Source organism: Ahaetulla prasina, chromosome 8 (assembly GCF_028640845.1).
Source record: "Ahaetulla prasina isolate Xishuangbanna chromosome 8, ASM2864084v1, whole genome shotgun sequence".
NCBI lineage: Eukaryota > Metazoa > Chordata > Lepidosauria > Squamata > Colubridae > Ahaetulla > Ahaetulla prasina.
Window position 1 is genome coordinate 73262439 of NC_080546.1, and position 144179 is coordinate 73406617.

The following is a 144179-nucleotide window of genomic DNA, read 5'->3' on the forward strand; positions in this document are numbered from 1 at the left end:
TTAGCCTCGAGATCCCATCCTCGTCGCCAGTGTTAAGTTCGGGAAGTAACGAGGCTAGAGACCAGGGTAGTGACAACAGCTCTTTAATATATGGTGAACCCAGCAACCTGGCTGGGGAAAAACCTCTCCTTTTATACTGTTTAAACGGCGGCTTCAACCAATCAGCAACGTGCTTGTTTCCCGCCAAAACATTTAAAGATACATAACATGTGCTATGCATAGTTCTGTTTTATATGTACATAATAGAAGTAGACATAGCCATAGTTTGGCCAAATATATAAACTAATAACTTCCCCAGCAGTTCTCGTCTGGCTTGGCACCTGCATCCACACATATGTTTAATACACAGAGAGAAAGCGGGGAGAGGTATTAAATATATACTCAGTAAATTAGGGATACATTGGAAATGGGAGTTCATAATTCAGACTAGGCAGGTTATTGGTTTGAGAATGAACTATCCCACCTCCAAATCTCCCCATACTTTGCTGTTCTCCACAATGATTTTTTTTTTGCTTTTATGCTGACTATTCCCAAAGTCTGAGCAACTAAAAATATAAAATAATGACCCACAAACCACAAATATGAAACAGTTAATACAAAGAAAAATGAACAAGATTAGCAAGATTAAAACCAACGAAGTAGAAGTGGCACTTGCTCACACATCCCACTTTCAAGTCCAATGTACCTTCCTTTTACAAAACACAGCAGTCTTCACAATTTTCCTAAAGACCGTGAGGCATGAAATTGACTGAATTTCTTGGCAGTTCCAAAGAGTGGAGGTGGATGCAAAAGACTGTGAACCATCTCTAAGCAGAAGGGTATTCGGGTTACATAAACTGCTGAGTTCAAGAAAAAAATGATGGATGAAGAACATTGGGAAAATTCAGAGTTAGTTCCAGTCACCTTGTTTTCATTTGGAGCATTTTGCCAGACATCAGTCATAAGAAATATCTCATCCTTCAAGTTTTGATATAATAGCTGAATTGACTCACAGTAGAACTGCCTGTCAAGAACTAAATTAGAAAATTGAATCTTTGAAAGGAAGTAGCATGGATTGTCACAGTAATTTCTTCATGTTTTTTATGTCTATCTTGATTTGGCCAGTCTTTCTGAACAAATGTGTGTTCCACATTTATATATTTGTTAGGTTTCCCTTAACAAAATGTACCACTTAGGTGCATTGTGCCAAAGGCTTGGTAGTGTATGTTATCACTACATTTTTCGTAACTCAAGAAAGTAGCTATTACAAATAGTTGACATTTTCTAAGAGCACCAACGTGCCTACCGTTCCTGTCCCAATGTCCCCTTTGATTGTATCCAATTCGTATACTTTTTTTTATACTTATGCTTATATATATGCTTATAAATTGTATAGTTATTTCATGCTTATGCTTACATATACTGTTGTGACAAATAAATAAATAAAAATAAAGGAGATGCCTAAACTTATAGAGCCATGGTGGCGCAGTGGTTAGAATGCTGTACTGCAAGCTACTTCTACTGACTGCCGGCTACCAGCAGTTCAGCAGTTCGAATCTCACCAGCTCAAGGTTGACTCAGCCTTCCATCCTTCCAAGGTGGGTAAAATGAGGATTCAGATCGTTGGGGGCAATATGCTGACTCTGTAAACGGCTTAGTAAAGCATTGTAAAGTCATATATAAGTCTAAATGCTATTGCTATTGCTAAACATAGCAATCCTTTTGGATTCAAATCTGGCACTTTCTTCCCATACTTCTTTCTGTGTAATGTAAACTGAATTTTCATTTCCTATATTAATTTGCTTCCTGTTTGCATTATCTACATTCTTTCCTTGGAAATGCTAGCCATTAATGAAACCCCAACAATATTAGAAGGAAATGCTTGGTGTACAAAGACCTCAAGTTCTATCTCCAATGTTTCTAGGTTTGGAAAAAAAGAGCTGCTGCCAGTTTGTGAAGGCAAAAATAATTAGCTGGACCATGGTCAGTTGTTTCTGATAATTTCAACTCCATATTAGTATGAGAAAAAGGAGGCACAAAGAAGTAAGAAGCAATCCAAACAAGAAAGTTTTCTAGCATCTTTATCCAGAGAAAGAATATGACACTACAGTCAATGAGGTTTAAGTTACTATCGAAGGGGAAGTAATTCCATAGCTGTGACAGTAATTCTACAAGTGCAGCATAGCTTGTATGTGTATCCCTCAACATACAGTTTAAATCAGGGCTCTCCAACCTTGGGAACTCTAAGCCTGGTGGACTTCAACAGCTTTGCTGGCTGGGGAATTCTGGGAGTTGAAGTCCATCAGGCTTAAAGTTGTCAAGGTTGGAGAGCCCTTGTTTAGATGATAGATCACAGTTAAGCCTTGAGAAAAGTCATGATCACATACAGATACATGCATTCTAAGCTCTAAGTTTATATGTAAGGGGGAAAAATAGACCAAGATGAGCTTTTTGAATGGGGTGTGGGTGTCAGATAGCATTTATTTAATGGGTACTTTTCTAATTTTTAATCACTTTGCTGCTTATAACTGTAGTAAGAAAATACTCATGTACCACTCCGGTCACCCCCTGTTGCGACCCAGGCCCAAGTAGGTAGTAATAAACTTAGTCCGTGGAAAAACAAACTTTATTCGAACAGCTGGGAATTACTTCATTCTACTGCCGCCGGTAGCCTCCCATCGACCTGTGCGCTCCCACAGGGAGGGCCTCCTCAGGGTGCCATCGGCCAAACAATGTCAGCTGGCGACCCCCAGGTGGAGGGCCTTCTCTGTGGGGCCTCTGGCCCTCTGGAATGAGCTGCCTCCAGGGCTTCGTCAACTCCCCGACCTCCAGACCTTTCGCCGCGAGCTGAAGATGCTTCTGTTTCATCGTGCAGGGCTAGCTTAAATGTAATTTTAAATGGGGTTTTTTATTCTTATTTTAGTTTTTATGCCATATATTGAATAAGTTTTTTATACTGTTCTTAATCTGTATTATATGCATTTTATTGGCTGTGAACCGCCCTGAGTCCTTTGGGAGAAGGGCGGTATACAAATCGAATAAATAAATAAATAATAAATAAATAAATTCCCAGCATCGTTCAACTCAAAGTAAAACAAACGCCTCCCAACACAAATTCCTCAGTTATCTCACAAACCTTAGTCCAATTAGGCAAACTGCCAAAGGCCCTTCCTGGCAAACGTCCAGAAGCCACAAAAACAAAGACGTAGACAAAGCAGAAGATGGAGCAGAAGACACAGCTACAATGTTGTTTTCCGGCAAAGCTGAAATGCTTGTGCTGGTCTGTTTAAGCCTTATGGGAGGAGCCAATCATCTCTTGGCCTTACTCCAGAGTTGTCCTCTCTGCTTGAGCTGCTTTTGCCTTCTGGCAGCTGTTCTCATGCGTGCATTAGGAACAGGCTCCTCCTGTTCCTCTGCCTCACTACTATCAATCTCTGGAAGCTCTGAAGTCTGCACCTCACTTCCTGATGACCCTGACCTCGCCTCAGCCTCATCGCTGTCCGACTCCGTTGCCAGCTCTGTAGGCTACTGACAGACCACAACAATCTGAACATCCAAATAAGAACTTATATAACATATCTGAACATTATCAAATTGTGAAAGCGAACTGCAAAAAGTAAATATGGATTTCCCTATGTATGAAGGGGGGAAAAAAGGGGGGGAGTATTTGGAATTTCCAAATGTTGCTCTGAGTAACAGAATAAATGCTATATTTTTCATTTCGACAGAGGGTGCTTGCTTTTTCATCTGTCTGTAAGAACAACACCGTACTGATTGATTTTCTTGGCAAGAAATGACAAAATGAACTAATAGACCCTATTTAAAAAAAAAACAGATGATCATACATAATTCACTTCAAAAGCAACACAAAGCTATAGCAAAAGAAATGGACATTGTAAAGATAGTGCGAAGGACATATCTTTCATCTGGACTACATTGAAAACATACTAGTGTCCCCAGATGGCACTAATTAGAGGCATTTACCCTCTATTATTTATTAACTCTGTAAATCATTTTGTAATACAGTAGGGAGAGAATGTGGGGACCGAGTGAAGAGAGAAGATCAAGGGAAGAAAGTTTGGGCATATGCAGCAAATAAAATAAAAGGGCCAAAAGGCAGACTGAAGCCAGTTCTGTTGGATATTATATCAGTGTTAACAGCAATAAATACTGGTCAAATAATCTGAAGGGAAGCTAAAGTAGGATTGCAACAAAAATAAGTGAAAGACACACTGCATTGTCACGTGCTTATTATTTCTCTTACTCAAGAACCAATTTCATATCTGAGTTATAGAATAGTTACTGTGTCTTGCAAGGAACTAGCATTTGCATGGAAACCCATGTAGGACAAAGGCTCTGGATGTTTATTTACACATTTTTGTTATAATATTTACTGAGTGGTGGGTTTCCAATATTCTTACCACTATTTTGCCGCATGCACACACAGTCACTTCACAGATGCAAGCATGTCTTCCGTGCATGCATCCGGGTTTCTGCATGCTCACTGCATGTGTGCGCCTTCCGTGCATGCGCCCAGCCTCAAAAACGTGGCTAAATAGGACAGCATTACATCCAGTGACCGCTATCAGTTTGCCTGACCTGGTCCAAACCGGCAGGATATCACTTCTGGTACTGATCATCCCAGTCAACCGAAACTATGGGCAGAATGCAACAGACAAATAAGGCCAACAAAACAATAAAAGAAAAAAACGAATCTTGCAGATAAAACAATGATATGCAACTCTTATTGCCTGGAACCTCTAGAAGCCTTGATTGCAGATCACAGGGTCTCTTCAATGATAGCCGTTTGACTACATTTGGATAATAGAATAAAGGGGGAAAATTAAATATTTGTTAAATAATCAAATTAAGAGTAATTAAATGAACTGTATTTAATTAAAATTGCAATTAATTTTTTGTCCAACCTCCACCCCCTTCTTTGTTCTGATCTACCTACTTTTGTGAGTATAGCCCAGGGGTGTCAAACTCAATTTCATTGAGGGCCGCATCAGGGCTGTGGTTGATCTTGAAGGGCCAACTGGGCGTGGTCAACTAGGTGGGTGTGGCCAACTGGGTGGGTGTGGCCAGGTTGATCCCACTCCCCAAACTGCTGTCATGTTTCCTCTTCGCATTGGGTAGACTGGGCTGAAGCAACCTAGGCCGGCCCTTTACATTTTCCAGGATGCGGGATGGATCCAACCACATCACAGGCCGGATTTGGCCCATGGGCCTTGTCTCTGACAACCCTGCTATAGCCAAAGCATGAAACACAACAGGGAAGTAGAGCCCTCATCCTAAATTATATCCATTTAGCAAAATGGTACAATGATTTCTTTCACTTTTGGCTATGGTCCCACTGGCCACTGCTCACCTAAGTGATTGTGAGCTGACATTACATCGTAGCAGAATCCAGTCACGACAGACTAAGTGGGGAGTGCTAGTATTAATAAAACACACAAATACCAGAAAGCCAGCTTGGTGTACTGGTGAAGGTGCTGGCCTAGAAACCAGGACAAGGAGAGTTCTAGGCCTGACTTAGTCATTAAAGCCAGCTGGATGGCTTTAAGCCAGTCACTCTTTCAGCCCAACCCACCTCACAGGATTCTTGTTGTGGGCAAAATATGAGAAGAAGGATTATTAGGTATCTTCACCACCTTGAGTTATTTATTAAAAAATTATAAAGACAGGATTAAAAAATCATACAGGGAGGGTTGTATAAGGTCTGGATGTAGCAACAGCTGGTGTATCTGCCTACTTCACATACATAGAGGTTCTTCGCTTTTTTTAAAAAAAGACACCTGGGTTTTTTTAGAGCAGTGGTCACCAACTGGTGGTCCATGGACCACTGGTGGTCCACGAGAAAATTTTGGTGGTTCGCAGAAAAATCTTTGCATTTTTGCATTTTTTATATTGCACTAAGTCAGGAATCCTCATACTATGGCCCCTGGGCCAGATATGGTCTGCCAAAGCAATTAATCCCGCTTGCTGATGAGATGGGGTCCTTCAGGCATTTAGCTTGGCTGTCTGTTTAGTAGCTCCAGCTTCTCCCTCCCTCCTTGGGAGTCCAGGTTCTCCAGTCAGCAGTACACAAAACTTCAGCTGGACTCCTCGAGAGACAGAGTTTGCAGGGGGGGGGCATCTAGCGCCTGGGCTGGCTACAAGGCAAACATTCATTCTTGGTCGTATTTGAGATTTCTAGCTGCAATGGACAGCAAAGCTAGGGTTGACTCTGGGTGCTTCTCTTTGCTAACAGGCGGTCACGCTAAATGCCTGAAGGACCCTGTCCCATCACTAATTCATATTAGTGGTCCGCGGGATTTAAAGTTATGAATTTAGTGGTCCCTGAGGTCTGAAAGGTTGGTGGCCCCTGTTTTAGAGAATGTAAAAAACACCATTGTTTCTCCTTCAGTACCATCTAATCCAGGAGTGTCAAACTCTTGTCATCATGGCGGCGTCACGTGACGTATCACAACTTTTTTCCCCTTCGCTAAACTGGGCGTGGACGTGGCCAGCGTGTGACCCATCTGTCCTGTGGGCTCTGATTTAACCTATGGTTTCCTGTTCTAGCCAGTGATTGTTTCCAATATATAGTTCTGAATTTCCCAGGAGATCTGAGCTTGCAAATGAAGTTCTACCTGCTGCTCAGTTTAATTCTAATTCTCACAGATAGGTTGGATGACAGTCTTGACATATCAATAGGACAGAACTATTGCTATAGCAAAAAGGAATGTGGTGGCTCACTGGCTGAGATGCTGAGCTTGTCGATCGAAAGGTCAGCAGTTCAGTGGTTCAAATCCCTAGTGAGAGATGAATGGGGTGAGCTCCATTACTTGTCCCAGCTTCTGCCAGTCTAGCAGTTCGAAAGCACATAAAAATGCAAGTAGAAAAATAAGAACCACCTTTGGTGGGAAGGTAACAGAGTTCTTTGCGCCTTTGGCATTTAGTCATGTCGGCCACATGACCACAGAGATGTCTTCGGACAGCACTGGCTCTTCGGCTTTGAAACAGAGATGAGCACCGCCCCCTGGAGTCAGGAACGACTAGCATATATGTGGGAGGGGAATTTTTATCTTTACCTTATTACTATAGCATTAAAAACAGATGTTTTCAGCTTAAACTCAAAAGGAAAATTAGAATTATCATTTACTGCTCCCCGTGAACAAAAATGATTCTACAGGTGTCAGAAAATAAAGGAGAAATGGAAAAAAAATGTTCTAGTTCATTGAAAGTAGGGTGATGATCAAAATCTATCAGTTGAGGCTATGGCCAACAATGAAAGATATTGTTGTGCCTCGTCCTCCCTCCTCTCCTCAGCCGGGCCCCTCCCGTCTACACCCAGGCCTGTTATCAGAATCCGAGTCTGATAATGAAGATGAAAAGCCTGTCATGCCTCCAGCCCCCGGCCCTGGCCCCATGCCCAGAGAGGATTCCAGGAATGAACAAACAAACCTGATAAACCTCACTCCTACAGCATGTGAGCAGGAAGCCAGCCACGTGCTGGAATTACTGACAGCAGATCCAGCTGAAGAGAATTCAAAGTGGGAGGATCCTCGCTTCCGGAGATCTGAGAGGTGACGCCAGCAGGCTTTGATAAATGCTGAGTCATGGAGCCACACCCCACAGCCTATATAAAGGACCTGCTTGTGGCATGTCAACCTTGAGTCAAGCAAAGTCTCATCTAGTTTGCTGCTATCGGACTCTATCGCTGAAGTCACAACTTGGACTCCTGCCTGCCCTGATAAACCTTGAAGGAATTTGACCAGCTGCAGAGGCTTCATTGCCACGTACAACTTCCTAGACCCAGTCATCGGAGGGGAAGTGGGACACGACAGATATCTGCTTGTGTTTGGAGAATAACTGTGATGACCCGGGCTGGGCACAGAAGCAACACAACTGGAACGAAGGCTTAACTCCCCTTTATTGCTCCAGCCCTTCCTCAAAAGTCCCATTGTTCATTGTAGGTCCAGCAGCAAAGCTCTAAACACGCAGCTCCAATAGTTCCTGGCTGCTATTAGTCCAGAGGAGCAGCACAGTTCTGAGAGCAGCCACAATTCAGGGAATTTGGTTCCAAGGAGTCCTCATCGTAGGAAGAGTTCACTGGACTGCAGCACAACCCTGAGCAGAACTGTGTCACTGCGAACTCACACATAGACAGGCCTGGCAAGAAGGCAAGCAGGGCAAGGTACAGCAAAATATCCAATTGTTGGTAACAGCACATGAGACTGGAAAAAGGCAACATTTGTTCCTGACAGGTGCCCCAGCCAACAGTATCTCTTTAAATCTCATTCCCCAGGTGAGCCTTGTGAAAAGGGGCAGGGTGCCTCCTCCTGAGTTGTTGGGTCATCCTGACTGACTCCACCGCCTCTTCATTCTCCATGTTCAGGGATCAGGGGGAGGTAAATGCTCACCGCCAGAGCTCCGTTGCTCCTCTGCTCCACTGCCTGCCCTCTCCCACCCCTCGCTTGGTCATCCTGTGCCCTCTCTCCTTTGCTGGCAATCCTTCCCAGGCCGGAGAGACCTGGGACTGCCTCGTCCTGCTCCTCCGGTCATTCCTCTGTCGGCCCTAGCTCCGTCTTCTCCTCCTCCTTGGACCCAGGCTCCGACAGGGACAATAGCCCTTGATAAATATCTTGTTGTGAAGGGAGACGAACTGATGGCTTTCCAGCTACAATCTAGTACCTCAATGTGCATCAATTTCAGTCACACATACACTAAATTGGGCAATAGACGAAAAAAATTAGCATGAACCCTAGAAAGGATAACACATACACATTTAAAGCATTATATTTCTGCATTTCTTCATAATTTTGTAAGACTGTGATAGCTAACTGTCCAAAGAGGACAGTTTAGTTTTAGTTTTCAGTCTTAGTTTTCCTAAGAGGACTCTAAGGGGCGTGCATAAGAGCACAAACGTGCCTACCGTTCCTGTTCTATTGTTTCTTCCCCTATGTATATATATGTTTATAGTACCTCGTTTCTCCTCATATATACGTTCATATATTATATAATCCTTTATGCAATGCTTGTATATATTGTTACGACAAATAAATAAATAAATAAATAAAGCATGCGAACCCCCCCAAAATGTCCCGTGCATGTCCCCCACCCTCGTGCATGCGCACACAGCCCTGTGCATGTGCACATGCCCCCCATGAATGTGCCCCTGTCCAGCTCGTGCATGCACGGTCCCCTGAATGCACCATGCCCCACTCATGTGTGCACGCCCCCTCCCCACATGCACCCCACTCCCTGTGCATGCGCGACACAGACCCAAAGACCAGCTGGCTGGTGGGAGGCGTGTGCACATGCGCAGTGGAACTGAGCTGAGGTGACAGCTCGCATGCCCACAGAGAGGGCGCTGCGTGCCACCTCTGGCACACGTGCCACAGGTTCGCCATCACGGGCATAAGATGTCAATGTTTGTATCATATTATGTACTTTAATTCTGCTATTCTCTGGATGAATGGATGGATGGATGGATGGATGGATGGATGGATGTTTTATATTCAGTCAAAATATTTTTTATATTTTTATGTTCAGTCAGAAATTTGATTTGGATTTCTCAAAAAATAGATAAACACGTGAAACTCACACAAGTCATTTTTTTTTTAGTTTAGTTTATTTCTAAGGCTTTTCCCATCAATTTCAGTTTCTTAAAATAACGAATGTAGAATTCTATCTAACCCTGAAGCCATTTTCCCCATCTTTAAGATAGAATAGAATAGAATAGAATTTTTATTGGCCAAGTGTGATTGGACACACAAGGAATTTGTCTTGGTGCATATGCTCTCAGTGTACATAAAAGAAAAAGATACGTTCATCAAGGTACAACATTTACAACACAATTGATGGTCAATATATCAATATAAATCATAAGGATTGCCAGCAACAAGTTATAGTCATGCAGTCATAAGTGGAAAGAGATTGGTGATGGGAACTATGAAACGATTAATAGTAGTGCAGATTCAGTAAATAGTTTGACAGTGTTGAGGGAATTATTTGTTTAGCAGACTGATACACATCTATTTTACCAGCACCAGTTTTTGGTCTCCCCTGTCATTAACAAGCATTATCAAAGGTTGCAATTGTAGTTCTTTGTATATGGGGATAAATTCAGTTATAATTGTTTCTGCAAAGATGGCTAATATTATAAGCATGAAAATGCAAATTAGAAAAACTTTTAATTAGATTGTAGTATAGGTAGTCCTCCACTTACGAACACAATTGAGCCCAAGATTTCTGTTGTTAAGTAAGACATGTGCTAAGTTAGTTTTGCTCTGTTTTACGACCTTTCTTGACTCAGTTGTTAAGTGAATCATTGCAGTTGATAAGTTAGTGAGCCGGTCGTTAAGTGAATCTGGCTTCCGCATTAACTTTGCTTTCCGGAAGGTTGGAAAAAGGTGATCACATGACCTTGGGAGACTGCAATGGTCATAAATATGAACCAGTTGCCAAGCATCTGAATTTTGATCACATGACCATGGGGAATGCTTCAAAGGTTGTAACTGTGAAAAACAGTCATAAGTCCCTTTTTTCAGTGCCATTGTTTAACTTTCAACGGTCACTAAATGAAGTGTTGTAAGTCGAGGACTATCTGCATTCCATAACTTGATGCAAAAATTGTCTCGTTGGATACAAATAAAATGCTCACATACTGTATACAATAACCCAATTTATAGTTAATTAATTGGCACTCATTGTAAAAGCATACATCGAAATTCAGATAAAGATGAACTAGTTCATTCTCTTCCAGCTAAGAAATCTGAAGAAATGAGATAAAAAATGAAACACTTGGAAGGTCTTTTTAGCTGATGCAAATGATTTATTACCATTTATTATTGATTTAGAAAAGGAAGATATGCTAATATCTCAGTCATTAGCAACATAAGAAGCTGTTTCCTTTTAGCCTGTCTTTTTTATTCATCTCTCCCAGACTTGTTGACATTGACTTGAAGCAGCTCTCCAGAGTTTCAGGAACTGCAGGATTTCTTGAACTTCTTCTGGGATCTTCCTTAAGCAAAGCATATGTTATGCCACTGAGGCAGGCCTCTCCAATATTTTTAAAGCCAACAATCAACAATGCGGTCTTGGTCAACCAGTCGTTCTTTATTTATATATGTATACAAACTTGTTTAGTGCTTGGGTGGCCAGATTCCGAGAACAACTGACTGTCAAGTTTTAACACCCCCCACTTTCAACAACCCACTGCCCATTCAAAGCATTCCTGTGGAGCAGACTGAAGACTGTATTCCTTTTTCCCAGACCACAAAATTAGACACTCCGAAAATGGCCAGGTTGGCAACATGTTCTAATACCACATTTTTATTCCTTATTTACACAGGGGACAATTAGACATACAAATTTATTAGCTACTGAAGTGCAGCCTCATAGGTCACTTTAATTTATGTTAATGCAATCCTAAAAAGTTATGAGCTTGTCGATCGAAAGGTCGGCAGCTCAGCGGTTCGAATCCCTAGTGCTGCCGTGTAACGGGGTGAGCTCCCGTTACTTGTCCCAGCTTCTGCCAACCTAGCAGTTTCGAAAGCACGTAAAAATGCAAGTAGAAAAAATAGGGACCACCTTTGGTGGGAAGGTAACAGCTTTCTGTGCGCCTTTGGCATTGAGTCATGCCGGCCACGTGACCACGGAGACGTCTTCGGACAGCGCTGGCTCTTCGACTTTGAAACGGAGATGAGCACCGCCCCCTAGAGTCGGCAACGACTAGCACATATGTGCGAGGGGAACCTTTACCTTTACCTTAAAAAGTTATGGATACTGTGTAACAAACTGTGCATTTATAATGCCAGGAGGGAAAATTAGTCAAGCAGCTGACATATTAAAGACATTTTTTATTATGATAACTCAAGTTTCATTAGTCTCTTATATCAAGTAGATAGTGGTGGGCAATGGTTACAGATGGACTATGTTGTGCAATTATCATCATCATTATCATCATCATCTGAGAGTTGCAGAAGGTATGATAAAGCACTGTGGTATCATAGAGTTTTGTTTTTAAAGTTTATTTTGAAGGGAAAGCTCTTAGAGGAATTTCTGTTTTCAATGGTTCAGAGTTTCAAAAGCCCAACATTTGTATTGTTAAAGTTTCATGTTTTGCTACTGAACTCTTGCAGCATGATCCAAAAGGATTCAGAAAACCACAAAGTGGGGTTGATGGCCATTCACAGTCCAAGGGCTCATTCATCACTAATATGGATCATTCAGGTGTTGGTATCTTTTGTGTTAGCCCCACTTAATCAGGGTTAATTTATTTCTGAGCAAACAAGGTCTTCTTGCTTCAAAATTATATTCACGTTAGATTAGCCAATCATCTTACCAACTCAAAGCGAGCACAAACATGCTTATAGTTTAGCAAACTATAAGTCTGAGTCAATATAGCAGAGGTTGGGAAATTTTGCACTAATATTATAGGGTCTCCGCAGTTCAGGTCAGAGTGTTGCGTGCCTGCATTGTGGTTATCATTCTTGTTAGTTAATGTGTAACTAGCATTTTTCATCAGGTTATCAACGGGTCATAACTGCAGCCAACTGCTTTTGATCCACAAAGCTAGCAAAAAAATATGTTCAATGCTGCAATCATGATATATAGATATAGGTATAGATACCATTTCTTTTTCATGAAATATAAGTGTTTGTGATTTTAACATCGAAAGGACTTTCTTAAAGAAAACGTTACTAACATTATTTACTGCTTCAGAGTGAAAGCACTAATTTCACACAGGCTTTTACATTATTTCGAAAAATGCAGAAGACTTATGCATATTTGCATGGGTTAACATATGCTGCCATATAGAAATAAAGTGTGATTTGTTGACAGCTACAAAACCAATGGCAGTTTTCTCATTTTAATAAGCAGTTCCCACTTTCACTGGCTGATTTTTTTTACTGTATTCAATATGTTTTAAAGGACAGAGTGTCTCAGTGATAATCTATCTCATAGTTCTGCCCTCCCTGGGGGCCCAAATCTCACTCCAAACAAGTTATACATAACAATCTATTTAGCAAACATAATAGATACCATCTGGAAAATGTAAATGTTGGGAAGGGGTAGTGAGAAAGGAGGACATTCAAATGTCTAGGCCCCTTCCTCCAAATTCTAGCCAGTAGTACCCTCCTAATTGTTTTATAAAAGAAGTAGCTAAACAGGCTGTAGAAGCAAGCCCTTCCCCGGCCTCCATTTCTGTAATTTGAGCAGTGTAATAGGGCCTCAAACTGAAAAAAAAAAATAGACTCTAGCCCTACACTGGGTGTGAGGTTTCTGGTGGCTGTCTGGCCACAGCTTCTGTTTTTCTCCCTTGCTGGAATTTAAAAATTTCTTACCTTAAATCAGAGCCCTTTGGGATCCTAACATTGTCTGCACATGATGAGTTTTGAAATATTTAGGAACCTCCACTTAGCTGACTATGTTCTGTCAGCTACCCTGGGAACATATACAGGTGGGTATGTGAGAATTATAGTTTATTTATTAGAATAATAGAGGATGTCAAGATGAAATGAAAGCATGTACAGAATACCATTTGCCAAGTCGTAATTCAAGGGGGATGTGGTGGCTCAGTGGTTAAGACGGTGAGCTTGTCGATCGAAAGGTTGGCAGTTCAGCAGTTCGAATCCGAGTGCTGCGTAACAGGATGAGCTCCCGTTACTTGTCCCAGCTTCTGCCAACCTAGCAATTCGAAAGCACGTAAAAAATCCAAGTAGGAAAATAGGGACCACCTTTGGTAGGAAGGTAACAACGTTCCGTGAGCCTTTGGCATTTAGTCATGCCGACCACATGACCATGGAGACATCTTCAGACAGCGCTGGCTCTTAGGCTTAGAAACGGAGATGAGCACTGTCCCCTAGAGTCAGGAACGACTAGCACATACGTGCGAGGGGAACCTTTACCTTTACCTAATTCAATTCATTCTATTAGGGTGCCGAATCATAATGATATGATAATATCTAATAGATTGGATATTCAGATGTAACCCCATCTATAAGTTGATGGGATACTACAACCATTTTTAGTATTGCCATTTGTAATATTCCAAATATAATTATTTACAATTATCTATATTTACTTTCTAATTGATCTTATTGCAATATATTTAACAGTGTACTATTCAAAAATTACAAAGTATTACAAAGGCAGAAAAATATGCTGAAATAGTTTCTTGAATAAGGATGCACTTCCCAGAAATAAATATTATTTTTATTTATATATACATACAAACACACATACACATGCATACTCCAGTTTAAGCAACCTAAGAAAAACTCTAAGCTGTCATGAATGTGCATAGAATATTAAACTGAAAGGAATCAGTTAGGCCATCAACTGCAACCCCTTATCCATACAACAATGCAAATGAAATCATTCCTCATAGTTTGCTGCCTAATTTCTACTTGAACATATCCAGCCAAGTGGAGTTTACTACCTACCTAAACAGTTCCACTACTGAAATGTTGTGATGATGTAAAATCTTTATTTATGTTGTCTTTCATAACCCAATGCTACAGTTTCGTGTTATGTGTTTTGAAATAAAATAGAATTAATAATGGCCTTCTTCAGGGGGTTATTTTTTCCTGGAGCTAAAAAATACAATTGTATCCCCCCTTCCAACTCTGTTATTCTATTATTCTATGTTTCATGAAGGAGTCAAGTTATATTCTCTGTGGTGGGAATGCCCAAAAGCTACAAAATTTTGGCACCAGATAAAACAACGTTTAGAAGAGATATTAATGCAAAATATAGAATCAAAACCAGAATTATTTTTAATGGGTATCGTAAAGGGCAACTACAACAAGGGTACAATATATCTAATGTTACATATTCTAACAGCAGCAAGACTGGCTTTTGCATAAAAATGGAAAAATAAAGAGATCCCTGTAGAAGAAGAAGTATTAGCTAAAATATTAACTTGCAGAAATGGACAGGTTGACTCTGGAACTTAAAGATAGGAATGAAACACAGTATTACGAAATCTGGAACAAATTTTATTAATTGGCTGGACAGGAGGAGGAATACTGGAATAAATGAGTATTGACGAGTCCAACATTTAGAAGTTTTTATGTTAGTTTTCTGTGATAGAAAGGAACGAACTTGGTATTGATGTAACCTTCAAAGATCAAAGAATCTACATGTTTGAAATGTGATAAATAGTGTAAAACATGTATAGAGATAAGGAATTGTATCAATTGCAAGGTAAAACTTGACAAAAATGTTTAAACTGTCACACCATTTCCAATGTTTTTAATTTGTATTATTAATAAAAAACTTTTTTTAAAAAAGGTGTAATGTATTTTGAACTTTGAGAGGGAATTTTGGGCGGGAAAATTGCACGTTGCTGATTGGTTGAAGCCTCAACCAAAAGAGTATTTAAAGAGGGGGTTTTGCCGGTTATGTTCGCTGGGGTCACAATAAACTAAAGAGCTGTTGTCACTCACTAGTCTCCTGCCTCTTCATTGCCCGAACATAACATTGGCGACGAGGGTGGGATGTTGAGGCAGTGAGATTGAAAGAAAGAGCTGAAGGAACCAGGAATTCGAAAACCCAGCCAGTTCTCGAAGGCGGAAAATAGCGATGTCCAGCTACACGCCGCCAGCGCCATTCGACCCAGCCAAGGAGAAATGGGGGTCGTACATAGCTCGCTTCGAGTGTTTCCTCGAAGCAAACGAACCACAGGGAGTCTCGGACAATCGGAAGCGAGCATACTTCCTGAGCCACTGCGGTCCAGAGGTCTTCGATACGGCGGAGTCACTCTCAGAGCCAACGCCGGTACAATCGGTACCGTGGCAGACACTATAAACAACACTTCGAGCGCACTACGCACCGGTACCCTCAAAGTTCGTCCAACGTTTCGAATTGAGGCAACGGGTACAGCGAGAAGGCGAATCAATAAGTGTGTACATGGCCGCATTGAGGAAAGCCGCAAACCACTGCGAGTACAGAGATTTGGAGGATTTCTTACTCGAACAACTCATTTGTGGGGTCAGGGACATCAGACTACAAAGGCGGCTGCTGTCTAAAAGCAACCTGACTTTAGCGATAGCCCTGGACGAAGCCAGAGCTCATGAGATGTCCACCAAGGCGGCGGAGACCTTGCAAAAGCCAAACGTGCAGGGTGCCGGGACAAAGACTACACCGGTCCACAGTGAGGAAGTCCAGGCCGAATCGGAAGGTGAGGAAGAGGAAGAGGTGTTCCACACCGGGAGGCTGGAGAGAGGTGACCGGGACGAATGTGTGAGTTGTGGGGGGCAACACCAACGGCAAAACTGCAGATTCAAGGACGCAGTTTGTCGGTGGTGTGAAAAAAAAGGACACATAGCTCGGGCCTGCCGAGCCCCCCAACCTTCCCGCCAAAAATTCAAACCGACCAATCAGAGCGCGGGAGCAGTGAAGCGGCCCGGGATTGGTCCATTTAAAAAGGGCGCGAAGTTAAACCAGACCACTGTGAGAGTGGGCCACGCATCGACACGACTAGAGAAGAAAATATTTACCCAAGTCTACATTGAAGGGGTGCAGTGCCCCATGGAAGTAGACACTGGGTCGTCAATCACAATTATGTCCTGGGACACCATCGTGAGAGACTTGCCAGCGATCGCTAAACGTCAGCTACAAACCCAGAAGCTGAGAGTGCAGGACTACCAGGGGAATCGGATCCCTGTTCGAGGAGCCACATCCGTCCAAGTCAAATATGGACAATTCACAAAGACCCTGCCGATCACCATAGTAAACGGAACTCTACCGAGTTTGCTAGGGCTGGACTGGTTCCGAGCTTTGGGCATGGGAGTGACCGGGGTCCACAGGAGCGACGTCATCCTCAGAGATGAACTACTGAAGGAGTTCGAGGACGTATTCAAGGATTGCCTGGGCAAGTACGTGGGGACCCCTATTTCTTTCAACCTTGACCCCCAAGTCGCCCCCATCCGGTTAAAGGCTAGGAGGGTTCCATTCGCCCTAAAGCCTAAAATTGACCGAGAATTGGACAAGCTAGTAAGCCAGGGAATACTAGTCCCCGTCGATCATGCAAAATGGGAGACACCCATAGTAACCCCAGTCAAACCGGACGGTTCGGTCCGGATTTGCGCTGACTACAAAGCAACGCTTAACAAAGCATTGCAGAAAAGTGCATACCCTGTTCCAGTGGTGCAACATTTGCTACACTCCTTAGGGCAAGGGCAGGTCTTCGCCAAACTCGATTTGGCCCAAGCCTACCAGCAGCTACCTGTAGATAGCAGCACAGCTGAGGCGCAGACAATTGTCACGCACCGCGGGGCTTTCAAATGTACGCGACTCCAGTTCGGAGTTAGCGTGGCCCCAGGGCTCTTCCAGAACCTAATGGAGCGATTATTACAGGGCCTGCCAGGAGTGGTACCATACTTCGACGATGTATTGGTATCAGCTGAAAACTTAGAGGAACTCGGGGTAAAACTAAGGAAGGTGTTGGGCATTTTTAGGTCTTAAAGTTAAGCTCAACAAATGCCACATTGGGGTGAAATCTGTAGAATTCCTAGGATACCGAATAGACAGGGAAGGGATCCATCCCACGGAGAGCAAGGTACGGGCCATTAGAAAGGCCCCAGCCCCCAAAAATAAAACAGAATTACAGGCATTCTTGGGGCTTGTTAATTTCTATGCGGTATTCTTGAAGAATAAAGCAACAGTAGCCGAACCGCTACATAAGTTGCTAGCAAAGAAAGCTGTGTGGTCCTGGGGCAGAGAAGAGGCTAGGGCATTTGAGGGGGTAAAAAACCTTTTGTCCAGCGATAGCCTCCTCATCCAGTACAATGGCACGTTGCCACTAGTATTAGTTTGCGATGCTTCACCATATGGGGTGGGGGCGGTGCTCAGCCATAGGTTACCGAATGGAACAGAAGCCCCTATAGCGTATTATTCCCGGACGATGTCCTCTGCGGAAAGGAACTACAGCCAGTTAGATAGGGAAGCGTTGGCCATAGTCTCCGGGGTTAAGAAATTCCACGAATACTTGTTCGGGCGAGATTTCGAGATAGTCACGGACCACAGACCCCTTCTAGGGCTTTTAGCGGGTGACCGCCCAACACCCGTGGCACTTTCTCCCAGGCTGACCCGATGGACTATTTTCCTAGTGGCATACTCCTACAAATTGCTCCACCGCCCAGGAAAAGACTTAGGGCATGCAGACGCTCTGAGCAGATGCCCTTTACCAGAGACAATTGAAGACCCCACCCCGGGGACACCCGTCTTACTAATTGACTCTTTGGACTCTGGCCCAGTCACATCCAAGCAGGTGGCTAGGGCATCTTATAGAGACATTACAATACGGACTGTAATCGGTTGGGTGCAAGGTTGGCCATACCGGACGAGCGTTTCAAAGACTTTGTGAAAAAACAATCAGAACTGTCTGTTCAAGGGGTGTGTCTGTTATTGGGGGATAGGGTAGTTATCCCAGAAAAATTACGCGAAAATGTGTTGGAACTGTTGCATGTGGGCCACCCAGGGATTGTGCGGATGAAGAGTTTAGCGAGGAGTTATGTATGGTGGCCCTTAATGGATAAGGACATCAGCAACAGGGTAGGGAAATGCCAATCCTGCCAAGAGTCGAGGTCGCTACCCCCTACAGCCCCAGTTAGAGAGTGGGAGAAACCCCAGGGGCCTTGGTCCAGGATTCACATAGATTTTGCGGGGCCGTTCCATGGGCAGACCTTTTTAATTGTAGTAGATGCCTACTCAAAATGGTTAGAAATAATCCTCATGAAAAGCACAACGGCCGAAGCAGTAATCACAGTCCTAAGACATCTATTCGTAACACACGGCCTGCCCGACACCCTAGTCTCTGACAACGGCCCACAATTCACAGCAAACCAGTTTGAGGGGTATTTAGCGGGAGAGGGCATCAGACATGTCCTCTCGGCGCCTTTCCACCCGGCGACGAACGGACTTGCAGAACGTTTCGTTCAGAGCACCAAGGAAGCGCTATCTAGGATAAGTCCAGGCGACTGGCAAATGAAAATAGACACTTTTCTGGCAGTCCAACATAGGACCCCTTGTGTAACAACTGGCCGCAGCCCAGCGGAACTCTTAATGGGCAGGAAACTCAGGTGCCCGCTAGACCGACTAAACCCAACTTATACCCAAGACGGGTACAAGGGTATTCAAGGAAAAACCAGGGAAATGAAGGTGGGTGACCCAGTATGGGCACACAACTATAGCGAGGGCCCAACATGGTTAAAGGGGGAAATTCTGGGCATAACCGGACCCAAATCATACGTAGTAGACATGGAGGACGGCCGGGTATGGAAACGCCACATAGACCAGTTAAGAAAACGTATACCAAACAAACTAGAAACCAAACAACCAGGCCCTGACTACCAATTGTTTGAATCTGCAGCTGACTCAAACCCGAGGCGAGCGGAGGACTTATCTGATTCCGATGAAGTCCAGCGACGCCAACCGGTTCCTCCTGAAGGCAACAGGAACGACTCAGCCAATAATCCAGGGCCGGACGGCCTAGAGGAGGAGCTGGGAGGAACAAACAGTCCCTCCAACCAGCTCGACTCTCTCCCAGAGAATGAACTGCGCAGGTCAGAAAGAGTTAGGAGACGCCCTGTTTACCTGCGTGACTACGTAGAGAAATAGCATGTAAATATTATGTAAATAGAGGTACAAAGCGTTCTGGGAGGGAAGGAGTGTAATGTATTTTGAACTTTGAGAGGGAATTTTGGGCGGGAAAATTGCACGTTGCTGATTGGTTGAAGCCTCAACCAAAAGAGTATTTAAAGAGGGGTTTTTGCCGGTTGTGTTCGCTGGGGTCACAATAAACTAAAGAGCTGTTGTCACTCACTGGTCTCCTGCCTCTTCATTGCCCGAACATAACAAAAGGTATATTCTCTGTGGTATTAGTTGTTGGTACTGCATTTTACCTAATAGTTATGGAGAAGTTTAAGCCTATTATATGTACTTAACAAAGGGATATTAATGAAAGACAAGGGATCAGCAATTTTATTTTGTACTAGATATGCTTCCCTTCTTTGAATGGATCTGGCAGTCACTGATGCTTAGTTCTATAGAATTCTGCAAATAAAATCAGGCCTTTTAATTTTACTTTCTTAGTCTCAAAGAAGTTAAGATCAATTCCTAGTTCCTAATCCTGTTTGCTGCTTTTCACTGAACAAATTTCATTTTGCCTGAATTCTTCTTAACCTTGCAAAGTTCTGTAGAATTTTACTTTGGCCATGTTCATGATCCATGAGCCTAGAAGAGAGCCATATGTAGTCAAAGCAGCACAACCTAGAGAAATTATCAGACACTCAGAACCCGAAAGTTCAAAAAGCCAAAAATGATGCCTATAGAGAAAAGAAAGAGTGTTGTGGGAGGGAAGGCAGACAGGATTAAGAACACTCAGTGTTCATGGAACAGGAAATCAAGTAAGAAAAAAAAAAGGGAATGGAAAAGGGTTTTTTCTTTCTTTCTTTTTTAAAGGTTATAGTTATCCACCTGGCTAGAACACAGGATATCTTGTACCACATTGTTAAAAGTACTGCTGGAGGTATAGGAATGCTGAGTCTCTTGATTCATTAAAAATAAGTATACATGAGTTCTGTAGCATGAATAGCTTCTAACAACTTCATTAAGACATCCCATGGAAAACAGCTCTCAAGAGGTGCCTGCCTTATTATGTTTCCAGACATCTAATGAAGTACCTGTTTTTTAAAATGTTGCTTGCCTTTAACAAGAAAAATATATTTCCCTTGGAAAATGCATAATACTCAGGCAAGGGACTTATCATGGTAAACAGACACCAACTAATTGGCTTCCAAGTGGTTATAAACCAGGAAATGAAAGCACAATGCCAAAATTGTGCCTCTCTAAGTAATTCTCATACTCCCTCCCACTCAGAATCCACAAATTCTTCTTTGGTCATGTTGTGGTATAAATAAATATATAAATAGAAAAGACAAAACTGGCAAAAATTTTAGGGGAACATAAGCATTTCTTCAGTTTATATTTCATTACAGTAATTGCTTTAGGTTGCCTATACAGGACATCTGGAAAGATTCAAAGGCATAAGAGTGATTTTACAGAGCCCATAATGCTTATTTGCAAATATGTTTTAAATCCCAAAATCCCAGATTCTTTCCACTTCTGCCTTGCCCAAACTCTAAGCCAGCACAAATTCAAATACGAATTGTTTTTACCTTGTCCAACTCTTACCCTAACTCTTGTAATGAATTGTAAATACATACTGCTTAATATAAATATGGTTCTCTGTTCTTTTTTAAACATGATTATAACTTCTTTTAAGATAATTTATTCCAAGATTTCTGCAATATATTTATTATAAAGCATGGCAATAATCCCGGAAAATGAAGTAACTGAGAATGAAAGCAAATCTGGGAAATTTCCAAACAAACAATTCCTGGTGTTAGTAGCATCAAGAAGACATTTTGTTTGACCCATATATATCCAGTACCAAGCTTGGCAATGTGGCTGAGTCTATTTGATGTTGGCTGATATTGAAAAGTTAAGGCTCATCGGGGAGCACTTTTGCTGTAGGCTATACTGAAAGAGTATCTTTGTTAAGAAAATTGCATGACATGAATGTTCATGAAATCACTAAAAGTTGAGCCTGACTTGTGAGAAACCTTACCTTTATCCAATACCATATGGCAGACTAAAGACTATCACTACAATCTGATACAGTTTCACTCTTGAATGCTAAGACATCAGAATATATTCTGCTATATACATTCAGGACAAACGCTTACTTCAAGAATGCCTATAAAGAAGAAAGGAAAATATGGAGGGGCGGGGGAAGCAGGATTGCATTTTTCTTTGACACTAAGAAAGTGAAATGAAAAGGCCTGATTTTATTTGCAGAATTCTATAAAGCCAAGCTTCAATGACTTTCAGATCCATTCAAAGAAGGGAAGAATATCTAATACCAAATAAAATTGCTGATACCTTGTCTTTCATTAACAACCCTTTGTTAATTAGGTACATATAACAGGCTTAAACTTCTCCATAACTATTATTAGGTAAAATGCAGTATCAACAACTAATACCACAGAGAATATAACTTGACTCCTTCAAGAAACGTAAAATAATAGAATAACAGAGTTGGAAGGGACCTTGGAGGTCTTCTAATCCAGCCCCTGGCTCAAGCAGGAAACCCTATACCATTTCAAACAAATGGTTGTCCAATCTCTCCTTAAAAACCTCCAGTGGTGGAGCAACCACAACTTCAGGAGGCAAATGTTCCACTGATTAATTTTTTCTAACTGTCAGGAAATTTCTCCTTAGTTCTAGGTTGCTTCTCTTCTTGATTAGTCTCCATCCTTCAGATGCTTTGGAGAATAGATTGACCCCTACTTTATTTGTGGCAGCCCCTTACACGTTGGAACACTCCATATGTTTTAGCCTCCAATCCCCTAATCATCTTTGTTTCTTTCTAGAGTCTCAACATCTTTTTTTTTTATCATGATAACCAAAACTGGATGCAATATTCCATGTGTATCTTACCAAGGCATTATAAAGTGCAGTGGTGAAATTCAAATTTTTTTTGTTACTGGTTCTGCGGGCATGGCTTGGTGGGTGTGGTGTGGCTTGGTGGGTGTGGCTTGGTGGGAGTAGCAGGGGAAGGATACTGCAAAATCCCCATTCCCACCCCACTCCTGGGGGAGGGATATTGCAAAATCTTTATTCCCACCCCACTCTGGGGCCAACCAGAGGTGGTATTTGACGGTTTTCCGAACTACTCAAAATTTCCGCTACTGGTTCTCCAGAACCTGTCAAAACCTGCTGGATTTCACCCCTGATAAAGTGGTACTAGCACTTCACATCTGATGGAATAAGTTTTTTTTAGTCTGCTGTGGAAATGCTTGCCAATAATATGATGGTTTTTATAAGCAATTGGTTCTTGTGATATAAATTTTCTCAGAGTACAGCCAGTTCAGCAGACTTAGGATATCTCTATACTCAATGCCATCTTAATGCATGGCATGTGCTTTATCACTGATTTTCATTCCTCCGTTCCTTTTAAGTAGAGCAGCTGCCCCAAATGGGACACCAATTCTAAGAACTCCAGCCAGCACTTCTTACATTTCTGACAAAATTAGGCAATCTTGAGGTAGGCACACCTATTCCATTTTGATTTCCTGTTAATATAAAAAGGGAGAGCTTTTTGCATTGTAAATCTGTACGTTGTAAAGAGAATAGAATAGAATAGAATAGAATAGAATAGAATAGAATAGAATAGAATAGAATAGAATAGAATAGAATAGAATAGAATTGTTTATTGGCCAAGTGTGATTGGACATACAAGGAATTTGTCTTGGTGCATACGCTCCCAGTGTACATAAAAGAAAAGATATGTTCATCAAGAATTCTAAGGTACAACACTTAATGGTAGTCATAGGGTACAAATAAGCAATCAGGAAACAATAATAATATAAATCAAAGGATACAAGCAACAAAGTCATACAGTCATAAGTGGAAGGAGATGGAAGATGGGAATGATGAGAAGATTAATAGTAGTGCAGATTTAGTAAATAGTTTGACAGTGTTGAGGGAATTATTTGTTCAGCAGAGTGATGGCCTTCGGGGAAAAACTGACCTTGTGTCTAGTTGTTCTGGTGTGCAGTGCTCTATAGCGTCGTTTTGAGGGTAGGAGTTGAAACAGTTTATGTCCTGGATGTGAGGGATCTGTAGATATTTTCACGGCCCTCTTCTTGATTCGTGCAGTATACAGGTCCTCAATGGAAGGCAGGTTGGTAGCAATTATTTTTTCTGCAGTTCTAATGATCCTCTGAAGTCTGTGTCTGTAAGAATCACTATATGACACTGCTTGGGAAATACTCTGAAATACTTTGAACCACTATACAAATTCTTTGCGGAAGTTAGATTTTGCTGGAGTTTAGGAAATGTGTGATGTGTGACCCACATAGCTAGATGAAGTGAATTATTCTCCCTCGAATTTTCGAACGTGGAGATTTAGTAGAGGATCAAAGTTTTATAATTCTCTGATGCCTTTACTTTTGTTTCTCTTCGAACAATGGTATCATTCAGGGTGGACAAAAAATTCAAACTGAGCCGGAGAAACACTCAGCAGTAGGTCTAAAAAGACAGGAGCCAGGGGTACCTTGAAATGGCTCCTTTCCCCTCTCCCCAGACAACTTTTTATAGGAGGCTGGGCTCAACAGTGAAAGCCATCAGGGCACTTCCAATCAACCTAAAAGAATGATTCTTATGTAAAATGTATTTGATGAGGGTGGGTGGTAATTGTTGGTGTTTTTGTTGGTTTTTGGTTTAGAATCAATACAAGTTGATACTTAAGACTGACAGACATACAGTCCTACAACCATAGATATTATTTCCTGGTCCTTAGCAAGCAACAATTATACTTGAATTAAAAAAAACAAGTTTTAACCTCAAGAGAAAAAAAAATCCAAGAGATGTACAAATATTTCGATTATCCCAGCAGATCCCATTAATGTTCTTTTTTAGACAAAATATAAATCATTCAGACTTCTCTGCTTTTCATGCATACCTCACAGTGACAAAAAAATGTTACTTTATATTTCAGTCAGGAGCAGAAAAAGATGATGGTTTCCTATTCCTGTAAACCTTATCTCTGCTTGAAGCATTTTGGTCCAGAGTCTGCTAAAATTAATGACCCGATTTTTATATGTCTGCAAGAGTTTTAACCTTCTGGTTAGTTGGTAGGAATTATGGAAGCTATAAAGCTGTGGGAAGGAAATGCAATGTGTCTCTCTGTCTGCTTGTTGCATGTTTGCTAAAGAACTAATTGGAAGAGAAAGGAATAAAACTGTTTTTACTATCATCTAAAACTGTCACCTAATAGTTTAGGATTAGGTGATAAACTAACTTATGAACATGTTACAGAATCAGGACACTTTATTTATCATGCTTTTCAGGTTGGATTAGGACACTGATTGCAGAGTTTCCAAGAAAAAGATGTTCTAGAGGGTGTGTGCATATCATGTCATTCCTAAGGTGTTTTAATCTAATAAAAAGAAAAAAGCTATGTGATCACTTGAAAGAGAGAAATCAGGTAGCCAAGAATTTAATTTAATAATTTAATTTAATTTAGAATGGCTGTAGTTACATAGAATGCTGGTTTACTTAGCATTCTATGTAAGGTTTATTTTATTTTATTTTATTTTATTTATTTATTTATTTATTTATTTATTTATTTATTTATTTATTAAGTAAGTAAGGGTCCTTGAGTGGCTCAGACTGTTAAGACAGTCTGTTATTAACAGCAGCTGCTTGCAATTACTGCAGGTTCAAGTCCCACCAGGCCCAAGGTTGACTCAGCCTTCCATCCTTTATAAGGTAGGTAAAATGAGGACCCAGATTGTTGGGGGCAATAAGTTGACTTTGTATACAATATACAAATGGATAAAGACTATTGCTTGACATAATGTAAGCCGCCCTGAGTCTTCGGAGAAGGGCGGGATATAAATGCAAATAAATAAATAAAAATTACTTTGTCAAATACATATTAAATAAGACACATAAGTATAAGCATGAATTGAATATATAAAATGAATACAACTAAAGGGAACATTAGGACAGGGACGGTAGGCATGCTGGTGCTCTTATGCACGCCCCTACTTAGCTAAATCAGTCTTCTGATTTAGCTCAATTGTATTGAAATATAAATCAACCCCACTGGCTGGGTTCATATTGTACATTGAAATTGTGCAAACTCAGCTTTGCTTGATATAGTATAGCTAACTATATAACTATACTAACTATAGTATAGACCACATCTGGGCTGCAAAAATCTTGATACAGAAAACTTTAGCGTCATTCAGTGGCTTTTATAGAGTTTTACAGCCTATAACTGGCTGACCTAGTAATTACATTATGGATACCACCAGGCAGTAACATTAAAGTGCTACCCTCTGTCTATGAGTGGGCCTAAAAGGATGTTGGCATCAATTGTGCAGCCCTTCTTCCTGATTCCTCGTTGGCCTGCCATATTTTATTTATGTATGCATGCATCCGTGCATACACGCAAGCTTGCTTGTAGACAACTTCAGTCACAGCTGACTCCACGTAGCAAACTATTCTGTATTCTAAACAAGGTTAAAACAATACATAACAATATTAATTAATCATAACCAGCATCTTAATATAGCACAGAAACAACTTTATTATTACGTGTCATGGGGACCCACATTTATGATTTACAAAACATGTTTTATGGCTTATTGCTATACTGTATAGAAAGCCAATCACTGTGTGAACGCTTATTTAGGTAAGAGCTTGTCCCTGAACTTTAGTAGCATTATTTTTGTTGTTAGTGTGAATGAACTATTTCTCACTCCAAACATAACAGCCACCTTCTCTTGCTGCACGGTGGCTGAAGTTCAACAAGCTGCTCCTGATTGCCTGTTAATCATGAAAAGGATTGCTTGAATTTTTGGATAGAAAACTTGGTAAAAGCATGTTTCAGAAGGCCAGTATTAGCAAGTCGTATTATATTCTCTTTAAAGACAGTTACTGCAGCAAAATAAGCTCAGATAGTCTGTAAAACTTGGCGGGGAGGGGGTGGGAGTGATTTCAGTTGAAGTCAAATGCCTGATTTTGCCATTTGGGTTTCCTTGTACTTTTTAACTTGCAGTTTTCTAGCAGCAGTCAACTGTGTTTAATTCATCTGGTTATGCATAGATTGTGATTATGTAGCAGAGAAAACATGCAGTTTCTCATCTACTAAATTAATCTTATTTCTGTCTAAAACTACGTGGTTTCAATTCGAAAAGGAGACTTAACATCTTATAGTATTATGATGCTTTGTGGCACTTTGTTAAAGCAACCCTTATCCTGGCCTTCTAGACGGTGGCCACTTGAACTGCTGTCAAGATCATATAACAGATGTTACATGTCAGTAGTGCAAAAATGCCTAGGGAGTAGCAGTAAAGTAACTAGCTGCACTTTGATTTATGGTTTGTGAATCCATGTAAACAAGGTTTTTTGGTTTAAAATGATATGTGAATCCAGCCAATTATAGATAATTCAGCAACTTAATAAACTTTGTAATATTCATGTTTTTATGTTTAAACTTGTGCGGGAGGGAAAGAATTATAGGGGTATTTAATGGTTTGATATGTGCGTCTGTGTTTCTCTATTAGCTTGTGCATTGTTATGGATGGTTAGAATGTGATTTCCCCTGCCTCATCCTCATGCTCAATCTTACACAACCTTCAGTAAAAACAAAAGTCAAAAATAAATGAGTTAGGTACTATGCTGCTCCAAGTGCCGAACAAATGTCTATGCTTCATTAATTTACTGGGTGCTGAACACTAAATTATGTTCAGAAATTTAACTGGCCTTTTTCCACTTTTTTTTTATCCCATGTTGCCTTAGTTTAGGAGTTATAGGTACTTTTAATAGACCAAATAAATATGCACATGTGATTTAAAACAGATGGGGAGACCTGATGGTCTTTGGATGTTTTTTTTTTTGTTATTTTTGTTTTTTTTGTTTACATTTATACCCCACCCTTCTCCGAAGACTCAGGGCGGCTTACAATGTATAAGGCAATAGTCTCATTCTATTTGTATATTTTTTTTACAAAGTCAACTTATTGCCCCCCCAACAATCTGGGTCCTCATTTTACCTACCTTATAAAGGGTGGAAGGCTGAGTCAACCTTGGGCCGGGCTCGAACCTGCAGTAATTGCAGGCTCTGTGTTCTAATAACAGGCTTCTCTACTGCCTGAGCTATCCCGGCCCCTGTTACTTGCCTTACTGTCCCATGTATACTGTTTGGAACCCATACCACATTTCAGACATCAATACAATTGAATGTGTCCAGAAATATTTTACAAGAAGAGTTCTCCACTCCTCTGAATACAACAAAATATCTTATGCCACCAGACCTGAAATACTAGGTTTAGAAAAATTAGAACTCCGCCGCCTTCGACATGACCTGAGTTTAACTCATAGAATCATCTATTGCAATGTCCTTCCTGTCGAAGACTACTTCAGCTTCAATTGCAACAATACACAAGCACACAATAGATTTAAGCTTAATGTTAACTGCTCCAATCTTGATTGCAGAAAATATGACTTCAGTAACAGAGTTGTTAATGCTTGGAATACACTACCTGACTCTGTAGTCTCTTCCCAAAATCCCCAAAGCTTCAACCAAAAACTACCATTGACCTCACCCCATTTCTAAGAGGTCTGTAAGGGGCGTGCATAAGAGCACAATCGTGCCTACCGTTCCTGTCCTATTGTTTCCTTTCGTTATATCCAATTAAGATAGTCATTACATACTCATATATATGCTTATATATTGTATAATTATTTCATGCTTATGCTTATATATACTGTGTGACAAAATAAATAAATAAATATGTTTTAATGTTGAATCAAGATAAGCAAAAATATGTTTTTGCATGTTTTGAGTGCCATTTGATCCATATAGAGATCCACACTGTGCTTTGATCAATTAATAAGTGATGGAAATGGTAAGGAAACTCTCTGAAACACAGATTGCAGATGACAACAGACGAGACAAAAAAGTTCTTGACAGATCCAAAAAGATCTTGATAAATTTGAACACTAAGGCCTCTTTAACAAAATGAAGGTCAATGTAGAGAAAAGTAAGGTTTTACACTTAGGCAAGAAAAACCAAATGTACAGGTACAAACTAGGTAAACTTGGCTCCACAGCAGTAACTGCGAGAGGGATCTTGGAGTCAGAGTGGACAATCACTTACTTAAATATGAGCCAGCAGTGTGAGGCAGCAGCCAAAAAAGCCAATGTAATCCTAGGCTGCATTAATAGAAAGATAGACTCAAGACCTCATGAAGTTCTAGTACCTCTTACAAAGCCTTAGTAAGACCACACTTGGAATACTGCATCCAGTTCTGGTCACCACAATATAAAAAAGATGTTGAGACTCTGGAAAGAGTGCAGAAAAGACCAATTAAGAAGTTTAGAGGGCTGGAGGCTACAATATACAAAACAGTTCCAGGAATTGGGTATATCTAGTCTAATGAAAAGAAGTACTGGGGGAGACATGATAACAGTGTTCCAGTATTGGAGGGGCTACCACAAAGATGACGGGAGGGGGGGTGTCAAAGCACCAAAAGGCAAGACAAAAAACAATGGATGGAAACTAACCAAGGAGAAAAGAAAGCTAGAACTAAGGAGAAATTTCCTAACAGTGATAATAATTAACCAGTGGAACAGCTTGCCTTCCAAAGTTGTGGGTGCATCACTGGAGGCTTTCAAAAAGAGAATGGATAATCATTTGTCTGAAATGGTATAGGGCAGGGGGGTCTTGGCTCTTTTAAGACTTGTGGACTTCAACTCACCCAGCTGGCTGAGGAACTCTGGGAGTCAAAGTCCACAAGTCTTAAAAGAGCCAAGTTTGCAGACCCCTGGTATAGGGTTTGCTGCTCCAGCAGCGGGTTGGATTAGAAAACCTCCAAGGTCCTTTCTAACTTCTATCTTCTAGAAACTATATTGAATGTTCAGAGTAACTCTCTCTGGACTTCAGCACAAAGAAGCTGATCTCACCCATTCCAAGAAAAATAAAAAAAAAACTACTTGATTTTTCATATTTCTACTTTTTTAAAAAAAAACACTTTGGCTTTTTGAGCAGAAGCACTTGATGCACTAAATTCCATGCCAACAGTGACATTGGCTTGTCTTCTTCCAATTCCAATATCTGTCCTGATATGCTTTTTTTTTTTTTGTCTTACAGCCAACTGTTTCTCAGCAATTTATCTCTCTTGACCTCTATCATCTCACAACACACTAATGGCCCTCCATTACTTCCTCATAAAATGGAATGCCACACCCAGAACACCATGCAAGTTGCTTCTGAGATGCAGTTTTGTAACTTGAAGGATAAATAGGGATGGAAACACCGGACTCAGTTTTCTTCCCTACAAAAAAAAATTATATCTGTAGGAATTCCAGTTAAAAGAATAGAATAGAATAGAATAGAATAGAATAGAATAGAATAGAATAGAATAGAATAGAATTTTTATTGGCCAAGTGTGATTGGACACATAAGGAATTTGTCTTGGTGCATATGCTCTCTGTGTACATAAAAGAAAAGATACGTTCATCAAGGTACAACATTTACAACACAATTGATGGTCAATATATCAATATAAATCATAAGGATTGCCAACAACAAGTTATAGTCATACAGTCATAAGTGGAAAGAGATTGGTGATGGGAACTATGAGACGATTAATAGATTAACCTTTGCTTGGTTGCTTGTCTGCCTGTCAAATTTATTTGCTGCCCTTCTCCTGGTTCAAGGTGACTCTGAGCAAGCTTACTTATCAAACTACAGTATTCATTACAATCATGAAAACGCACATTTCAGCAGGTCAACTCCTGATGTTTGACTGTGTTATACAGTTCAAGATGGGATACTTTCAAGGCAGATACATCTTATTGAGTATCTCCTGAATTTTTAAGAACTTTAGACTGTGACTCACAGCCCTAATAAATGCATTTCAGATGCATTTCAGATGCATTAAGATGAATCAAGGTGCATCTTTCTACTTTCTGGCTGCCCCTCAAGGCAATGCTCATTTTTAAATCTTGTCAGTCTCAGAAATTATGCATTTAAACGCAAAGCGATTCGGCTCCTTAAAAAAAAAATCCTTGCTGCCACAAAAGGCACAGCTTTAGCACTTTGCAGCTAGTTGATCGGGGTTGGGGGTAGGGGTAGCGGAGGGGCCCACAATTCTTTTTTGGGGGGGGGATCTTAAGCCTTGCCTTTCAGTGCCAAACAAAAGACAGGACTTTCCATCACTTCCCTGCCTTGTTTGCATACGGGACAGAGATGGGCAAAACAGCAAAAGCGTAAACAGCTGCGAATGGGAGGAGGAAACGAGTAGCTGGAAAGAAGCGGGGCGGGGGGCATATATTTATTCTTCCTGGACTGAATCGGGGAAGGAAGTTTGGATCGTTGCTGGGGGAGAAAAAAAATCTCCAGTTCCACACAGGTTTTCCTTCCTGTTGTTTGCTTAGGGAATCGAAGAGGGGGGAGTGATAAAAGGAAGAGGCAGGGCAGGACAGAGTCGCGGGAGGGGGGACCCAGAGGGGAAGGCACTGACCACAACGTGCCCAACCAGTAGCCTTGCCTCCCGCGGTCATTAACCTTGCTGGGAAAAGCAAGGGAAGCTCCCCGGCAAGGCTTGTCATTCGGAGAATGTGAGCCAAGCCAAGAGACCACTGCAGACACGTTTCCGGCAAGCTGCTCCTTTCCCAGGCGAAGTGGGATTAAAAGAGCAGGGTCCCCTTGCCGTGCGCCCATCCGCCGACATGAGATTCCCGCAGCTCCTTTTGAGCTGGGTTTTGCTGCTGACGGGGTTGCTTCTGGTCAATGGACAGAGGCCAGGTAAGACTTGGTTGTGTGTGTGTGGGGAGGGGGGGTGTTTCTTGCCTGCCCGGTCAAGGGGAGAATAAACGGAGACAGTAGTCGGCGCTCCTTCTGCGCTCCGGCAGAGCGCCTACTGTCCGCTTCTGCTTCTTCTGCTCGTTGGACGATGGCAAATTTAGAAATCGTTCCGGCCACCTCTGATACCCGCGCGCGTATCTGCCTGGTGGGGTTTAAGCACGGGTGGGTAGATTTGCTTAGGCTGGTTAATTTTGTGTCTTGATCAAAATAAATTCACCCTAGAACTGGAAACTGGTCGGGTTTTAGATGTTCTGCTCAGCTTTAAGGTCGGTGGTTGCTATTTTATTAAAATGGAGCTTTTAAGAAAATATCTGAGCTACGTTAATGGCAATATACATAAGGGATTTTTCTGCCCGGAACCCTTAAGGGAACGTATATAAATTTTCATTTTAAAACAAAACAAAAAAAAAATTGCTGCAACGGCATGTAAATCTATAGTCGAAGTTCCTGATGTTTTGCAAGCTTTCTAACATTGATTAGAAATTACCTGTGTTTCTTCAGATAATATCTCCCAGGACTGCTTCCTAGGATGATTTAACCCTATTAGGCGGGCCAATATCACAGTGAGAAGTGACTTGATTTGAGCCTTTCATTTCATTTCATTTTGCTTATTCAAATTCACTGATGCTCTCTTGATTTGTATTGTGCTCATCTCAACAAATCAATCATAAAAAATAAATAAAAACCAGCAAAGGTAACATGTTTCAAATATATGGATTGTCTGACAGAATAAGCCAGCTCTGTAGCCCTCTGCTGACTTTCCAGCTTAAAAAATAAAAATAAAAAAATCAACAGTCCATTGACTTTTCAGAGGGGAGTTTAACAACCCTACAGCACTGAGTCTGGCAGGGTCTCCATGAACTCTAAATAAAACAGAGTTTGAAGTTGCACCCTTGAGGCTTCAGGGAGACAAGACTCCTTTAACGCCAGCTGGTGATAACTTACATTTCCAGTTCTCTTCGGCTGAAAGAGAGAAGAAAAACGGCAACAAGGCTGGGACTGGGGAGTCGGGGAAGGGATATTTTATTTATTTATTTATTTATTTTGTCACAACAATATATGAGTATCATACAAAAGATTATATAGTATATAAACATATATACGAGTAAATATTAGGAGGTATAAGCATATATATATATATATATATATATATATATATATATATATATATATATATATATATATATATATATATATATATATATATATATATATATATGAAGAAGAAAAAGAGAAACAATAGGACAGGAACCGTAGGCACGTTTGTGCTCTTATGCACGCCCCTTATGGTCCTCTTAGGAATGGGATGAGGTCAATAGTAGAAAGTTTTTGGTTAAAGCTTTTGGGATCATGGGAAGAGACCACAGAGTCAGGTAAAGTGTTCCAAGCACTGATGATTCTGTTACAGAAGTCATATTTTCTGCAATCTAGATTAAAGCGGTTAACATTAAGTTTAAATCTATTGGTTGCTCTTGTATTATTGCAATTAAAGCTGAAGTAATCTTTAACAGGAAGGACATTACAATAGATGATTCTGAGTTAAACTTAGGTCTTGTCGAAGGCAACGGAGTTCCAAGTTTTCTAAGCCTAGGATATTTAACTATTATACCACCACCACCCCCATTTCATGCACATGTTTCAACTCCTACCCTCAAAACGACGCTACAGAGCACTGCACACCAGAACAACTAGAAACAAGAACAGTTTCTTCCTGAATGCCATCCCTCTGCTAAACAAATAATTCCCTCAACACTGTCAAACTATTTACTGTCTGCACTACTATTAATCTTCTCATCGTTTCCATCACCCATCTCCTTCCACTTATGACTGTATGATTAACTTTGTTGCTTGTATCCTTACGATTTATATTGTTATTGATTGTTTCCTGTTTGCTTCTTTGTACCCTATGACTCTCATTAAGTGTTGTACCTTAGAATTCTTGATGAATATACATATTTTTATGTACACTGAGAGCATATGCATCAAGACAAATTCCTTGTGTGTCCAATCACACTTGGCCAATAATTCTATTCTATTCTATATTAAAAGCATTCCATTGCAGATGGACCAAGTTTGTTTTATTTTTCTACAGAAAAAGCAGAGCCATGTATGCATATTCTTCTTTTTAGATAGTTCCCCATAGATCTGATGAAATGGTCTGTGCTCCATAAAATATTAGGTAGCCGTAGCTGTAAATGATTATGGGATGTCACAAAACTTGTCCGTGTTTTTCAAAGGAACATATGATCCATAAATCCATTTGGTAGTCTGATCTGGCAAAACAGTTCTTTTAATAGGTAAGAGGAGAGAAAAGAGCCCTTTAGTCCGTCTATGTGTGTTACGTATGTGGGTGTGGAGATAGAGGGGAAAAAATACAGATAATAGAACAGAATAGAATAGAATAGAATAGAATTTTTTATTGGCCAAGTGTGATTGGACACACAAGGAATTTGTCTTGGTGCATATGCTCTCAGTGTACATAAAAGAAAAGATACGTTCATCAAGGTACAACATTTACAACACAATTGATGGTCAATATATCAATATAAATCATAAGGATTGCCTTATAATCCTTATAGATAGATAAACATTCACCTGTCACCTATATCACTGCACCTGTAACTGTCCAGGGGGTTGAAGAATTATTACAGTGGCTCTCTTGCTGTCCTCAGAATGTGATTTTAAAAAATGGTAAGATAGCAAATAGCAACAGCACTTAGACTTATGTACCGCTTCACAGTGCTTTACAGCCCTCTCTAAGCAGTTTTACAGAGTCAGCATTTTGCCCCCAACAACCTGGGTCCTCATTTTGCCCACCTCAGAAAGATGGAAGGCTGCATCAACCTTGAGCCTGGTGAGATTCGAACTGCCAAATTGCAGGCAGCTGGCAGCCAGCAGAAGTAGCCCGCAGTACTGCATTCTAACCACTGCGCCACCGTGGCTCAAGATGTCAGCCAAAAAAGTGCAATAGAAGTTCTGCCTGTTTTTTCTAAGGGCATCACATGCCCTGCAGACACTCTGGATAAAGGGCAAACCTACAAAGACCAGAACAGCAAGAAACATGATGTGGATTCATGTTCTACAGTCAAACTCCTGACCCAGAGGCCAGATGCATCACATGCTGGCCACACCCACGTCCACGCCCGGCTTAGCGAAGGGGGGAAAATTCCCCATACATCACGTGATGCCACAGTGATGATGTGAGTTTGACACCCCTGTTCTACAGGATGTTGGATCAAATTGCCACACTATTAGTATAGCCCAGCTAGCATTTGAAGTATGCTTGATTACGATGTGATGGAATTATTCTTGGCTTAGTTTCAAGCCTAGAGAAATATCAAAAAGTTCAAGCAATTGTTCATGCATGTTTACATTCTTGAAAGTAAAGTGTGTCCAACGGCTTAAGGAAAACTATTACATTTGGATTTAAGCTTTTCTTTGAATAACATGGCACAGCAGGCAGTAGCACCTAACTTGATGTTGGCCATCTATGAATTGCTAACAAGTCAGATGTGGCTAGTCTGTTGGAAGGAAGACCACCAGCAGACTCCAGGTATAATTTATCAAAAGAAATGGCAAACTTTTCCAAATTAGTGCCAAGAAAAAACCCCATAATGGTGTAGTCAAAAGGCATAAAGGTTTCCTAATTATTAATTAGGAATTAATTCCTTAATTATTTATATAAAGATAAAGAAACATTTAAGGAAGAGGTGGCTTAGGGGCTAGGACGTTGAGCTTGTCGATCAAAAAATCGGCAGCTCAGCAGTTTGAATCCCTAGTGCTGCCGTGTAACGGGCTGAGCTCTCGTTACTTGTCCCAGCTTCTGCCAACCTAGCAGTTTCGAAAGCACGTAAAAATGCAAGTAGAAAAAATAGGGACCACCTTTGATGGGAAGATAACAGCGTTCCGTGCGCCTTTGGCGTTGAGTCATGCCGGCCACATGACCACAGAGACATCTTCGGACAGCGCTGGCTCTTTGGCTTTGAAACGGAGATGAGCTCCGCCCCCTAGAGTCGGCAACGACTAGCACGTATGTGTGAGGGGAACCTTTACCTTTACCTTTAAAGAAACATTTTAATTACGCAATTCTCTTGAGAGAGGAGAAGTTAGCAGTTTATGATCATCCAGGCAAAACTGGGCATATTTCTGTCTTCATACAAGATTTTTTAGCACTTTGCAATGAATTTTGCTTTCCGCTTTCAATGGCTCATGGTACACCAGCATTTCTTAATTATTCTTCCTAAATGTTCAGATATGCTTTGCATGTATTAAAAAAAAATGGTCCCCTCTGAGGCAGACCATTATTATGAGGGGGCTGAAGCAGAAAGAATGAACAACTGTCTACTCATTGTTTTTCCAACTGTGAACAACTGTCTGCTCAATGCTTTTCCAACTGCATTGAGATGAGAAGCTGTTCATGCCTTAGGATATAATCCAACATTTCCCATTCTGGATCTTTCCAACATACTTTACATTTCATCCCCTGTCATCCACAGAAAAGAATACTGGCTAAGATTAATAGAGTTTCAGCCTAACACTCCGGGAAGGGATCAAACTGGAAAAGCTTGTAGTTTAGAAACTAAGCCAAAACAATTAGCAGGCTTAAGCCATTTATATTTTCAAAAAAAATATTTGAATTTATTTTACACAGTGTTGTTTTTTTATTCTTGCAATAAAATCAAAGAACACAATCCAGCCACACATGGCATCCTCTAAAGCTAATCCCATTGCATTATGCTAGCTATTTACTTTTTAAAGTTTTAGTTACATATCACGTACAGAATTATGTGGGAGTTGAACACCATGGGACATACTTTGGCGTATCCAGGCATTAATTATACCATAAGCTGCTTGCTGGCTCATGTATTTAAACAGCTGATGGATTTATACATTATGCTAGGCTTAACCAATGGTTTTATTATATGCAAGTATTTATAAAACACACACACATGCACCCCCATACTTTTGTAAGGTGAGTTTTGCTAGAGATAGCCTGTTATCTTAACAGGAAATTTGTCTTTGGACTTGGAACAAGCAGTTCCTTCTAAAATACTTTTGATAGCAAGCTGAAGTCACAGTTGCTTATAACTTGTGTTAATCCTAATATCACAATACTGACATCTCAATATTCTCTTTCCTGTCTTCCAGCTAACTTGGCCAACAGACGAAAACTACACAGACATCACTGTTCCCACAGGAGATGCATGCCCCTTCATTCCAGAGTGCCCTTCCCATGAGGTATTTCCCTGGGCTGGAATTAAATTTAGACAAGGAACAATCAACACCGATCTGGTAATGAAATCAGGTGCCATTAGAGTGCAACCATCAAAGGCTGCTCCCCTCATGTTGCCACTTGGAAGGGCTGGGTGGCTGGCTGGGTCCCCAAAATATTCCTCTTTGCAAATTACATTTCCGTTTTCAAAACTTTGTGGGTACAGGGTTGAGGGGGGGAGAGATTTGATTGACCCCAAACCACAAACAATTTCCTTTGGGCTGCTCCCATTGTGTTTTTATTTGCTCTGAAAATAGAGTAAGGAAGACAGCGGCGTACTGGGGGTAGGGTGGGGATGGGAATAAACTAAAGGGAGGAACAGAACAATAAAAGTACTTGTTTTATGTGAACCCCTGGGCATGGTTCCAAATGATTGAGTAGCACTGGGCTCTCTGTCAATTATTTCACTCTCTGAAGCTGTACAGAGAAAGAGACTCATTCGAAACCCTGCTGTCCTGTTGAAGCTTTCTACTCACCAAAGGCCAATATTTCCTCTTCCAATGAATCTGCAACTATCTCATCCCCTGTTAATGCAGAAATACAAATTTTATACAATATTTTTAAATAATAGCATTGGTTTATATGGATATTGGACAAATCTCCAAATGTTTGATTCCATAGACAAATGCTTAGAGCAGGATACATATGTAACCACGTAGCAGATGAAAGGCTAGCTTGAGAGGGCTGTCATTGAAAAGGACAAAATCATTTTGTGCTTTAACTTCAGGCCATACAAATATAGCAGCCGATATTTCTAGCTACATAGCACAGACCATCTCTGAAGTTTTAAAGGTCAACCTTATTAAATAATGTTTCTAAACAGATACTAGATGAAAAACCATAAGCAGAAGTAAATTTCTTTGCCTAGTTGGTCAGAGAATCGCATTTGGAGTTTTCTGTATTTATCATATATTGTTTCTCCAGTTTTGGAAACAAATTTTGGGATGAAGAGCTTTATTTAAAATCTTAAGTCCCTAAGGGAGGAACCTGGAATGCACCAGTGCTAACAAGCTAAGCAGTAAACTAATATTGTACTAGTTATTGAATGGCAATTTAACACATTTACATGTTATTTAGCAAATCATGCAAAACAATATTGATGGAACTTCTTTTCATCTGCTTCCTAGAGTTGTTTTTTTTCCCCCAATTGTGTCTAAATGCCTCAACCTATGTATGGACTATGTTAATGGAAATACTGTTACAGCAAATCCTTCATCTAATTAATTCCCTTATACTAGATTGTCAAAAACAAAGTGACATTCATTTTTTATTAAAAGACTAGGAATCTTGTGCTCTGTAGGTGTTGCTAAACTACAACTCCCAGTCACTATGGTGATTGTGAGGGATGTTGAAATTTGAAGTTCAGGAATATCTGGATCATTACAGATTTTAGTTCCAGAAAAGCTGAAATTTGCCGATGGTTCATCTATTCAAACTTTAAAGACTGAAACTATAGATCTGGATAGGGCTAAGTGGTAATTAAATTTAATATCTAAGTCCCCAGAACTTAGACACACATTTAATTTAGGTGTCAACTCTTTGTGGCCCGTGACAGCCACTCCTGAGGCGTTTTGTTCAGAGAGGTCACTGGCAAGCGGTTGCCATGAGGACCTGGGAGCACTTTAAATTTTAGATTGCATTCTAGCAATTTATAAGGCTAAACTCACGAACCCAGTTGGGGTCCTGCAGCTTAAATAATGGAAAGTGCAAAGAAGCAGGACTGCATTCTGTGACAGCATATAAATGCAAACAGTCCAGAAGGATAGAATTAGGACATACTAGAGCAAGGATCAAAAGAATGCTAAGCTCTTTTCTCAAGGAAGCATCCCATTTACAGATGAATAAAACATGTGGTCAAACACTTTGCATCTGGAAACTTCTTTTGTTATATGTAGGCAACTACGCAGCCTTTGATACTCTAGCTGTAATAAATAATTTTTTTAAAAAATTAGAGGGGTTGTTGTAATCCCTGTCATTTCTCCTAAAGGCTCTTTAGAACCAGTAGGACCAACCTCTGAGTAGTTTTAAGTGGTTTTAAGTTATCTTTAAAGGAATGTTTGCTTTTTCTAGGCACTTAAAGGCAAACCAAGCACTTTATTTAGCCAGTGGCCTCTACCCCTTTGAATTCTGTCTGTCACAGGATTGGGAGAAAACGGCATAGCAGAAACCTTTGCTATGTATATGTACCTCCTGAGTACATATGTGACTTTACATGGTTTGTTTGTTTTTTCTTATTTAGTTGTATTTATTTGCAGAATTAGTGAATCACTTTTCTGCCTTAGAGGGAAATGAGATTCTAGATCTTGGATGTAAGAGTCCATAAATGGCAGCAAAATGATTCAGAGAATTTTAGCTCCTGGGTGTCATCTAGCAGTTGCATGGATTATTGAAGCCCAGATCTGGTGATGGAAGCTGCTTCATGTATCATACTGCTTCAGTAGCAAGTAATCTGGGGTACTGCAGAAGCTGCCAAACTACAGTTTCCAGCAGGTCCATCCAGTGTTGTCCTTGATGAAGAAAGCTGAGAACTGGTTCCTGCTCCTAAGTCTGGGTTTGCTTATTGAGAAAATCACTGTGAGATCACAAAACATGCTATGCCATCAATGTTTCACTAGCCCTACCCAAGCAAATCAGATAATTGATTTACCTTTTCTAAACCTGTTAACTGATACAATATAAATGTTTAGATTGAGGAAGGCAGTGGATATTTCTTCTGTTCCAAAGCAAACGCCAGTGGGAGCTTTTCCCCCAAGAAAGTAAAACATGAATACCTTCTTAAACAAAAAATTAATTTATCACATGTAAATGTTCGTTCATCGCGTCCTAGGGTGGAAATAAGAAATATATTTCAAAGCTGCCTCTGCACTGTCCATTACTTTTTCCTTGATCCAGTTTAGTTAGACCATTAGAATTTAAATGATAGGAGATCAAACAAAGCAATTAGGGCTTAGGCTTATCTTGGGGTTAAATTCAATTCGTGGCAGATTAGGAGACTGGTGGTGTCAGCAGAAGAATATCTAGCCAAAGGAATTACATCTGTTCACTCACCACATAAAATGTAGTCACATTGTGGAATTTAGATGGAAGGAGAAGCCTTGGGCCATTCCTGCAAAAGTGATTCAATCATCTCTTTCCTGCACATCCAGCACTTCCTGAAGTCTTTAATGTGCATTGAAATATAATGCATGTGAGTTATTGTTGAAGACCTGGGTGATAAAAATGCACTTAGCTGGACTTTTTTCCCCTTCCCTACATACCCATTTATAGAACAGCTATTTGTAAAACTGAAAGCTATTTTGTAGCTAGTTCCATTTATGGAGCTGCTTGCTTGTAATAAGAGGCAGGGAACAGAAGTACATGCTCTTAACTATCACTTTGTCTATGGTACATCAATTGAAGGAAGGATTTAATAGAGTCAATGTTTCTAATGTATTTCTAAACTTTCTATGTTGTAAACCAGTGAAAGGCAGCCTGAGACTCTACAGCTAGTTATGGCTTGATCCCTATTTTGGTTGGTCTAGGACAGGGGTCTGCAAATTTGGCTCTTTTAAGATTTGTGGACTTCAACGCCCAGAGTTCCTCAGCCAGCAATGCTGGCTAAGGAACTCTGGGAGTTGAAGTCCACAAGTCTTAAAAGAGCCAAGTTTGCAGACCCCTGGTCTAGGACAATTTGCCACAGTCAACTCACCATGCTCAACTCGCTGCAGCTAACCTCTCACAGCCAACTTGTTGTGGCCAATTCGCCATGGGACAAGAGCAGGGGTGAAAGCCAGCAGGTTCTGACAGGTTCTGGAGAACCGGTAGTGGACATTTTGAGCACTTCGGAGAACCGGTAGCGGACATTTTGAGTAGTTCAGAGAACCAGCAAATACCACCTCTGGCTGGCCCCAGAGTGGGGTGGGAATGGAGATTTTGCAATCTCCTACCCCAGGAGTAGGGAGGGAATGGGGATTTTGTAGTATCCTTCCCCGGAGTATGGTGGAGATGGAGATTTTGCAGTATCCTTCCCCTGCCATGCCCACCAAGCCACATCACACCCAGAAAGCCACACTCACTAAACTGGTAGTAAAAAAAATTAGATTTCACCATTGGACAAGAGTAACACTAATATCAAATAAATGGTGGAATAGAATCATTAAAGAAAGAATGCAAAGGAAGGACAAAATGAAATATGAATGATACAAATTAAAGTAATTTCTTAATTATTTTAAATAATTAAATCGAATTGTTAAGCGGTCCCATGGCAAGTAAGTTGGCCATGAGGAGTTGGTTTTGGCCAGTTGTCTCATTCAATGTTTTGGTAGCCCTTGGATTCTCTCTCATTGAAATTCCAAGATAAAACTAAACGATATAAAGCAAGGAGATGAGCTGCATTTGGAATCACTTGTAGAACTTAAAGCAGAGAATAATAGGGTTGGAAGGCCCTGTAGAAGTCTTCTAGTCCAATCCTATGCCCTTGGCAGGAGATCATATACCATTCCAGACAAATAGCTGTCCAATCTCATCTTGAAACCTACACCCACACAAATTCTAGAGGCAAGCTATTCTACTGATTAATTGTTCTCATGATCAGGAAATTTCTTAATTCTAGGTTAGATATCTCTTTAGTTAATTTTTTTTAATTTGTATTGTAGACATACAACATTCACAAAATCTGTTTATATGTTTTAAAACTGACCATTCGGGTGTTACTGTTGTTTCTTAAGGCTATTATAGCAAACTTTCCCAGTTCCCAGCCTAGAGCTCCAGATGTGTTGAGACTGCAACACTCACACTGGCTGGGTTGTAGCCGAGTATAACTGTCAGGAATCAAAAAGGAAGGGCAAGGCCATACAAAAGTAACATACATTTAAAGTTGATTATTAAGAGAATTAATATATAATTATAGTATCCCATTTCCAATGACAGTTCATGTAGCTCTGGGCTATATTTCTTATTAACTACTTAGAAATAAAAGGGATGCAATAGGAGTTTTGGGGGAAGAAAGATGTTACATGCCTACATAAAAGTTATTGGGACTGAATCTAATTTAGACTAGCTTAATATCAAGGAACATCTTTTTGGTGTACTTTGATCAGTCTCTGTCTAAGGAAAATATTTAAGATTTAATGAGAAAAAAACCCCAGTTGAGCTCTAATGTATTCAATTATCGCACTGGCCTAATTTTAAGAATTTAGATGTTTCTCTGGTAGACATTTTTATTACAGCAGATTTATCACTTGTCTTAAAAATCCTGATCTGCAGTCTAATGTAAATAGATTCCCCTCTGTTCCTTAACAAGTAATTGAAAGCCAATAAATTATATTTTTACCAAACCACTGTATACCCGCCCAGCTTATATTTTCTCTATATGCTTATGCATATAATGTAAAATGCTTATTGGACAGGAAGATCAACACAGTTCTACTGATTCCACCGGACAATTCTTTATTTTTTATTTCTTTATTTATTATCTTTTTATTTTTATTTTATTTTTTCTATGAAGTTTATAATATTAGCATTATATAATACCAGATAATTATATCTTATTTTGTATAGGATCAAGAATCTCCTGGGATGGAAGTTGCCAATATTTTTTTTTTAAAAAAAATGCATAAATTAAATAGTGGTATAATTCAGAAAGATTATGGTACAAGTGCATATGAAACAAGATTCAGCAGGCACCGAAAAACACATCCACCATTCATGTTGTCCATCCTCTATCCAGGGGTGAAATGCTCCTGGTTCTGACTGGATCTCGCAATCCGGTAGCGATCGTGGCCGGTGGTTTGGCATTCCGGTAGCGATGGCAGAGCAAAGCTCCACTCACCCGCCCGGGTGTCATTACTTCCTGGTTTTAATCAAGAAGTAATGTGTTTTTTACCTTCTGCGCATGCACAGAAGGTTTGCACATTGCACAGAAGGTCTGCACGCACATGTGATGCGTGTGCACTTTCGAACCAGTAAGGATGGTAAGTAGATTTCACCCCTGCCTCTATCTGACTGCAATGGACTGCCTAGCATAGCAGAAAAGAGGATAGGTAAAGGTAAAGGTTCCCCTCACACATATGTGCTAGTCATTCCCGACTCTAGGGGGCGGTGCTCATCTCCGTTTCAAAGCTGAACAGCCAGTGCTGTCCGAAGACGTCTCCGTGGTCATGTGGCCAGCATGACTAAATGCCAAAGGCACACGGAACGCTGTTACCTTCCCATCAAAGGTGTCCCTATTTTTCTACTTGCATTTTTTACATGCTTTCGAACTGCCAGCTTGGCAGAAGCTGGGACAAGTAACGGGAGTTCCGCGGCACTAGGGATTCAAACCGCTGAACTGCCGACCTTTTGATCGACAAGCTCAGCATCTTAGCCACTGAGCCACTGCATCCCTGAAAAGAGGATAGGGAGAGCCTATATGCATGTAAAAATGCCATTTTTGTTTTGTGTCTGGGTTTTAAAATGGGTTCTGAATTTCAGGTGTCAAAATTTATTCTAAGCGCCATACATCAGAGCACCAAAAGGTGCTCTAATCACCTTCTTCCTTTTGCCCAGTTCTTTTATTAAATGATGGAATTCCTACTGGAGAATAAAGTTGCATGTAATTGGGTAGAGACAATTTAGCTGACCGTATATAAATAATATGTTTCTTGTAAGGATAAATCTAAGGTATGGGTTTTTACAGATAGAAAATTAAGTCAGAGCAGAAGTGACAAGATGTTAAAATCACAGAGGGCTCCAAATGCATCTTTCCTTCCCAACAAACAAGCAAAGTCTTTTGGACATGTTGCAGTTTAGATGTTTATTCAGTATTACCCTTCCAAAGGCTCTTACTTCAGCACAGCTAGACTTGTAGGCTCCTCTTGAGCATCCACACAAGAAAATTCTGTTTGACTAAAGTACCAATTTAACTACTGGCTAAACATACCGAGGCAAATGTATCCTGTTTGCTGAGTTTTAATCACTTGGTCCAAGGAAACAGGTGGATCACACCTCCTCTATATTCCCATAGGACTCAGCTTTCCAGATGACAGTACAATTGAGCGACGACTTTTATCTCTTAGCTATTTTTTTTACACAGCAATAAGCTACATAATACAAAGTTGTGCAGAACAAATCTTAAAACAATGAAAACACCTGGGGTAACATCTATTTCCAGCACAATATTTTCCCAAACATTTCCAAACAAGCAGATCTGGTAGAATATCCCAAAAGGTACTTTTTTTCAAAAGGCAACTGGGTTTTCTTTTATTCCTCATTCAAGAAGCTTCTTCAGTTCTGAACTGAAGAATCTTGGATGAGAAACAGGGGGAAAAAAGTCTAGTTGCCTTTTGAAAAAGCACCTTTGGGACAACCATGACCTGGATGACTGTGAATCTCCACGGCATAGATGATTTAGTAGGATATTTAGTGAGGAATCTGTTCTACAGACAATCAAACTTTTTTTTCCATGACCAGAACTAAATCAACCTATTAAGATTTTGCAATAAATTAAAGCGGTCCCAAATTCTTCCCTGAATTTCATGTAACTTGTCAGCTGCTATGTGTACAATCTGAAGCAGCAATATGATTTTGCAGTGCAGACTTTCAACATTTTAATGTTGCATTTGCTCATGGTGTTTTCTAGTTCTGCTATGGACTAAGTAACTCTGTTCTATATTTTATAATGATTCATCTTCACTATATTACTAGGTTTCTTTTTTCAAAGGGAGGGAAGAATTACCCCCTACAAATCTACAAACAAATGTTGTTTTCCTGAAGTATGCCTTCCTTGATTATTTATTATCATGATCTGACTACAGTTGCATAAATTTAATGTTAATAATATTTTTATGGACCATCTCAGTATGACAATTTTAAATCCAGTCTCGTTCTCTTTTCTCTATAAAATAGTTCCTTCAAAATGCTGAGAAAAAGAATTAAGCACAGAAGTCCAGATGACATTTTGATAATGGCACAGTTATAATCTACAGAGATATCCCATAAGCCATCATCAGGAACCATAGAGAAATCATGAGAAAACTGTTGGAGCAGGTTTTCCTGGAGCTTGGGGATGCTTTAAGAAGGAAGAAACAATTATCAACCAAAAGATCTTATCTAGAAGCACTGGAGAATCATCGGTGCGGTATACTCACCACTTTTCTTGGCATGTCAACATAGCAATCTAGTAGTCAGAAAGCAAACATTGCAATGTTAGACAAATTATGTCCTTGAAAAAGCTTTTGCTGTATTAAGTGTCACGTACTTGTGTATCTTTTAACACTCTTATTAAAAATATGCAAGAATGAAATTAGTATTTGACAAACAGTATTACTGCTTAAAGCCACAATTATTTAATTAGTTTCACAATTGCTTGAAGATCAGGTTGCTTTGTTTTATTCCTGTTGTGTTCAAAAAATTCTCAGGCCACCACTCCTTAGTATCTCGGCCTACCATTCCAGAATTTCCAACTGCAGCATGTCAACAAATACCAGGTTAGACAATCTGGCTATTTTTGAAAGAGGAATTACTCAAATATTAACTAAAATTAACAGAAAAGGCTTACAAGCATGTTTGAACCTTAAAAATCACTTATACCAGTGGAAATGCACTGTGTGATCAGGCTTTGTGTGATCAAGATACTTATCAATATTGTAATGTATATCTTGCCATAAAGTAGTCCTTGATACATTTTTAGCAATTTTAACACTACAATCAATTTAGATCATATATTGTGATTCAATAATTTCTTAAAGCATGTTTGTAACTGTATATGTTGTACAAAATGTATTTCAAATAGTACTGTCACATTAAATATTCATGTATCTTTTCACATTTTTGTATGCTGTATATTGGAATCATCCACTTTCACAGAGATGTGAAATCTTTGCTTCATTTCTTTTTAATTTACAGAAGGGATCAATATAAACAGTAATGATATATCTACCTAAGTAAAAATATACATTAAACTATTCTTTTTTAAAATGTTAAGCCAAAACTATTACTAGAATTTAATCAGATAATGGCACATTAAAGAAATTGTAGATTTCCAGTTCTAGCAGAATAAGAATTATACAGCTTTCTTTGGCAAGAACTACTGAAATTAAAGATCAATATTTTTAAATATCAGTGTGTTATGTTGTGTTCCTATTACAACGATTTAATAACTGTTAAAGCTTCAAATAGGTCAAAGGGATACATTTTTAAATGTGAAAATAACTAAACATCAGTCAAAGGCATTTAAAATGTATAGATTCCTTCAAAAGTAAATAGGAATGGGAGTGAGAAAACATAAAATACTTTGAAGTCCTTTAGGCAAAAATAGACATCAAATACTTAAATGATATGTGAAATGTCATGTTGCTTCAAAACCTTTATTGCAACTAAGCCACAAATGATTTGCTTCTTCCTACAAAACCATTTTTCCAAGCAAGAAATGTTTATATGCAGTTTTTATTATCTTGCATTTCTTTGCCTGATATTTGGCATTGGGTTCTTAGGTCCTCCTTTGCCCTGATAGATTCTGCTGCCCAAACTGAGAAACGAAGGAGAGTTGCTGACAGTCCCTCTATTTTGTGATGCCATGGGAATGGGTTTAAGAGTGAGTGGTCCCTATAGGGGCTCCTCTTGGTTGGAATAGCCTCCCTCCTCCCCAATTGAGGATGCTTTCCATTATTCTCATGGACTTCTGAAGTCCTGCAAACATCTGGCTTTTCCAATTGATTTTGTGTTGAAGCATGAGTAATTTTAGTCTCTATTAATTACAATTAAATAAAGGTTCCCCTCGCACATACATGCTAGTCGTTGCTGACTCTAGGGGGCAGTGCTCATCTCCATTTCAAAGCCGAAGAGCCAGCGCTGTCCGAAGACGTCTCCGTGGTCATGTGGCAAGCACGACTCAACTCCAAAGGCGCACAGAACGCTGTTACCTTCCCACCAAAGGTGGTCCCTATTTTTTTCTACTTGCATTTTTACTTGCTTTCGAAACTGCTAGGTTGGAAGAAGCTGGGACAAGTAACGGGAGCTCACCCCGTTACACGGCAGCACTAGGGATTCGAACCGCCAAGCTGCCAACTTTTCGATCGACAAGCTCAACGTCCTAGCCTCTGAGCCACCGCATCCCTTAATTACAGTTAACCATTATGAATTGTATCTATATTTGAACTGTGTACATGGCTTAATGTCTGCTTCCAGACTGAGGTAGTAAATATATTGCAGGGAAGGAGGATGGGGCTGGGAGGGGGACTGGTGGAAGGAAAGCCTGAATTCCCCTGAGCAAAAGATGGAGTGTACTCACTGAAATACATCTTCAGGTTCAGCAAAAACTTTAAACATATTTAAAGTTCAAGCCCCTCTTTTTTTGAAAAAAAAAGTATACCTGACCTAGCCTGATTCAAATCTAGTGCAGTGTCGTCTGTAAATCAACTAATGTACAACAAGTGTTTGAAAAAAAAAACAGGGTCAAAGGGACTGTGTACATTGCAGTTTAGTGCCAACCACAGTCCAAACAGCCAGATGTGGGAAGGAAAACTTTACCTATTGGAAAAAGCAGTAGATATTTGCTCCCATTTGCACACTGATTAAGGATTTCCCATTGTATAATATTTACACACTGGGGCAGCAGAACAATTTGTAGCCCAGTTCTGTCTCCAAACACATTGTTATGCATCAGAGACACTTTAACCAGTCAACATAAAAGGACAGTCACTGTGGGAAACGGGTTATCTCAGGATTAGGTTGTTGATAGTATTATCCAGCCAGACTTTTGCCTTTAATTACCCATCACGCTGAAAAGAAGTGTTGATTCTGAGGTTTCTTTTCATGTACATTTCATCCATATTGTTTCCAGCATTAAATGTTTATGGGAAGTCGATTCAGTTAACATAAATTTGAAAAATCATAAGGGGTGGGGGTGGGAGAAGGGAATTAAAAGCAGTCCAGAAACACTATGGAAAAATATGTATCAAACCTCATACTTTCCGCTCTACTTGTCTTTTTTTAAAAGGAGCTATAAATATCCTTGCAATAGGGTACGTACCTGAAAATATTTTTTGTTTACTTACATTTTCATAGTACAAATATGCAAGATAGTAATTCTCTTTATCTAGTATTTGCAAGAAAACGAAGTCTTTGTTGATATTCAGATCATGCATTCAATATGATCTTAAGGTAGGGTGTGGAAGTACACAGAAAGCATTTTTCAGCATTAAGAAAAAAATACTCCGATTTTTGTTTTTTCCTTCTTTTGTCTTACCCAATTTGAGAATTATTTTGTCATTTAAAGTCATTTTAGAAGCATGCCCTTTTTTGTGAGAAATTTCGTGAACCTTTTAAGCAACTAGGTTGCTCTAGCACATTTTGAAGATACTCTTCATCTTTAGTTTTTGTAGTTTTTCTAGATGTTTTCTCTTTATTTTCCAGACAAACACTTGAGTTATACTATGAATTATGCTGATGCATTTTCTCCACATGATAGCAACTCATTTGTGAACTAGTTAAGTACTTATGCTTATGAGTCATCAATATAAGAATCCAGTTATGTTTGGCCTTTCAACCAGCCCATGTAGAAAACAGACAGTATTTTATTATTATAAAAACTGTACATAAGAAATTCTTTTAAGTTGCACTTTTTTAACCATCATGGATAGAGATGGTGTTGACCGGGAATAATTTTGTCATGTTTTAAAAATATTTTTACTTCAATTTTTTAAAGTTCACCCTTACTCTTATTTTCCATTTTCATTGATCAAATACTGAAAATTCTAAATCAATATAAAAATACTGTAAGGAATCCCAAGTTACTGGGTGGGGAAGTTATCAGAGAAGGAAGAATAGTCTGTTTCATCATCCAGCATGTAGAACAGGCAGTTATTAGGATATGTGTGCCTATTCCAGAAACTGAATAATTGTTTAGGTTGTATTATGCATTCAGCATTTATAGACACACTTCTCTATATAAAACTGCCTGGATAGAACTTAATGGATACTCTACTTCAGGGATCTCCAACCTTGGTCCTTTAAGACTTGTGGACTTCAACTCCCAGAGTTCCTCAGCCAGCTTTGCTGGCTGAGGGACTCTGGGAGTTGAAGTCTACAAGTCTTAAAGGGACCAAGGTTGGAGACCCCTGCTCTACTTTATACAGATTGAATTGTGACCATAGGGGAATGGGAGGATTCCCAATCCTATAATTGAGATATCCCTAGGGCAGGGGTGTCACACACATACCCCGCTCCATTTTCACTGGCAGAGGGTGGCAGGAGGCCGTCGTGGCTGAAAACTGAGCTCGGGAGCCCATTTTCACTGGCAGAGCACTCGGGCCACCAGATGCCCCCGACATGAATGACATCAAGCTGGCCATGCCCACCCCGGCCCCTGAGGTCAAACACAACCCTGATGCGGCCCTCAATGAACTTGAGTTTGACACTCATGCCATAGGGGAATGGAAAATGTCAATTTATGCAGCATCAGATGGAGGCTATGCAATGTATTTGATTTTTGAGACAATTCCTGCTGTAAGCCTCTCACTGATGTACAAAACTCATGCATCCAGTACCTCTTTATCAATACATGATTTGGTGAGAGTCATGACAAGTAGCAATATGTAACAGAACTTGACTGATCCCTAAAATGTTAGGTGGGAAATCCATCACAAGAGCCTGAGTCTTAAGATGAGATTGGGAAACTAGAAAAAAACCAGCAAACTGTGTCCACATTGTTATCAAATGAAATGCATAGGTAAATCAATGTAGTCACGAGGAATGAAGCTTGTCCTAAGCTTAGTGAGAGAGCAGTAGGAGACAAGATGGTTGGATACTATCACTGGTATCATGAGCTTGAGTTGAGAACTTAAAAAAACAGTCACTAACAGTCCTGGGGAATTCTAGCCCAATAGATGATGAATAATTAGAAACAACTGTGTTACTGACGATCAACAACATGGTAAACACTGTAAGAAGTTATTTGATTCAAATAATGTATTCCTTTCTAAACTAGATAAAATTGATATATGCTATTTTTATATATTGTTAGCTTCATAACATAAGCCACTGATCTACCCAAATGTCAATAACCGACATCCAAAAGATGCCTCAGCCGAAGCATAACTATCTAACTTATAATGACGTATGAAAGGGGATAATGACGACCAAGTAGCCGCCCTACAAATGTCAGTAATAGAAGCCTGTGTGGCCCAAGCCGCTGTAGTTGCAGCACTACGAGTTGAATGCGGTAAAATTCTACTTGGAACCGGCTTAGATTTGACTTCATATGCCATGGATTTGACTTTCAGCCATCTGCCCACTGTCGATGAGGAGACTTTCTTCCCCATTGATGACGGATGAAATGAGACTAACAGAGCCTCCATTTGGCGAAATGATGCTATACGTTTGATGTAACAGCGTAACGCCCTCCGCACATCCAATGTGTGCCAACTCTTTTCTAGAGGATGACAAGGATCCGGACAAAAATCTGGAAGAATCAACTCCTGGGCTCGGTGAAACCAGGAGTTCACCTTTGGCATAAATGATGGGTCCAATCGCAGAACAACCCTGTTGGAATGAAAAACACAAATGTCCTTCCGAACAGATGAGGCCGCCAACTCTGAAATCTGTCTGGCCGATGTGATTGCCAGAAGAAATGTAACTTTCAAGGTAGAGTGGTGGTGGCTTCCTGGATCCCTACATATAGTCTTGTCCAAGTTATGTGAACAGGACAGTTTAGAATGAAGAAATTGTTAACATTCTGACTCGATTCCCCAACTGGGATAAATTGGAGATATTTTTTCTTTGCAAACCCAAACTAGTTCAGCCCCATTTTAAAATCAGATATATATAGTTTTTGCCAGTTTCTCCCCACTCTGGTTCAGTTATTGGAGTATTATTCTGCTAATGGGTGAACAGGTCAGCAGATACAAAGGAAGCAAATACAAAGGAAGCATTCAATTTTAAGAAAGAGACTTCTTTTATGGCTTGAGCATTTTTATTTTATTAGAGCAGCATTCCTCTCGCTGGGAATTTGGTAATTCTGGGAGATTATAGTTCAATGCATGTCTGGGGACTCAGTCTGAAGCAGCCAGTCTTTTAAATTAATTTAAAGGTATTTTGTAATGCACTTAAGACCCTTATCCAAAAGTGGAATTTACTGGGTGCCCTGAGCCAGTAAAGACATGAACTCCTTGATAAAATATGAACTTGAGGTGGAGAAGAGGCACTCTGAAGTGTAACAGAGGGTGTAACAGAGGGTGCAGTTGAAACAGGGAGGGTATTAATGATCTACGCAATATCTATGAACTGTGACTCAGTTCATAGATATTGCACAAATTAGCAAATCTTCCAGAGTACAAAGGAAATTAAATGGGAAAACATATCTTGAGCAAAAGATGGATACTGTGAAATTAAAAGAATTATAGATGAACTGAAAGGGTGGAAACTTTATGACTGGTAAAAAAGAAACAAAACAGAGGTTACTATCTTTGGCATTTACCAGATGGTCCACAACTTCAAGCAACATTAGCATGTTCGGCTGAAAACAACAGATGAAAAGCACTGTTGTGCAGTGGAATGCCACAGGTTGCTTACTACACTCTATCCAGTAGCTTTTCAAACTTGGCAACTTTTTGAGGGGAATGGCTGGGAAATTCTAGATGTGGAAGTCCACACAACTTAAAGTTGCCAAGTTTTTTAAAAAAACCACTGCTCTAAATGTTCAAACCCAGTAAGAGCTGCAACCGAAAGAGCCGTAACAAAAATAATAGCAAGTGTTTATATGCAATTAATTATTGGCTTAAATTAATGCACAAGTGTTTATATTGATATCTAATATTCTAGATTAGAATTGTTTTTAAACTCCTGTTGACATTAATAGAATCATAGAATATCAGAGTTTTGGATAATAGAGGTAGAAATTAGCAGCTGAAAAAGTATTATGTTAGCAAATTGACCCAGACAATACACTGTACACAAAGCACTTATGTATGGTAAATGAAAATGCATAAACAAACTGTAGGGGTCACAGTGGCTAAGTTGCTGATCTTGTTGATTGGAAGGTCGGCAGTTCAGCGGTTCGAATCCCTAGTGCCTCATAACTGAGTGAGGTCCCGTTACTTGTCCCAGCTTCTGCCAACCTAGCAGTTCAAAAGCACGTAAAAAATGCAAGTAGAAAAATAGGGACCACCTTTGGTGGGAAGATAATAGCGTTCCATGCACCTTTGGCGTTTAGTCATGCTGGCCACATGACCACGCAGACGTCTTCGGACAGTGCTGGCTCTTGGCTTTGAAACGGAGATGAGCACCACCCCCTAGAGTCGGGAACGACTAGGACATATGTGCGAGGGGAACTTTTACCTGTTATTAACAGCAGCTGCCTGCAATTACTGCAGGTTCTAGTCCCACCAGGCCCAAGGTTGACTCAGCCTTCCATCCTTTATAAGGTAGGTAAAATGAGGACCCAGATTGTTGGGGGCAATAAGTTGACTTTGTATATAAATATACAAATAGAATGAAGACTATTGCTAACATAGTGTAAGCCGCCCTGAGTCTTTGGAGAAGGGCGGGATATAAATGCAAATTAAAAAAAAACCAAAAATTTTTTTTTTACCTTTAAACAAACTGTTAAAAAAAAGAGTATCAGAGTTGGAAGGAACCTTAGAGGTAGCACTTTCCTGCTACCAATCACATTTGATAACAAGATGAGTTCTTAAGTAGGCAATTAGATCTGATAAAGACATAATTTTTTCACAGGCATATTAACACAGGGTTTGAAGAATCTTTAGGTACAGATTGCAATAGATTAAGATTTATTGTATTTATTCATTTATTACATTTAATACAAAAGGTAGGAACAAATTGCATACAAACTATGATGAAATCTAAAGTAACCTTTAAAAGGAAAGCTCATCATCTATATAAAATCTTACCTGTGCTTAAACCACAGCCTAAAAGACATGAAGGAATTAGTGTTAGGAGGAGTCAGTTGCAATATTAAGTTATTTTATGCAATATACATGCATACATGTATTTCATTAAGCAGTGGAAGAACAATTAGTTCGATAATTTATAGTAGGATGGTTGGTATACTTTTGCTCTTCCCCCGACAAGATCACAGAATTATCTGATTTGTGGAAAAGAATGCCTTTCTGACTACAGAATATACAAAAATTACTCTTCATTGGTAGCAAAAAGACAGAGCAGGCAATTAACTGTTAACAGAGAAAAAGGAAATTAAAAACTTTAGCTGAGCAGAGGCCATCAACTAATTTTCACTGAATTCAATAGGATCCACTCACTTTTATCTACATGTTTTGTGCAACAGCTTTCAGGGGGAGAAATCATTAAACATAGTAGGCCTGAGTATTTTCAACAATTATGATAGGTTTAAAGGGCAGAGGAGGTGGATTTTAATCCCATATGCAGGGATTAAAGAAGTAGCTTTTCAAAATAAAGAAGTAGGTCTGAAGAAGAACATAAAAGTCAGAAACGAATGTTTCTTCACATTATAAACAATACAATACCATAAACCTCAAGGATAGAGATAAAGACTTACATGCAGCTTGTTAATAAATCCACACATTTAAAAAAATGTTTTCACACACTTTCCTATTCTTGTTCATTTGATTGTAAGATGCTGGCCCGTACACATAAGCAAGGCAGAAAGGCAATATTAGCTTTATTTTGATATCCATGATTTTAAAAGGCTCAATTTATATTTCCCGTATTTATACCCACATGGTTTTCCCAGCTATTTGTAGGATATCCTCATTTTCCTCTTTCGGATATTCCTTTGCATTTAAGATTCTATTCTGTTATCACTGTACTTGCAGAAATAGAATCTCAGTGACACTGCACAGTTTTTAAAAAAAGATATTAAACAGTTTTCCAGATGATTCTTCACTATTACTATAGTAACTTTATTCATCTCTGAGGAAGCAGAGATACTAATAGCCGAATACTGATATATATTTTTTTATAAATGTATCCAATAGTTTAACTGGTAACACAGATGTAAGGAAAAATGACACTTAAATGAAGATGTTTGCCTTGCTGTATTTTTGAAAAGAACTGAATCTTGAACTACTATAGAAATCTTTGGCACTTTGGAAGAACAATCTGCAACTGACATAGAAAGAGAAATCTTCCCTATCTAAAGTCTGCTTCCTGCACTGCAAAAAAATTTCATAGAGACAACCATTTAAAAATATATATCCTTTTAAAAAAGAAGCTTTTCCAGTGATCCAGAAGTGGCCCAACTACTATTCAAAACCTGGACTGGAGTTTTTCAGTACAACTTGCATTTCAGAGAATAAAGCAGTACTGGAGATGTTTTTCTTCTACATTGCTGTCTTGAATACCACTAGCTTCTGTTCTGCTCGGACATTAATGTCAATAGTCTCTTGCTAAGCAGGGCATTGTGCCGTTGAAGGTATTCAATCATATCACCTTGTTTTTCAACCACTTCTTCCAAACTTGAGATTTCTCTGAAAATCAAAAATATAAAATAAAATAAAATCATACCACTATCTTAATTACATTGTCTTTTGCTATTTTAACTCATCTCAAAAGGGTTGTTCTGCCCAGAGTCATGCTGGCTCAGGACTTTTGGGAGTTGAAGTCCACAGATCATAAAATGGCCATAGTTCCCCACTTCTGCTCTGGAACAGGGCTGTCAAACTCCCGGCCACGGCCACACCTGGTTTAGCGAAGGGGGGGAAAGTCCTGATACGTCACATGACACCACTATGATGACGTGAATTTGACAGTCCTGCTCTAGAATAATGAATCATGAGATTAATGTATCAGGGCTTTAAAAACACAGCCAAATTCAGCAAATTTTATACAAGTACCTGAATCCAACTTCTGAGCTAACTTGATTAGGATAAGAATACATCTTCTCTTCTTCTATTATATCAGGTCTTGGCTTTGCTCGGTTAAAGTTGCTTACCTTCACTTTGAAAACAAAGAAAAGATCAAATGTATTCCGCTACCATCAAACTATATTCAATTAAAAACAAACTTCATTTATAGAAAAAAAGTCTATTCTTTCCTCTACAAAATGGAACTGTTCAAAGTATTTAAATATAAAACAAGAAGCTTAAGGAAAAAAAAGAGTTGTCTTATTATTCACATTCAGAGAAAACCAGAGAGCCCAAACGATAAAGTTAAATAAAATGACAGAATCCAAAGTTGATTTAAAAGGAATTTTGAATTCTTGTAGCATAAATAAATATTCTGCTTCCAAAAATAAAAATCCCTGCACATATTTCATTAAAGTGCCTCTAAAGGTAATTAGTTATGAAAAAAGAATCACAGCAAGCTAAATATTCACATGGATGAAACAGTTAAGCTTTATCTCAAATTGTTTAAGGCTCTAATCAAATGCAAACAATTTAGCAATTCTAGAATATACTCCAATACAAGCAAGAGAATAGGAAGGGTTTTTCTTTTAGCTCTTCTCTAAAAATCTTTAAAAAAAAAACAAACCCAAAAAACTTCCAATGGGCTAACAATAGTCGGCTTATATCAAAACATGCCATCTTTTTTGAAGAGGAACTCTACAATTGTGCGGTTATTTTTTCTTTATATAATGCAATCATGATCCTGTTTTTCATGCCATGTTTATAAGGAAAAGGTATTGATATGTTACAACAATGTGAAAACTGGGATAATTTTTACTAAGTCAACTAAATATCCTGAAGAAGTGCCAAGTTATGTTTAATATATTCACACGCAAAAAAATTATATCTGGAGAAGAACGTAGACGTAGTACACCACTACAAATACCTTGGCCAATGGATCTTAATGGAAGGTGATACAGTAAAAGAAATTGAATAGCGTGTTAAATGTGGTTGGCAGGCATTCAGTAAGCTAAGCATAAATTTCAAGAATAACCTCCCCCTATGCATGCCTGAAGATAAAAGTTTTCAATCATTGTGTGCTCTAACATGTCAGCAAAACATGGACACTGACCTCACAATTGATACAAAAGATACAAGCGGCACAAAGAGCCATGAAAAGATGCATGCTTGGCATTACAAGACAGGATAGAAAGACCTGCACACAGATTCAAGAACAAACAAAAGTATACAATATCATCAAGAGAGTAAAAGAATTGAAATGGAAATGGGCTGGTCACATAGTAAGAATGGATGGCAGACGTAGAATGGATCAAGGAAGTCACAGAATGGATCCCACTTGGTAAGAAGTGTCCATTAAAACAAGATGGATCGATGACATCAGCAAGTATTGCAGGCCCAGCTGGCAAAAGAAAGCTCAGGATCATACTGGTTGGAAACAGGCCTTCATCCTCAAGTTGATAGACAATGGCTAAAATAATGATGGTGATTCTGGATGACTGGGAAATACATCTTTTGGATGACTGTACAGCAGGGGTGTCAACCTGGCGGCTGGGTTCAACCTGGCGGCTGGATGTGTCACGTGTAGGCCATGCCCATCTCAGCTCCGCGAAAGGGGAAAATGTTCTGGTACATTACGTGACGGCAATGTGACGCTGCGAGTTTGACATCTAAGAGAACAGGACAGGACCTGTTTTGGCATTTCATCAGTTTTCTTCCCCATCAAATAAAAAGAAAACAGGTGCTGGATATGATAAAACAATGGCATCACTATCTTTCCCCGCTGCTCAAGAAAATAATCTGGGAAATGGGAACCATAGGCAAAATCTTCCAGCCTGCTTTGTGCCAATAAGAAAACAAACAACCAAACAAAGCTTATTTGTTATTGGTCAGCAGAAATGGCTGAGCAAGGGGATTGCTAGGTAATTTGTCATGTGAATACAATCATAATATGTGATTATCTACCATGAAATTCAATGAGAAAAAAAAATGGAGACAGGTATTAACAGGGAAAGATTTTTATACTTCACAGCAGGCTAATTATTCACTTGTTAACTCAGAGAAAACCCTTGTCAATTCGGGTTATTTGTGAAATGGGATATTTTGTTAGGAAATATGGAGATGTGGCTTATGTACCATTCTTACTCTACATTATTTTAAAGAGTCCTGAGGTTGAACTCCTATTTAATTGCATTTATTTTTTGAAAGGAGCATTAAAATGCTGTTTTGAAATGGTGTGAATTAAAGCAGATATGCTTGTTGAGTTGATGGGTAATGTATTCCCATACATTGTGGAAATGGTGGGGAGGATCTGTCTGGGAAAAACTGTATAAAATTATCACCATTCACATCCAATATTTGGTTCCACAAATATGTTTTCAGAATGAATGCTTGAATACTCCTAGCCTTTAGTCAAAAAGAGGTTAGCGAACATACTGGAGAGGATTGTTTTTATTTATTTATTGGTCCCACATCAACACAATGCTTCATTCTCATCTACTCAATCAACAGCTCTGTGTGAAAAGAAAAACTCTTGCCTATCTCTACTAGAATTGCTTTACTAGGCCACCTGCTATGTAGGAAGAGGACTGCATGACTGATCAGAGGAATAACTAAAACAGGTGTGTCTACAAGCTGTAAAAAGCTTTAGGTGCATTTAGCTCTTGAGCTGCCTTAGAATTCTAGTATCAAAGCGTAGATCAGATTACCCCAAAGCACACATTTGAAACAATTGTCATTTAACAGGTGCCTAAAGGTGGCCAGTGGAGCAGAATCATAAAAGATGGGTAAGCTAGTGATTTTGTTAATACATCTGTAAATGAAGTATTTTGTTGTGCCATCTAAAAATAATAAGATAACTTTTTTCTGAAATAGATGATTGTAAATCAGATGAAGAGACACATGAGAGGCGATTAACAACAATGTTCAGGAATAGAAGTAGAGATGGAACCGTGGGCGTCTGCTGGGGCACAAAAGATGAAATAACCACTGTGAGGAAAACTCTGCTTCATTTATGTATTCTTATATTGCACATCCATGTGTAGGGACAGAACCTGCATTCATGACACTCATTTCATCACTTTGTCAAAGCCATTGATTCTTAATTGAATATAGAATAATAGAGTTTGAAGGAACCCTGGAGGTCTTCCAACCCCCTGCTCGAACAGGAGACCCTATGCCATTTCAGAAAAATAGAACTAATGAATTGTGTGGCACAGAAAAGACTAGCCAATGAGCTATCTTACATATTTACAGCAATTTGTGTGCTGTTTTACACATTGCCAGTGAAAATCAGTATCACTGACCAGGAAGCAATAAAGGAAAACATTGAAGAGTAGTAGAAGAAAGTTAAAAAAAAGAACAAACAACTGTGAAGATGAACAATGTAGACTCTATGGCTATAAGTCTGGATTCGAAGGGCAAAAGGGGATCCCACTTTGCATTTTGAATTTGGATCTCTGTACAGTACAGACTTATTATATACAGTAGTAAAGCATTAATGGGCCAGAATACCCAGCATGGTTCTTGTGAACCCTTTTGAATTTTCAATAATTCTACATAAATATGACCTAAATGTTGAGAATCATTTTCTTCAATAAACAAATTAACAAGTATAATGTTTTTGATTCATATATAGTTTTAGGAGTTGTGTGGAGATAAGAACATGTTTTAAATCATATTTATGCAGAAATATTGAAAATTCAAAAGGATTCACAAACTTCTAAGCACCACTGTATTTAGCTACTTCAAAGTGCTATTTTCCTTTCATTATACTTACAAAGATGCCTTAGAACAGGGGTGTCCAAAGTTTTTTTGGTGAGGGCCAAATACAGAAAAATAAGCAAAGGCCCGGGCCACACCATTGAAGGGGGGGGGGGGCTAATTTTTTTCGTACCAGTTCTGTGGGCGTGGCTTATTTTGGGGTGTGGCTTGGTGGTCATGTGACTGGTGGGTGTGGCTAACTGCTCATGTGACTGAGTGGATGTGGCTATGGGCATAGAAACTACTCAGAGGGCTAAAAAAAGTAATTTTTGACCAGTCCTCACACTTATGACCATCCTCACATTTATGCCCATTGCAGCATTTTTAACAACCATATCACTCATTTCACAACTGCTTCTCTTCACCACGGTTACAAGATAGGGTGCAAAATGTAAAGATAGTTGTAGGTGTGAGGACCAGTCAAAAGTGTGAGGACAGGTCAAAAATAACTTTTTCAGCCCTCTGAGTAGTCCTTATGCACAAAATGCTGCAACAGGCATAAATGATGACCGGTCATAAGTGTGAGGACTGGTCAAAAGTGTGAGAACCTGTCAGAAATCACTTTTTTCAGCCGTCTGGGTAGTCCCTATGCACAGTTTAGGCTTAAGTATACTATATGTGTGTGAGTTATATATATGTGCGTGTGTATCTCTATGTTTGTGTACGTGTGTGTTTGTGTTATGTTGATTTTAATGTAATATTTTTAAATATAATTATTCAGAAAGGCATGCGGCTGGACAACAAACAGTATATAAGCCTAGTAATTCATGTGTGGCCCGGGCCACACACAAGAGGTGACATATTGACACATGATTACTGTGTGTATTTCTAACAGAGATCAAGAACTCTGTGTAGGACCAAACACAGTCTGATGTAGTCTGATGCCAAACTACATCCTCAATTTGCTGTGTCTGAGTCAAGACGGGCTTTTACGTCCACCCTGTTGCAAGCTGCGGACGTTGTGTTTTACAGGAATATGAAATGAGGGGGGGTTACTTTCTGCAGTCACACAACCGCTTACCACGCAAAGACAATTTTGCCTGAGTTTTCCGCTATCAGCCCTGTGTCAGCCTTACAAAACCCATGTTCAGAGACCTGGTGTGACCTCAGAAGGTGACTTCTGTAGACCAAGAGTAAGAAGACACCTTCAGTGGCACCTCAATTGATCCAGTCACAAAATTGCACTACGGACTACTGTTTTATACTTTTTGATTATACTTTTCTTTGCAAATGTCAGCAAGGTGATTGATAAAGGAAGTAACGTACAATACTTTTTTTCTTGATTTTCTTGACCGCGCGCCCAAGTGGGTCTCTCCAGGCCGCTTTAGAGCGACCCTGGTCTGCGTGGGAAGGCGTCCCTGGCCACCTGGGCCACGTGACAGCTCCAGGCGGCAATCCGCGTCCCGTGTCATCTTTTTGCCTACGGGGAAACTTTTTTTCCTTGCTGCCTCTTGCGCGCGCGTTCTTGACTGGCGGGAAGCGGCGCGGGCTGCTCGCTGCCCACCCCTTCAGTCCCCATCCCCACCTCCGCAAATCCTTTTGTTCTTCCACGCGTCTCCCCAACTCCTTCCTTGCCTTGCTTAAGTCGCCTCGCTCGCGGAGGCTCCGACCCGCCTCCCTTCCTCCCTGCCGGCTCCCACCCACCCCCTCCGGACGAGGCTGCTCCCAGTCTTGGTCCTGCGGGCGTCCCTTCCTCCTCCTCCTCTGCCCCTTCCTCCAATTCCCCCGAAGTCTCCCAACTCCGCGCAGGGATGCCCGCGGCCGAACTCACAGGTCAGATGCGGCGGGCTGGTACTGCTGGCTCCGGCAGAGGATGGAGTACCCGCAAGCTTGGCCCATCTCTCCTCATCCTCTGCCCATCCGGCACCGGCGAAGGGCGAGGGGGCGGCCCGCGGGAGGCAGGCGGGATGCCAGGTACTCAGCCGCGGCCGACACCGGCTCGCCTTCGCTGCTGCTTCGCGGCTAATGGAGCCGTTGGCAGCCGCTCCGGCTTTGCGCAGGGAGGGAGTTGCCAGGCTGTAACGGAGCCTAATGCGGGCGGCTGAAGCACGCCCGCCCGCCCGAGTGGGGTGGGGTGGGGGGCGGGTAGGTGGGTGGGTGGGGACCGCGCCAGCCAGCCAGCCAGCAAGCATGTGGAGCCCGCGTGGGAACGCCAATCGCCCGCCCCGCGCGCAGACCCGACCCAGGCCGAGCGGTTGTGTAAGGAGCTTGCGGGGTCCGGGGGTCCCGCACAGGGGAGTGGGGCCCCTGCCCTGACCTTGCCCTGTTTGGGGAAGGGGGGGCAGGGCTGGCCAGCGTGTTCAGGGGATGCTAACGGGGTTTTACAGAGTTGAGCTCAAGCGCCATGTGCGGGCCATATTCAATTATATTTTCAGAATTTGCTGCGGGCCAATAAAAACTGACCCGCGGGCCGCAGTTGGCCCACGGGCCGTAGTTTGGACACCCCTGCCTTAGAAGGTAGCTAAAATCTGCGTTTATGTTGCCATTGGATATTAAATGAGACATTATCTGTTATGGCATAGGGCCGGGTTATTTACGGGACCGCCTACTGCCACCGATCGCCTCCCACCGACCCGTACGCTCTCACAGAGAGGGACTCCTTAGGGTGCCGTCTGCCAGGCAGTGCCGACTGGTGACACCCAGAGGAAGGGCTTTCTCTGTGGGGGCTCCCACCCTCTGGAACGAGCTTCCCCCAGGGCTTCGTCAACTTCCTGACCTCCGAACCTTCCACCGTGAGCTTAAGACACATCTATTTATTTGCGCAGGGCTAGCCTAGGGTTTTAGTTTTTAAATTTAGTTTTTAATGGGGTTTTATATTATTTTATTCTAGTGATATTTTTAATTTGGCCTAATTAATAAGTTTTTTAATTGTTGTTTTTACCTGTATTATTTGCATGTTTTTATCTGGCTGTGAACCGCCCTGAGTCCTTCGGGAGATAGGGAGGTATAAAAATTGGAATAAATAAATAAATAAATAAATAAATAAATATTTTTTTGTTCTAGGTTCTAAATTTTATTTTTTAAATTGTAAACAGTAGAAGACTCTGTATGAGTCAGAGAAACAAAAAAAGCAGCAAGTTCAATTCAAAGCCACAATACTCGAAAGCCAACTCCTTTTGAAACAGCAGTTTACAGATTATTCACATACACCTTAACTCCTTAAAATACAAATAGACTAGCATGGCTTGAAAATAATAGCATGGTGTCATTTTTGTCTTCTCTGCTGCAATAACTTATAGAATTATTTCACTTTACTGTCAAATGCTACATTCTTTGACAGTTTCAGCTTTTTTCATCCTAAGAAAGAGACCGGAGAATTTTATTATTCTTATAAGATTGCATCTTGTGCTTGAGTTTTTCTAACAGTCTCTGAATTGTGCAAATATTATCTTGCAATATGCATTTTGCTCTTTCCTTCCTCAACTACCATGTACCCAGTAAGAAATAAAGAGCCTTGAACTATTCATGAAGAGATGTAGCTGCTTATCAGTGCCAGGCAAAAAGCTTCTCAAAGCAGCTGCTTTGCCACAAAAGATGGCTCTCACTGCCAAGGGAAGAATTTCTTTACCAACAGCTGCATTTTGTATGCTCTATTTTTGTGCTGCTCACTGCCTCAAGCCCTTGGGATACACCAGCATAAAAGTTGAAAGATGTAAGTGTCATGCAAACAATTGCAGCTTGCAGTTCCACCACCACAAAAGTTAAGTTCAGTAACATCCGCATCTTTGTCCTCTTCTAAAGTTAACCATTTTTTTTTCAAATGTATTAAATTACATACTTTTTCTCAGCATCATATAGAATAACACTAAAAGGACCGGTGGTATGATTTCAGATAATATAAATATTAGGGTGACAACTTGTAAATTTTTTGCAGCCCTGTTAAATCAAGTTCATATTAAAATAATGCTTTAAAAACAGAATGAGGGTGGGTGGCTTAATCACCCTAACAAGGGAAAGAAACAATTCTCACCTGTGTAGACAACCAGACATATCAATGAACATATCAATTCCATAGCCAAGATTCCCAGCATGAAGCAGAGATACATTTTATTGTGATTAGGAAACGAATGTTGCAGTGACACTATCAGCAATAAAGCCACATTTCCTATTAAACACAAACAGGACACATTAGAGAAAGAAATCTGAGTCAGTTTCTCCCACAAAGCCACATTGGTTGAAAGTCAAGGTCCTGTGATGGCCACTAAAACAGTGAAGGGTAGTCTAGAATTCTCCAAATATAGCTCAGAATTAACCCTTCTACTTAAATAATAATGGTGCAATAACTTTAAACCAAATTGCATGCAACAGATAACCTTGATCAATAGGCCATTAAAATAAATCCATACAGAGCTCATTCTAATGACCCAAAATAGAAACAAACAGAAAATGAATTAACTGCCTGCAGGGCTAGGGCTTGAATTCAATTCTCTCCTTCATTATGCCTTCCAGAACAATTCAGTCATCACTGATTGACTGTGTAAGGGCCCTGGACGAATCTTTACAGTAGTGGGCTAGACTTACTGGAATGATACATGCTATTTATTTTGATTGGATTTACACCAGTCCCACCACCAGCTTTTAATGGGCTTTAGGAGTAATGTTATGAACATATATAAGGTTATTCTTGGTCAAATTAATATACAGATTGATTGAGTACTGTCAAATCAATGTCACCTTTCAGCAACCATAGCTGAATTCTTTCTAGGATGATTTATTTTTATCTTGGCTTTGTAGGTATTTTAGGGAGTGATGATTTTAACAATCACTATAATCATTTGCTCTCCATATCCAAAAGTAAGAGCACATTACCACTGTATTCTTTTGTGTAATGTGAAATATTTTGTTGCTGTTATCCCCCTCCAGGACCTTCTTGTATCAGTTCTGCCTTATACATACAGAATTGTACAGGTTCTGCTTGTTATACAGGTGTCTGCTTGTTTTAGCTGGGCTGTTGGGATGACCTTTATATTTTGGGGTGACTGTACTGAGGGAAAAAAAACAATACTCTGGCTATACCTTACCATCTTCCCAAGAACACCCATCTCATAAGGATGAGACAGCACAGAAGGACTTACAAGTGAAATGGTTATTAGCATTATGTAAAAGGACAATATATTTTTTCCATAGGAGCAGAGCACAAGCACTAGATCTTCAAGACAATGTATCATCTTTTTAAATAGTTATCGGCCATCTTGTCAATTTTTCTATCACTAGAGCTCTATCTAGTGGCCCCATTCCAGTGGTGCACATCTAACATCACTACAGATATGCATCAATCTGCAGATTGTTGATTGGTTCAAACTGCTGTTTGGTTGTTACAAAAAAATGTATATATATTGGAATGCCTGATGCTTAATTTAGAAATTAACAATTTTTCATTAGAGAACAAGTAAACTTCTTTTCAAAGGGTGCTTATTAACTTACATTTTAAATATCTGAAAAAAGGTTTTTTCATTCTACCCAGTTAAGCAAGTTTAGAGCTGCTCAATGGCAAGTGTTAGCCCTTCAAGGTAATCCAAACAAGAAGCACAACCAGGAGCATCGTATTATTTTTATTGCAAGATTCCATTGAACAGAATTTTGCAAGACTGAAAATATTCCTCTCCTTCTGTCTTACTGATTCCTTCTGAAATGCTTCCCATCCTTTCCCTCCACCTGCAAATTAAGTTGCCTCTTATCAAATGTTGCCCAGACTGCTAGTCATCCTCCCACAAAGTCATCCCCAACATGACCATATAACATGGGAAAACTGGCAGCCACAACATTCTTGTCTTGTTTCATAATTAGATAATCAAGGAATAGAAATGTAACACACATGATTATAGGCTGAGTTAGAAACATAAATTTAAAAATGAAAATAAGTGGTACTACCATAAGAGGAAATAATCTGTCCAGTTTGGTAAGATTGCATCTTTTAATTTAATACCAATTTAATATTTGTTTTATGTTCAGAGTGCATGCCATTTTCCATCTACATGCTACATGTACTACTTATTTCTACAAGCCAATGAAACTAAGATTCTAAGATACTAAGGTAACTGATAAGAGTAGACTTATTGTCTTACTGTAGTGGGCAGGATCTAAACCAACAAGTTTTAAAGTAAACATTAATCTAGATAATATAAACTATTTGGCACCAGACTAGAGTATATTAAAAGTTGACAAAACTTTTATCCTTGAAAGCAAGGCCAAAAGTCCATTTTTCAGGGCTGTTCAAACAAACTTCAGATGTTTCGAACAATATCTTACATTTATTGTGTATCAGATGGTACAGTTCTAAAGAAAAAGTGGCGTGGATACATTCTTGATCTCTGAAGAATTAGGACCACTGGTGTTACTGCAAATTTTCTATGCATGCAAAGAGGTACAAATACAGACATGAGACTCATATCTGCGGAATTATTTACCACATAGTGGGCCTGGTATAATTAAGACAGCACATTATCACAGTAGGGAATATAATGTGACCAATGTACAATGTATTAAATGCATGAAAAATAAAATCTTATTTTTAAAAGTCTAAGCAGGATTTTATACTTTTTATTAATCATAGCTATAACAGGGACTTGTTTCGGCTTACTAGAATAGAAGTTTCAACTTATCAGAATGAGATACATCACCACAAAAATAAAAATCAAAAAAATTTCCACCCTAGATGTGTAACATCATTCCTGCATACTCAAATATCTGAATTGAGATAGAAAATATTAATTAAAATAAATTAAGCATCATTTAATTAAGATAACCAAGTATCTTATGGCTTACCTGTTGACTGAATTAGTAGGGGAACCCTTTTAAGATGCCTTGTGGTTTGGTAGATGCGGAGGTAACCTTTGCTTCTAGCTTTGCTGTGATGAAAGTGAATGTATCGTTCCAGGAATAGATGAAGCATCCAGAGAATTACCTTGGCAATCATTATAGTAGTCTGCACTTTAAAAGGATAAGTGTAGTTTTCAGGGCATGTGTCTTCACTTGAATTAGCATAAGAACAAATCACCCCTGTCACAAATGCCAACACAACGAAAGTAACCTAAAAAAGATATTAAATAATTATATGCACTAATGAAATATTATACAAACTATTCGCATTAAGCGCCTTTATTTTGTTTTTTGTTGCGAGCTGAATTATCGTAGTTTCAACTGGGAATACTTGTATTTCCCATTTCAGGAATAATACCACTATAACCCAATTCTAAGCATGCTATAATATTCTAATCCAACTACGCACCCAAGATATAGTTGTGCACCGATTTAGAGCATTTTATAACCAGGTGAAGTATCATAAGAAATGTCCATAAGATTCAGCTTTGGCTTGCTTCAAAGGAGTCCCTGCGGTTGTTCAATGCCCTCCTTAAATAGCACAAAGGCATTATGAGGACTCCTCAACTTATGATTATGTATGTTATTTCTTTAAACTTTCCAAGACACCAGAGTCATTTTTTCTCAGTTCAGGAAGTCTGGGTGCCAGTTTCTATCAGCCTGTTTCTGGCAAATGGTATGGCCAAAGTTCCTATATAAAGATTCTAACAGGAAGCAGCAAATTAATGATAAATTTTGAGAGTCAGAAGCTGTTTATTAGTCAACATTCCAATATTCAAGGAATATACCACAACACTACTGCCAGTAGATGTGTACAGACGTGTTAAAAATTATTCAACATGTCAGAGTTCCAAGTAACACCCCTAACGAAAGAAAATTCTGAGTCTTGAGTTTCCTCAAAATTCTATTCTATTAGAGACGTCATATTGGCACATCTGGGAAAACCTGAATCTGAAAGCCTCCAGGGTTTCCCCACCCAAAGGAAAGTTCAAGTCCCTTCCCCTGCACCCACATGTCCATCACATGGTCCAATCAAAGCTCCTCCCCAACTGCAGATGCCTCCCAGTTCCAGCTGTCCAGGTGCAGGGCAAGATGTCCTTGACTTTCTGAGAAAGGAATGTTATTATGACTATATATATCACCTGGCTCCATACAATCCCCCCTCCCAATTTCCCCCAGTGGCAGGCCTGAAGATCCAGTGAAAAAGATGGCTTCCAGGCTGACACATAAACTAGCAATAAAACCTCAAGTTTCAAAAAGTATAGTTATAAAAAGCTTTGGGAAGATTGAAATTTGTGATACTTAACATCCAGCTGACAGATTTAACTTGCAAATATGCATCCATTTTAACACAAAAAAGTCTATTTAGGTGACATGCAACTTATGGTTTGAATTCAAAAACTGTCTTGCCGAAATATTACAAATATTGAAAATTTCACTTCAGTGAAATAGGAAATCATTCAGAAAAGGGGAAATACAATTTCTGTATTACTATTTGTTTTCATTTCTGTTGTAATCTGTCCCGAACACAAGGAAGGTAGTCGCTGTGTTCATTCACTTGTAAAACAGAGAGTGTTACTTAATCCGGTTTTAATACATGTCACTGCTTCTGTCATCAAGCTTTCAGAGTTGTCTTCTTCCTTCCGTCACCCTCTATACATACACCCTCTATACATATACATATATATACTCTATACATACATACACAGAAACATATCTTTTATTATATCCACAATACTGCTTGGCATACACAGAAACTGTTTTGATTGCTCTATTTCATTTTGTTAATAGTAAGGAGACCTGGCAATTCAGATCCCATTACTGAAAGAACAACAAAAGCTAGATTTATTAGTTATGGCACCAGAAATAGGAATCTTCTGCACACTCCATTTTGTGTTTGATTTTCTCAGATGAGGTATGATTCCCACACTGAAAGTTGACAAACCTGTAACAGTATACCAACATTAATTGGTTTTGAGAGGAACCCGGAGTACTAAAAGATATGATTGTCAAACAAACAACGTGACTTCCCACTTTGTTTTAGTTGGAAAGAACTTTGTCCTTTTTCCTTTTTCCAGTGACCTTCGCAGCAAGGCCAACTTCCTGTCCACCCTATGCACCAGTCCCCCTCTTCCTTTTGCTGTTTGCTGAATACCAAGGGAACAATGAGTACCAGGACAACATTTTTGCATCAAAATGCATCGAGTACCAAATTCAACAAGTTCTGAAGCAGTTGAATACTGAGGTACCATTGTAATAATGATGGGGCAAGATCGTCTTAAAGGCTACTAGATGTCTCTGCCACTTTTAAAGGAACAAGAAGGAAACATTGAGATAAATGTCTTTCTGCTGGGTGGCTGAGAAAGAAGTTGGTATTCCTAATTTGTTGGTCAGCTAAGTGAAATAGGCACACTTTACCACTGGTCTTAGGCAAGCTAAGCTGATCTTTTGCATGACTCCATATTTGTTTTTTCCTTCAACTTACATGCAAAAGCAACAAAACATTGGCAACAAAGACTGTAGGTATAGCATGGAACTCTGGATGAAGCCTGGAATGTAACGTATGGTGTGGAAGAAGTGGTGCGTCAAGTAGAGGGTCATCTTCCATACTCTGTGTTACCTCCAAGGATCCCTGAAACAGATGACAATTTTTTTTAAAACCAGAAAGTCAAAATAACATTTATAATGTGCAAAAATTAATTGTGCTATTTGTGCAAGTTGTCTCACGTTGAAAGAGCTGTACATTTCAAAAAACAAAATATTTCCAACAAAACCTTATGTGTTTACTTAGATATCCCCTATTATGTTTAATAGGATTTAATAACATCTACAGAGAATTATAGTTATCATGTAATTTTAGAACTACCCAGATTATAGCAAGGAAGGTCCTGAGTATAGAAAAAGACCCCTCCTCTTCAAGAAAATGTTGCTATTAAAACCAGTATAAATCCAACTAAAATATTTACCTCAGCATCCATTAGTAACATCCTCAGCATTCATAAATTATTTGATGGGGGGCATGTAATCTCTGTTCAATTTTTATAATAAATTCCACAAAACCAAACTTCAATACAACTCTGAAACTGTCAAACATGCCTGACTGGAAAATCGTCTGGCTCACAAATCTGACCAGGAAATCCTGATTCCACTCCACATTTAATTATGAAAAGTGGTTTTGGGCTCATCACTATTTCTCATGAAGCAGTCATATGAATGTTGTTGTGAGGAAAAGAGAGATCCACATTTTATTTTTAGTAACAAAAACTAGTTAAAAATAATAAATAATAACCTATTTAAATTCCAATTTCAATAAATTGAAAGCAAGAATGTAATTGAAATGTGAAAATATGTGATGGCAGATGAAATTTAATTTTCTTAAACTAATACAAGCATCCTAAAATAAATTTCTAAGTTAGACAGGAATGTATTATGTTTCATCTGTAGGGGGCAAAAACCCCAAAAGTACTCCCTGAAAAAAAAATGCACATGTGAACACTAAAGGTAATTCCCATTTACCTTCTCTTCAGGAGCAATGCTTTAGTTAAGAAGACAATTCCTCCACCTTGATATCTCTTTGCCCACAGGTAAAAAGAACTCAAGTTTTGGGGTGTTTTTTTGGAGATACTATTTCATAAATATCAATATACACTAACATAATGTACTGTTTTTGACAACAAATTCTGCTTCTGTGACCATCAATTCAAGCAAAATTCCTCCTCATGTCACAAATAAAGTTTTAATACATTATACCACAGAATAAATAAATAAGCATAGAGTATCTCATGATCTGAAAAAGTAAACATCACCAGTCACTTTTGGAAACACAGGCGTCCTTACTCTTTACACTGAATATAACTCTTGCCAGTGAGAAGCAATTTGACTTATTTAAATCTGTATGCAGCCTTAAAGAATAATACTTTAACACACTAGGATTTTTTTTACTAAGAAGCATGTTTACCATTTTCAGATCCTTCAAGCGTAACACTAACTAAATACATTTCCCCCAACTTTGAGACTCATCCTTTCAAGATGCTTTTATTTTGAATTTTGCAAACCTCCCTTTGAAACACAGAATTAGATGGCTAAAAATTCATATTTAATTTAACCTAGGATATTAAGCATAGCTATAACTAACAATGACAATTAATCAATGGGATAGATTGATTTCAGAAGTTGTAGGTGCTTCATCACTGGAGGTTTTTCAGAAGGACAGTCACTTGTCTGAAATGGTAGAGGGTTTCTAGATAGATTAGATAGATGATAGGTAGGTAGGTAGGTAGGTAGAAGATAGGATGATAGATAGGATGATAGATAGATGATAGAAAGAAGATAGGATGATAGATAGATAGATGATAGATAGATAGGTGGGTGGGTAGGTAGGTAGGTAGAAGATAGGATGATAGATAGATATTTATTTTTATTTTATTTTATTTATTTTGTCACAACAATATATGTAGGTATCATACAAAAAGATTATATAGTATATAAACACATATATGAGTAAATATAGGAGGTATAAGCACACACACACACACACACACACACACACACACACACACACACACACACACACACATATATATATATATATATATATATATATATATATATATATATATGAAGAAGAAAAGAAAAACAATAGGACAGGAACAGTAGGCACGTTTGTGCGCTTATGCACGCCCCTTATGGTCCTCTTAGGAATGGGGTGAGGTCAATAGTAGAAAGTTTTTGGTTAAAGCTTTTAGGATTATGAGAAGAGACCACAGAGTCAGGTAAAGTATTCCAAGCACTGATGATTCTGTTACAGAAGTCATATTTTCTGCAATCTAGATTAAAGCGGTTGACATTAAGTTTAAATCTATTAGTTGCTCTAGTATTATTGCAATTAAAGCTGAAGTAGTCTTTAACAGGAAGGACATTACAATAGATGATTCTGTGAGTTAAACTTAGGTCTTGTCGAAGGCGACGGAGTTCCAAGTTTTCTAAGCCTAGGATTTCAAGTCTGGTGGGATAAGGTATTTTATTGTTTTCAGAGGAATGGAGAACTCTTCTTGTAAAATATTTCTGGACACGTTCAATTGTATTGATGTCAGAGATGTGGTGAGGGTTCCAAACAGGCGAGCTGTATTCTAGAATTGGTCTAGCAAATGTTTTATATGCTCTGGTTAGTAGTGTGGTGTTTTTGGAAAAGAAGCTACGCAAGATTAGGTTTACAACTCTTAGAGCTTTTTTTGCTATGTAGTTGCAGTGGGCTTTGGCACTTAGATCATTTGATATGAAAACTCCAAGGTCTTTAACGGATGGGGGTCATCTGTAAGGTAATGATAGATAGATAGGATGATAGATAGAAGATAGGATGATAGATAGATAGATGATAGATAGATGATAGGATGATAGATAGGTTGATAGATGATAGATAGAAGATAGGATGATAAATAGATAGGATGATAGATAGATAGATAGATAGATAGATAGATAGACAGACAGATAGATAGATAGATAGATAGATAGAAGATAGGTTGATAGATGATAGATAGATAGATAGATAGATAGATAGATAGATAGATAGATAGATAGATAGAAGATAGGATGATAGATAGATAGGATGATAGATAGATATTGTCTGTGTGTGTGCGTCTGTGGACTACAAGACCTCCAAGGTTCCTTCCAGCTATATATTCTTATACAAATTCATCCCCACTGTCACATACATGCTTCAGTTCACACGTCCAATGGACTGGGTTTGGCTCACTATATAACGTGTGGAAGCTTCTAATAAAACTAACCCCGAGATCTCGCCTGTCTCCAAAGAGAAACGAAAGAAAACCAGCCTCCATCACATGATCGTGACGAGACGCCTTGACGCTGGGGCTCTCCAAACACGAGACCAGCCCTCCCGGTATGTATCTCTCAACTAGTATGGGATCATCATATTGGTTGGCAACGACAGCGGCCGCAGCCCGACTCGTTTGCAGAGCGTCGGGCTGAGGGCAATGACCGAGCGTTGGGGAAAGGGGGTTGGTCAGGGCCACCCTCAGCCGATTTGCTCTAAAACCTCGGGAGTGTCTAGACCCCCCCCCCCACAACTGTGTGCAAACCCCGCGTCGTCGCCCCCTTTCCCGACATAAGGTTCGCCATCCATAATAACCTACAAAACACTATTCGTGCCAGGGACCACTCCCCCACAAAAAAGCACCAGGACTCACGTTATCCAGAGGGCGCAACTGCTGCCGTCGCTCTCCTGAAGCAGAAGCTCCCGCCATGGTGGGCTGCTTCAGCAGCTGCTTCCGGTGCCCCGCCCCCTTCGTTGCAATAAAGGGAACACCCCGCCTCCTTCCCTTCCTCGGGCGCGACGTAGCGCAACTTCGACTTTGGTTTCCACTCCAAGGCTCCGCCCACATTCTCTTGGCGCTGTTATTGGAGGCGCGTGGCTCTCAAAATAACCGCCGCTCTCGAGGGACCCGCCCTTTTCCACCACACCCCCCCCCTCGCCCTAACGGTACACTGCCTTAGGGCGGTTCACTTTGCCGAAGGAGCAACATTATTTTTTTTGTATCAATATACAATATATCACTTTCACCATATTTAAATTGACTCACATTTTCCTTCTGTTTGATCATTTATCCGTTTAGAGCAGGGGTCTCCAACCTTGGCAACTTTAAGACTTGTGGACTTCAACTCCCAGAATTCCTCAGTCAGCTTTGCTGGCTGAGGCATTCTGGGAGTTGAAGTCCACAAGTCTTAAAGTTGCCAAGGTTGGAGACCTCTGATTTAGAGCAGGGGTGTCAAACTCACTTTCATTGAGGGCTGTGGTTGATGGGGGGGTGGGCGTGGCTGACTGGGTGGGCGTGGCCATGTTGATGCCACTCCCCAAACTGCTGGTATATTTCCTCTTCGCGCTGGGTAGACGGGACGAAGCTACATTGGCCTCAGGTGGGCTGCAGCCAGTTTGGACCGGTTCGTCCAAACCAGTAGTTCCGACCATCGGATGGGCCTGCACACCCATTCCTCACCTGCTCTACTCAACATGGCTGCCCGAGAAGGTGTGCTGGAAGCTGCACGCATGAAATCACTGTGTTTGAAGCTGCACAAGCACAGAAGGTGCACACATGTGCATGCGCTCACATTTTCAATCCTACACTAGGTGAAATGGATCTTCAATTATGTGAAGCCCACCTCTGGTTGGCCTGATTTTCCCTCTTCGCACTGGGTAGACAGAGCCAAAGCCACACTGGCCCGATCTTTCCTCATCACATTGGGTAGACCAGGATGGCTTCGTGGGCCGGATCCAACCACATCGCAGGCTGGATCCAGTCCACAGCAGTGGTGGGTTTCAAAATTTTTTACTACCAGTTCTGTGGGTGTGGCTTGGTGAGTGTGGCATGGCTTGGTGGGCATGGTAGGGGAAGGTTACCCTAAAATCTCCATTCCCACCCCAGTCCAGGGGAAGGATACTTTAAAATCCCCATTTCTATTTTTTAAAAATTTTATTTATCAAACACAACAGTATATATAAGTATGAGCATGAAATAACCATAAGAATTGGATACAATCAAAAGGAACATTAGGACACGCTGATAGGCAAGCTGGTGCTCTTATACACGCCCCTTACAAACCTCTTAGGAATGGGGTGAGGTCAATCAGCTGGGACTTGGGAGGCAGAGAATAGATGGGGGCAGGGCCAATCAGAATTTTTACTATCGGTTCTCCGAACTACTCAAAATTTCTGCTACCGGTTCTCCAGAACTGGTCAGAACCTGCTGAAACCCACCTCTGGTCCACGGGCCTTGAGTTTGACACCCCTGATTTAGAGAGATGTTTCTGGAACCCTTAATTTTAATTTTAATTTAATTCAATCAATTTAGGCATAGTCTGTCTCTAAATAATGCTTCACAATCACTGATTTTTACCACCCATTTGTCTCACTTCCAATCTTGACTTATTGCAAGTTAAGATCTTGGAAATTTCAATTTGGCAGAAGCCTTTGTTCCATGTATTCGTGATCTTATGCAAATGCTAAAATACCAAATAAGTAACCCATTGAAAGAAAAAGTTCATAATATAGTTGTCCTAGATACAATTGTCCTATCAGTCTTCACAAATGTTCATGATTTTATTTTATATTATTTCCTTTATCTATTTTTTATCATTTATCTTAGTGGTCAAAATAGGCTCATAGGTGCTTACTTATGTAACATGCAGCACAAAATCATTTAATTAATGTTAAAAAACTTTGCTCCCAATAAACTTACTAAAGATTTCTCTTCTTAACTTTCTTTCATTGAAAAAAAAAAGTTTCCTTTAAAAAAAAAAACAGCAATCCATAAAATGCAAGGTCCTCTTATCTCATGACCATTATTAGAACTGCAGAAAAAATAATTGCTACCAACCTGCCTTCCATTGAGGACCTGTATATTGCACGAATCAAGAAGAGGGCCGTGAAAATATTTGCAGATCACTCGCATCCTGGACATAAACTGTTTCAACTCCTACCCTCAAAACGACGCTATAGAGCACTGCATATTAGAACAACTAGACACAAGAACAGTTTTTTCCCAAAGGCCATCACTCTGCTAAACAAATAATTCCATCAACACTGTCAGACTATTTACTGAATCTGCACTACTATTAATCGTTTCATAGTTCCCACCACCAATCTCTTTCCACTTATGACTGTATGACTATAACTTGTTGCTGGCAATCCTTATGATTTATATTGATAAATTGACCATCAATTGTGTTGTAAATGTTGTACCTTGATGAACGTATCTTTTCTTTTATGTACACTGAGAGCATATGCACCAAGACAAATTCCTTGTGTGTCCAATCACACTTGGCCAATAAAATTCTATTCTATTCTATTAAGTTTGCTCAAGAGCCCTGATGAGGAATTTTGTCAAAAATACTTGAAAATTCAAATATATAGACTTGATAGACACCTATATTCACATGCTTGCTGGCACTCAAAAAAATCTCTATAAAATTAATGAAGCAGAATTTACCTTTATTGAAGCTTCTTCCTCAATGTCCTTATTTTGGTAATAAATAGTAATCACTTTGTACCTTTTTGTCTGAAATAGTCATTACATTGATTGGCTTGTAATTTCCTGGATGTCTCCCAGGCCCATTTTAAAAATTAGAAATTATGTTGATAATTCTCTGGTACTGAGCCTATTTTGAAGTACAAGTTAGTTAGGTAAGAGATTAGCAAGTTTATTATATCTTTTAATGTATAATTCCCCATAGTCTTTATCATTATTGCCTTCCTTACACTTTTTTCTTTCATGTTTTGTGCCATGTTTTATTTTTCTCATGAGAAAAGACTTTTTATTTCCTAAAGGAAGCCTGCTTTAACTTTTTTGATTTACTGGATACCTACAAAATACCCATGCTGGCTTCCTCCTGGACTTAGTTAACTTTTTCTGCCATTAGAATACAGAACTGAGCCTGAATTTCTGAGATTCTATATAATCTTTAGGTATTACAAAAAGATTTGGCTCTCTTGTCTCCTTTAAAGCTTTTTGTTACTAGTTGCCTCATTTCTGAGATAATTTTCTTTTTTAGTGAAATATGATTGTGTTGGATCCTGCTAGCAATTTCCAAGTAACATGTATGTTTCTGTATTTTTGGAGTATAAGACACACTTCCCCCACCAAAAAAAAAAAGAGGCTGAAAATTTGGGTGTGTCCTATTACTTCAAACGTAGCTTTTTGGAAGCTTTTTTTCAGCCCTAAGAAGGCGCTAGGGAGTGAAGCGATCTTCCACTTGCTTTTCTCATTGCTTCTCTCTCCAAAGATCAGCTGTGCTTTAGAAGCTGTTTTTTTATCCCCAAGTAGGGGATAAAAAGTGCGCGCATGCATATTCAAAACCAGTGAACTAATGTGCTGAAGCTGACCAGACTAAGGATGCTAGCCAGTAGGTAGATTTTTTCCCCCTATTTTCCTCCCCAAAGACTAAGCTGCGTCTTATACTCTGGAGTGTCTTACACTCCGAAAAATATGGTTAAGTGGAACAGTAGTATTGCAACCACTGTTTTCTGTCAGTTACAAACATTTATACCTCTTCACAAGCACCTTTGAAGATTAAATTTAATATTGTTTCTTTTCTGTCAGTTCCAAGGACAATTGTTTTAAGACACAGTGATTGAATTATACTATATGTCCAAAATATTTAAGCATTAGCTTCTTTTTTAGTGCTTTCCATGAATAGTGTTACTTCGTTTAATACTGAATGATTAGTTCTTGCAATCCATGACATTCTCAACAATTGTTTTCAACACTATTATTCAACAATAGTTATTCTTCTTTGTTCAGCCTTTCTGGTTATTCTAGTATCCATTCACAGCCATACATACATACATACATATACATACACCTTTATAGTCAATTTGATGTCTCTGATCTTGAATAATTTGTCTAGATCTGCTATATCTTTCTTTCAAGTGGAAGACGTTATTATTATTATTTTTTGGCTACCATAGCAAAATATAAAAAGGTGACAAAAGTCCCAGAAAGTTTGAACCTCAGAATAAACTCAAAATCCCAGGAGGGTTCCTCGCATACTGAAGGGATGTGGATTGGCATATCTTTCTTTGTTAATTATTTTAATATTTATTCAATATAATCCTTTTTATCATTTCAATCTGATCTGAGACTATTGCCTTTGAATCTAAAGAGCCTATTGGCTCCTGACAGGTGATTGGAGCACATTACATTTTCTTACTAAAACTTTTTGTCCTTCCAAATATACTACAGTTCTCAGTGTATTGGCATTACTTATATATTTCTCTTCTTTGCAACTCAGTTCTTAATTGAGCAAATTTTCCTTTGTTATCTTTTGCTTTCTACTTTTCTTCAGCTATTTTTGTGTAGGCAGCTATTTCATCTTCTGTTGATGAATTTTAGGATATTTTTGTTGGTTACATCTCTAATGGTGTTAATCTATTTCAGTTTAGAGTTGTTTAAACACTTTAACAAAGTATCCATATATTCTTTACTTCTGTTGCATAACCATACTGAATATTGATGAGATCATTTCTTGTTAAGTCTGATTTTTTATTTTTTATTTTATTTATTTAGTTAAACATTTAAAAATAGTAGTTAAAAATCTGCATTCAGCATCTGGTTTTATTTTTGGTGACTGAACTGTGTTTTTCCATCTTTATTGCAGAATACATATTCAATTTGATTTCATTGTTGCCTATCTTTTGATCTCAATGTTTATAGATGTCTTTTATATTATTGGAAGAAGATATTTCCTATTTACATTTAATTTTCTTTTCAGAATTCTATTAACCTTTCCCTTGCTTCATTTCATCCACTAAGAACTTTCCTCATTATTCCAAATGCTATTTCTAATTTGTCTAATCTGTCTTCTATAAATTAGTATATCAGTTTTGATCCATTGTCAGTATCATAAAGTTGCTAGTCAAGCCTCAGAATCTTGGAAGCTGGGTACATGTACTTTGTCCCTTATTTATCAGTGCCTATGTTACAGCTGAATCTCCCTATTGCCTTTGATCTTGTTTCTTACTGAATTTTAATTTAATGGGAAATAGCTAATCACTATTTGACACCACAAAATCTCCATTTTTTGGAATAGTATTCTTTCAATGATATAGCTCATAGTTTCGTTGGAATCACTTATCCACGAGTTTACAAGTGCAGTATTACTTACACTCTGAATAGGAGACCTCGTCATTTTCTAATCTTTCATTCCTTCTTTCAAATCATTTACAACCACTTAAGATACCTATGAAGAACGAGCACAAGGTATAGTTAAAAATAAAACAAACATATGCTAAAAAATTTTCGTCCCAACTTAATTATACCCCTACAATCATCAATTCCTAACTTCCCCGGAAAACAATCAAAAATAATACATCATAATCATTCAAAAACAGTCTTTAGTGTGAACCGCTCCAATCTTGATTGCAGGAAATATGACTTCAGAAACAGAGTTGTTAATGCCTGGAATGCACTACCTGACTCTGTGGTCTCTTCCCAAAATCCCCAAAGCTTTATCCAAAAACTATCTACTATTGACCTCACCCCATTCCTAAGAGGTCTGTAAGGGGCGTGCATAAGAGCAACAGCGTGCCTACCGTTCCTGTCCTAATGTTCCCTTGATTGTATCCAATTTCGTATAGTTATTACATACTTATGCCTATATATATGCTTATATATCGAATAGTTATTTCATGCTTATGCTTATATATACTGTTGTGACAAATAAAATAAAATAAATAAATAAAAGCTATGTGGAAAAAACGAGGACGCATCCTTCAAACAGTCATTTCCAAACGGCAGAGAGAGAGAGACCTTTGCTGAGTACCAAATAGGTTTTCCGTGCTTCCCTCCCTGTAACCGCCCCAGCACCAGCTGCTGCTTCTGTTGCAAACCCCGTTCTCCCGCGCCCCTTAAGACCGGCAGAAGAGGAGGAGGAGGAGGAAGACGTCGGAGTCCGTCCTACACGCCCCCCCCCGCCCGTTACGTGTTGACGTCACATTTCTTCGGTGAAGAAGAGGATAAATCGGCTTAAGCCTGTCCAGACCCCGGAAGTAGAGGGTTGGCAGGCTGGAGGAGACCGTGCGAGGCGTGAGTAGGTGCCTAACATTTGGCTCCGCTTGAGCGGAGGAAGAGCAACTATCGCCGGTTGCGTTCCACGGAGAGGCTGGGCTGATATAATCCAGGAAAGTCTTGCCGCTCCCTGGGCTTTCTGCCGGGAGAGTCCCAGCGTTTGCGGCTGGAATGGTGCTGGCGCCGGCGTTCGGTGCTTGCGTTCTTCGGAGGGAGCAGCCCGAGCGGAGGAGCCGCGATGGAAATGCTGCTGCTGCAGCCCTTGGGGTGAGTCTCGCCCCCCCCTCCCCCCCGGATTGATCCCTTCCGGATGTGTCGGATTCAACGCCCATCGCCCCCCAGGCTGGCTGCAAGTGATGGGTGTTGAAGTCCAGAGCGCCCCCGAGGACTCCCAATCGAAGGGGGACTGCTAGATAAGTGAAGGTGGACCCTGCACTCTCCAAATACCTCTCCAAGGTTTCTGGAGAGAAATTGCCCCTTTGCAGAAAATCATTACCTTCGAACAGGCCTTGGTCCTATTACCAAACTGGACTATCTCCTTTGTTATTGGAACCTACCTGCCAATAATCCAAACCGTATTCTGAACATGTACAGAGGGCATTTCGTTTTTTTATGGTAGCTATGGTAAAACAACAGCTCATTTCTAGGGATGGTTAATTTGGTCACTCTGCCTGGAAGGGCTGTTTCCAGGCCCCGTTATCTTTAGGGTTTGTCTGCGGTTACCCTGAAGTTAGAAAACCCACAGAACAAACGAGTCAGGGAGGGATACTCCTTTCCCATCTCATATACTGTATTCCAAAACAGGGCCTTGAAATTCCAAACAGCTTCTGAATGACTTGTGGCTTAGTTGAAAATTTGGATTACTTCTTCAACCAAAGTTGTCAGCATATTTTAAGTAACAGCAGCTTTTAGGTAGGCTGCCTTTACTTTGGCTATCCTTGTGCTAGCTAAGCAAGCTAAGTATTTGAGACTCGCTAACAAAAGAGCCTCTGGTGAATGCAGATTAATCCTTGTTCGCTACTTTCCTTTGCAGGGAGAAAAATTACTTTTTCATTCTAGTCACAAGTCGAATAACAAATAACGACAGTTGAATACTAGCTGCGTGCTCAAAATTGACAGCTGAAAGGAATTTACTCTCATTTGGAATACTCTTTATTTTATTTTATTTTAACATTCTGCTAAACAAATAATTCCCTCAACACTGTTAAACTATTTACTAAATCTACACTATTAATCTTCTCATCGTTTCCATCACCAATCTCTTTCCAGTTATGACTGTATGACTGTAACCTTTTGTTGCTATCATTAAGGGTTAAATTGTACCCTATGACCATCATTTGTGTTGTAAATGTACCTTGATGAAGGTATTTTTTTTATTTTTTTATTTTTTTTTATGAACACAGAGCATATGCACCAAAACAAATTCTTTGTGTGTCCAATCACACTTGGCCAATAAATTCTATTCTATTCTATTCTATTCTATTCTATTCTATTCTATTCTATTCTATTCTATTCTATTCTATTCTGTCATTCTTGGATTTGTCCAGTAATAATGATTACAGTGGGTGAATTAGCCAAAAGCACCTGGTTTGTTTCCATTCTTTTAAATAGAAGAATGAAGGCGAATATGTCTGCATTGGGAATTTTCAATTTTAAAAAGTTCTAGGAAAAGTGGAGATTCATGACTAAAGAACTCTACATGCACATGTAATGTTACTTTTAATTTAATTTTTTTTAAAGTAAGCTTTTTCTTGGGGTCTGGGCCAACAGGTATTGGCTGAGGATGGCAAGGAAAAGAGCTTTTCCATGAAGGCACCTTAACTTTGGGATTTTTTCAGATGCTTATTAAGATTTAAGCACCTAATTTGCCTTATTTGTCCAGGTGTTAAATGATTCAGTGAACCTGAAGCTGTTTTTAATTATTTTATTGTTGAAAATGCTTCTTATTTTATGATGTGTCATTTTAGAGGCAATATATTAATGTTATTGTAGATTACAGTACTTTAAAAAGAAACAAATTTGGAACATATAGATCTTTCACTACGATCTTCTGAATTTGTCTTCCAGTTGCATGTAACTGTTCTACTGGGCAGCTAGCTATATAATTTTTGTGACATAAATTGAGCATCATAAAAGAGCCATATATTATTTTTTATTTTTTATTTGCTATATGGAATCCTTTCCAAAACTAATTTTTTTCCTCTGATTCTAATCACATTTTCTATTGGCTTCAGGTCTGACATGAATTTTCTAAAAGTTTAGGAAAACCTTTCCTAACATGGTTTTCCTCAAATGGATTAAATTGTAACTCCAATAAGATACGGAACATTGACCACTGACTCTAGAATAATAGGCACTTTAGTGGCATTAAGCTTGAAAAAAGTAGGGATTGTTCTGGTCATTTCAGTGACACGGAGAGAAAGCAGTTGCAGAAGTTCCTTTCTCACTTGAAGGGAATGTAGAATTAAATTGGTATTAACGAGTTATCTGAACTGTTAAATTACAGTACACTTTTTAAGACTCTGTCCAAGTTTGGTCCCTAGGAAAACCTAAAGTGTTAGGAAAATGACATTTGAAATTAAATGTTAAACTGGGATAAAACAGTCCCGGTGTTTGTTTTTTGGGTAGTGGCTTCTGTGAAAGGTAGTGATATATGATATCAATCTTTTATGTTTGGGATAATCAACATATTATTTGGAGAATTATGAAAGAATAGTACTTCTGTATTAGAACCCTTGGGCAGTCTAATGCAATATCTCAGCACTATCAAACTGGAGCAGCAAAGGGCAACCCCATAACTACGTAATTGTATAAAGCTCTTGTACGTTTCTCATGTTACACATGTAGTTGCTGTCTTGTAGTATTAGTTCTAGTCTGATTTCAAGGAATTTGCTCGTTCTGAACATAGGATCAGTAGGATAAAATGCTGGCTATTTTAAAAACAAACATCTGTAAATGTTAAATTGTTTATCAGGCCAGAATAGTGAGTATATAGGGAAGTGGTTGCCAATTATGCTTTAGTTTTCATTTTAAAAAATCATGGAATTGTTTTAACGAGAGCTTTGAGGCCAGTATATAGGAAAACTACATATTTTAATAAGATACAAAGTTATTCTTTATTTGGTGAGGTTTTTTTGTCACATGTCTTAAATTTGGGAATCATGTTTTTCTGAAAGATACAGTTGAATACATAGAGATACAGTTGAATCAAGTTGGGAAAAGTTGTTCTTTCCTTATTAATAATTACAGAAACCATTTGATGAAGATATTTTAATAATCAGCTTTGCAATGACAAATGATGCTTCAGTTTAGTGTGTTTCAATGTGTCTTTAATCGTAGTTACTTCAGCCTCTTAGCAATGATTTAATCATTGTGGATGTTCAAATTTAGGGCTTTTCCTAGTTTGAATTTCACTTGGGAGTTGGATTGGCCATTCTAAAGCTTAAAGGCATAGTCAAGTCAAAGCTAAAAGCACATTTCACTTGGTAGAGTTGCAGAACTGTAAGTGAATGTAGATATTCCAAGCTTTTGTATCACTTCAATCAAGGACTCTAAAGCAGCTTATAAGGCTATGTATCAATAATATTGTGAAACAATAAAAGCATAAATACTAATCAGTTTAGCATTAGTAATTAAGTTGGTTGCAGATGGTTAACAAATCTTTTTTCTTTTTCAGATGTACCAAGTTATGCCAGCAGAAACCTCTGGATTTGAAAGATGATAGTACTGAAAAACACTGTCCTGTTACAGTGAATCCTTGGCACATGAAGAAAGCCTTTAAAGTTTTGAATGAATTAAGAAGGTATTGTTCTTGAAAAGCAGGCAGTGTCTTTAGCAGTTTTCCAGATTTTGCTCTTATTGGAAAACAATGTTGAATATGAAATTGCATTATTTAACTAAGATGCTGGGCTGGCCATTGCATTTTATATAATTGTTATTTTTTTTTCTCCAGAGCTGTTCAATAAGATTTTGAAGGGGAAACTTGAGCTGTCTGATACAACTTTTCTGGGCAGCAGAAATTCTAGCTCTTTATTAATGACAAATCTGCTTTCAAACGTTGGTAGTGGTTATATGATGTGGATTAAGGATGTCATATCATTCTCCCACCCCTGAAAAATTATCTTTCTTATGAAAGTATTCCTGTGAGGATAAGATATGTGGATAGGCAATGATGGGACTTAGGTTTTGAGGATGGGATTTTCTCCTTTTAGGGTGATGTCTCCTCTTTAGAGACAAAGTGGTAAAATACTACTGGACCACTATTGGGTCATTACTCCATTAATTGTTTTGCTCCACTGCTTTGTAGATGCTGCTATTTTGGGCTAGGTCCCCTACTTTTTCTTCACTCTCCTGTGCTTTCATAACTTGAACAATATAGGGGTTGTGTCTTTCATATCTCCTGTGCCCCTACTCTTTCACTTGTTTGGCATATGACTAAATAATATGTAGTCATTTTTTTTGGTTATGTCATTTATTTTAAATGTTCCTTCCTAATGATCGATAAGCTGGTAGCTTTGATATGTTGAGATCTGGCCACCAGATTTTTCCTGTATTGCTGAAAAGGGAAAGCTAAGTATGAGCGGTATAGCATAAAGTTCACACCCATATGATATCTATCATAATCACAAAAAGTTTCTCAGAAAGCAAATTGTTTGAAAATTGTTGTCCAGTGTTTATTCTAACAACGTATTGGACATTCTGGTCTAGATATTTGAAAATTCAACCCAGCCTATATTCAGAGGGAACTAGAGCATTGGATGAAGATCTTGGAGGGCTTGATTCTTGACTAGTTAAATGTACATGGGATTTATGCTATTCTTCCAACTTGATTCTTTGAAAAATTAGAATAATGGCTCCAATCAACATTGCAAGTTCTGCATGAAAGCCATGGTGAGCCAGACATGAGTTTTGTAGCAGAATGGTGTTGCAGTGGAGATTAGAGTGGGATACAGAATCTTGGCTATTGAAATTCTTTCTGGATCTTTGAAATAGCCTACGTGATTCCACACAGCTGCTCCTTGCAAGTAAACCACAGAAATCATTATACTTAAATTATGTACTTGGTGGAATGAAGAGAAAAGTGACTTCTTTTTTTCTTTTTTTCTACATTTTTATATTTTTGTAATTTATATAACTTTTATTCTTTTTATTGTTGTCTTTAATAACCTTTTTAAAAACATAATACCAAGAATTTCTATTCATCAAAGCTAATAGATGCAGAGTTGTACAAAATCCTGAAGAGGTTTACTGCCACAAAACTATTTAAAATACAGTGATGAGATACTCTGCTCTGGAGCTGTCTTATTTGTTCATTATACTGCATGCAATATCCATTTATGCTTTACAATTAGAAACCAAACTAAATTTTAGCTATTTGCTGTTTACACTTCATTTTTTTTATTATTCAGTCATAACAAGATTTAATCATATCAATAACCCTAATTCCTTGAGTTAATTCCTAATGAACAAGATTAGAAAAATGATGTTAAGCAAAATGATTTCACAACCTGACATTTTGTTGAAAAGATGAAAATTGCTTTCTTAATGAGCCTGGCACTGTATTGTTTCAAGAGTAAGTATATATTATCAAGGAGTAAAAGTTTTCTATGAAATTGTACTGTAAACTTCCTTTTTGGATACTGTAAGTGTAAGGTCCTGCTTCTCCTCCCTGTTCAAGGAAATATAAACTCTTGAAATAGCAGATTTTCAAAAGGAAGCTTTTATTGAAAGGAAGTGATTGCAATACAAAAGCAAAGCAGGCTCTAAGGTCCCCTTAGACAATTCCCCTCCCCTCAGGCCAGTGTTGAATGAGCCAATCAACAGGTGTGACGCTATTGTGAAAATGGTCCTCCTGGGAAGGAGATAAAGAACTCCTTTAGGAGTTCTTTCAGGAGGCTTCAGAACTGAGACCAAACAGGTGGCCCTCCCCCACACTTACACATTCCCCAAAGGTAAATCAAAGTAAAGGGTAGGTAGGTGTCAAAGTAGGGGTTATAAACTAAGATTACAGTATATATGGGAAATGGGAAGAGGGTAATAAGTGAATAAATGATCCAGGCCCCCCTCCCCACAGAAATGTCAGTATCACGATAGGGATCTGACAGTAAGTCTATTTCTTTACCACTTGAAAACTTCTGCTATTACAGGTAGCCCTCGACTTATGACTGCAATTGGGACCAGAATATGCACAATAGTTAACTAACCAGGCAATAATTATCTTTCCTATGATCTAATGTTATTTTTGTTCTGTTTTTCTTAATAGTCAAAACCTATTATGTGATGTGACAATAGTAGCTGAAGACATGGAAATTGCAGCTCATCGAGTTGTATTAGCAGCTTGTAGTCCATATTTCCATGCGATGTTTACAGGTACCTGTTTTTCTTGTCTCTTGCAGTTGGACTATCTCAGTCTATTTTGAAAGGCATAAGCATAATGGCTATTTCCTCAGGATGCTACTGTGCTGTATGTAAATATGCACAGTGTATTTAAAACACTTTAAGAAGTAAACTTCGTTCTTGAAGCTGATTCCAAGAAGTAAAAGCTGAACTTTGGAAGCTATACTCTTGCTAGTACTGTTGTCCTTGGTGTTGCCATTAGTATTTCTTTATCCCATTCCTGAAATTGCTTGAGGCATTCCAGAGTTATGCTGGAAAAAACACACACACAGACACACACTGCTAAGGATACTAGAGGTGTCTTACCCCTAGAGTATTTGTTTCCAGATAGTAGGTCATCTGTGTACCATGTTTGGTCAAAATTGCTCTTTGCGTTCCAGAGTTATGCTGGAACATACATAGATACGCACACAAACACACACACACCCAGGGAGCCATTGAGAGGGGCCATTGAAAGGGGCCTTTATTTGCCCTACTCCCATGCCATCATCCTTCCCCTCTTCCTTCCCCCTCCCATGTGTTCCTCTTTCCCGACCTGTCTATGATCCTGGCACTTTGCCCCAAATCCACCAGGGGACACCTTCGGCCAAGAGAAGGGAACATCAGGCGTTTCCCCATTGGTCCACTGGAGGGTGAAGGTCACAGCTGGCTTTCCAGAAGAAGCTGTGAAGGAACTGACCACAAACAATTGCTGCTCTAGGACACCGCATTAACTCTCCTTTTCCAAAGGAAGTAGCGAAGGAACTGACATCACAAACAATTGCCACTCTAGGACACTGCACTCACTCTCCTTAATGGCCCAGGCATTCCAGAGTGATGCGAACACACACACGCACACACCAAGGGTGTCCCCCTCAGTATTTGTTTCCAGATGGTAAGTCATCTGTGTACCAAGTTTGGTTGAAATTGCTTGAGGCATTCCAGAGTTATGCTGGAACATACATACATGCATCCATACATATAGCCTTTTATATATATATATAGAAAATTATGCATACACACACACACACACACACTGTGTTTCTTCAAAAATAAGACCTTATTTTTTTTTGACCCCTGAAAAAATGGCTAGGCCTTCTTTTCAAGGGGTGTCTTAATTTCCCCCCCATGCATCTGGCCTGGCCACTGGGCTGCTTCTTTCACAGACAAAAAGAGTGAGCGATGCAACCCATGTGCCTCTCACAACCTTGCCTACCTATAACAGTCACTTCAGCTACCAGTAGCCATCCATCCAAAAAAGCCTGCCATCATTCACTCCAGCAAGCCTGGCCAATGGGCCGCTTCTTTTGTGGGTGAGCAATGCACCCCACGCTGCCTGAAGTATGTAACATTTTTTTGAGTGTTTGTTTTTCCCGACCCACGTGGCCCAGCGCAGCAAGGATGTGTGGATAGCATGTATGGATTGGAGTGCTACACAGCATGTCACCACTACACATCCACGTGGAAAGCAAACTCAAACCCATACCGATGATGAAGCACGACCATGGACCAGAAGCCAGACCGCAGCTGCATCATTAGCCATTTCAAACCCCTCCAATCCATTCATGCAGCAGACTGACACCCACCATGAAGATGTAGCACGACCACGAATGGGAAGCCAAACAACAGCAATGCAGCTCACAAACTCAAATCCCCCTGCATCTCAGACCAACCTGAGCACAGCCAAGCCCCCCCCATGGAACACACCCCCATCCAATCAGAGCACAGCCAACCCCACCATCCAATCAGAGTACAGCCAAACCCCCAACCAATCAGTTCAAACCCCCACTAGCAGTTAAAAGGAAGAAACAGCTGTGATCACACATTTCTCCTAGGAGCACGAAACTGTAAACACCTAGCCTGAAGATGATGAATGGGACTTCGAAACATCGCTAAGACACTTCCAATTTCTGCGGGAGAAAACCCGAATAACCAAAGACCTACATATACATACATACGTATTATATCATATTTTTGGTTTATAAGACACACCTGGCAGGGCTGAAATGCTACCGGATAGGTAGGATCAGGGTCAAGATTCCCTGAGGCCCCAGAGCCACCCACCTGCTCACCGCCTGCCTCAACTTGGTTGGGGAATGCACCATTCCCTGACTCCAGCCTTTCTCTGGAGCTGCCACCTTCAGCTTCGGTCAGGGCTGGGACCCAGGGACACCTTCGCCAAGAGAAGGGAACATCAGGCGTTTCTCCATTGGTCCACTGGAGGTGAAGGTCACAGCTGGCTTTCCAGAAGAAGCTGTGAAGGAACTGACCACAAACAATTGCCACTCTAGGACACCGCATTCACTCTCCTTAATGGCCCAGGCATTCCAGAGTTATGCTGGAACATACATAGATACGCACACAAACACACACAGACACACACTGCTAAGGATACTAGAGGTGTCTTACCCTAGAGTATTTGTTTCAGATAGTAGGTCATCTGTGTACCAAGTTTGGTTGAAATTGCTTGAGGCATTCCAGAGTGATGCGAACACACACGCACACACCAAGGGTGTCCCCTCAGTATTTTTTTCCAGAGAGTAAGTCATCTGTGTACCAAGTTTGTTTGAAATTGCTAGAGGCGTTCCAGACTTATGCTGGAAAACACACACAGACACACACTGCTAAGGATATTAGGGTGTCTTAATTTCCCCCCCATGCATCTGGCCTGGCCACTGGGCTGCTTCTTTCACAGACAAAAAGAGTGAGCGATGCAACCCATGTGCCTCTCACAACCTTGCCTACCTATAACAGTCACTTCAGCTACCAGTAGCCATCCATCCAAAAAAGCCTGCCATCATTCACTCCAGCAAGCCTGGCCAATGGGCCGCTTCTTTTGTGGGTGAGCAATGCACCCCACGCTGCCTGAAGTATGTAACATTTTTTTGAGTGTTTGTTTTTCCCGACCCACGTGGCCCAGCGCAGCAAGGATGTGTGGATAGCATGTATGGATTGGAGTGCTACACAGCATGTCACCACTACACATCCACGTGGAAAGCAAACTCAAACCCATACCGATGATGAAGCACGACCATGGACCAGAAGCCAGACCGCAGCTGCATCATTAGCCATTTCAAACCCCTCCAATCCATTCATGCAGCAGACTGACACCCACCATGAAGATGTAGCACGACCACGAATGGGAAGCCAAACAACAGCAATGCAGCTCACAAACTCAAAACCCACTGCATCTCAGACCAACCTGAGCACAGCCAAACCCCCAACCAATCAGTTCAAACCCCCACTAGCAGTTAAAAGGAAGAAACAGCTGTGATCACACATTTCTCCTAGGAGCACGAAACTGTAAACACCTAGCCTGAAGATGATGAATGGGACTTCGTCGAAACATCGCTAAGACACTTCCAATTTTACGCGGGAGAAAACCCGAATAACCAAAGACCTACATATACATACATACGTATTATATCGTATTTTTTGGTTTATAAGACACACCTTTTTACCCCCAAAAAGAGGGTGAAAATCTGGGTGCCTCTTATATGCCGAAAAATACGTGTGTGTGTGTGTGTGTGTGTGTGTGTGTGTGTGTGTGTGTGTGTGTGTGTGTGTGTGTGTGTGTGTGTGTGTGTGTGTGTGTGTGTGTGTGTGTGTGTGTGTGTGTGTGTGTGTGTGTGTGTGTGTGTGTGTGTGTGTGTGTGTGTGTGTGTGTGTGTGTGTGTGTGTGTGTGTGTGTGTGTGTGTGTGTGTGTGTGTGTGTGTGTGTGTGTGTGTGTGTGTGTGTGTGTGTGTGTGTGTGTGTGTGTGTGTGTGTGTGTGTGTGTGTGTGTGTGTGTGTGTGTGTGTGTGTGTGTGTGTGTGTGTGTGTGTGTGTGTGTGTGTGTGTGTGTGTGTGTGTGTGTGTGTGTGTGTGTGTGTGTGTGTGTGTGTGTGTGTGTGTGTGTGTGTGTGTGTGTGTGTGTGTGTGTGTGTGTGTGTGTGTGTGCACTGGACTTTGAAAGCACAGCTAGTGCAGCCCTTGTGTTTTATTGTTTTTAACTAACCTGCATGTTCTCTAAATATTTCTGAACTCTACTCCCGTCACATCCAACCAGCATTGATAGAGATAAGCAAATTAGGAACTGCCTTTTTACATAATTAATATTAACCAGTTAAATGTTAATTGATCTTAATTGTGAATAGCAATCATATTAATTAAATCAGTTTGGCACAAGATTTTACACACATTTTAAAAAACAAGAAAAAAAGAATCCTGCCTCTGCGTACCAGTATCAGGATCATGGTAGGCAGAGGCAGAATTCTTTTTTTCTTGTTTCCCCACCCCCCAAAAAAATTAAGGTGTGTTTTATACCCCTGCAACTTATATGCCGAAAAATACGGTGTGTGTGTGTGTGTGTGTGTGTGTGTGTGTGTGTGTGTGTGTGTTTTCTGAGGTTTTCGCGGGTGTTTGTATATAGGTCTTTGGTTATTCAGGTTTTCTCCCATGTAAAATTGGAAGTGTCTTGGCGACGTTTCGACGAAGTCTCATTCGTCATCTTCACGCTGCTTCGTTGCTCTCTGGAATGATCAATGTTAACTTTTTCTTTAAAAGTTAAGGCTTTCCCATACAATTGTTCTGCTTTATATTTTTCTTGGATAGATTTTGCTGCATATCTTGTTCTGTAACATTTTTTGAGTGTTTGTTTTTAAAGGTCTTAAAGATTATAAAATAGATCTTCATATTTTTATATTAAGGTTTGAAGGCATTCACCCGTATTTCCAGCCTTGTCACTCTTAACTTCTTGGAAGCTTTTAATAGGCAATTTTCAGAGGTAATTAGCAAAGGAAGTTGCGAAGGAACTGACATCACAAACAATTGCCACTCTAGGACACTGCACTCACTCTCCTTAATGGCCCAGGCATTCCAGAGTGATGCGAACACACACACGCACACACCAAGGGTGTCCCCCTCAGTATTTGTTTCCAGATGGTAAGTCATCTGTGTACCAAGTTTGGTTGAAATTGCTTGAGGCATTCCAGAGTTATGCTGGAACATACATACATGCATCCATACATATAGCCTTTTATATATATATAGAAAATTATGCATACACACACACACACACACACACACACACACACACTGTGTTTCTTCAAAAATAAGACCTTATTTTCTTTTGACCCCTGAAAAAATGGCTAGGCCTTCTTTTCGAGGGGTGTCTTAATTTCCCCCCCATGCACCTGGCCTGGCCACTGGGCTGCTTCTTTCATGGACAAAAAGAGTGAGCGATGCAACCCATGTGCCTCTCACAACCTTGCCTACCTATAACAGTCACTTCAGCTACCAGTAGCCGTCCATCCAAAAAAGCCTGCCATCATTCACTCCAGCAAGCCTGGCCAATGGGCCGCTTCTTTTGTGGGTGAGCAACGCACCCCACGCTGCCTGAAGTATGTAACATTTTTTTGAGTGTTTGTTTTTCCCGACCCACGTGGCCCAGTGCAGCAAGGATGTGTGGATAGCATGTATGGATTGGAGTGCTACACAGCATGTCACTACTACACATCCACGCGGAAAGCAAACTCAAACCCACACCGATGATGAAGCACGACCATGGACCAGAAGCCAGACCGCAGCTGCATCATTAGCCATTTCAAACCCCTCCAATCCATTCATGCAGCAGACTGACACCCACCATGAAGATGTAGCACGACCACGAACGGGAAGCCAAACAACAGCAATGCAGCTCACCAACTCAAATCCCCCTTCATCTCAGACCAACCTGAGCACAACCAAGCCCCCCCCAAATGGAACACACCCCCATCCAATCAGAGCACAGCCAACCCCACCATCCAATCAGAGCACAGCCAAACCCCCAACCAGTCAGTTCAAACCCCCACTAGCAGTTAAAAGGAAGAAACAGCTGTGATCACACATTTCTCCTAGGAGCACGAAGCTGTAAACACCTAGCCTGAAGATGATGAATGGGACTTCGTCGAAACATCGCTAAGACACTTCCAATTTTACGCGGGAGAAAACCCGAATAACCAAAGACCTACATATACATACATACGTATTATATCATATTTTTTGGTTTATAAGACACACCTTTTTACCCCCAAAAAGAGGTGAAAATCTGGGTGCCTCTTATATGCCGAATGTAGCCCTGCCCACCCGCTGGCCCCCACCCTTTGGACATTTTCGGCAGGGCTGAAATGCTACCGGATAGGTAGCGAAGACTGGGGCTGTTTCGCCGATCAGGGTCAAGGGCCGGGGCCCAGGGATGCCCCATTCCCTGAGGCCCCAGAGCCACCCACCTGCTCACCGCCTGCCTCAACTTGGTTGGGGAATGCACCATTCCCCGACACCAGCCTTTCTCTGGAGCTCGCCCTTCAGCTTCGGTCAGGGGCTGGGACCCAGGGACACCCCATTCCCCGAGGCCCCAAAGCCTCCCACATACTCACCACCTGCCTCAACTGGGTTGGGGAATGCACCATTCCCTGACTCTGGCCTTTGTCCGGAGCTGCCGCCCGCTCTTCCTTTGCCATGTGGCGTGTACTTACTTTCCTCCAGCGGCTGGCTGCCAGGAAAGGAAGCGTCTGAAAGTTACCAGAGCAGCTCTCCTTGAAAATGCCACCACCATCGCCACCTTGTTCCATGTGCTGCCTGTGCAAGTGCACACCGTTTATTTCATTCATTCATCTGGGGCAGGTTGGGTGTGTGCTTGCGCAGCTGGTGCATGGAACAAGGCGGTGGCATTTTCAAGGAGAGTGGCTCCAGTAACTTTCGGATGCTTGCCTTTCCTGGCAGCCAGCCACTGGAGGAAGGTAACTATAAGCTGCGTGGCGAAAGAAGAGCAGGCGGCGGCTTGAGGGGGGCCGCATTGATGTGGTCCAGTTGCGGGAGAAAACCCGAATAACCAAAGACCTACATATACATACATACGTATTATATCATATTTTTGGTTTATAAGACACACCTTTTACCCCAAAAGAGGTGAAAATCTGGGTGCCTCTTATATGCCGAAAATACGGTGTGTGTGTGTGTGTGTGTGTATGTGTGTGTGTGTGTGTGTGTGTGTTTTCTGAGGTTTTCGCGGGTGTTTGTATATAGGTCTTTGGTTATTCAGGTTTTCTCCCATGTAAAATTGGAAGTGTCTTGGCGACGTTTCGACGAAGTCTCATTCATCATCTTCACGCTGCTTCGTTGCTCTCTGGAATGATCAATGTTAACTTTTTCTTTAAAAGTTAAGGCTTTCCCATACAATTGTTCTGCTTTATATTTTTCTTGGATAGATTTTGCTGCATATCTTGTTCTGTAACATTTTCTTCCAGTAACATTGTTTCTGGGAAGACAAAACATAGCTGATATAATTGAACCAGATTGTTGATGCAGATCTCATTCCTCAAAGATGTCTCCAAATACCATAATAAGTTTGTCTTGTTATGTCTTAAATCTGAAAAGCATTTTTCCCCACAAACATGCATTCAATAATTTTGAAGCCTTACTATTCAAAGTTACTATGCGCGGGTGATAGAGGGAGCCCCTCATGGCTCCCATGTGACACCTCTCCTGCGCAGACTGCGCTAGCTACCAGCTTGGCTCGTGAGCAGGACCCAAATACATATGTATTTGATACATATGTATTTCAGGCTACCCAATCTGGGCTGCAAAAATTTGAACTGCTGAAATCTTTATGTACTCCCTTCTGGGGGTCACTGGACTTTGAAAGCACAGCTAGTGCAGCCCTTGTGTTTTATTGTTTTTAACTAACCTGCAGGTTCTCTAAATATTTCTGAACTCTACTCCCGTCACATCCAACCAGCATTGATAGAGATAAGCAAATTAGGAACTGCCTTTTTACATAATTAATATTAACCAGTTAAATGTTAATTGATCTTAATTGTGAATAGCAATCATATTAATTAAATCAGTTTGGCACAAGATTTTACACAAATTTTAAAAAACAAGAAAAAAAGAATCCTGCCTCTGCCTACCAGTATCAGGATCATGGTAGGCAGAGGCAGAATTCTTTTATTCTTGTTCCCCCCCCCCCCAAAAAAAAAATTAAGGTGTGTTTATACCCCTGCAACTTATATGCCGAAAAATACGGTGTGTGTGTGTTTTCTGAGGTTTTCGCGGGTGTTTGTATATAGGTCTTTGGTTATTCAGGTTTTCTCCCATGTAAAATTGGAAGTGTCTTGGCGACGTTTCGACGAAGTCTCATTCGTCATCTTCACGCTGCTTCGTTGCTCTCTGGAATGATCAATGTTAACTTTTTCTTTAAAAGTTAAGGCTTTCCCATACAATTGTTCTGCTTTATATTTTTCTTGGATAGATTTTGCTGCATATCTTGTTCTGTAACATTTTCTTCCGGTAACATTGTTTCTGGGAAGACAAAACATAGCTGATATAATTGAACCAGATTGTTGATGCAGATCTCATTCCTCAAAGATGTCTCCAAATACCATAATAAGTTTGTCTTGTTACGTCTTAAATCTGAAAAGCATTTTTCCCCACAAACATGCATTCAATAATTTTGAAGCCTTACTATTCAAAGTTACTATGCGCGGGTGATAGAGGGAGCCCCTCGTGGCTCCCATGTGACACCTCTCCTGCGCAGACTGCGCTGGCTACCAGCTTGGCTCGTGAGCAGGACCCAAATACATATGTATTTCAGGCTACCCAATCTGGGCTGCAAAAATTTGAACTGCTGAAATCTTTATGTACTCCTTCTGGGGTCACTGGACTTTGAAAGCACAGCTAGTGCAGCCCTTGTGTTTTATTGTTTTAACTAACCTGCAGGTTCTCTAAATATTTCTGAACTCTACTCCGTCACATCCAACCAGCATTGATAGAGATAAGCAAATTAGGAACTGCCTTTTTACATAATTACAATTTTGCCAGAATATTCTTTTTTCACATTTTTATCCATATCCTAATATTTCCTTGCTCATTTCCATAAGTCACATCTTCTTTCGCCCTCAAGTTCTAATTTCTCCATTTTTATTAATATTCAATCTCTTTTAATCTTTTTTAACTGTTTCAATTTTTATCCTAATATATTCAAATAAGTTTGGGGTTGTCTTTCTTCCATTTCATATTTTCCTTTTTACAGCAATCCTTCTTCTCCTTCTCCCTCCTCTTCCTCCCTTCTTTTATCCTACCTACTTTCTTCTCTCCTCTCCTACTCCTTCTCTACTTCCCCTTCCTTTCTCCCCCTCCTCCCTACTTCCTCCTTACCTAACCTTCTCTCCTACTCTTATTTCCCTACCTTTCCTCCTCTCCTCTTCCCTTTCTTCTTCTCTCTCCTCCTTCTCTCTTTCCATCTCTCCTTCTTATCTCTCTCCATTGCTGTATTTATTTTCATTTCAATATTTCTGGTGTCCAGACAACCCCAATTTTTATCCTTTATTGAGTATATTTCTCAAACTTCCTCATATATTTTAGTTATTAACATTGTCTTCATCTTATTCCATTTGTATCTTACAATCAATTAATACAATCTTCCACCTCTTATTTTCTTAAAGTTTTTGTTCACAATTCAATAATTTTGAAGCCTTACTATTCAAAGTTACTATGCGCGGGTGATAGAGGGAGCCCCTCGTGGCTCCCATGTGACACCTCTCCTGCGCAGACTGCGCTGGCTACCTGTGGCCTTTCGGGTGCGCTTCAAGGTTTTGGTAACTATCTTCAAAGCGCTCCATGGCATAGGACCGGTTACCTACGGGACCGTCTGCTGCCACCAATTGCCTCCCACCGACCCGTGCGCTCTCACAGGGAGGGACTCCTCAGGGTGCCGTCAGCCAGGCAGTGCCGACTGGCGACACCCAGGGGAAGGGCCTTTTCTGTGGGGGCTCCCACCCTCTGGAACGAACTTCCCCCAGGACTTCGCCAACTTCCTGACCTTCGAACCTTTCGCCATGAGCTTAAGACACATCTATTTATTTGCGCAGGACTGGACTAGGATTTTAAATTTTAAATTTGGTTTTAACGGGGTTTTATTATTTTTATCGCAATTTTTTAATATTCGGCCTTATTTAATAAGTTTTTTAATTGGTGTTTTATTTTGTATTTATATGTATGTTTTTATTAGGCTGTAAACTGCCCTGAGTCCCCCGGGAGATAGGGCGGTATAAAAATGCGATTAAATAAATAAATAAATAAATAAATAAATAAATAAAATCCAATGTTTCAACATTTTATGAGCCCTTATTTCTATCTTGTTTTGTGTTTTGCTCTTTGTTTGTTTTTTAAAGGTCTTAAAGATTATAAAAATAGATCTTCATATTTTTATATTAAGGTTTGAAGGCATTCACCCGTATTTCCAGCCTTGTCACTCTTAACTTCTTGGAAGCTTTTAATAGGCAATTTTCAGAGGTAATTAGCAAAGGAAGTGAACAAACTTTTTTTCCTTTTTAAAAAAGCTGTTTGCAGCTGGAGTAATTATGGCAAATTCCCCAGTCTTCCAATTATCCCTTTTCTAGAAACTGCCATCTTAACCATTTTTTTCATGAGGGGCAACCATAAGGAAAAACAACTTGGATGATCTCACCTCTTTTTATCCACAAATGTTAAAATGTCCACAAACATTGGCTCCGCTTTTCCACAGAACTGCCCTCAGTCCATCATCTTCTCCCAGAAGGTCCAAAAAGTATTTTTCATTCATCTTGTGACTAATAGCATCTCCTGAACCAAGTGCCTCTTTTTAAAAAGCTGTTTGCAGCTGGAGTAATTTTGGCAAATTCCCCAGTCTTCCAATTATCCCTTTTCTAGAAACTGCCATCTTAACCATTTTTTTCATGAGGGGCAACCATAAGGAAAAACAACTTGGATGATCTCACCTCTTTTTATCCACAAATGTTAAAATGTCCACAAACATTGGCTCCGCTTTTCCACAGAACTGCCCTCAGTCCATGCATTCTCAGACACAAAAGAGAAAGAAAACATATATCCCATTATATCTTCCACATTTCATCTACTTCTCCATTTTACATTAAACAATGTACTTCTTTTTTAACTGTTTCAATTTTTATCCTAATATATTCAAATATATTTTACTTAGTTACAATTTTTGCCAGAATATTCTTTTTCATAATTTTATCCATATCCTAATATATTCAAATATATTTTACTTAGTTACAATTTTTGCCAGAATATTCTTTTTCATAATTTTATCCATATCCTAATATATTCAAATATATTTTACTTAGTTACAATTTTTGCCAGAATATTCTTTTTCATAATTTTATCCATATCCTAATATATTCAAATATATTTTACTTAGTTACAATTTTTGCCAGAATATTCTTTTTCATAATTTTATCCATATCCTAATATATTCAAATATATTTTACTTAGTTACAATTTTTGCCAGAATATTCTTTTTCATAATTTTATCCATATCCTAATATATTCAAATATATTTTACTTAGTTACAATTTTTGCCAGAATATTCTTTTTCATAATTTTATCCATATCCTAATATATTCAAATATATTTTACTTAGTTACAATTTTTGCCAGAATATTCTTTTTCATAATTTTATCCATATCCTAATATATTCAAATATATTTTACTTAGTTACAATTTTTGCCAGAATATTCTTTTTCATAATTTTATCCATATCCTAATATATTCAAATATATTTTACTTAGTTACAATTTTTGCCAGAATATTCTTTTTTAAACAAGTTTTTATTGATTTTTTTAAAAAAAAACCCCACATACATACATAGTTTATGAACAGAGTATTGGCCATATCGTATCTTATACAATTTAACATATTCAAATATATTTTACTTAGTTACAATTTTTGCCAGAATATTCTTTTTTCATAATTTTTATCCATGTCCTAATATTTCCTTGCTCATTTCCTTAAGTCACATCTTCTTTCGCCCTAAAGTTTTAATTTCTCCATTTTTATTAATATTCATTCTCTTTCATTCTTTTTTTCAACTGTTTCAATTTTTATTCTAATATATTCAAATATATTTGGGGTTGCCTTTCTTCCATTTCATCTTTTTCTTTTTATGGCAGTCCTTTCTTCTCCTTCTCACTCCTCTTCCTCCCTTCTTTTATCCTACCTATTTTCTTCTCTCCTCTCCTACTCCTTCTCTACTTCCCCTTCCTTTTCTCCCCATCCTCCCTACTTCCTCCTTGTCTAATCTTCTCTCCTACTCTTATTTCCCCTACCTTTCCTCCTCTCCTCTTCCCTTTCTTTTTTCTCTCTCCCTCCTTCTCTCTTTCCAGCATCTCTCCTTTTTATCTCTCTCCATTGCTGTATTTATTTTCATTTCAATATTTCTGGTGTCCAGACAACCCCAATTTTATCCTTTATTGAGTATATTTCTCAAACTTCCCCTCATATATTTTAGTTAAACATTGCTTCATCTTATTCCATTTGTATCCTACAATCAATTAATACAATCTTCCACCTCTTATTTTCTTAAAGTTTTTGTTCACAATTCAATAATTATTATTCTCTTCCAGTGGTATACATCATTTACTAACATTTCAATTTTATTCCCTTTTACATCTTAATTTCAATCATTTTCAGTTATAAACCATACTGACTTTCACATTTCATCTGCTGGACTATTTTGTTTTTTATTTAAACAATGTACTTCTTCTTTTTTAACTTTTTTTCAATTTTATATCTTGATTCCAATTAATTTTTCTATTCTTTTCTATATTTAAAATTTATTTCTTTGCCATCAACCATTATTCTCTCTCATTCCATGCATTCTCAGACACAAAAAGAGAACGAAAACATATATCTCATTATATCTTCCACATTTCATGTACTTCTCTATTTTACATTAAACAGTGTATTCCTTCTTTTTTACTCCCTTCATTCACTTCATTTCAACCTTTCTTACTACCCTTTTACAATAATCTATATATTTCTTCTAATTTCCATCATTCCTAAAATTTCTACAACTATTTTAATTTCTTTTCTAGTATTCATTTTTCTCCCCCTTTTAACCATTTTCTTTCAATCTCTGCAAAATTCCATCTCTTAATATTTTTCTCCCTTTCTCTTATCTTCTTCTTTCTCTCTTTCTTGTATCTTCTTTTCCACCTCCTTTCTCTAATTTTTACTCTTTTGATTTTCCCCCTCAATCTTTCTCCCTTTCCTCCTCTTCTCTTTATTCTGTCACTGCCAATCCTAGTGTGATCATCTATTTTTTTTACTCTTTTAATTTTTCCCCTCAGTCTTTTCCTCTTTCCTTTTTTCTTTCTTCTTTAAAGTATTCTTCCCCCTCTCCATTTCCATTCTCTCACTATCAATCCCAATATAATCACCTGTATTTTTATCCTCAGTTATTTCTTTTGTAGCATTGTATTTTGGTTCCTCTTGTTTCTTCCTCATAATTTCTTCATCATCATTTTTTTATTCTCAAGCCACTTCTGTGCTTCTTTATTCCCTTTAAAGGATTCTCGTACCATTTGAAGCATCTCCCATAATTTCTCATACTCATCCTCCCAACTCTCCATATTCTCAATATAAGGAGAATGGATTTTTAAATGTATTTATTTTAACTTATATATAGTTCAAATTCAAGTCCAAAATATTGTCTCTTTTTTTTTTCTTTCCCTTTTTTCTGTTTCCAAATGCAGGCCAGTTCAGATGGTTTTTTTTTCTTAAGTCGTTCTAGTTCAAGTCCTTGATTTTTTCAGTCTTTTAAAGCTGTGCCACAGCTGTTTAAACAAACACTCCTTTGTTGTTTCCCATGGTAGCCTAAGCAATGCAATGTTATTTTTTTCTCTCCAGTGACGTTTCTCCCCAATTCACAAATCCCAGCAACAAAATGTCACTTGTTAATTCACAAAAACAATTGCTTCGTCTTCCTTTTGTTAGTAAAAGATGCTTTCCCTCAATTTTCTTCTCCTTTTAATATTTTTAATTTCTTCCAAATCCAATTTTAAATCCAGATGGAATGTTTTCTTTTAGGGCTTTTGTCTTATAAATCCTTTTTGCTGTTTGTTTCCTCCTGCTTTAAGTTTCTGTGTGCCAGTTAGCTGCTAACTTCAAACTGGAAAATCTTTTCAGCTTTAAAAGTTTTTTCTTCTTACCTCTTAGTTGGTTAATCACTCACTCAGTAACAATACTCTGTTCAAATATCCGCTCCTGCTCAATCCTTTTGTGTGGCTGTCCCGACTTTGGCAGCTCCTAATGGCTGCTTTTCCTTGTCACTAGGTCAAAAGCTGGGTGCCGGCGCTGCAGGGAATTCACAACTTCCCTGTTCGCCAGTGCCTTCTTTCTTCGCTGTCCCTCCAGGACAGCTATGATCCATTAAGGACCCCCAAAACGACTGGAATTTCGGCATTCTTCCCAGAGCCCCGGGGTTCACGTTGTCTCGTCATGACGCTAGCCACGCCTCTCCAGCCAACTTCTGATGTTATAAAGCTAGAGAAGGATTTGTTTTCCTTAGTATTGCTTGAAGTTCAAGATGCTATTTTAACATATTAAATATTGCAGGCATTTTCTATTGTTAACCAATAGATTTTGGATATACATTAGGTCGCTAGAACTGAGATTTGCTTTAAATTCTCTTTTCTAAACATTCATTCTGACACTAGTCCTATTCTAATCTCCATGAATTGAAAAGGTGTCTTTTTACATTTGCAAAGAGATTAAATTGATTTATATTACAATAAATCAAAATGCTGTCACTATTAATCCTCTCAATGAATGCTTGCAATTTATTTTGATCTTTTTTTAAAAAAAAATCACTTTACATATAAAATGAATTGACCAAATTGGTGTACATTCCACTACTTATTAAACTCTGTTTTTTCCATATACTGTATGAAATCATATATCACAACTAGCAGCTGCTGGCAGCCAGACTACTCTAGATTTTCCTGGCTTTCAAAACACATGGCAACGATGCTAGTGCATGTATGATGTGCCATATGATTGATTGATTGATTGATAAATACATACATAAAAATCATAATATAAATATGTAAGTCCAACTCAGTGCTTAAGCTTCCAAGCAATCAAGTTATGAACAATAGTGTACCCAGCCTTTCAAAATATTTATGTAATTTGAACAGGAGGTAAATTAAGTTTGATTGCTGCTTTTTAATTCCAGATTTATTTAGTATTTCAAGATTGTTTATCCTTGTAGAACAGGGGTCTCCAACCTTGGCAACTTTCAGACTTATGGACTTCAACTCCCAGAGTTCTTCAGCCAAAAAAGCTGGCTGAGAAATTCTGGGAGTTGAAGTCCACAAGTCTGAAAGTTGCCAAGGTTGGAGACCCCTGTTGTAGAATAATGCTTGAGAATCAGCTTATTTCTCTTCCTCAAGAAAGGAAAGACCTTCCTTTTTGGTCCCTAGTGCTTTTGAATTATGGTTGTACAAAATTAGAAAGTATGAAAGATGTCAAAAATTCTGAAAGGCATTCAGTACCTCGTAGCTTGTACTTTGGTACCCGTGGGTATTATTCCTGTATTATTTCCTGTATTATTACTGTGGGATTACTTTTTTTTTTTTTGCTCCCTAATAAGATCTCTTTGCAGCATATTTATTCTACTTGCCAGTGTTTGAATTAAATCTGTTTTGCAGGTGATATGAGTGAAAGTCAAGCAAAGAAAGTTCAAATCAAAGAAGTTGATGGTTGGACCCTTAAGATGCTCATTGAATACATTTACACAGGGGAAATTACAGTTACAGAAGAAAATGTACAGGTGAGTGAGATGATTATATTTATTGATCATAAAACACTTACGGTGGGACAAACCATGTTCCTGGTGAGGGTAATATTTATTTCTTACATATGACTGAAAAATGTGCACTTTTTAGCAATATCTCTGTTGTCTTCTTGCCCTATTGTAGCATAAAATAATCAATGAGAATCTTCCGTGTACTTGCATTTTAAAAAGACCTGCTGAGTTTTACAGTCGTTGACAAAGTACACTTAATTATATCAAGCAAATGTAACAGAAAAGGTTAGGGTTAGAAACCCGGGAAAGCTAAACAAATCCATTGTTTGAAGAATACATACTAATTCAAGGGTGGGCTGCTGGGGTTCGCAGCTAAGTTCAGGAGAACCTCTAGCTAAGATTCTGTGCAGTTTGGAGAACCTCCAAATCCCACTTCTGGCTGGCCCTGCCCACCCCATCCCACCTCTCCCAGGAGTCCCCACGTGGCCCGTTTTGGATGCAGGTAAATGGAAGGCGTGCGCTGAGGCTCGGAGAGGATGAAAAACGGGCCTACCGGAAGTTAGAGAAAGGCCTCCAGAGCCTGGGGAGGCTGTTTTCACCCTCCCAGAAGCTCAAGGAAAGTCTCCGGAATCCGGGGAGGGCAGAAACAACCCCCCCCCACTGTGGTGCAGGAGGCTGACTAGGCCATGCCCACCATGGCCACACCCACCCGGCAACCAGGCAGAGAATACCTTGCTAAAATTTTTGAAGCCCACCCTGCATTAATCTATTTTCATTTAAGACTATACCTATATCTACAATAACAGACTTTCCTAGTGCAAAAGTGGACACATTTTATATCGTAGTAAATAAATGAACAGTACGTTTACGTGCCTACTTCGTGAAACCAGAAAAAAATAATGCTGTGCCTATTCTTTCTTTTTTTTTTAACCATTGGGCTCAAAAGATTCTAAATTTAATTGACTACAGAAAGAAGCATGTCCTTAATCATGAGTCCTCTGAGCACAATTTCTCTTTTGCCATAGAAAACACTTAAGTTGCTAGGCAGATTTAATTTAAAGAATGGGATGGGCACAACCATGTTGGTTAAGCAACCAGTTGGCAAAAAGATCACATTTTAAGTAATAGTTAATCTTTTTAGGAGTTTTCAGGAACTAAAACAAAGTAATGAAATCTATGACCAGGCTGTATAATTTTTCTAGACTGAGGGCCATAATTCACCTTTGACAGCTATGTCCTACAAAAAACTGGTGAGTAGTAACAGGCAATAATAATAATAATAATAATAATAATAATAATAATAATAATAATAATGATGATGATGATGATGATGATGATGATGATGATGATGATGATGATGATGATGATGTTTTAATTTGTATACCGCCCTTCTCCCAAAGGACTCAGGGCGGTGAACAGGCAAATAAAATACAAACAGAAACATACACCATAATTAAAATAACCCTTAAAAAACTGATTCAAGTATGCCAGAAATTTAAAATAACATTACACCCCATACAAATTACAACAATTTAAAACCCACAATTAAAATTTAAAATTTAAAATCAGGCCAGTCCAGCCATATGGAATAAATAGGTTTTAAGTTCGCGGCGAAAGGTCCTAAGGTCAGGTAGTTGTCGAAGCCCGGGGGGAAGCTCGTTCCACAGGGTAGGAGCCCCCACAGAGAAGGCCCTCCCCCTGGGGGCCGCCAGTCGACATTGTTTGGCTGACGGCACCCTGAGGAGTCCCTCTCTGTGGGAACGCACCGGACGCTGGGAGATAGAGGCCGGCAATGGGCGGTCCCGTAAGTAGCCCGGTCCTAAGCCATGTAATTTAGTTCCATTTGAAATTTATTTTGTGAGTGCTCCCCAATTACATATTTTAAAATGTCTCATTTTTATCACATTAAAATTACCTGTTAACAACTTTTGGAAGCAACACCCAATCTAACGGTGGAACTTCATCCAAGTCCTTTCTTCCCGTAGAATCAATGTAAAGGCATATAAAGTGCATATTCCAAATATTGTTCAGTGTATCATACTTTGTTAAAATCAACCCAGTAGAGGGTGTTGTCTTCCACAGCCTCTGTGAAAACTGTCAAGCTATATATATTCAGGAAAGGAAATTAATAGCTGGATCTTTCAGAGACTCATGAAATACGTTCATACAAGGAAAATTATAGTTACAGAGAAAAACATACGAGTGGTAGAACTCAAGTAAAATGTTAAAATACTATATTTAGCAAGAGTTTAAAACGAAATCAGGCTCTTCACAACCAGAACCCTTGCAAAAAGAAGTTAATTGTTGATCAAATAAAACAGTAGTTTTAGTATAGAAGAAATAATACGTTGCAAAATGATAATTTCACAGTTACCACCAGTTTAAAAATCAAAAGCACAATGCATATTGTGGTAAAATATAAAGGAGAAAATCTTACATCAACTTTTTAATACTATTCCAATGGGGGGGAGGGGGTCTATAAAAATTTACAAGAGGCACTAGGGTTGTCAATGCTGGGGGTCTATAATGAAGTGCTATTAAATGTCAAGCTCCCGAAAATGTGGACAGAAGTATACATTACCTTAATACCAAAGGAAGATTCAGATCCTCAACAAATTAAAAAACTGCAGACCAATAGCCTTTTTAAATGTAGATTATAAAGTATATGCATCTATAATTTCAGAGAGATTAAAAAGATTTTTAAACGAATTTATACACCCTGATCAGAATGGTTCCTACCTAAAAGACAATTGAAAAATAATATGAGGATTATTGTGAAGGCATTGGGATTTTATGAAGATCATTCTGAAAAACAGCTAGCCTTGATCTTCGTGGAAGCGCAAAAAGCCTTTGATAATATGAACTGGTAATTCATGACACTACAACTACACACACACACACACACACACACACACACACACACACACACGGGAGTTTTTTGTGGTACTTTTATTTCTGGGGCTTGACTAGATTGTTAAAAAGTTGTTTTAAGCTTTTTGGAGTATACTTCAAACATAGCTGGAACAGCTATTTACAGAAGGGTTGGCATAGCCATAGAAGAAATGGTTGAGAGGCAGGATTCAAGCTTGCCATTCTGTCTGATTTTTTTTACTGCCTTTCTTGGGGCATGTGATCTTTCCTTAAATCTGGAAGGATATCTTGTGAAGTGAGTGAGACCAGCTGGTATCTTTAAGTGATGCAAATGGCTCTAATGATTGCTTCTCCTGGGTGGGAAACTGTGCTTTGTCAGTTCACTGAGCACAGGAGTCTCTTGTCTATGGGATTCTTCAGTCATCCAAGTCATGGTTGTCCCAAAGGTGTTTTTTTCAAGGGGCAACTGGACTTTCTTAGTTTCCAGAAAATCCAGTTGCCTCTTGAAAAAGCACCTTTGGAACAGGAGTCTCTTGCATTGCTTTGGAGTGGGCAAGGCACGTGATTGCTCACTGATAATAAGTGGATCCTCTTTCCAATTAGTTTTCATTTTCTCCCATGATAATATGGCATAGTAACATGGCACCAATTGTAGAAAGTTAACACCATCCCTCTCCTAGAAGAATGAAATATTTTGAGAAATATTAGAAAGGAAGAATATATTTCCTTGAATGAGAAATGGAGAAACATGTTTTCTTAGAGGAAGAAAGCAGCCCCCGCCTTCCTTAATAGCCCACAGAAGATGTCAGCACTTAAGAGATAGATAGCGATATTCATAGACAAAAATTCCCTGCAGCAAGGTCTGAACAAAGGCAGAATGGGATTAACCCTCACTCAAGATATTAATTTGTTAATTTGTCTCTTTAGCTTGGCATTTTGTAGCCCAAAAATGCCCACCCACTTTCTGGAGAGCTTAAATGACCTCTCTGCTAAAGGGTTTCACTTTATGAGCAAAAGTAACAGCTGCTGATAGTTATCCTTGTATTTTAACTATTTCAATTCCTCAATGTCCTCTGGCAACCTGCCTGATTTGGTTGCAGGTATTGCTGAGGAAAAGGAAGGTTTGGCTTTCCATGATGGCTGTGACTCATTGATCTTCAGTCTGTATTTCCCATTTTTAATCTAATGACTGGTATTTAGGGCAGCTTTTTGCAAGCAAAGCTTTTTGTATTTTTGTACAGGTAATCCTTGACTTACAACAGTTCATCTAGTGACCATTCAAAGTTACAATGGCACTGAAAAAATTGACATTTATTTATTTATTTATTTATTTATTTTGTCACAACGGTATATATAAGCATAAGCATGAAAGTAACTATATAATATATAAGCATATATATATATAAGCATAAGTATGTAATAACTATCTTGATTGGATATAATAAAAGGAAACAATAGGACAGGAATGGTAGGCACGTTTGTGCTCTTATGCACGCCCCTTACGGACCTCTTAGGAATGGGATGAGGTCAATAGTAGACAGTTTTTGGTTAAAGCTTTGGGGATTTTGAGAAGAGACCACAGAGTCAGGTAGTGTGTTCCAAGCATTAACAACTCTGTTACAGAAGTCATATTTTCTGCAATCAAGATTGAAGCGGTTAACATTAAGTTTAAATCTATTGTTTGCTCTTGTATTGTTGTGATTGAAGCTGAAGTAATTTTTAACAGGAAGGACATTGCAATAGATGATTCTATGAGTTAAACACAGGTCCTGTCGAAGGTGGCGGAGTTCTAAGTTTTCTAAACCCAAGATTTCATTTCTGGTGGCATAAGGTATTTTGTTGTATTCAGAGGAGTGGAGAACTCTTCTTGTAAAATATTTCTGGATGCGTTCAATTGTATTGATGTCTGAAATGTGGTGAAGGTTCCAGACAGGCGAGCTGTATTCAAGAATTGTTTTATAAGCTCTGGTTAGTAGTGTAGTTTTTCTGGAGAAGAAGCTACATAAGATTAGGTTTACAACTCTTAAAGCCTTTTTTGCGATGTAGTTGCAGTGGGCTTTGGCACTTAGGTGACCATGGTCACAAGAGGCCAGGCAAGGTGAAGCACCTCGCGATGTCAGTGAGATCAAGTTGTCCACACCCACCCAGTCAGTCATTAGGGCAAAGAACCAGTTATTAAAAAATTTGCAGCCACCACTGCGTGTTATGTTGCCGTCACGTGACATTTTGCGATGTTTTCCCCCTTCGTGGAGCTGGGGTGGGCATGGTCTACACGGGATGCACCCCCCTGTGGGCTGCCAGTTTGACATCCCTGTCCTAGACTGAGTTCCTACTCACTAAAATGAAGAAATTGTAGAGAAGCAAAGCACATGTACATGTACATCCTGATCTATTCTGATTCATTTCTCAAAACACAGCCTAAAATTTAAATAAATAGCTGTGTTACTGCTGTCCTGTTCTGTCAATTCTTCATCACCACCCATGATGGTAAAGATTCAAAACAAAATTAAGATTGAAGCATGGTGAGAATTTATCTATTAATTATATAATTATTTAACCCCTTACAGACGGTCTTAGACTTAGAAATTCCTTTTTTACTTTTCTTGATGATACTGACTCCTTTAATTTTGGTTATTGTAGGTACTACTCCCAGCAGCTAGTTTGTTGCAGCTGCAGGATGTAAAAAACAATTGCTCTGATTTTTTGGAAACTCAGCTTCATCCTGTCAACTGTTTGGGTATCCGAGCATTTGCTGATATGCATGCCTGCATTGAGCTTCTGAACAAGGCCAACACATACGCAGGCAAGTGGAAGTTCAATTCTAAAAATGAGGATTGTGATATTATTTTTAACTTTGGTGAAGCCATTCCATATTGCTCACATGACAAAGAATGTAAATGACAATGGAGAAATTAAAGTTGTACAGATAGCAAACAAAAAATGTTTTATGATTTAATATTAGCAACCAAGAGGCTGAATAAATTTCAAAAACTAAATTTTAAGATTAAAATAGATATTTAAGCAAACCAATATTAAATCTTTGAAAACTGGCACCTTTTTTCCCTATCTCAAAATATTAATGTAAGAAATACAATAAGGTAAAGGTAAAGGTTCCCCTCGCACATACATGCTAGTCGTTGCCGACTCTAGGGGGCGGTGCTTATCTCCGTTACAAAGTCGAAGAGCCAGCGCTGTCCGAAGACGTCTCCGTGGTCATGTGTCTGACATGACTCAACGCCAAAGGCGCACAGAACGCTGTTACCTTCCCACCAAAGGTGGTCCCTATTTTTTCTATTTGCATTTTTACGTGCTTTCGAAACTGCTAGGTTGGCAGAAGCTGGGACAAGTAACGGGAGCTCACCCCGTTACACGGCAGGACTGGGATTCAAACCGCTGAGCTGTCGACCTTTCGATCGACAAGCTCAACGTCCTAACCCCTGAGCCACCGTGTCCCACTAAGAAATACAATAGTAGGATTCAATTTGCCAGAATAAAGAAAAGAATTATTGTTAATGTGGCAATTCAATAGACAGTAATTCAGTTTCCCAGATTACTTCAGCTATAATAGCAATAATACAGCAAAGGCAACTAATTTTTTATCTGGCCAGCTACCATTTCTGAGAAATGCTCTTCTGCATTGTACCGTCAAGGGCCTGTTTTGAAATTATTCCCCTTGTATTAACCATGCATGTATGCTTGCATCTGTGGAGTTCACCTTATGGAAAGCAGTTACAATACACACCATTTCATATGTTAATTTTACAGATAAAATTTACTATATGTTTACACACACAGTACTTTTAATGGTGGGAAGGTAACAGCGTTCTGTGCACCTTTGGTGTTTAGTCATGCCGGCCACATGACCACGGAGACGTCTTCAGACAGCGCTGGCTCTTCGGCTTTGAAACGGAGATGAGCACCGCCCCCTAGAGTGGAAACGACTAGCACATATGTGCAAGGGGAACCTTTACCTTACTTTTAATAATTGCTTCTAGTAAAGTAATTAGTTTAGTAATTACTTCTAGGAATATTTCCAGTTATGTATTGGTTGTTAATGTCTTTCCTTTGAGAAAATATTACATAACAATTTGAGGCATTATTATAAAAATTAGATACAGCCAATTTTGTTGTCTTCTAATACAGGTTTTCACCAATTATGCAATTTGGCACATAAGTCTCTAGTTCTGCAGCAGTGGGAGGTTACACTGGCCCAGCTCAGGTAACCCAACCAGATTATGGGTAGTATGTTTGGCCTGATACCCACATAATCCCCTGTCTTCATGGGGGATCTATTTTATTGAACTAGCAGGTACAGACAAGAATGATAATTAGCAACACTCCCTTCCCATTGCTTTTTTCTGATATGGAGTTCTGCATCCTCCCTACGAGTCGGCACACTCCATTCTTCCTTCTTAGAATTTGTTTCTCCCCAGATATTTTTTATCTAAAAGTAAAGAATTCCACCATGTTTCCATATCGCCTACATTCATGCAAGCACCTACTATTTTAGCTACATATTTATTGGCGTATGAATTGTGGAATTCTTTTCCACCATCAAGTAGCAACCTGTGGAATGGTGCTCCTACACTTGTGAACACTTCTGAATTTTCAATATTATGCATAAATACCCTGTTTTCCCCAAAACAAGACATCCCCTGATAATAAGCCCAATCAGGCTTTTGAGCACATGGCAATAAGGCCAAGCACTTATTTCAGGGTTCAATCAAATATAAGACAGGGTCTTATTTTTGGGAAAACGTGGTATGATCTAAAACATGAACTGTTACCTGAACAGATCCTGAAACTAGTTTACAATATTTATTGAGGAAAGTAGTATTTAAGCACTATCATATGTGATCAGCTTTATTTTGTTTGTATAATTTCTTGTATGATTTTACAGAATTGGAAGATCTCTTTTAAATTGGATATTGTTATTTTGGTATACCATGTTCTAATGGCCAATGTATCAAACTGTAGTGAAGATTAGAAGACTCTCATTTTAAAATTCTAGTTACTGTTTTCTATTTACATCTGAATACATTTTGTTAGCTATTGTTTATGTTATGCCTATTATTTTTACAAATAACTTCTACAAATACAAGGTGGCAAACATATAGAACAGAATAGAATAGAATTCGTTATTGGCCAAGTGTGATTGGACACCCAAGGAATTTGTCTTGGTGCATATGCTCTCAGTGTACATAAAAGAAAAGATACGTTCATCAAGAATTTTAAGGTACAACACTTAATGATAGTCATAGGGAAACAGTCAATATAAATTTTAAGGATACCAGCAACAAGGTTACAATCATACAGTCATAAGTGGGAGGAGATGGGTGATCGGAACGATGAGAAGATTAATAGTAATGCAGACTTAGTTACTAGTTTGACAATGTTGAGGGAATTATTTGTTTACCAGAGTGATGGCATTCAGGAAAAAACTGTTCCTGTGTCTAGTTGTTCTAGTGTGCAGTGCTCTATAGCATTGTTTTGAGGGTAGGAGTTGAAACAGTTTATGCCCAGGATGTGAGAGGTCTGTAAATATTTTCACAGCCCCCTCTTTGACTCGTGCAGTATAAAGGTCCTCAATGGAAGGCAGGTTGGTAGTAATTATTTTTTCTGCAGTTCTAATTATCCTCTGAAGTCTGTGTCTGTCTTGTTGGGTTGCAGAACCAAACCAGTTATAGATGACAGACTCAATAATTCCTCTGTAGAACTGTATCAGCAGCTCCTTGGGCACTTTGAGCTTTCTGAGTTGGTGTAGAAAGAACATTCTTTGTTGTGCTTTTTTAATGACATTTTTGATGTTGGGTGTCCATTTTAGGTCATGAGATATGATAGAACCTAGAAATTTAAAGGTCTCTGCTGATACTGTGTTGTCTAGTATTGTAAGAGGTGGTAGTATGGGAGAGTTTCTCCTAAATTCCACCACCATTTCTACGGTTTTGACTGTGTTCAGTTTCAGATTGTTCTGGTCACACCACAAGGCTAGTTGTTCAACGTCCCGTCTGTATGCGGATTCATCATTGTCTTGAATGAGACCGATCACTGTTGTGTCATCTGCGAACTTCAGTAGTTTAACAAATGGATCATTAGAGATGCAGTCATTGGTATAAAGAGAGAAGAGGAGAGAGAGCACACAGCCTCCTGGGGCCCCTGTGCTAATTGTACAGGTATCTGATGTGATTCTGCTTAGCTTCACCTGCTACTTCCTGTCTGTTAGGAAGCTTATGATCCATTTACAAGTCTGTTCAGGTACCGCTAGCTGGTTTAGCTTAGTTATAAGAGTGTCTGGAATGATGGTATTGAATGCTGAAATAAAATCTACAAAGAGGACTCTTGCGTAGGTCTTTGGAGATTCAAGATGTTGTAGTGTGTAGTGCAGAGCCATATTAAGAGCATCATCTGTTGATCTATTTGCTCAGTATTCAAACTGCAGGGGATCTAACAGCGGATCCGTGATGGTTTTCAAGTGGGACAGCACTAGCCTTTCAAAGATTTTCATAACTACAGAAGTTAGAGCAACTGGTCTGTAGTCGTTCAGTTCCTTGATGGTGGGCTTCTTCGGCACTGGGATGATAGTAGAGCGTTTGAAGCAAGAAGGAACATAGCACATCTCTAGTGATTTATTGAAGATATGGGTGAAGATGGGGGCCAATTGGTCAGCACAGACTTTTAAGCAAGAAGGAGTTATCTTGTCTGGGCCTGGAGCTTTTTCTGCCTTTTTTCTGTGAAATAGGTTTTGCACTTCTTCTTTTTGTGACCACTAGGGATTGTGAACCCAATGGGATGGGATCAATTGTAGGAGGCTTGGCTGTTGTTGGTGTGTCTGAGATGGGGGTAGTGGAGATAGGTGGCTATAGTTTCCTTTCAAACCTGCAGTAAAACACGTTCAGTTCATCTGCCAGTTGTTGATTTCCTTCAGCCTGGGAGGGAGGTTTGCCATAACTGGTGATATTTTTAAGAGTTTTCCACATGTCTGCTGGTTCATTTGCTGAGAACTGATTCTTTAGCTTTTCAAAGTAGCTTCTTTTTACTGCTTTGATCTCCCTTGTTAATGATGATACAGTCTCTGTGAGTTCATCTAAGTCTGCAGAGGTACTTTCAAAAAGATTCCAATCAGTGCAGTCAAGGCAGGCCTGTAGTTTTAACTTTGCCTCCTCCGGCCAGGTCCTCACTGATTTAATTGTTCGTTTTGTGGTTTTAAGTCTTTGCCTGTAAGCAGGTACAAGGTGAATCATGCAATGATCAGAGTGTTCCACAGCTACTCATGGGAAGGACCAATAAGCATCTTTTAGTGTTGTGTAGCAATGTCTAAAGTATTCTTGCCTCTAGTGGGACAATTGACATGCTGAAAGTGTTTTGATAGGTCTTTCCTTAAGTTTGCCTTCTTTAGATCTCCCATAATAATGGCCAGTGAATCGGGATATTTGGCTTCAGCCTCCATAATCTGGTCAGCTATAGTTTGTAATGCCTTGTTTACACAGGCTTGTGCAGGGACATAAACAGCAATTAGTAAAAATGAGAACTCGCATGGACAGTAAAATGGTTTACAGTTGATAAGTAAAGACACTAAGTTTTAATCACAGAATTTATATATTATAGTTGTATCTTGATATCAGCTGTTGTAGATATATAAGCATAAGCCTCTTCCCTTCTTTTTACCTGATGATTCTGCAATTCTGTCTGCTCTATGTATCTGAAATCCTGGAATTTGCATGTTGTTGTCATCAATATCATCATGTAACCAGGTTTCAATAAAGCATAGGGCAGCTGCACTGTGAAAATCAGAGTTGCATCTATTTAAAAGGAATATTTCATCCATCTTCTTAGCAAGTGAATGTAAATTTGTCAGGAAGATTGAAGGCAGAGCAGTTCTATTTCCCCTATTCCTTAGCTTGTTTAAAATCCCCCCCCCCTTTTTACCTTGTCTCCGTTTCCTCCGTTTGGTTTTCTTGGTAATCCGTAGTTCCAGGGAAATTGCTTCTTCCTGTGTTAGAATCTCCTCCGCGTTTGATGGGTGTGTATGTGAGAAATCACAGAAAGCTGCTCCTTAAAGAAACATTGCTTAATTCTTAGCAGATGGTCTGGTAAGAAATCCGTAGTGAGTCACAGAGAATAATTAAAAATAAAGAAACCATTAGAGAGCATTTCACCAAGGCAGCCTTTGGCGGCGCCATCTTGGATCAATCAATATCCAACACACCTTCCTCCTTCTATTTTCTCCACCAGAATAACCCTGTGAAGAGAGGCTAAGAAAGAGTGACTATGCCAAAGCCACTCATTTGGTTTTCATGGCTAAAGCAGGACTTGAACTCACAATCTCCCACTTTCTAGCCTGGTGCCTTAATTACTAGACCAAACTGCCTCTCAAATAATGTTGTCTTATTCATTTATTTTATAACGCTATATGATTTTATAGCTATCCACCATATGTAGATGATTATGGGTGGCTTACAAAAACAAGCCCATCAAACTTAACCCTCCAGCATCCATGGTTAAATTGTTAATCCCACTTACCATTAATAATAGTAGAATTCATCTATCATGTTTGCTGATACTTTTTTGTATATGCTCTTGGTATATATAGCATTATGCACACTTTGTAACATGCTCAAATGTACTGAAAAAAAATGATAGGGTGTTCTAAAACTCTTAATATATAGTTCTGTACTAAGACTCCGGGACACCCTGTATATAAAATAGGATTTATCCAGCCACTCCCATTATTTCAATCTTTGAATCTTACTATGTATTACATCTTTCAAAAGGAAGATCTAATCGTCAGTCTTGTTTTCCAAATGTAGGGGCCTTATTTTAGAAATTATGTTGGTAGTTGCACACAAAGTCCAGTTTGCTTTATAAATGAGATTTCCACATTTTAAATGACATTATTCTTTCATGGACATGAGCTGTATATTCTAGCAGTTATAACTAGAAAGAAAACTATTTTATGTTTCCTGAATATCTATAAGGATAAAATGCTTTCTTCATGCTGCTTCTGTTGCTACGATCTATATGTTTACATTTTTTTTTTCTTGAAATAGAACAGCACTTTACTGAGGTTGTACTAGGTGAGGAATTTCTCAGTATTGGTGTAGAACAGGTGTGCAGCTTAATATCCAGTGACAAATTAACAGTGGCATCAGAAGAAAAGGTAAGGTAACGTCTTCCTTATTTAGATGTTATGATATGTAATAATGTAGAGGTGTGCGATCTGTTTTAGATACTAATGTTTAAAATTTGAGATTGAAATGGAGTGTTCTGTTCTTTTTGAATCTGATACTCAGATGCTGTGTCTTTTTTTGCCAAAAATATTCCAATATAAGAACGATTGTAGTAAAGTCAGAAGTGTCTAACTTTAGCTTTGAAATATTTTTAATGCAAAAGTTTTTACACACCTTTAAAATCATGGCACTATCGGTATATTAGAAGGAGCATTGTTGAAATATTTATCCATTTACAATATACCTTGATAGGAGGATATAGGAGAAAGATCTTTGAATGTTTTTTCCCTTTCACTCCATTCTGTTCAGATATTTTTTTTCCAGTTGAGGCTGCCAAAGCAAAAATCTATGAAACTCAAAGGAAACTCTTTTACCTACATTAGTTGGTGATAATGTAGGAGACCCCTTCCTTGCTTAGAGGAAGAAAGAGGTCTCCTACATTAACTCCAACTATTAATACATTGGAGGAAGGTTCTAATATTTATCTCCTCAAGGAAAACCAAATGTGAAAAAAATAATTGGAGTAAAACTGTATATGATACAAATACTGCTAAACATGTGAAAAAGTGAAAAAGTATAAAAAATGCTGACAGGAAACCCTAGTTCCAGCTAATTCAGAAAACGAATTCATAGGGGGAAGGGAAATTAGATGTGTTGTTCTTTGTAATGCCAAATCTGGCTAGTTATTGTTACATTTTAAAACATATTGATCTGGTCTAGATAAGTTAAAACTCAGCTGGCTTTCAAACTGAATTATAAAATGAGCAAAATCTTAGCATTCTATATCTGTCTGTCAAGAAAACCATATGGAGAACTCATAACTTGTCTTTATTTCACATAAGGTATTCGAAGCAGTGATTGCTTGGGTTAACTATGACAAAGATGTGAGGCAAGAACTCATGGCGCGTCTGATGGAACATGTTCGATTACCTTTGCTGTCAAAGGAATATTTGGTCCAGGTAATTAACCAGAGGCATTTCATTCATGGTCTTTTATTCCCTTGTTATACTGCAAGATAAAAGCTTGTGTAATGGAAGAAACATAACAAAGGATCTAGACCAGGGGCGTCAAATTCACATCATCATGGCGGTGTCATGTGATGTATTGGGACTTTTTTCTCCTTAGTTGAACCGGGCATGGCCAGTACGTGACGCATCTAGCCCGGGGGTTGGGAATTTGACAGCCCTGGTTTGGCCAACTTGCTGCAACCAATTTACCATAGCCAACTGACTGCACGGCAATTCAATTGTTCTATTAATCATTTCATTCAGTTACTTTTACTATTGGGGACCACATTTTCGTTGATACTACATAATACTCTTGTATTTCTCTATTGACTTTCTTCATTTTATTATTATTGGCCACAGTTCTATCAAAAATTTACCTTATGTGCTTTTTGAATTGTCCCGTGGCAAGTTGTCTTGCAGCAAGTTGGCCACGAGTTGGCCTCAACAAGTTGATCCATTCCGGATAATAAAATCCCCAAATTGCTGCTTTCTATAAAAGTTGGGTCAACCTTTATGATCATACTAGGCAAACTGTGCCTCATTGGGTCTTTGTTTAATAGATATCTCCTTATCGAAACAGAGAAGCAAAATAACCATACGTGAGAAAAAAATCAATGAGACAGGTGCAACTTCCAATTTCCTGTTAGCTTACCCATTTAATTTCTTTGTGGGAACTTGTCATGAGTGTTCGCAATCGTTCCTTCCTTCCTTCCTTCCTTCCTTCCTTCCTTCCTTCCTTCCTTCCTTCCTTCCTTCCTCCCTCCCTCCCTCCCTCCCTCCCTCTGCTGTTGTTTTTTCCTTCCCTACCTCCTCTCCCTTGCCTCCTCTTCCTCTCTTCCTTCCTTCTTGCTACCCATCTATCTACCTAAAATCTCACATTGATTTCCATTATTGTGGAATATGCCCATTCTCAATTCTACACCATCTTGAGGACCCATGAAGTAAATTTTAATAAATTTTGCTTACTTGTTTGGGCCTGGCATTAAATGTCAATGTAATTTGCTCTTGAATACTCACAGAAGGATTCCATCCATTCCTCATTGGAAGGACTTTGGCACAAAAGAGTGTCATTTGAAAGACACAGTTGTACTGTCCAATGTTCTTCTGGAACTAAATTGCAAAGGGTTCATTATTGCTATATAAAATGAGGAGTTCATTAGACAGAGGTTGCAAATTGCCTATCCTGACCTTTTCCTTCATACAGCAGAAATTGTCAGATTTTACAGGAAATAGGAATGTGCAACAGTGAGGGAAGACTTTAGCCATGCACCAATATCAGGAGAAATATTGTGTCATATAAATTACATATTTTGCCTACTCTTTCTCTGTTGAGGTTTGTTGTTCAAAGATGGTCTTGTGATGTTGAGGCACTCTTGCAATAATTGGTGTCTGCCACATATTCTCAAGCTGATCTTCCTTTTCCTGCTCCATCTTTTCTTGTCTTCTCATTGTGTTTCTTTCTTTGAGTATTTCCTTTTCTAAAGATTCGGAGCCCCTTCCTCTGCCATTTCTTCATCTCTTCTTGTTGTGTCCCGGTGACATTTCATGTCATTTCTTGATCATAATGCACTCCCTCTCTTTTTGATATTTCCTCGTGGTATAATTAGAATTTTAATTTTAATATTTTAATTTATTTTATTTTTACCAAATGATGTTCTCACCGGAGAACAGTTTAGAATCCCTATTGACTTCTCTACTGAGTTTAAAAAACTATCAGAGGCAGTCTCAAAATAGGGTCTGATGATCTCCTAAGGGCTAGGATGGTACTGGTCTACCTAATCTTCAGCGACTGAAGGGGGCAGTCTGCATTCAGTTACAGAGTAGGAAGCTAATAAATGAATAGAATGGGCAAGGACTATGGATAATGGCTAATGTATTTGACTGACACCAGAGAGATTCAGTTTCTACTCCCATCTGCAGCCACAGCAAGTCCCTTAATGACTTTCAACCCAATCTGCCTCATAGGGTTGTTGTGAGGAGATATAGGAGTATAATATATAATTTTTGCATTCCTGGACAAAGATGGGGTATAGATAAATGTGCATGTTTGTGTGCCAGAGGAAGGGCAAATTAAGCAGGGAACATATCTAGCCTTTCTGACACAGTGAGTCAATTCCTTGCTGCTGGGTAGGAGAGGGAGAGAAATGAATTGCAAGAATGGAAGGGAAGCACTTAGAGAATGATCAAAATGACCATCGTGTCTGCAGCAGCAGACCAACCATAGCAGCAACTTAAAGAAGCCATGACTTTCCCAAATTTCATTCCCTCTGGAGCCATGGGTCCCAGATTTTGGATGCATTTTGCATGTTAGCCCATTTGAGTTATCTTGGTTCAAATATTGTTGCCCTATAATGCACCGTTTCACCCAGTTAATGGTAATGACAACGAGAGTTTTAATAGTATTGTATATAGATTGGACTTGCAGGTTTGAGGGTTATATGAACTAAGGGCACCATAAATGGGATAGCTAAATCATATGAATATAAAATACAAAAATTTATAAAATAAATTTTATAATAAATTAAAAAGTCAAAGTTCCTCAAACTGGACGACTTCAGACATGCAAACTTCAGCTTTCAGAATTCCTTGGTCTCTCAAGGTGAGAATTCTGGAAACTGAAGTCTGCACAACTAGAAGTTGCCCAGGCTGAAAAACACTGATCAATATTAATATAAAATTCTTTATTGTTCTTATAGAATATTTTGAAGAGTACTTCACAAATAAAAAGATATATAGATTAGATTGTCATTATCTCTATAGTTTGTTTTCATTTAGCAATAATGGTTGGAAAAACAATTATTTAAAAGTTTTCACTGAACCAATTCAAAACTAATAACTACATGAAAACTACTTTCATGCAAATTAGTCAGTGTGTTCTTTCTTGCTAAGATTGCATCAATATGGCTAATTCACAGAGAGTTGAAGAAGAGATACTTGTTAAAAATAGCAGTGCATGTAAAGATTACCTAATTGAAGCAATGAAGTATCATTTGTTACCACTTGAGCAAAGAGCTTTGATGAAGTCCACACGAACAAGGTTAAGAACACCTTCCTGTCTTCCGAAGGTAAGCATGTCACTTATATGTACTTCCTTTTCGAATTGCCTTGCATTGTATGAAAAAAAAGTATGTGATTTAAGTCATGGGCTCTTTTTTATTTTAAAATATGTATATAATTGTAATAATTGAAATAAAGTAGAAAATTATAGAATTGGAAGAGGCCATTATGTCAATAAGTCTTAATTTCCTGTTCAATTAAACCATACTTAAATCTATTTAGTAAAATTAATAAAACAGCCAGAGAATCTTGTCGGTATTCAGCTGCATACAAAATGATGTTGAGTTGTGTCTACATTCTTGTTAACCCAGGCTAGGATTTTACCTTTTATTTAAGAAAATTTGAAAGTTATTGTGTGGCATTAAACAGACTTAAATAGAGTTACAATTCATAAAGAAACAACTGTCTTAATTAAGATGACAGCTATGTAGGCAAAGGAAGATACTCTTTCATTTTTTCATTAGTGGGAATTGTTTGGGTATAAAGGTAAAGGTTCCCCTCACACATATGTGCTAGTCGTTCCCGACTCTAGGGGGCGGTGCTCATCTCCATTTCAAAGCCGAAGAGCCAGCGCTGTCCGAAGACATCTCTGTGGTCATGTGGCCAGCATAACTAAACGCCAAAGGTACACAGAACGCTGTTACCTTTCCACCAAAGATGGTCCCTATTTTTCTACTTGCATTTTTTGTGTGCTTTTGAACTGCTAGGTTGACAGAAGCTGGGACAAGTAACGGAGCTCCGTTATGCAGCACTAGGGATTCGAACTGCCGAACTGCCAACTTTTTGATTGACAAGCTTAGCATCTTAGTAACTGAGCCACCACATCCCTGTTTGGGTATAGCATGTCTTTTTTTCCAGGGACAAGTCAAGACATATCCCTATCTGTAGAGCTTTCTTTGAAGCTTTTGAACCATCCTGAGTAATGGCATTCCAAGAAATGGAATAGTACTGTGGATAGGATTATTTTGTTCATTGTCAGAGACTGTTCTGTTTCTCTCCCCCCCCCTCTTTAATATATATCTAAGTTTATGATGTTGCTTCTGTTAAAGGTGATGGTAGTGGTAGGTGGGCAAGCACCAAAGGCTATCCGCAGTGTGGAGTGTTACGATTTTAAAGAACAGCGATGGCACCAAGTTGCTGAACTGCCTTCCAGAAGATGCAGGGCAGGTACCCCAACACTTTAAACTGATTCTTCCTGCATGCAAGCTTAAATCTATGCCAGCTATTTCCTTTTTTATTATATGATATAATGTATTTTATTGATTAGTTAATTGACCATATCAGACAGGAGCATCAGCCACTGTAAAATGCAATAAAATGAGATTTCATACAGCGAAATGAGATAAAATAGCTAGGTAAAGGTAAAGGTTCCCCCTCGCACATATGTGCTAGTCGTTCCTGACTCTAGGTGGCAGTGCTCCTCTCCATTTCAAAGCCGAAGAGCCAGCCCTGTCTGAAGGCATCTCCGTGGTCATGTGGCCGGCATGACTAAACGCCAAAGGCGCACGGAACACTTTTACCTTCCCACCAAAGATGGTCCCTGTTTTTCTACTTGCATTTTTTTTTAATGTACTTTCGAACTGCTAGGTTGGCAGAAGCTGGGACAAGTAATGGGAGCTCATCCCGTTTTGCGGTACTAGGGATTCGAACCGCCGAACTGCCAACCTTTCTGATCGGCAAGCTCAGCGTCTTAGCCACCGAGCCACCACGTGAGATAAAATAGAATAAAATATAGTAGGCAAGATAAAGTGAAGATAAAAGAGTACAGTTAAAAAAAAAGTGTAAAGTATAATAGAAGAAGAGCTATTTCCTCTTTTTAAAATATTGTCTAGTATTCATGATATATGAAAAGACCCTTCTACTGGAACTGAACCCCCCCCTTTTTTCCCCAGGAGTTGTATACATGAATGGTCTTGTCTTTGCTGTTGGTGGCTTCAATGGTTCCTTGAGGGTTCGTACTGTGGATTCTTATGATCCAGTAAAAGACCAGTGGGCAAGCATTGCTAGCATGCGAGATAGAAGAAGCACTTTGGGCGCTGCTGTATTAAACGGGCTTCTATATGCTGTAGGAGGTTTTGATGGAAGTACAGGTATATAATTTTATATAGTGACATCACCATACAGCCCTTCTTTGTATAAGGCCATCTAGATTGTGGAGTGTTTTTGTTGCAATCATTCTCACTATCTTCCCCCACACGTACACACCCGAAACACATTTTGGCATCTTTTTTCCTTAAATTCCAAACAGAAAATTTCATTAACAAACATACAGAAATGCTAAATGTAAATCATTAGAAGTATGATACTTTAGAAAGTTTTTCAAGATTTATTTTCTAGAGCAGGGGTCTCCAACCTTGGCAACTTTAAGACTTGTGGACTTCAACTCCCAGAATTCCTCAGCCAGCTTTGCTGGCTGAGGAACTCTGGGAGTTAAAGTCCACAAGTCTTAAAGTTGCCAAGGTTGGAGACCCCTGCTCTAGAGATTATCTTGTTTCTCATTTGTGTCATTTCATCTGAAGAATCATCCTGCTGCTGAATCTATCTTGGGAGAGGGACATGCAGGGAGACACACACACACACACTTGCTGTATGCCTGCTTATTTCAGCAGGTGGCATTACCAGCTGATTTAGTTTGGGCTTCAAGCCAAGCCAGATTGGATCTGGGTTAAAACTTGGATAGGAGATTATTGAGGGAATTCTGCAGGCTAAATTTGGGAAATCAAAAAAGGGATCCTAAAAAAAGGCCTTGGTAAGCCAGTGTTGTTGCATAGATATATCTATGAAGTCATCAGAAGGAAAAATCTGCGCAAAGGAACTTTTATCTATGCAGCGAACTTTAGCCAGTTATTGCTAATGGTAGCAAAACGGTATGCTTTTATATGCTTTTTACTTACTGCAAAAACAAAACAAAACAACAACAACAACCTTAGATTCAGTGATGTGTCAGCGTTTCAGAAAACCCCTCCTGCAGAAAAGACTCCGAAGCAAACATCTTTCAAAGTTCTTTTACTAGCATAGGTGGCACAGTTGGATGAAATCCGAATCTGGGGATCCAGGTTCCTCCTTCAGTAATACAAACCCCAAAATACCCACCCTCATGACCCCTCTGCTGATCACATGCTCCAATCTCCAACCGTCCCATCTCGAGACATCACTCCGGCCACTCCTTCTCCAGATGTGGGCTCAGCCTGACCTTGACCGGCAGGAAGAATGTTGTTATGTCTAATATCCCCTTGTACCACCACCCCCTTCTCTTACTTTCCCACGGAGGAGAAAGTGGCAGCGTGTGGAAGCCTTTGGCCTAATATGGCTTCCAAAGCGGACATAATGCTTCATTTTGATTAGGTTTCTTTATGCTTTATTACAGGTTTATCCTCAGTTGAAGCTTATAATATGAAGACTAATGAATGGTTTCATGTAGCTCCAATGAACACAAGGAGAAGTAGCGTTGGAGTAGGTGTAATTGGAGGTAAGATTTCTGAGTTGACTTTTCTCTCTGCATGACTCAACTTTGTAGACATCTAATTTTAAAGGCCCTGCCTATTCAAAGAAAACACAGCTTTTAAAGCTCATTAAGAATGTTATGAAGGCAGAGTGGAACTTTATTCTGAGTGGAAGGCCCAGGAATGCTGCTTCACTCTTTCTGCTCTACTTTTCCATCTTTCTTTCCTATCCTTTTTTGTGCTGTGGCTCTGACACTATTTGCTTGGCTTATTCTAGAAAGTAAAATTATTCCTTTTATGAAATGCCTATTCAGATAGAAGGCTTTATTGGGGGGAAAAAAAACTAAAAAGATTTGCTGCTGGGAAATATGTAAATGATTTACATTATAAATATTCCTTCCTCGTTGAGTGAATAGCCTGATTAAGATTTTTATTTTTATCCCTAAAAATATTTGACCCATAAAATAGGGAAGTGGGTTTATAGAATGAACAGAATAATGCATACTTTAAATCATATCTTTCAAAAGCCGTTAAAACAACACTTTTTCTATTTTTTAAAAAAATGAATAAATATTGCACTTGTAATTTTCAATTATTAACGTAAGAAGAATACATTTGTCATTACAACATAAAGAAACACTGTCAGTCAGGGCTGTAGCATGTTAACTGGAAGAAACAAGTTTGTTGATACAAAATAGTGTTAATTCTCTAACAACTCCTATGTATATATTTGAGTATTGCTGCTGTATGTTAATGTACAATTATAATAATTATAGGATTGTTTAGCAATAACGCTTAACCATTTTCTATATTTGTCTATTAAAAAAGAAGGGAAAAACACCAAACTAATATTTATATATTAAATATGCTATCTAGTGATTACATAGATTGTCACTATATATTTGTGTGTGAATAGCTATGTAATATATGCACATTCGTCTCCTAAACCTATTTCCAGGTATGTTGTATGCAGTTGGTGGCTATGATGGTGCATCGCGTCAGTGCCTTAGCACAGTGGAATGCTATAACTATAATTCAAATGAGTGGACCTATGTTGCAGAGATGAGTATTCGACGTAGTGGAGCTGGTGAGCAATGAAAATTTAAATAACGTTTGTGATATAAAATCTCTCCCTCCCCCTCTCTCTCGCTCCCTCCCTCTCTCCCTCTTACTTTCTCTCTCTCTTGTCTTTCTCTCTCTTTCTTTGAATCAAGTTAGAACTAACTTTTGGCAAATGCCCGGAGAGTCACTGCAGTTTTTACAACAAGGTTATTTTGGAAGTAAGCCTAGAATTCACAGTGTTCTCGTTTGTAGACTGATGAATTAACTGCTGCAATAAACTGGCTCTTTAGTAAGTTCTCTCATAGAACTTACCAAATTACAATTTAGCAAATTACATAGCACATTTACATATCATATATGAGTTAAATACAGTTTAAGCAGCCAAAGCACTGCAATTTAGATGGCAAAATTTAACTTTTGGTATGCCTGGTTCTGGATAAACCCAGGCTAAATTGGACTATTATAAAGTAATTTTTATTTCAAAATAAGTAACACAATTCATTTTTATCATCTCTAGATATTAGTTGTAGGAGCAAGGTTGTATTGGTCTCTGGTAGCCAGAAAGCAAAGAATCTGGCAGCAACTTTTGAGATTAAGAAATTTAAAGTCTAATGTAACAATTGTATTTGCTTTGGCACTTGTGCCAACCAATCCAAGTCAATTAATTCAAACATGGCATATTCTTTTTTTAAAAAATATATATTTTATTAATACATTTTTTATATCATATAAAAATTCCATATCTATCTGAACAGCGTGTTGGCACAATTAATTTTAAGTAGAAATTCCATATTGATCAACATTAATCATAATAATTAACACAATAAACATATCAGTAATAATCGCAAAATAGTAGTACAATTAGTTTATCTTACAAAGTTTTCAATACAAAAATTCTCATTATCTTTTGGATCTTTTTTGATTCTAATCTCTGATTCTGTTAATTAACCATTGGTAAAACAAGTCCCATGTCAAAAAGTATTCTTTTTCTTCCTTTTCCTTTAATTTAAGTGTTAATCTATCCATCCCAGCACATTCTAATATTTTTTATAACACTTTCATCTGTAAAGATCTCTTCGTTTTTCCATTATTGTACAAAGACAATTCTTACTGCCATTAATACATGTAAAATTAAATATATTTTCCCTTTGTCATACTGTTCTGGTAATGTACCCAACAAGAATAGCTCTGGTTTCAAATCTATATGTTGTTTTAAAAAATTTTCTAGTCAAGTATGTATTTTAGTCCAATATTTTTTCAGCTTTGAGCATCTCCACCACATATGATAGTATGAACCTGGTATCTGAATGCACTTCCAACATTTAGCTGATCAATTTAATACAACTTTGCTCATCTCGCTGGTGATAGATGCCACCTATAAAACATTTTAAATAAGTTCTCTTATAGGCCATTGACATTGTTAGCTTACAATTTCTATCCCACAGTTTCTGCCATTTATCCAATTTATTGGGTAGTCAAAGTTTTTAGCCCATCTTATTATTTCTTTCACTTCTTCTTCCAGTTTAATACTCAGTAAATAATTATATATTCTTTTAATTAATTTTTCATCTGTCCCTAGTAGTATTTGATCTAGTTCTGTTGGTTCTTTGTGAAAGTTATACATTCTTGTGTCTTTCTCATATCTTGATTGTATTTGCATATATGGCCACCATGCTAAATCAGTCCCTTGATTCATATGGCATATTCTGTACATACTTAGACCTAGAGTATTGTTATGATAAAATCATTTCCTCTCATCAGTTAAGACTACAACTCCTATTACTGAAGGGCTCAAAGTTGAGGGAAGCTGTCAAACAAGCAAAAGCCCGAATGTCTAATGCCAGCAAAGAAAAAAGAGAATTTCAAATCACCTACAAAAATGTGCCCTGATGTGTTTCTTTTTAAGATTGCAAACTGCATTAACTTGTTTGAGACATCTGATGCAGGAATGCATTTTCTTCCTTACTTTCAGGTTTATTTATTTATTTATTTATTATTATTTATTATTTATTATTTAGATTTTTATACCGCCCTTCTCCCGAAGGACTCAGGGCGGTGTACAGCCAGAATAAAACAGTACAATATACAAATTAAGACAAAAGTTAAAATAACATATTCAATAAATGGCCGAAAACTTAAAACCGTCAAATTTGACTCATAAAATTCATAAAAATACCCCAATTAAAATTATTAAAATTCAAAAAGTTTAAAAATTAAGCCAGTCCTGCTTGGATAAACAAGTGCGTTTTCAATTCACGGCGAAAGGTCAGGTAATTGACGCAAACCAGGGGGAAGTTCGTTTCAGAGGGTAGGTGCTCCAACAGAGAAGGCCCTTCCCCTGGGGGCTGCCAGCCGACATTGCTTGGCGGATGGCACCCTGAGAAGACCCTCTCTGTGTGAGCGTACGGGTCGGTGGGAGGCATAAGGTAACAGCAGGCGGTCCCGTAAGTACCCGGGCCCTAAGCCATGGAGCGCTTTAAAGGTGGTAACCAACACCTTGAAGCGCACCCGAAAGACCACAGGTAGCCAGTGCAGACTGCACAGGAGCGGTGTTACACGGGAGCAATGTGTGGCTCCCTCAATCACCCGCGCAGCTGCATTCTGAACTAACTGAAGCCTCCGAGTGCACTTCAGGGGTAGCCCCATGTAGAGAGCATTGCAATAATCCAGACGAGAAGTGACAAGAGCGTGAGTGACCGTGCATAAGGCATCCCGGTCAAGGAAGGGGCGCAACTGGCGAACCAGGCGGACCTGGTAAAAAGCTCTCCTGGAGACGGCCGCCAAATGGTCTTCAAACGACAGCCGTCCATCCAGGAGAACGCCCAAGTTGCGCACCCTTTCTGTTGGGGCCAATGACTCGCCCCCAACAGTCAGCTGCAATTGCAGCTGACTGTACCGGGGTGCTGGCATCCACAGCCACTCCGTCTTGGAGGGATTGAGCTTGAGTCTGTTTCTCCCCATCCAGACCTGTACGGCTTCCAGGCACCGGGACAGCACTTCGACAGCTTCGTTGGGGTGGCCCGGGGTGGAAAAGTACAGCTGCGTATCGTCAGCGTACAGCTGGTAACTCACCCCAAAGCCACTGATGACCTCGCCCAACGGCTTCATATAGATGTTGAACAGGAGAGGCGAGAGAATCGACCCCTGAGGCACCACAAGTAAGGCACCTCGCAGTCGATCTCTGCCCTCCTGTCAAAACCGTCTGCGACCGGTCAGAGAGATAGGAGGAGAACCACCGATAAACGGTGCCTCCCACTCCCAAACTCTCCAACCGGTGCAGCAGGATACCATGGTCGATGGTATCAAAAGCCGCTGAGAGATCTAACAGGACCAGGGCAGAGGAACAACCCCTATCCCTGGCCTTCCAGGTTGTCAGCTCCATGTCTAGCAATGATTTTTTTAAACACAAAAATGTCTTTTTCCCCTCTTTAGCCAATTGATCAGACATATACTGTTTCTTTGGGGAAGGCTATGGCACTACTAAAGGATGTGGTGGCTCAGTGGCTAAGACACTGATCTTGTCAATCAGAAGGTTGGCAGTTCAGCGGTTCGAATCCCTAGGACTGCCTAATGGGGTGAGCTCCCATTACTTATCCTAGCTTCTGCCAACCTAGCAGTTCGAAAGCACATAAGAATGCAAGTAGAAAAATAGGGACCACCTTTGGTGGGAAGGTAATAGTGCTCCGTGCGCCTTCAGCATTGAGTCATGCCGGCCACATGACCACAGAGACATCTTTGGAGAGTACTGGCTCTTTGGCTTAGAAACGGAAATGAGTACCGCCCCAAAGCTGGAAAACGACAAGCACATATGTGCGGGGGAACCTTTACCTTTACTTTATGGCACTGCTGCCAATCTGGAATTACAGGTCATTCTGTCAGATGGCCGTTTTAAATTTTCTGTTCTGGGCAGCTAATTTTCTGTTAGCTGCCCAGAGTCATGTATTTGGGATAAATATAAATTTAATAAATATATGCACACTATTCAACTTTTCTTTCTGATGACTGATTTCTTTCTTCACTTTTCTCCCCATCTGAAGATCTAGATAATACGTGAGGGACAGCCGTTCTTCCCTGCTGATTGTTATAATACCACAAAGGATCATCGAAGAAAGAAACCTCTAAGATTTGCTTTTTCAGGCTTAGCAAGTGAGCCCACTCTGATCCTCTAGAAAACTGTGCACAATCCTTACATCTAACTTTCTAGATCAAACACCTCTGTAATGCTTCAAACTACAGAAATCCCTGCTCAGGGACTCTTCCGTGTTTATCCCCTTTGACATTTTTAAACATCCTTCTGTCTCCAACCAAAATTTTAGAGACTCCATAGAAGTCTGCTTTAGTCATCAGTGTTACGTTGCTTTAACTATAAATGTTGAAGACTTCCCCCTTTTTCTTCAGAATGTGGTTTGTGGCTCTAACATCAGTTTAAGGATAAAGGTCATAGCCCCTGCATTCCAAAGGCTAAAATGTGCACTGCATTTTTCTATTTAAAGGGTTTGTTTCATCCCAATTTAAATCCTACATCCATCCATCCATCTAGCACCTCCATTCATCTATGAAGTTAGCTGTAGCTCATGAAAACTTAAGCCTTTTCATAACATTTCTTAGACTGAGAAGGCACCACCAGACTCCTGATCCACTATAATATATAATATTATTAAATCTATTTAATATATTTCACATTAAAAAAAATCACAATGTAACATCAATTTTTGGATTTTATACTTAAGATCTCGGAGGAGGGCTTACAAATGATGAGCTCGTATTTAAAAATATTTGTGTCATGTGATCTCTGACTTTTTAACAATTAAAATCTTGTTGATGCAATTCTCTCCACTATTCATTTACTTCTTAAAAAAAATTGATGGCATTTGAGAAGACAATAGACCCTTTTCTCTGATTTCTGAATCTTTTTTTATTTTCTCTTTGCAGGTGTTGGGGTTTTAAATAACTTACTCTATGCAGTTGGAGGACATGATGGCCCTTTAGTTAGAAAAAGTGCTGAAGTTTATGATCCCACCATCAATGTATGGAAACAAGTTGCAGATATGAACATGTGTAGGAGAAATGCAGGTAAATTATTTGAAGTCATAAAGAACTTTTTAATAGTCAGTTTGAAAAAGGACTAGTTTTCATGCAATTTTTAAAAGTCATCAGTACAATCATAAATAAGACAAGGGAATATGTTAAGAGTAAAAAGGTAAAGGTTCCCCTCGCACATACGTGCTAGTCGTTGCCGACTCTAGGGGGCGGTGCTCATCCCCGTTTCAAAGCCGAAGAGCCAGTGCTGTCCGAAGAGGTCTCCGTGGTCATGTGGCTGGCATGACTCAACGCCAAAGGCGCATGGAACGCTGTTACCTTCCCACCAAAGGTGGTCCCTATTTTTTCTACTTGCATTTTTACATGCTTTCGAAACTGCTAAGTTGGCAGAAGCTGGGACAAATAACAGGAGCTCACCCCGTTACACGGCAGCACTAGGGATTCGAACCACTGAGCTGCCGACCTTTTGATTGACAATCTCAACGTCCTAGCCCCTGAGCTACCGCGTCCCTATGTTAAGAGTAGCCTGTTATATATAGGGTGTTGCCAAAGGCATAAAAGTATAGGTTCATTTTCTTAATGGATACACTCAGACAATATTATAGCAGTTCCCAGCAATTTTAAAACTAGAATGCTTTCTACTGTTTCAATATTAGCACATAAGCAGAAGACAGAAAAAAACAAAACAGAATTATGATATAGTTCTAGCAAGACTGAATTGGTCATATTTAAATTGCTCATATTTTCTGTTTTGTTTTTATTTTGTCTTAATTGTTAGCTACTCAGAGTCATGTATGTGAGATGTGACACTATATAAATTTAATAAACATATGCACACTGTTCAAGTAAACAATGCATATTTGTTTGCTTAAGCATTTTCCATTAAAATTACTCCCAGAGATGCTTACAAACATGAAGTCAAACCACTTCTTCAATGTATTCATGGGATGTTTTTAATTTAATTTTCTTTACAAAAAATACACAAAAAGCAATGAACAAAGCAGATTGAAAAACTGTAACGTACACTTGCCCAGTAGATAACCTAATGAATTGTTAAATTATATTACCGAAATAGCAATAACAATAGCACTTAGACTTATATACCACTTTATACCTTTCTCTAAGTGATTTACAGAGTCATCCTATTGCCCCCAACTATCTGGGTTCTCATTTTACTGACCTCCGAAGGATGGAAGGCTGAGTCAACTTTGAGCCAGTGAGAATCGAACTGACAAACTGCTGGCAATTGGCAATCGGCAGTCAACAGAAGTAGCCTGCAGTACTGCATTCTAACCACTGTGCCACCATGGCAAAAAATAAAATAAAAAACTAAACTAAAAATCATGGTTAAATTAATAACAGTTCTCTAAATATATCACGTCATGTTTAATAATAATCTTTAAAATTACTATTCTATTCTTGCTGAACAGAAACGTAACTGTTGTTGGTGGGGGGTGCTTATTAGAAAAAAAGGCCTTCTTAAAAATTGATGCTACACAGCGGTGAAATCCGGCTGGATTTATCCGGCTTGCGCGAACCAGTAGTGCTGGTGGCGGGAGGCTTGGCCCACCCACCGGGATGTCATTAAGTCCCATTTCTGACCCTCTGCGCAGGCACAGAAGGCTCTACATGCGCAGTAGAGACGTGCACACACGCATTCCTGAACCGGTAGCAAAAGTAAGTGCATTTCACCACTGATGCTGCACAATTTTTGAACTCTAATGTTTAAAGTAATAGTATTTTTATAGTTTAGTATAATTATCTAGTCACAATTTCCAACTTTGGAATACAGTTCAAAATAATATTCACATATTTAACACATTGTAATATTTATTAAAATATTATAAAATAATGAACAGTTGACAAAACCAAATGATGTGGGGGCGGATCTTATTTCTGACAGAGAAAATCTACAATTTATTTTTTTTTCTGATCATTCTTTGAGGCCTCTGACAATATCTTGTGGAATAATTTCATGGACCAAAGAAATAAACCTAATACCTTTTACTTCCCTCTGTTGATGTTTCATGATTGGATATCTCAGCTTTATCTCATATGTCATAAATGTCAAATATTTTAACGTTAAACATATTTTAAAACTTACAGATACAAAGTTTATTTGAGTTCAAAAAGAGGTTAATTAAAAAATGGTAGCATTTCAGACACTTTTCAGGCAGCTGGCTGGTCCTGTTGAGTTGGAGTTTAGTAAAGGTGGTTGAGTTTATTGCCACTATTATATTGTATTAGGCAAAGAAAATTCCATCTGAAATTGTTTAAATTCCTTAATATAATTGGTTTAAAGTAATTATTCCAGACTCAGCCCATTCTTTCCAATATAATGTTTTATTACCTATTTCTAAAGTAGGATTCTTCCATAAAGCATTCAAGAAACCCAGCATTGAAATCTGTGTCACAGTAAGGCACAAATATATCTAGCTCAGGGGTGAAATGTAAAATTTGTTACTACTGGTTCTGTGGGTGCGGCTTCGTGGGGTGTGTGTGTAATGGGACTGGGTGGGCATGGCCTTTTTTTTTTTTTTACTTTTAAAAGCATTTTTTTCTACAACCTCTTCGGCCAAAAAAAAAATACTTTTAAAAGCCTCTGATGATCAGGCAACTCAGCTGGGATCGCCAGAAGAGCCTTTTAAAAGTATCTTTTTACAACCTCTTTGGCTGAAGAGGTTGTAGAAAAAATGCTTTTAAAGGGTTCTGATGCTTTTAATGCTTTTAAAAGTAAAAAAAAAACCCACCTCTGATGATCGCGTGGCTCAGCTGGGCATGGGGGGTGGCAGGGATTTTTGCTACCAGTTCTCCGAGCCACGCATTGCCATCGCTATTGGATCAGGCGATCCGGTCTGAACCGGGAGCATTTCACCCCTGATTTAGCTGCTCTCAAATTAGGAAATGAAGTACACTTTTTGCTATATGTTGACCCAAGATCCTAACAGAAAAAAACATTCCAATGAAGTCTATAACTTCAATTCTGATTTTGCATAAATATAGATGATATTATAAACTTCCTATTTATTTGTTTGTTTGTTTGTTTGTCAGTCAAATTCCATGCTGTCCATCTCGCCAAAAGCGACTGTAGGCAGCTTACAGACATTGAATAAAATGCACTACAAAATATTGAAATTGTAAATAAGGATCTGAAATTTAAAATTCAATTAAAATCAAACCAAAATAATCTTTCATTGCAAGATGATCTCAGTTTCGCTAATGAAATTCTTTGTCATATAAATGTCTTGAATAATTTATCAATCTGAATAAACTATCTACTTGAAATTAATACGAGAATGCTGTTCAATATCAATCAATTGGTGGCAGGGGATATTAACCATTTTAGCAATGTTAATCTTACTCCATCAACCTAATGGAATTTTAACCCCTCTATAATTTGAGCCTAGTCATTTAGATTAGTGCTTGTGAGAAGTTTGAATTAATTTGTTCAATGATCAGTTTGTTTGTGTGGCTCTTGGCTGCCTGTTCTTTTACTGTTTTTGATTGATCTTAAAACTATCTATTTTTTTTTTGTCACAACAGTATACACAAACATAATATATAAGCAAAAGTATGCAACAACTATATTAATTTGATATACTAAAAGGGAACAATAGGACAGGAACGGTAGGCACTTTTGTGACCTTATGCACGCCCCTTATAGTCCTCTTAGGAATGGGGTGAGGTCAATAGTAGACAGTTTTTGGTTGAAGTTTTTGGGATTTTGAGAAGAGACCACAGAGTCAGGTAGTATGTTCCAAGCGTTAACAACTCTGTTACAGAAGTCATATTTTCTGCAATCAAGATTGAAGCGGTTAACATTAAGTTTGAATCTATTGTTTGCTCTTGTATTATTGCGATTGAAGCTGAAGTAGTCTTTAACAGGAAAGACATTGCAATAGATGATTCTGTGTGTTAAACACAGGTCTTGTCGAAGTCGGCGGAGTTCTAAGTTTTCTAATCCCAGGATTTTATTACTTCAGTCTCTAAGGCTGGGTACTTCTTATACCTGTTGTCATAATTTGGTCTTTGTATTTATTTTTAGACTCGTGTTTATACTTGCTCCTTGATTTTTATTACTAAAGCTTCCAGAACCTTTGTATTTTTGGCTATCAAAGAAGTGTCATCAGCACACAAGAGATTATTATTTGGCAAGGACAATTGATGTTCCTTTCTTCTTTTTTTATTTACTTCTGTGTTTGTTTTCTTTGCCATCATTGCTATTTTGGGCTGTTTTTGTGCTGTAAACTGTATACCACCCTGAGGTGCTGGGAATGAGGCAGAATATAAATTTAATAAATTTATATTGTTGTTGCAGCTGTTTGTTCCTCCAATTTTTCTTCCAAAACTAAACTATGGTAGCAAATATTGCCTCTGGATAGTGAGCAACCAAGTGATAATGTTTTATGTCTTTTTCATATTAGGGGTTTCTGCTGTGAATGGACTTTTATATGTAATTGGAGGAGATGATGGCTCCTGTAACTTGGCCACAGTGGAATATTATAACCCAACAACAGATAAATGGACAGTTGTATCATCATGTATGAGTACAGGAAGAAGTTATGCAGGTATTGAAAAATAAATTTGGAAAATATTGTTCCTTTCTAGAAGAAAAATTGGTATATTTTCCAGCTTAGGAATTGCTTTATCGTCATCATCATAATCATCACTACTATTTTGAGTATCGGGAATGGAAGGAAGCATGGCAATGACTTTAGCAGACTAGGCAGGACCTTTTACTTTTTAAATGGAAGTCATACCAATTGTAGCATATGGTGCAAAATAAGTTAATAATTGTGGAATCATTGATCTTTTGGTCAGGCAAGGAGAGAAGTAAATGACAAAATGCATATTGTGATATCACAATGCATATTTTATCATTTCGACACCACCAGATTTTGTTGAGAAGTCTGTGGATTTGGAGAGTTTATACTTTTTCAGGTTCAGTATCTTGTCTTCAGTATAAGGTGTTACTCAACACAAGTATTACATGCATATGAAGCATTTGTGAACAAACCTTCTCCAATATTATTTAGGAATGTTCCAATACAAAGAATTGATCTCTTGCATCTCTCTTTCTAGGTGTGACTGTTATTGACAAACCATTGTGAATTGGTGCAGATATTTTCCCTCTTGATTATGCACTTAAAAAGCAAGCTTTAACAAGTAGTGTTGAAGTGATTAAGCATCCAAGCACTTCTCAACTTGTAGCTGTGCACTGAGACATGTTGGAAACTGCAATTAAGGTTTAAAATGAAGATTATTCCAGGTTGAAGCAAAGTGTAGCATTATTCCACAGTAGGCTGCATCTACTGAAGATGTACAAAACTGTATGGATCTTATTTGCTGGATTTCTAGACAAAACTCATTTTCTTAAGAGCCAATCATGTCTCCCATATGGTTGACTATAATTTTTTTTTCTAGTAGAACATAATGTGTTCTGTTGAAAGTTAAAAAAATAAAGATTTGGGCAGGTGGGGTTAAATGTCCATGAATAGTAGGTTTTATGTCTAGGTTTTTTTCTCACTCATCTTTGGTTACAAATGTTTGCATATTTATAAATTTTCTTTATATTTGTTAGGGACTTAGTGTTATTATTTATAACTGGCATGGTATTCCAAAATGTGCCAGTACTACATTGTAAAACAGAGGTGTATATTTTGATATTTACTAATGCCATGAAACTGATACCATACAAAACTCAATTAAAAATGTTTTAACTTATATTGGTGATTCGTATTCAACAAGATCCCTTTGTTATGTTTTGATGTATTTATCTTAATTGTAATTGGGCATGATAATAATTATGGAATAAAATGAATGTAGGGGGTTATTTTACTTGCATGGCATTTAAAACTCTTCCTGTGTAACTATTTAAAAAGTTTGTGTAACTATTTAAAACTGTTAGCTACTATTAATTACTGTATTATATGTGAACATATTTGTACAAGAAATATATTAAACTTCTGGATGTATTAAATTTGACCCAAAGTATTGTCATTTTGATCTGTTTTCTTTAATAAAAATTTACATACTTGTTTTTCTCAAGTTTGGGGTTGCTTTTTATCTGGTTGCTCTTTCATTGGAAGATAGCTTCGGTCTCATCCGCTCATGAAACAATACCAAAAACCAAGATACCAATATTATGGAACTAGTTAATGTAATATGTTGATTTTATTTCTAATGCATGATTTGGTACTATGTTATTTGAAGTGTAGGGACATAATAATAGTAGAATAGGTAGAATTACTGAGACATAATAATTTGCTGTTTTTGCTTCACTAACAATTGGAATTGCCTCAGCCATCTGCTCCTACCAGTGATCTAACTTCTGTTATCTTGTTATCTTGTTTTTCTGTACAACAAGGAGCCTGGTGGATATCTCAAGAAGGGGGGGTCCTGAGCACCCAGCCCCTATGTTGCTAAGGACTCAATCCCCCTGTTCCTTGCTGCACTGCCAAAGGAAGGCATGGGCCGGGGGGCAGAATTGGGTATTAAGCTAATGCCTCTGAAGGTATAAAAGGACACCATACCTTCTCCAAGGTGTGGCTATTCCTTACATGCATTATACCTGTATGTTCTGGATATAGTTTCACCAAATATTTTGTTTTGGCTGCTGCTTTTTGCCAGCCTCGTCTCAAGTCTCATTCTCTTTGGCATCTCAGTGGCTTGGGAAACTTCTAAGACCTTACATTTTCTGGCGCCCAACAATGTGGGGCTCAAGGGCGTGGTTCCTTCGAGGTAGCTGCCTTCAGCTGCTCACAAGCTGAACTTCTCTGTAGCTTAGTGGCCTTCACTACAGCGAATGGAAGAAACCAGCCGGGACCAGAGGCGAAATCAAGAGCACTCCTGGAAAAATTTATTTAGTGACTTTGATCTGGTCATTTGCTTGCAGGCTCCGATTCTGCCTACCCTGAACGCCTAACCAAAGAGGCTTGCACAGAGAGTTGTGGAACTGAGCTCTTCTAGGTGAGTAGAAATTTTTTTGGGGGGAGGGGGGGATTTGTAGTGTTGCTTTGTGTATGTGAGTGACTGAGATGTGGGAAATACCTCTGTTGTGTCCTACTCCTCCTCTGATGGCCGGGTCTGGGAAGTCTGTATCAAGCGTGGCCATGAAGCCTCTGCAGCTTTGCCAAATCCTGTCAGAGTTCTCAGGGCAGGCAGGAATCCAAGGCAACCAGATCACAACCAGATGAGACTTTGCCTGACTCAAGGAATGCCAAAAAGCAGATCCTTTATATAGGCCATGGGGTGTGGCTCCATGACTCAGCACTTATCCAGGCCTGCCCCTCCCTTCCTTTTGCTGATGTCGCCTCTCCATTCTCCGGAAGCGGGGATCTGTCCACTTTTCGTCTTCCTGCTCAGCTGCCGGCAATTCTAGCTCGTGGCTGGCTTCATGCTCACATGCTATAGGAGGGAGGTTTGTTTGCTCAGTCTGTCTGGGCATGGTGCCAGGGCTGGGGGCTGGGGGCATGCCAGGCCATTCTTCTTCACTATCAGTCTCTGGCTGAGATAGCAGGAGATGGGAGGGGCCCGGCTGCGGAGAGGACGGGCGAGGCACAACAACCTCCTAGATCTGTGATGGCGAACCTATGGCACAAATTCCACAGGTGGCACGCGGAACCATATTGTCAGGTATGCGAGGTGTTGCCCTAGCTCAGCTCCAGCGCACATGTGCGCTCTGGCCAGCTAATTTTCAGCATGCTCTGCTCACACCTCCCCTCCCAGGAGTCTCCACGCGGCCTGTTTTGGGTGCCAGGTAAGTACAGGGCTCATGTGGAGGCTCTGGGAGGGCACTTTTGTCCTCTGGAAGACCTCCGGGGTGGTGGGGAAAGCCGTTTTCACCCTCCCCAGCCTCCCAGAAAGCTGCCGGAACCTGGGGAGGGCGAAAAACGGGCCTACCGGGACTACTGGAAGTTGGGAAACAGGCTGTAGCCTGTTTGGAACAAATAACCTAATAAAAAGAATAGGGGCGTGTTCTCCATTCGGCTGCATGTTAGCCCACTGGAACACATTAAAAATGTTGTGGAAAAAACAAAAAGTATAAAAAAAATTTTTTTAAATGTTGGGGTAAGTAGTAACGGTTGTAAAGTAAAAGTTGCTTTAAAAATGTCTTTTAAAAAGATAAATAAATGAATATTTGAAGGGACAAAACTTCCACAGGTCTGCAAACGTTGTTTAATAGTGTGTATGTGTGTGTCTGTGTGTAATCATTTTCAAACCTGCAGGGAGAATGAGACCCTCTAATAAAAATGGAGCTCCTTGGCTTGTGAAAAAGCTCCCTGACATAATTATAAGCATGAAATGAAATTTTTGTATATGAAATTGGTTTACACAAAAAGTCTGATTGCAGTACAAATGTTAGTATGTGTGTGAGATGCCCCGAGGCTCATAAAGAGTGATAAGGCGAAGTGATCCTGGGACCTGTGAATGCCTGTGTGTTGACACACACGCACCCCTCACAGAGATTCCCTTTCATATAAAGAAATAGTAAGTTACAAGGTTTTGTTGTTGTTGTAGTAGTGAAGTAAGTAAAAAAGGCAATGGGCAGTGTTTGCAAAAGAAAGAGATGGGAGGGATCCCATGGAGGATGTAGGAGAGAAATTTGTGGAGAAAGGAGGTGAGAATTCTATGTAATTGAAACATTTTCCCTCCCTGTATCCCCACTTCCCCTTTTACACAAGGATTTTTTTGCCTTGGAAGAGAAAGGGAAGTAGGCAGGGGGGACTTCGGTTTTTCTGCTCATTTTAATCATTCCCCCTCAATCTCTGCCAAGCTTGTCTGAGAAAGTGGGGGGCAAATGGGTGATCTGTTCTTACAGCCTTGCCTTTCATTGTTTTGGTGACTTTCATCTGCATATAAAAGGAGGAATAAGCATATATATATATATAAGAAGGAGAAAAAGAAACAAACAATAGGACAGGAAGGGTAGACACGTTTGTGTTCTTATGCACGCCCCTTATGGTCCTCTTAGGAATGGGGTGAGGTCAATAGTAGAAAGTTTTTGGTTAAAGGTTTTGGGATTATGAGAAGAGACCACAGAGTCAGGTAAAGTGTTCCAAACACTGATTACAGAAGTCATATTTTCTGCAATCTAGATTAAAGCGGTTAACATTAAGTTTAAATCTATTGGTTGCTCTTGTATTATTGCAATTAAAGCTGAAGTAGTCTTTAACAGGAAGGACATTACAATAGATGATTCTATGAGTTAAACTTAGATCTTGTCGAAGGCGACGGAGTTCCAAGTTTTCTAAGCCTAGGATTTCAAGTATGGTGGGATAAGGTATTTTGTTGTTTTCAGAGGAGTGAAGAACTCTTCTTGTAAAATATTTCTGGACACGCTCAATTGTATTGATGTCAGAAATGTGGTGAGGGTTCCAGACAGGCGAGCTGTATTCTAGAATTGGTCTAGCAAATGTTTTATATGCTCTGGTTAGTAGTGTAGTGTTTTTGGAAAAGAAGCTACGCAAGATTAGGTTTACAACTCTTAGAGCCTTTTTTGCGATGTAGTTGCAGTGGGTTTTGGCACTTAGATCATTTGATATGAAAACTCCAAGGTCTTTAACAGGGCTATGCAGATATATTTTCTTTTCTGCTCTGAATACAATTTTGATTTATTTTTTTCTGGAAATTTTTGAGGTTTCAAATGCTTAATTAAACCTATATAAAAGAAATGATTTTGAAATATTTTGTTTACATTTGTAAATGTTTTTAACCTAATGAAAATTTGCTTCCATCTGAAGAATCTGATTTTATTTTACTAAAAGCAGAGAATTTACACTAATGTTTGACCAAAATGAATTTCATAGCATTGACTCAAAAGACCTCATTTAGATTGTTTGTTTTATTTTTGAAGCTGTTCTTCTTACCTCCCTCTTTTATGTCTTTATGACTGTGTGCATTTTGAATGCTTCTGAGTCAAGGTGCTCTGGTGGGTTGCTCCTGGTTTGCACTGGTTCGGGAGAACTGGTAGTAAAAATTTGTTGTCGGTTGCAGAACCAGTAGTAATGGCTGGCTGGCCACGCCCCCCAAACCGGTCCCCTGGTCACTGCTTGCTTGCTCTGGGTGCCATGTTCGTCGCCGCCATGTTCTTCATGCACGTGCATCCCACTGCCTCGCAAGTCCAATGAGATGCACATGCGTGAAGAACATGGCGGCGACGGCAGCAGCTTTTTCCATGGCTCCAAAGCTTGCGAGGCTAGGCAGCCCCCTCACCGCCTGCCAGCAGCTCCCGAATCTGCCGTTTCAACCACGGTGGGGACTGGGGGGGGGGTTCAGCTTGCTGGGCCGCCAGCTTCACCCTCCACGTCGCCATTGCCCTCTCCTGCCGAGGCCGCCACTACCGTCTCCTGCCCCACTGCCACCTTTCTATGGAAGTTCTAGAGGGTAAGGCTGACAGTGGGAGAGGGAGACCTGCTGTGCTCGGCCGAAGAGCCGTCTCTGGGGGCACATGGTGAGTCTCACTTGCCTTTTGGGCCTGGCACACTTTGTCTCAGGGGACGCCACATGGTACAAAGCTTACTGGGCTGGCCAGTTCCCTCCCCGCCAGCTATCAGCTCCCAAAGTCACCCCACCACCTTTGCAGCTGCAATGGGGATGGGGGGCAGCCCAGTAAGCTTCACAACAGCTGCATGGCTAGAAAGTTTGCGGGGCTGCTGCCCCCTTCCCCTTTGGGCTAGCATTTCCTGAAGCCACTGGGGTTGCAGCTGTGCCCCCTCCCCACTGTTTGGAGCTCACCCGCCTGGAGCAAAAGCTCACCTTTCTCCCACCACCGCTGCCAGGCCACCCCACTGCTTGGAGCTCCGGGTGGCGGTGGCGAGCTCCAAGCAGTGGGGGGCTGGCCTGGTAAGCTTCGCAGCAGCATGGCCACACTGGGCTAGTGTCTCCCAAAGCCACTGGGGTTGCAGCCGCACCCCCCTCCCTGCCTTTTGGAGTTTGCCCGCTCCCCCTTGCCCGCCGCTTGGAGTTCGGCCGGGACATCCGCCTACCCCCCTCCAGTCCAGAGCACAAGCCCTGCTCGCTTTCTTCCTTCTGCTGCAGCAGAGCAGCAGTCTTGGCTCCAGCTCGGTCTCCCCTTTTGCATCAGCACCGGTCAGCTGTTGAGAGCCCAGCCTGCAGGTCCGGAGGAGATGGCGGTCGTCGGGCATGTCCCTGTTCCCCCCGCCCCCAAAGTGATGGCAAGCATTTAATACTACTTGTAATATTTATAACATAAAATCCTAACCATAACAATAAGATTATTCAAAGCCAAAGTATTAAAACTTTTGTTGAAAGGCACATAATATACTGCAATAGGGAATGAGAGTGGAGGGGAGGGAGGGAGGGAGGGAGGGAGGGAGGAAGGAAGGAAGGAAGGAAGGAGGAAGGAGCTTAGAGTGAGATGGAAGAATGGATGGAAGGAAGGATATGGTAATGAGAGGGGAGCGAGGGAGGGAGGGAGGGAGGAAGGAAGGAAGGAAGGAAGGAGGAAGGAGCTTAGAGTGAGATGGAAGAATGGATGGAAGGAAGGATATGGTAATGAGAGGGGAGCGAGGGAGGGAGGGAGGGAGGAAGGGAGGAAGGAAGGAAGGAAGAATTGCGTGTGGCCCCAAATAACTTTTAGAAAGGAAGGGAGGGAGGGAGAAAGGAAATATTATAATACATTATTACTAGTATGTTTATTAAGAAGCTACATTCAAATATTAAGAACTGAACACCTTTCTTTCTTTCTTTCTTTCTTTCTTTCTTTCTTTCTTTCTTTCTTTCTTTCTTTCTTTCCTTCCTTCCTTCCTTCCTCCCTCCCTCCCTCCCTCCCTTTCTCTACTATATTGTTTTGCTCATTTCCACATGCTTTAAAAATATTCTCTAAATGGGATCATTTATAGTCAAGGTAACGAATCTGAGCTAAAGCTTTTGTCATGGAGTATAATCAGTTTTGAACAAGACTTCTAGAGGTCCTTTAGATGTGATTCCTAAAATGTGTGAGAGAGAAAAGAAAGAGAGAGAGATAAGAAAGAGAGAAAGAAGAAGAGGAAGAAAGAGGAAGGAAGGGGGAGAGAGAGAGAGAAAGAGAAAGAAGAGGAAGGAAGGACCACAAACCCTGGCACTAGACGTGGCTTCAGAAGACGCTTTGAAACAGAACAGCAATCTAGGGCTGGAAGGGACCTTGGAGGCCATCTAGTCCAACCCCCTGCTCTAGCAGGAAATCTTCTATTGTCTGGATTATTTTGGTGCCTCTATCAGAGAGGAAAATTGCCAGAAAGGAGAAGGCGTTTACTAGGACAAGGCTGCCATGCAGAGGAAGGCAGAGATGGTCCTTGACTTACGACTACAATTGAGCCCAAAATTTTGTTAAGTGAGTTTCACCACATTTTACTAATCCATGACCTCTCCTGGCTCTAACAGTCATGTGCAAGCTAGGGAAGAACATCTGAAGGCATGTGTAATGTTCTAAATGTACAGAAGTTATAGTGTGGCAGAAAGTGGACTCTGGGTGTGTTTTTCCAAGTGTAGTAAGTGAGGTTGAATGTGTATGGTTTTAGAAGAGCTGTGTGTGTGTGTGTGTGTGTGTGTGTGTACATACACATATAGTATATATAGTAGATAAGTATCTTTTTGCCTATACACACTATACTATGTAATATGTATGTACACATATGGCATATATACATAGGATTAAATAGTATATTTTGGATATTCAGTAGTAGTAAATAAATAGACAGGGAAATTGTATCTCGTTGAGACTTTTGAGGTGAGGAGAGGCCAGGCACCCTAACCCTAACCCTAACCCTTGATGTGAGTGACGTCAAGTTGGCCACGCCTACCCTGTCACCTGATCACCCAGCTATGCCCCACCCAGTCACATGACCACCAAGCCACACCCACCCAGTCACATGACCAAGCCACACCCACCCAGTCACATGACCACCAAGCCACACCCACCAAACAAGCAGGTACTACACAGAACCAGTAGTAAAAAAATTTGGAACCCATCCCTGGTTAGCAGCACAAGTTGTTGCCCTTTTACGAATTGTTACAGAGATGAGTTCTGTATAAAGAGAGATAAAACACTTAGGACATTTAATTAATGAAAGAAGTAACAAAAATAACACCTGAAGGAGTTGAGGAAATTTCCAGGATTGACTGGATATTGTAGGCTGTGAATAGATAATTGTGCTATTTTGAATAAAGATGGTATGCAAAGAGCCTAATGTTACATGGATAAGGAAATGACTTTGAGGGTTTTAACCCAGAAGTGGGGAGGAAAGAGAGAGTGAGTGGCATTTTTGTCTAAAATGTTAAGGATTGCCAGATTGTGTTCAAGTAGTGGCAGCTACGGCAGTGTTAGTGAGGGAAAGCAGAAAATTGACTTTAGGAGGAGCCCTAGTGCCCCTCCTCAAGTGAGGGTGATCTTTAACCAAAAAGTCAGTGGATGGCTGACAGATTCAAGGATTTTAACCACTGATGTTTGCTTGAATCCAGCTAGGATGATCAGATATTAGTGCTGAGAAGGAGTTAATTTGTTTATAGATGGGAAAATGGTAGAAGATAAGAAGTTTTGGTAGAAACTAGAAAGTTAAGTTGGTTTCCACAGAGTTGTGAATTGTATGCCTTAAATCAAGCTTTGAATTCCTATGAAGCTCGGGGCAATAATTTAGCTGATTTGGAAGCCAGGATAGCAACGGCAGAAGGAACTGAATGTTTAATGTTAGGTGAGAAGAATAAGTTAAAGAAAATGTGAGCAGTAGAAAGTGGGGAGGTAAATGGGTAGTACCTGATGGAAGGCAAATGTTGATTTTGGACATCAGGGTAGACATTAGGGGACTAAAGTATGATGTGACTTGTTTGTAGAAGCTTATGGATGCTGTGGATTGTGACAAATATGTGAAAAATGTATAGTATGTAAACAGTATAGTATGCATGGTTCAATATTTGGGAATAATTTTCTTATGTGTAGGACTAACAGGAGAAGAATATCATGCAATGATAAGCGTGAAACATATTATAAGCAAGGGTGTTTTCTTCGCTTACTGTCACCTTTCAGTTTGGAATTAACCTGACACAACCTAGTAACCCATTTGAAAATATAATTAGACTGAGTGGGTGATAGACGAATGTGGTAACTCTTTTTTTTTTTAATTCAAAAAGTTTTACAAAAAAAAATCCCCCCCCCTTTCCCCCCAACCCCCCTCCCTTCACTAATACCCTCCCCCCTGACTTCCCGGAACAAACACAAGGTATAGTTAAAAATAAAACAAACATATGCTAAGAAAATTTTCCCCCAAAACTATTATACCAATTTTCCCTCTCTAGCTCTGACTTCCTCCTAACATAACCAAAATCTTTCAAAAAAAAAAAAAAGAATTAACAATTAACAGTAATAAAATATATAAATCAATAGAACAAATTAATCCTAAAGTATTTAAAACCAGCTAAAGCATAAAAATCCAATCCAATTCAGAGAATATCTCCCTTATAGCTTCTATAACCATATAATTTTTCCCCCAGATCTTTCTTACATAAGATCTTTCGAGAATATTCTATTTAAAATTCAGTGCAACACATTATAAAATTTCAATACAGAAAATTACAATATCTATTCAACTTTAGTCCTTCCTCGTCAAAATCCAGTATAGATCCAAATATCTAGTCTTTTATGATAGATATAAAACATATAATCAACCCATTTCTTCCAGATCTTCCTCACATATTGTCTTTCCGGGACACTAATATTTTTGTCTGTTAATATTTCAAAAAAACCTTGTTTCAAGGATAATACTTTTGTCTCTTGCCATTTTTTTTGATGCATTAATCTCTGTCTTTCCTTCATTACTCCTTTTGAAAAGTCAGTCACAATATTTCCTAGTTGTTCCTTATGTCCAAGAATCCACAAATTACTGCCGTATATTCCATCAGTCCAAAAAGAGAACTCTAGGAAAGCATTAACCCTGTGAGTTTTTTCGGTTCGGGAGACAGCCTCCTGTAGCACAAATTCAGGCATTTCATCCAAACTATTTAAAGAAAACTTTACATCAACTTGTTTGTTCACGATCATATCTTCATATTTATCCACTTTTGTTTGTATCTCCTCTATTCCATTTTCCAAGTCCTGATTGCACTGGTTAATTTCCTCCAAGCTCTCATCCAAAACGTCCCCATTTTTTATCAATTCGTATTTTTGAATAATTAAATACATTCTTTCTGTGTAATCCTGTATAAAGTCACGAATCCATTCTTCTGAAAGAACCTTCATGACAAAGTTCCTGCTGAGAATCCCCTTATGAAATACTTAAACAACGTAATATAATCTAACAATCCACAGTCCAACACAATAAGATAAAATCTCCATTCAATTTCGATTTCGCAGCAAGTCTCCCTTCCCTTTATTGCTCTACTTTCAGTTGCTTTCAAACGCCATTTTAAACAATTAAAGGAAGGGGAAAAAATTTTTTTTCTCTTTTTAAAGAAGGTGGAAGTCAGGAAATCAAAAATACTTGCAAACCAATAATTGTTCACTCATGCTTCTTCCGTCTGCTTATAGAAATCCACAAAAATAAATCAATTGTTAGCAGAAGTGGACACCTTCCTCTTTTCCTGCTTTTGCAGGAGCGCAGTGAATACTGGAGATTAAAGGAGGATTCAATGGGATTTGACCTTTCGGGACTTTGCATAACAAAAACAAAGCCCCTAGGGGAATCTACCACCCCCCCCCCTGCTCTTTCTCTCTCTTTCAACCAGAGAGGGAAATTGAAGCCGGGAACAGCTGTTCGTTGCTGTTTTCACCGGCTTTTACCATATCCAGTGCGGAGTGCCATAAATTAGCACCCAGCGAGAAAGGTGGCGCCAAGCGGAAGTCGAATGTGGTAACTCTTAAGTGGCATGCTCCAGATGGCTTATATTGGATAAATGGAAAGTTTGCCTATGTGCAATTGCTTAGGCGATGGTATGAAGCATGTGTATTAGGAACTGTAGGACCTAGTTTTTTCTACTGCCCATACAACAAGATGAAAGACTGGGTGTACATGTTTATGAGAAAGTAGGCCACAAATATCAAAGAGAATGTTGAGAATGGAAGGATGATGTGTGGCCTCCAGAAAGACTAATTCAGGTATACGGACCAGCCACCTGGGCAGAAGATGGTATGTATGATTGTAGAACTCCTATTTATATGCTATTTAGAATTATAAGGTTATAGGCAGTGTTTAAATTTAATAGCTAAACAGCATACTCTATTTAAAACAGCAATATTTCAGAATACATTTGCTTTACACTATTTGTTAGCAAAAGTAGTAAGTGTGTGTGGAAAATTTAATCTCACAAATTTTGTTTGCAAAATTTATGATCAGGGAAAAGCTCTACAGGGGAAAATTGCCAAAGTGGAGAAGGTCGCACAAATCCCAGTACACACTTGGACTGGGGTAGTTGACTTCACCTGGTTTGGCAGTCCCTTGTCTTATTGGAAAAAGATTGGGTTTCTAGTGTTGTTAACCTTTGGAGGTCTCCTTCTCCTGTGTTTCATCCAACGCATAGTGTCTTCTACCCCTCCTGATAAACCGGCAAATATCATGGTCCTCCAGACTGTCCCCATTAAATATACACCCATAGTCCACCATTGACAGGATGCATCCTGCCCCCCCCCCCAAAAAAGGAGGAATGTAGGGACATAATAATCCCAAAAGCTTTAACCAAAGAACGTCTACTATTGACCTAACCCCATTTCTGAAAGGACCATAAGGGTGTGCATAAGAGCACAAAGTGCATTCCATTCCTGTCCTATTGTCTCCTTTCATTATATCAAATTAATATAGTTGTTGCATACTTTTGCTCATATATATGCTTATATGATATGTTGTTGTTTTATGTTGATGCTTGTGTATACTGTTGTGACAAAATAAAAATAAAAAAATAATAATAGTAGAATAGGTAGAATTACTGGGACATCATAATAACTTGCCGTTTTGCTTCTGTAAGAATTGCTTTGCTAAGAATTGGAATTGCCTCGGCCATTTGCTCCTACCAGTGATCTATTTTATTTATTTATTTATTTATTTGTCACAACAGTATATATACGCATAAGCATGAAATAACTATACGATATATAAGCATAAATATAATCATAAGTATGTAATAACTATATGAAATTGGATACAATCAAAGGGAACATTAGGACAGGAACGGTAGGTACGTTGGTGTTCTTATGCAGGTCCCTTACAGACCTCTTAGGAATGGGGTGAGGTCAATAGTATATAGTTTTTGGTTAAAGTTTTGGGGATTTTGGGAAGAGACCACAGAGTCTGGTAGTGCATTCCAGGCATTAACAACTCTGTTACTGAAGTCATATTTTCTGCAATCAAGATTTGAGCGGTTCACATTAAGCTTAATTCTATTGTGTGCTCGTGTATTGTTGTGATTGAAGCTGAAGTAGTCTTCAACAGGAAGGACGTTGTAACAGATGATTCTATAAGTTAAACTCAGGTCATGTCGAAGGCGGTGGAGTTCCAAATTTTCTGAATCCAGGATTTTAAGTCTGGTGGTATAAGGTATTTTGTTGTAATCAGAGGAATGGAGAACTCTTCTTGTAAAATATTTCTGGACATGCTCAATTGTATTAATGTCCGAAATGAGGTATGGGTTCCAGACAGGCGAGCTGTATTCAAGGATTGGTCTAGCAAATGTTTTATATGCTCTGGTTAGTAGTGTAGTGTTTCTGGAAAAGAAGCTACGCAAGATTAAGTTTACAACTCTTAAAGCCTTTTTTTGCGATGTAGTTGCAGTGAGCTTTGGCACTGTCAGATTGCCTCTGATCAATACTCAAGAAAGGATGACCCTGACACAATTTGATTATAGAGAAAGGTAACTTTTACTTAGCACGTCTGATAGCAATAGAAGTAAAGCTAGAACTGGAAATAGATATGGCTTACAGATACATTTCCCTTATTAAGCCCTTCCTCATCAAAATCCAGTATAGATCCAAATATCTAGTCTTTTATGATAGATATAAAACATATAATCAACCCATTTCTTCCAGATCTTCCTCACATATTGTCTTTCCGGGACACTAATATTTTTGTCTGTTAATATTTCAAAAAAACCTTGTTTCAAGGATAATACTTTTGTCTCTTGCCATTTTTTTTGATGCATTAATCTCTGTCTTTCCTTCATTACTCCTTTTGAAAAGTCAGTCACAATATTTCCTAGTAGTTCCTTATGTCCAGGAATCCACAAATTACTGCCGTATATTCCATCAGTCCAAAAAGAGAACTCTTGGAAAGCATTAACCCTGTGAGCTTTTCGGTTCGGGAGACAGCCTCCTGTAGCACAAATTCAGGCATTTCATCCAAACTATTTAAAGAAAACTTTACATCAACTTGTTTGTTCACGATCATATCTTCATATTTATCCACTTTTGTTTGTATCTCCTCCATTCCATTTTCCAAGTCCTGATTGCACTGGTTAATTTCCTCCAAGCTCTCATCCAAAACGTCCCCATTTTTTATCAATTCGTATTTTTGAATAATTAAATACATTCTTTCTGTGTAATCCTGTATAAAGTCACGAATCCATTCTTCTGAAAGAACCTTCATGACAAAGTTCCTGCTGAGAATCCCCTTATGAAATACTTAAACAACGTAATATAATCTAACAATCCACAGTCCAACACAATAAGATAAAATCTCCATTCAATTTCGATTTCGCAGCAAGTCTCCCTTCCCTTTATCGCTCTACTTTCAGTTGCTTTCAAACGCCATTTTAAACAATTAAAGGAAGGGGAAAAAATTTTTTTCCTCTTTTTAAAGAAGGTGGAAGTCAGGAAATCAAAAATACTTGCAAACCAATAATTGTTCACTCATGCTTCTTC

At 39.3% G+C, this 144179-nt stretch overlaps 3 protein-coding genes and 1 pseudogene across 7 annotated transcripts; 3 read left to right on the forward strand and 1 right to left on the reverse strand.

The window, feature by feature from the left end:
* The first annotated feature begins 16190 nt into the window (after positions 1–16190).
* Positions 16191–18891, forward strand: LOC131202753 (uncharacterized protein K02A2.6-like; annotated as a pseudogene).
* Positions 18892–30942: 12051 nt separating this feature from the next.
* APELA (apelin receptor early endogenous ligand) lies at positions 30943–45235 on the forward strand. 2 transcript variants are annotated; one of them, XR_009156370.1, is made up of 3 exons: positions 30943–31365; positions 36574–36717; positions 44561–45235. XR_009156370.1 is itself a non-coding variant. In XM_058193618.1 (3 exons), exons 1-2 carry the CDS (start codon positions 31290–31292, stop codon positions 36660–36662), a joined length of 165 nt encoding a protein of 54 aa, XP_058049601.1. In that variant the 5' UTR covers positions 30945–31289; the 3' UTR covers position 36663; positions 44561–45235. The 2 variants fall into 2 exon arrangements, 1 of the variants encoding a protein (XP_058049601.1); XM_058193618.1 differs by having other exon boundaries at positions 30945–31365; positions 36574–36663.
* A 7193-nt stretch (positions 45236–52428) lies between these two features.
* TMEM192 (transmembrane protein 192) lies at positions 52429–71419 on the reverse strand. The gene is made up of 6 exons (XM_058193297.1): positions 71280–71419; positions 67559–67705; positions 65020–65284; positions 62225–62359; positions 54484–54586; positions 52429–54117 (listed from the first exon to the last, which is right to left on the reverse strand). The coding sequence occupies exons 1-6, from the start codon at positions 71334–71336 to the stop codon at positions 53994–53996; spliced, it is 831 nt and encodes a 276-aa protein (XP_058049280.1). The 5' UTR covers positions 71337–71419; the 3' UTR covers positions 52429–53993.
* A 6045-nt stretch (positions 71420–77464) lies between these two features.
* KLHL2 (kelch like family member 2) lies at positions 77465–131556 on the forward strand. 4 transcript variants are annotated; one of them, XR_009156331.1, is made up of 15 exons: positions 77465–77918; positions 81328–81453; positions 83914–84020; positions 99537–99658; positions 105146–105308; positions 111553–111662; positions 112575–112691; positions 115655–115804; positions 116846–116963; positions 117689–117886; positions 119164–119265; positions 120198–120326; positions 125234–125374; positions 126467–127018; positions 129766–129889. XR_009156331.1 is itself a non-coding variant. In XM_058193298.1 (15 exons), the coding sequence occupies exons 1-15, from the start codon at positions 77890–77892 to the stop codon at positions 130450–130452; spliced, it is 1785 nt and encodes a 594-aa protein (XP_058049281.1). In that variant the 5' UTR covers positions 77468–77889; the 3' UTR covers positions 130453–131556. The 4 variants fall into 4 exon arrangements, 2 of the variants coding, with proteins under 2 accessions (XP_058049281.1, XP_058049283.1); XM_058193298.1 differs by lacking the exon at positions 126467–127018 and adding an exon at positions 130424–131556 and having other exon boundaries at positions 77468–77918; positions 129766–129909; XR_009156332.1 differs by lacking the exons at positions 126467–127018; positions 129766–129889 and adding an exon at positions 124339–124447 and having other exon boundaries at positions 125234–125366.
* The last annotated feature ends 12623 nt before the right edge of the window (positions 131557–144179 follow it).

Excerpts from the sequence above, each read along its gene's own strand:
- APELA (XM_058193618.1), top strand. The coding sequence starts at position 31,290 with ATGAGATTCCCGCAGCTCCTTTTGAGCTGGGTTTTGCTGCTGACGGGG. Across the intron at positions 31,366-36,573 it reads GGTCAATGGACAGAGGCCAG|CTAACTTGGCCAACAGACGA; the intron begins GTAAGACTTGGT and ends CCTGTCTTCCAG.
- TMEM192 (XM_058193297.1), bottom strand. The coding sequence starts at position 71,336 with ATGGCGGGAGCTTCTGCTTCAGGAGAGCGACGGCAGCAGTTGCGCCCT. Across the intron at positions 62,360-65,019 it reads CCTACTAATTCAGTCAACAG|GAAATGTGGCTTTATTGCTG; the intron begins GTAAGCCATAAG and ends TGTGTTTAATAG. Across the intron at positions 54,587-62,224 it reads ATGTCTGGTTGTCTACACAG|TGAAGGTAAGCAACTTTAAC; the intron begins GTGAGAATTGTT and ends TTGTTTTCAAAG.
- KLHL2 (XM_058193298.1), top strand. The coding sequence starts at position 77,890 with ATGGAAATGCTGCTGCTGCAGCCCTTGGG. Across the intron at positions 77,919-81,327 it reads CTGCTGCTGCAGCCCTTGGG|ATGTACCAAGTTATGCCAGC; the intron begins GTGAGTCTCGCC and ends TTTCTTTTTCAG. Across the intron at positions 99,659-105,145 it reads TTACAGAAGAAAATGTACAG|GTACTACTCCCAGCAGCTAG; the intron begins GTGAGTGAGATG and ends TGGTTATTGTAG.